Source organism: Balaenoptera musculus, chromosome X (assembly GCF_009873245.2).
Source record: "Balaenoptera musculus isolate JJ_BM4_2016_0621 chromosome X, mBalMus1.pri.v3, whole genome shotgun sequence".
Lineage (NCBI taxonomy): Eukaryota > Metazoa > Chordata > Mammalia > Artiodactyla > Balaenopteridae > Balaenoptera > Balaenoptera musculus.
The window spans coordinates 96,756,702-96,862,357 of NC_045806.1; the positions used below are offsets into that span (position 1 = coordinate 96,756,702).

The following is a 105,656-nucleotide window of genomic DNA, read 5'->3' on the forward strand; positions in this document are numbered from 1 at the left end:
ACCTCCCATAAAATGATAAATAATTAAATGTAAAATTGAGCAAAAAACTCAAATAGACATTTCCCCAAACAAGATACACAAATGGCCAGCAAGCACTTGAAGAGATGTTCAACATCTTTAGACATTAGGGAAATGCAAATAAGAAAACACAATGAGATACCACTCCACGACCACTAGGATGGCTAGAATCAAAAAGACAGAAAATAACAATTGTTGGTGAGAATGTGGAGGAAATAAAACCCTCATACATTGTTGGGGGAATGTAAAGTGGTGCAGCTACTTTGGAAAAGTTTGGCAGTTTCTTAAAATTTAAACATAGCATTACTATATGACTGAGCAAGTCTACTACTAAGTGTATAACCAAGAGAACTGGAAACAGGCATTAAAACAAAGGCCTGTTCATAAATGTTCATACCATCATTATTCATAATAAATAATGAGTGGAAACAACCCAAATGTCCATCAACTAATGAATGGATAAGCAAAATGTGGTATAGTCATACAATGGAATACTATTCATCCATAAAAAGAGATGAAGTACACATTGATGAACCTTTGAAGCATTATACAAAGTAAAAGAAGACAGACACAAAATGCCACATATTGGATGATTCCATTCTTATGAAATGTCTATGATAAGCAAACCTATAGAGATACACAACATAGATTAATAGTTGCCTGGGGCTGAAGGAGAGGTTGAAGAGAGAACAGAGAATGACTACTAATAGGTATGAGGTTATTTTTAGAGTGATGAAATGTTCTAAGATTAGATTATATGATGGTTACACACTGTGTAAATATACTAAAAAAAATTGAATCATACACTTTAAATGGGTATACATAGATCTTGTATAAATTATATCAATAGAATTTAAATGTTCAGACATATTTAAAACTTGTTTTAAAATAATTAAAGAGGAAGATATCTACAGAAACAGCAGCCTTAAAAGTGGAAGATTTGTCAAAATCTTCCAGAGACTAGAAGAGAAGGGAACACAGTATTATTTTATTTTAGATTTTAAAATAACAATATGAGTAAGAGATGAGTAACAGAATTTATAGACAAATCTCACTCATGATCATAGATGCAAAGATCAAAAACAAAAAACAAAAACAAAAACAAAAGCAAACAGAAACTAGTGGTGTGTAAAAATAATAATACATTATTAAAGTTAGGTTGATCTCAGGAAAATAAGGCTGGTTTAACATTATCAAACCCATAGGTATAATTCAACTTTTAACAGATTAAAAGAGCAAATATGTATAATGATCTCAATAGGTACAAATTTTTTAATAAAATTCAATATAGATTCAAAATTTTTTAATCTTACCAATGAGGAATAATATGGAATTTTGCTAACACGATAAAGGGTATCAACCAAAAAATATAGTAAATATCATTCTCAATAATTAAAGGTTTGAAATCCTTCCTTCCTTTAAAACCAAGAAGGAAACAATGATATCCACTATTACTGCTTCCCTTCAACAATGTACTGCAGAACAGATTAGGGAGACCCGAAATATTCATTCACATATGGAAATGATACATGTCAGAGCTCATTGTAAATCAGTGGGGAAAGGAGGAATGGTTCAGTAAGATATACTTGGATAAGCTGATTACCCATTTAGAAAAAAATGAAGTTGAAGTCCTATATTACACCATACACAATATTTAATTCAAGATGAATTCAAGGCTTAAATGTGAAAGAGAAAACTTCAAAACTTTTTGAAGGAAATATAAAAAGAATATTTATATGACCTTAGAAAAAGAAATGATTTCTTAAACGAGAAAACAAAAGAACTAACAAGGAAAACATTCCCATAGCACCTATTCCTTATTTCTATAATTCTATTATATCTAATTTTACAGAGGATTGTCATTACTTACTTGATTGTCTACTCCACTGAACTAACAACTACTTGAGGATAGGGACTGTATCCTATTAATTTTATCTTCCCCCTCACCCTGTATGTGTTAGTTGTGTCTCTATAATACAAGAGAAGAGAGAGTTTCAGGGAAAAGTGTAGCTTTTACTTTTCCCTTGATTTGGCACTTCACTGCTTTTCCCTCCCAGACAATTACCCAAGTTTTTCTCTCCTTGTTAGATATATGAAGTAACACACATGTATAATACCATCCTCATCCAAGCCATATTTTTCACTACCTACTCTTGATCATCTACACCATTTGTAAAATTTTAGTCCAATATCTCATTTCTTCATGGCCTGAATTTCTTGGCTTTCAAAGGGTACAATTAAGTGAAGAATAAAGGTCTACTAATGACAAAAGGAAAAAATTCCAAGTATTATTTGTTCAGTTCTAAGTTGGATCTCTGGAGGCTAATCTCCAGAAAAGAGATTCCAAAGGTGCAAGTAAAATTCAGAACGAGAGGACTACATCACTTCAGACCAGTCTTAGATCTGCAAGAGACCTTCCCAAGGTAACTTGGTCTAATTCCCCTTCAAATGTGAGAATTTCTTCTTCTACATTCCTGACATTTCATGAACTACCTCAGCTGTAATACTTCAAACAGAACACTGCTGGTGACAAGAAGCTCACTGAGACGGAAGTCTGTTCCATTTTGTTTTGTCCTAACTAATCATTCTAAATCTAGAAAAGGGAACACACAGCCCTGAGGCAATAGGAGTATTGTCAAATTTTCCATATTTCTGTAGGTGGTTTCCCAAAATATTTTCTCTAGAAAGTTTTTCAACATGACCCCCTAGATGGCATAACTAATGACAAACACAAAATTCCCCAAAGCCTCTTGTATATAGAAAAGCAACTAGTTGAAGCTAGTCACTGTCCTCTAAATTGTACATTCCAGAAATATCAAGTCATTTGAAAAGGCACAAGAAATTGAATCATGAAAATCATATACCTGCAGCTCCATAGGGTGTGTCAATAATCAGATTATCAATGAATCAGCGATGAATGCTTAAGGGTGCTTTGGAAAAGAGTCTAAAGAAGACATAGAAGTCAAGGGTTAATTTCATTAAAAGAATCAAAATATGCCAGAATAGGAAAGGTCTCTGAGAAATCATTTAGTCCAGCTGTATTATACAGAATGTGAGTCCTACAAAAGATTCTAAATCAAAAAGATTTCATGCTTAATACATGTAAAATAAAACAAAGCAAAATGGTTCATACTAAAGTCTCCTCCAGAAAACCCTAGAAGACATTAATATATTACAGGATCTTGATAATGAATAGAAACCTATTTAACTTTGCTTAGAGCATCTCAAATATATCTAGGTACAGCCAACCTTTTTTAGTAACACCTAGCAAAACATTAGTGCAATATACACCAAGAAATGCTAACCTACTTGAATTTTCTCATTTTAAAAATGAGGGAAGAAAGACCTATAAAAGTTTTTGAAATGCCTAAATCAACAAAACTACTTATTTGCAGAGCCAGGACTACAACTCAGTTATCATGGCAGCTTATAAGTGTGGAGCATTCTTCTCTTCTGCCTTTAGTCTCTCCAAATCCCTGGGGAAGGATGACATTCCAAACATAACCACAAATTGGTTTCTGGGAACTCTCCTTCATTTCTTCTTTAAGAAAATTTTATTACCCATAGCAGTGATTTGCAACCAGATGGGTGATGCTAAAGGAGACCAGGAAGAAGTATTAACGGAATCTGTAGGGCAAGGAGAAGTATTTTTTAAAGCATATTAAATGTTAAAGTATACTTTTTTATTTGGAAAAAAAGAAGATATTTTCTTTCCTTACATAAGGCTTTCTGTAGGAAATGACATTTAATCCCACAAAGAACAAGTAGTAATCAGCCAGTCCAGCCAAACTAGGAGTAGTTGAAGGGTGTTGCAGGCAGAGAGGGTAGTAAATTTTAAGGACTAGAGGCAAGAGAGGTCATGCCATGGCTAAGGAACTACAAATAGTTTAGTGTGGTTGAAAGACAGAGAGAGAAGGCTGTTGGTGGAGGCGGGAAGAACCAAGGGAATGGGGTGGTGGGAAAAGGTATGTACTCAGAGATAAGCAACATAGTGAAGAACCAATGAAAGGCCAGATCACGAAGGGCCTTGTACCTCATGCAATGGAATTGATCTTTATCGTGACAGCAATAGTAACACGTTGAAAAGTTTAAGCAGGAGAGTTTCATAATCACATTTGCATTATAGAAAAATCACTCAGGGGGAAAGTCCACACTTCCTCACAGGAAGAAGTTTTTAATGTGCTCAAACTTTTCTGGCACTTAATTTCCATTTTCTTAACGAGTGTGGCCTTTGTCCTGAGTGCTGAATGATTAACCTACAGGGACTAAGGAGAGATTCTAAGAGCCTAAATTACTCAGAAATTGAGGTGCAAGAGTCGGTTCACCAAAAGGGCACAGTTGGCTCATAACCAGTAACATAAATTAGCCAAGTCAGTAAGTATTTCAGTTGGGGTCACCAAGAGTATAGTTCACAAGGAAACTCACACTTGCTATTTCTGTAAGATAGTAAATTCAATGGAAGTACTTTATTTGTAAGTTGTGCTGAAGTTTATAATATTCCAACTGAAAAAATAAAAATTTTGAATTTTTTTCATGAATTACTCTAATTCATTATTGTCTTGGAATCAACTGTCCACCCTCACCCCAGGACTTAGATTGAAGAAGTCTGTTACCACATTTTTGGCCACAGTTGCAATGTGGTGATTCTCATGAGCAATCTACGTGTACAGCATTCATTTTACAAGGAATTATTTCAATGAAAGTGCCCAACTATATTAGGGTCTCTTATCCCACTTACCTGTCATGGGACCTACATAACTCCAATGCCATATAACAATTCTTTGGTGCCTTAAATTCTTTGTCATCTTCAAATCCCTATAGAAGCAAAAATATTAATTATATTAAAAGCATAAATAATAATAGAAACAAAAATAATACTAATAATGCAGTACTTTCTATATCCTATGCACTGTGCTAGACACTACATGCTTTATCTCATACATGTACAAAATCCTATGAGTTAGATAGCTGTTAATATTCCAATTTGACAGATGAGGAAACTAATCCTTAGAGAGATTAAGTAAACTTCCCGGGGTCATACATATTTGATCAAAATCAGAATTCAAATCCAGGTCTGTATGACAGCAAAACCTAGCTCTTCACCTTATACTTTCTTTCTAATATTTCTAGTTACCTGTCATACAGTACTTGCTTGGAACTAGGCCAATTTATAAGCACTATATAATTTAACCTGCAAACTAACCTACCAAAAGTTAATCTTATCCATATTTTATAGATGAAGAATCCGATGCTCAAAAAATTTATTTAAATTGCTAATTGTTATACAGGTAGAAAGAAGCAAAGGCAAGATTCAGATCTAGATTTGTCTGATCCTAATTCTGTGTGTTTAACCACAGTCTATACCATTAGAGTGTGATAACATAAACCAGTAGTTCCTTATTCTACATAGAGCTCCATGACTTTGAGTATGTGGATCAAGTTTCACTATGGTGGTAGAGGAAGGAGTTGGCAAGGGGAGAAGAAGGGAGGCTGAGAGAGTATGCCTCTCTTTCCCACTTTTCTTATACTTCAACTGGTGCAACTTCACTTTTATGTGTTTTATACTTTTAGTGTTCAAGATTTCAAAAGAAGAAAGCATTTCACTATTTTCAAGTTCTTATTCACTAACACCTTAACTGAGAGATTAGTTGAAAGTCATCTGAGAGCTGAAGGAATGGAACTCCAGAATTGGGATCAGTGCAACTCTTAAGCGTCAGTATATCAGCCATATCATTGACAAATATTTTCTCCCATTCAGTACGTTGTCTTTTCATTTTATCAATGGTTTCCTTTGCTGTGCAAAAGCTTTTAAGTTTAACTAGGTCCCATTTGTTTATTTTTGCTTTCACTTCCTTTGCTTTATGAGACAGATCCAAAAAAAATATTGCTGCGATTTATGTCAAAGAGTTTTCTGCCTATGTTTTCCTCTAGGAGTTTTATTGTTTCCAATCTTACATTTAGGTCTTTAATTCATTTTGAGTTTATTTTTGTATTTTGTGTTGGAAAATGTTCTAATTTCATTTTTTCATATGTAGCTGTCTAGTTTTCCCAGCATCACTTATTGAAGAGACTTTCTTTTCTCCATTGTATATTTCTTGCTTCCTTTGTCATAGATTAATTGGCCACAAGTACACGTGTTTATTTTGGAGCTTTCTATTTTGTTCCGTTGATCTAGGTGTCTGTTTTTGTGCCAGTACCATACTGTTTCAATTACTTTAGCTTTGTAGTATGGTCTAAAGTCAGGGACTGTGATTCCTCAAGCTCTGTACTTTCTCAAGATTGCTTTGGCTATTTTGGGTCCTTGGTGTTTCCATACAAATTTTAAAATTATTATTTCTAGTTCTGTGAAAAATGCCATTGGTATTTTGATAAAGATTGCATAGAATGTGTAGATTGCCTTAGGTAGTGTGGTCATTTTAACAATATTAATTCTTCCAATCCAAGAACATGGTATATCTTTCCATCTGTTTGTGCTGTCTTCAATTTCTTTTATCAATGTCTTATAGTTTTCTGAGTACAGAGTACAGGTCTTTTGCATCTTTAGGTAAGTGTATTCCTAGGTATTTTATTCTTTTTAATGTGATGGTAAGTGGGATTGTTTCTTTAACTTCTTTTTCTAATAGTTCATTGTTAGTGTAAAGAAATGCAACAGATTTCTGTATGTTAATTTTGTATTCTGCAACTTTACCAAATTCATTGACGAGCTCTAGTAGTTTTCTGGTGGTATCTTTAGGATTTTTTATGTAGATTATCATGTCATCTACAAACGGTGACACTTTTACTTCTTCCTTTCCAATTTGGATTCCTTTTATTTCTTTTTCTTGTCTGATTACTGTCACTAGGACTTCTAATATGTTGAATAAGAGAGACGCGAATGGACATCCTTGTCTTGTTCCTGATCTTAGTGGAAATTCTTTCAGTTTTTCACCATTGAGTATGATGCTTGCTGTGGGCTTGTCATATATGGCCTTTACTATGTGGAGCTATGTTCCCTCCGTGCCCACTTTCTGGAGAGTTTTTATCATAAATGGATATTGAGTTTTGTCAAAAGATTTTTCTGCATATTTGTAAATGATATGGCTGATAAGGAGTTCCTAATATATAAATAGCTTATGCAACTCAACATCAAAAAAACATACAGCCCAATTAAAAAATGGGCAGAAGACCTGAAAAGACATTTTTCCAAAGAGGACATGCAGATAGCCAACAGGTACATTAAAAGATGCTTGATATCACTAATCATCAGGGAAATGCAAATCAAAACCACAATGAGACATCACCTCACACCTGTCAGGATGGCTATCGTCAAAAAGAATACAAATAACAAATGTTGGCAAGGATGTGGAGAAAAGGGAGCCAGTGTACACTGTTGGTGGGAACGTAAATTGGTACAGCCACTATGAAGAACAGTATGGAGGTTTCTCAAAAGACTAAAAATAGAACTACCATATGACCCAGCAATTCCACGCCTGGGTATATATCCAAAAAAAAAAACCCCAAAAAACACTAATCAAAAAGATACATGCACCCCAATGTTCATAGCAGCATTGTTTTCAATTGCCAAGGTATGGAAACAACCCAAGTGTCCATCAACAGATGAATGGATAAAGAAGATGTGGCATATATGCACAACGGAACACTACTGAGCCATAGGAAAAAATGAAATTTTGCCATTTGCAACAACATGGATGTACTTGGAGTGTATTATGCTAAGTGAAATTAGACAGAGGACAAATACTGTATGATATCACTTATACATGGAATCTTAAAAATACAACAAACTAGTAAATACAACAAAAAAGAAACAGACTCACAGATACAGAGAACAAACTAGTGGTTACCAGTGTGGTGAGGTAAGGGAGGAGGGGCAAGATAGGGTAGGGGATTAAGAGGTACGAACTACTATGTATAAAATAAGTTACAAAGATCTACTGTACAACACAGGGAATATAGCTAATATTTTATAATAACTATAAATGGAGTATAACCATTAAATAGTGTGAATCACTATACTGTACACCTATAACATAAAATATTGTACATCAGTTATACTTCAATTAAAAATAAAGACTCAGTATAGAATCCAGGAGTAAAATCCTGGGAATGGGGATCTTATGTGAAGCACCTTTTTTTTCTCTCTCTCCTCCTGTGGCGGTTCCAGTCTCTGATTCCAAAAATATAGAAAGAAGGGAGAGTTATCCTAAAACTAACAGTTGCAACATCAAGTTCCCTGCCTTGTAACATCTCAGTCAGCTTCAGACTCCAAGCCATGAAAGTCTGTCCTGGGCCAGTCTTGTGGATTATAAGTTCACATTTCTTCTATTCTGCCCGGAAGCAGGGGGATGGGTCTCATGAAACTAAATGCTTTTTACTTTGCCAAAAGACTCTTACAGTCATAGAGATCAAATAGATCCAAATACAATGGTTCTTTCCTAAATATACTCCATGGAGCCCCTAAAACACTCATTGAAAAAAAGATCCAGGGACAAGTAAGTGTTGGAAATGCTGCATAAGCTCTGTGACTCAAAAATACAATGACCTATAACTAATCATCCAAACTAGGCCAATTCTGAGAGCCAAAGGGAATTTATTAATAATTATACAGAGACAACAAACACATACTGGAAATGTCCTGGGCAAATTAGGACCTATGGTTAGTCTGCTATTTAATCCAGAACTTTCCAAATTTATTTGGTCACAGAATATTTTTTTTCCTCCTTGTAACACCTGCTAACCTCAGGAGAGACCATTATTCCACAGAATATACTTTAGGGAACACCAAATGTAGAGGTTTTAGGAGAATCTGCATGAAATGCAATAGACCAATGCTTCTCAATCATTTTCTGTAAATGCACACCTAGGAGGAAATTGTTAATATTTTTGTGGCACAAAAAGTAAATAGCTGAGGCTCCTTGTAGCCAGAAAGAACTGGCCAGGGAGTTGGGCATTTGAGAGGATTACTATCTCAGCACTCTTCTAATCCTCGGATACATGTAGAGATCCAGCGTACAGCTCAGGGAAGTTGTGACTAGACCAAAACACACTCACAAATGACCTCCGTGTATTTCTCTTCCTTAAAGACCAATTGCAGGGGATTAAATTAAATGAAGGAATGAAGGACTTACAAAATTTTTTTTGCCCTTTTAGCCTTCTCTTGGCCTCTTTTGTTGCATAGAATTTGGGTCAGTGTCAGAAATCTTAAAAATGATGGGAAATGCAGCAAATCTCCTGACTGACTCAATCTGAATAAAAAATACTTCCATAGAAAAATAGATACTATATTAGGTATTTCAACACAGTCTAACACAAGGAATTGGTTAAATAAGCAGTAAAAGCAAAAAGGGAACACAGAGGCAACACAGAGGCCAGGCTCAGGCCTCAGAACTCTGAGGAGGGTGCACTGCCCAAATGATTCTGGCACATCAGAGGGCACAGTGAGGCTGGTTCTGGAGTGCTAAATGAAGGTGGAGATTTGGTTTTGTCACAGCTTCCTGACCAATAAACAAACTGCAGATAATTCAGTCATTCAACTGTGGAAACATTTTGAAGGCAGACACTTGAACTCTGAATCTTCAGGTACTGGATTTACTACGAGCAGCAGAAATATTCCCAACCAGAGACTCTTGTCACTGAACTGAGGACTGGGCTCTCAGGTAGCTCTACATAAATTTGAGTTTACCTACCTCAATAACCCCACAGAAAACACCTTGGAAAGGGGTTCAATTTAAATGGGAATTTGAAGCCCCGAAGCTTTATAAAGCTGCTTTGAAAACTTTAGTGAAGAGGAGGGAGGCAAAAGGGGGAGGGAGGGAAGAGAGGGACTTGAGAAGAAAATGTGGGAAGTGTTCCTACATTCTCTATTCAGGAGGGAATAGAAAACATTTTTAAAGTGTTTTAAGCAAGGAAATAGCCTTTGAAGTTTAGTCTCCTGCCATATGATTTTACGTTGTGTTATTCACTTCATGATGATCATTTTGCCTTGCAGCTCTTCAGTTGAAAGTCAGAAGCCATACTCTTGACCGGAAGACCTCCAAAGTTTATTTCAGAGAAGGTCACACTCTGCTTACATTCCTCCAAGTTGCTGGTAAAGAGGAAGGGCACAGGAATCCCCTATACCCTGGCCAAGGAGGACACATTGCAGTGCTCCCATGACCCAGAAGAATATGAGCCAGATTAAAGATTATGACCTGCGATTATAAACTGATAAAAACATTTTAAAATAACATATTCAGAGACGTATTCTATCTTAAAGGTTAAGATTGTAGGTACTGGGATATTATAGAACAGGGATTAAATCCTGGCTCCTTTGCTTCTTAGCTATTGACCTTGAGCAAGTTTCTAAACTAACCTCTCTAAGCTTCAGTTTCTTTATTTGTTAAATGGTATAATCTCTATGTTGGCAGTATCCACAGAGTTATCTCTGTCTAGGCACTTCCAAACTCACATACCCACGCTCAAAAACCTACTCAGCAAACAAAGGACCCTCCAGTTGTTAGTAGCCCCCCCTTCCTCAGAGGGCAGCAAATGATTATAAATAATTTTTGCTGTCCCATGTAGACAATTACAGAGGCTACCAAACAGGGTTATTGTGAAATTGAATGAGATAATGGATCTAAAGTGATTTGCACGCTGGCACATAAGTGTAAACCAAATGTTAGCTGTTGTTATTTTGATTATTACTATTTAGCTTATGGACTCTTTCACTGAGCATATTTCTCCAATGTCTGTGCAAATGATAACGTGGATGGTAGGGAAGTACTTAAGGTTTTAGTGTAAATTTAAAAGAAAAAAAAAACACTCACAAACTCAAAAATCAGATCCTGTGTCTTTAAGGAGGTTCACTTTGCCCGGGCATTGTTTTCTCTTTTGCCCTGAATATTTGCAGTGCAGTCCTCACAAAGTAAATTGTCTCCTGCATCATCCATATCCTGTGTTCTGGTGGAGGTGCATCATTTTACATCTTCTGAGAGAAATAAAGAGAAACATAACATTTATTGAGCTCTTATTTTGTGATCTGTGAAATACTACATAATGTGGTTATTTAATCCTCAAGAAAGAAAAGCAAGTGGTATTATTCTCCCATTTGGAATGTTGGTCTCAGAGATGTTAATTAATCCTAATGTTATCCCTTGCTTTGAATAGGATACCGCCAAACCCACACCAGTCACAAACCTCCCACCACAACCAAATCTATTAATCTAGAGGGAAAAATTAAAAAAAAACAACAACACATTTCCAAGGTATGTGCACAGTGTTTCAAAATATCTTGAAATCTGAAGACTTTATAAATTGATTTTTTTCCTTTGCCAATGGCTTTGCTTTGTCCTAGACACTTTGTCACAGCTGTTGGATTGTCAAAAGTAAATAAAAGAACATCCTTGCTATTCTCTTTGCCTCATCTGATCCTTGTTTCTTTACACTCAGGTAGAATAGAGGGGCTGAGTTCCTGAGCTCCCTCCTGCCAGGAATGTACATCTATTAAGAAAAATTATGTCTTTGTCTCAGCCAGATTTCTCCCTTTTCTCCCCTTTTCTCTCCAACCACTCCCTCAAAACAGGAAATCATAGGATCTCTGACCCTGGGCTGTCCCTGGTTACAGACTTCTAATTCTCCACTTCTCTTTTTAAACCAGCATCTAGAAGGGGCCTGGAGATGGTTGCTTTCACATTCCTATTCAGATCACGTTCTCAGCACCAACCCTTCCCGTCTTCTGCCTGTGAACATCCTTTTCACACAGCTCCAAGCAGAAGTAGAAGCAGTGGGTTTGAAGGAGGGGAAGTTAGACTTTGGAGATGTGTTTGGGGTGATTGTAAGACATTTGAATAGAGATGCAGATATGGGGCTCGGGTCAAAGCTCTGGAATGAAGACCCAGAAATGGGAGGTGGTACCCAAGGCCAAGAGAATGGATGAGGTTACACAAGGAGACAATGGAGGAGAAAGGAACGGAAGGAAGGGGAAGGGAAGAGAACAGTGTTCAGAACAGAATTCTGGGGTCTGACTACTTGGCAAAGACAGGGCAAGAAGAGGAAGATTGGCTAGGGAAGTGAGCAGAGGACAGATTACCCATCTATCTATCTCACTCTTTCCATAGTCGCATCAGCTGTTGACTGCACAGTACTTGAAGCCGGTATGAACTCCATCATCAGCAGTCTATTTTTATTGTCTTATGTACTTGCTGTCAACTTCTAAACATTTTTTTCCATCCTTAAGGACACTGAAGGACAATTTGTTTCTCATTCAGCATCAGATTGAATCAAAGATTTTGGTTAAGCAGGCAGTAAACAAATCTAAACCTCTGTGTGCCCAAGAAACACAAGTGCCCTTCCTTAACGACTATCTCCTCCTGAGTAATACTCTAGCCTTCAGTGTTAGCATTACCTTACTTTTCAGGTGGGCAGGTCTTTGGAGTTATTAACATATCTCAAACTGTTTTGTCCTTGAAATACTCTCTTAGGAGATATAAATAGTGGTGGTCTACTTATACATGGAATCTAAAAAAGCCAAGCTCATAGAAACAGAGTAGAATGGTGGTTACCAGGGGCTGAGGGGTGAGGGAAAGAGAGAAATATTGGTCAAAGGATACAAACTTCCAGTTATCAGATGAATAGGTTCTGAGGATCTAATGTACAGCATGGTGATTGTGATTAATAATATGGCATAAAATGCTTGAAAGTTGCTGAGATCTTATATGTTCTTACCACAATAAAGAAGTAGTAATTGGGGCTTCCCTGGTGGTGCAGTGGTTAAGAATCTGCCTGCCAATGCAAGGGACATGGGTTCGAGCCCTGGCCCAGGAAGATCCCACATGCCACGGAGCAACTAAGCCCGTGCGCCACAACTACTGAGCCTGAGCTCTAGAGCCCCCAAGCCACAACTACTGAGCCCATGTGCCACAACTACTGAAGCCTGCACGCCTAAAGCCCGTACTCCGCAACAAGAGAAGCCATGACAGTGAGAAGCCCCTCACTGCAACGAAGAGTAGCCCCCGCTCACCGCAACTAGAGAAAGCCTGCACACAGCAACAAAGACCCAACACAGCCAAAATTAAATTAATTAATTTTTTAAAAAGTGGTAATTATGTCGTGTGATGGAGGTATTAGCTAAGGCTATGATGGTAATCATTTTGGAACATGTGTGTCAAATCCACACATTGTAAAGTTGTATACCTTATTTATTTATTTATTTTATTTTTTGGCTGTGCTGGGTCTTCGTTTCTGTGCGAGGGCTTTCTCCAGTTGTGGCAAGCGGGGGCCACTCTTCATCATGGTGCATGGGCCTCTCACTATCGCGGCCTATCTTGTTGCGGAGCACAGGCTCCAGACGCGCAGGCTCAGTAGTTGTGGCTCACGGGCCCAGTTGCTCCGCGGCATGTGGGATCTTCCCAGACCAGGGCTCGAACCCATGTCCCCTGCATTGGCAGGCAGATTCTCAACCACTGCGCCACCAGGGAAGCCCTAAAGTTGTATACCTTAAACATGCCCAATGTTGTATGTTAATTATACCTCAATGAAGCTAGATTAAAAATAGCTTTATTTGTGGATTTTAAAAAGTAATTTCCCAATTAAACAAATTTGAAAAATGCTGAATGTTACTATCTGAGAGCCACAACATGCAGTATAATAAAGGCTCTGCCAAGTCCTGCAGTTAAAAAACAAAAAGATTTAACTTTGCTTAACCAGAATTTCCCAGTTATTTGAACCCAGAATGCTTTTTCTATGGAACACTTACTAACATCCAGCAGACCGAAGTTCCACAGAGCACATGTAGGTGTTTTACTAATCCAAAGAACACTTTTTAACACTAACCACAAAATCCATTTTACAACCAAGGAAAATTATCTGCACTTAAAAGTGCTCTCATTTTCATGGGAATTGCTACATAGTATATCAAGCTATCTAGTACGGCCAGTGGTACATACTGGCCAGAGAGCTAAGGAGGGATGAGGGAAAGTCTGTGTTATGTAAGAGAGAGAAGTTTACTGGCTGTCTTAGTCAGTTTGGGTGGCTATAGCAAATTACCATACACTGTGGATTAAACAACAAATATTTATTTCTCACAGTTCTGGAGGTTAAGTCCAAGACCAAAGCACCAGCATATCTAGTGTCTGATAGGGCATGCTTCCTGATTCACAAATGACCTTCTTGTTGTTATATTCTCACAAAAAGAGAGAGAAAAGAAGCAAGTTCTTTCACATCTCCCCTTATAAGAGCATTAATCCCATCATGTGGGCTCCACTTTCATGACCTAATTACCTCCCAAAGGCCCCATCTCCTAATATCATCACATTGTGGATTCGAATTTCAACATATGAATTTTGAGAGGACATAAACATTCAGTTCATAGCATTGGCCCATATTGGAAAATGGCCTGTGCCTTTGGCCTCATTAACACCATGTTCTCAATAGCTGAATGAACCAACCTCAGACAGGATAACACACACCTCAGCAACATGCAATTTTCCAGTGCCTTTCTCTGTTCTTTAAACATGGAGTTGTTATTAATTAGTAAAACAATTCTTGTTCTGGAAAGTTACTTTCCAAACTGATGGTGTCTGCTACAGGAAATAGCCTGCAGACATCTTTTAATTTAGTATTTGAAAAAGTACAAATCTGTACCTCAGCTCTTCTTTCTTAGCTAGCATCATGTTTTAAACACTGTTTTGCCTTAAAATTTTTTACTTTATCAGTTTGGAATTCTAACTGCATACAGTAAACTTGAGTTGCAGACCAAGTTCCCTTGAAATTGGTAGCTCAGGCAATTATTTCATATAAGACATTAAAAAATCAAACTACAGGGACTTCCCTGGTGGTCCAGTGGTTAAGAATTTGCCTTCCAACGCAGGTTTGATACCTGGTCAGGGAACTAAGATCCCACATGTCGCGGGGCTACTAAGCCCACGTGCTGCAACTACTGAGCCTGCACGCTTTAGACCCCGCACTCTACAACTAGAGAGCCCGTGCACCACAACTTCTGAACCCATGCGCCACACCTAAAGAGAAGTCTGAGCACCGCAACTAGAGAAGCCCACACTCCGCAAAGAAAGATCCCACATGCATAATGAAATCCCGTGTGCCACAACTAAGACCCGACACAGCCAAAAAAAAAAAAACCTACAAGAATTTTTTTATATTCTTTAAATGATGGAAAATAGCGCAAGCTAATTTTCTGACTGGTGGAGAGAGTGAATGAGAAAACACTTCATTCATGCCATTATGTCTTCCTTTATAGACCAAGGTTTTTACTCTTTCTTGCCACTTCAAGAATATTTACTGAGCACCTATTCATTTACTATAGGATAGTATATTGGATATAGCTCTAAAGTTGAGTACTGGCTTCCATTCCCCTCCACAACTGACTTACTAGGTAATCCTCCCAAGTCATTTAACTTTCTTTTGTCCCAATTTTCTCATTAATTACTATGCTATCTAGAAGTTTCTAAGAAGAACTTCAATCCCACAGCCCACTCTTCCAACTACCTCACATGCTTAATTCTGAAAATGAGTGCTGGTAAAGATGGCCAAAGTCCAGAATATTTTAAGGCCTTCTGCAAAAGATTGGAGCTATCTGTATGAAGAGGAAATAGAGTTCAAATTATTCCCTTCTCAGGGTATAATCCTTTTGGATTTGACTCTGTTGACTGACCCTTCTGACGTGTTCTCCATATAACCAATGCCCTGAGAGGGGTCAAGGCATTCACCTGTTTGCAAGGAGACACAATTTGCTTAACCACCACCCAAAATATAAATATAAAAAAATTAACAAACCTTGAACTAAACCTCACAACTTATACAAAGTTAACTTGAAATGGATCATAGATTTAAATGTAAAACTGTAAAACTTTTAGAAGGTAAAATAAGAGAAAATCTTCAGCACCAAGAGCTTGATGAGGCGTTCTTAGGCATGACACCACATGCAAAATCCATAAAAGGAAAAATTGATAAATTGTATGTCAACAAAATTAAAATACTTTGCTCTGAGAAAGACCTTGTGAAGGAGATGTAAAAACAAGCTACAGACTGGGAGAGAATATTTGCAAACCTCATATCCAAAAAAAGGTATCATGTCTAGAATATATAGTTGATACTTGAACAATGTGGGGGTTTGGGGCGTAAACCCTCTGCTCAGTTGAAAATCTGCATATAACTTATAGTTCACCCTCCATACCCATGTTTCCTCCATATCCACAGTTCTGCATCCACAGATTCAACCAAACACAAATGGTGTTGTACTACTGAAAACATTCCATGTATAATTGGACCCACACTGTTCAAACCCATGTTGTTCAAGGGTCAACTGTATAAAGGATTATCAAGACTCAGCAGTAAGAACACAACCAAATTAGAAAATGGGCAAAAGACATAAAGAGACATTCCACCAAAGAGGATATAAAGATGGCCAATAAGCACGTGAAAAAATGTTCCACGTCACTTATTATTAGGGAAATGTAAATTGAAACCACAATGAGATAGCACTACATACTTATCAAAATAGCTAAAATAAAAAATAGTGATACAGAGAAACAATATTCATTCATTGCTGGTGGGAATGAAAAATGGTATGGGTGCTCTAGACAAGTCTGACAGTTTATTGTAAAACTAAACATGCAACTACTGTATGATCCAGCAACTGCACTCTTGGAAATTAATTATAGAGAAACTAAAACTTATGTTCATATAAAATCCTGTATATGAATATTCATAGCATCTTTATTCATAATAACTAAAAACTGGAGTCATCCCAAATGTTCTTCAGTGGGTGAGTCAATAAAACAACTGTTATACATCTACACTATGTAATTCTACTCAGGAATAAAAAATAACAAACTATTTATACGTACAACTTGGATGATCTCAAAAAATTATGCTGAGTGAAAAAAGCTAATCTCAAAAGGCTATATATTATATGATTCCATTTAAACAACATTCTCAAAATGACAAAATTATACAGATGGAGAATAGATTAGTGGCTCACCAGTGGATAAGGACTGGGGACAGGGGGCAGAGAAGGAGAGCTGGATGTGGCTAAAAATGGGTAACACTATGGATTTCTGTGGTGATAGAACAGTTCTGAATGTTGATAAAATTGTGAAAAAATTGCATAGAATTACACACACACACGCGTGCGTGCACGTGCACACACGAGTACATGTAAAACTGGTGAAATAAGCTATGTAGCTTATATCAATGTTGGTTTTCTGGCTTTAATATTGTACTATGTGTATGCAGAATGTTACCACTGAGGGGAACTGGATGAAGAGTACATGGGACCTCTTTGCACATCATTTTGCAACTTCCTGTGAATTTATCACTATTTCAAAATAGTTGTTCTTACAAGAAGGTGCAAACACATGAGTGACACACCAACAAGGTTGATGCTGTTTTGGTTCCAAAATACCAGCATTTACCTATTCCTGGTACTTTGTATTTGCTATTCCCTCTGCTTACAGTACATTTTTCCTGCCATTCCTTCCATGGCTCACTCCTTTTCACTTTTCAGATTTCATCAGAGAGAGCTTTCCTGAGCACTCTTTTCAAAATATTACTAAACACAAACAACCACATAAACAACTTCATAGCACACTATTTCTTCAAAATGCTCATCATAAGCTACATGTTATTTCTTCAATTATTTAGGTTTCTCTGTCTCACTAAACTGCAAGCTCCATGGAGTAAGGTCCTGTTTATTTTTGGTCACTTTGTATCCCCAGAAATTAACACATTGAAGGCACTCATTAAATATTGTTGAAAAAGAGAATGAATAAATTGTACCATCCCAGCTTGGTGCTGGGGATGCACAAAGCCTAATTTACTAATATACAGCTCTCCTTTACACAGAGTGTCTTCTCAGCTCTCTCAAGAAGCTACCATAGCACTGGTGTGGGGCTAACTAATATTTGGAGATACAAAATCCCAGCCAAGGTTTTAATTTTTTTTGTCTTTTCATCTCATTATGATTAATCCTATGTACCTTATAGGTTTGTTGTAAGAAACAATTAGAGGCATGTTTATGAACATACTTTGAAATGCATAAAAAGCTACAACAGTGCCCAGCAGCACCACCAACATTGTTATCACAGGTTGTTTTGGCAATACACAGAATAGCCTGATGTAGTCAGCTTTATGGGGGCTCTGAATCTTCATGCCAAATATACGCAAACTCCAGTCAGTAGTTACCATGCTGGAATAAGTCCATATTTTCACAAATGAAATGATTTTTTTAAACATCTTTATTGGAGTATAATTTCTTTACAATGGTGTGTTCGTTTCTGCTTTATAACAAAGTGAATCAGCTATACATATACATACATCCCCATATCTCCTCTCTCTTGTGTCTCCCTCCCACCCTCCCTATCTCACCCCTCTAGGTGGTCACAAAGCACCAAGCTGATCTCCCTGTGCTATGCGGCTGCTTCCCACTAGCTATCTATTTTACATTTGGTAGTGTATATATGTCCATGACACTCTCTCACCCTGTCACATCTCACCCCTCCCCCTCCCCATATCCTCAAGTCCATTCTCTTGTAGGTCTGTGTCTTTATTCCCGTCTTGCCAGTAGGTTCTTCATGACCTTTTTTTTTTTTTCCTTAGATTCCATATATATGTGTTAGCATACAGTATTTGTTTTTCTCTTTCTGACTTACTTCACTCTGTATGACAGACTCTAACTCCATCCGCCTCATTACAAATACCTCCATTTCATTTCTTTTTATGGCTGAGTAATATTCCATTGTATATATGTGCCACATCTTCTTTATCCATTCATCCGATGATGGACACTTAGGTTGCTTCCATGTCCTGGCTATTGTAAATAGAGCTGCAATGAACATTGTGGTACATGTCTCTTTTTGAATTATGGTTTTCTCAGAGCAAATGGCCAGTAGTGGGATTGCTGGGTCACATGGTAGTTGTATATTTAGATTTTTAACAAACCTCCATACTGTTCTCCATAGTGGCTGTATCAATTTACATTCCCACCAAGAGTGCAAGAGGGTTCCCTTTTCCCCACACCCTCTCCAGCATTTATTGTTTGTACATTTTTTGATGACGGCCATTCTGACTGGTGTGAGGTGATACCTCATTGTAGTTTTGATTTGCATTTCTCTAATGATTAATGATGTTGAGCATTCTTTCATGTGTTTGTTGGCAATCTGTACATCTTCTTTGGAGAAATGTCTTTTTAGGTCTTCTGCCCATTTTTGGATAGGGTTGTTTGTTTTTGTCATATTGAGCTTCATGACCTGCTTGTAAATTTTGGAGATTAATCCTTTGTCAGGTGCTTCATTTACAAATATTTTCTCCCATTCTAAGGGTTGTTTTTTCGTCTTGTTTATGGTTTCCTTTGCTGTGCAAAAGCTTTTAAGTTTCATTAGGTCCCATTTGTTTATTTTTGTTTTTATTTCCATTTCTCTAGGACGTGGGTCAAAAAGGATCTTGCTGTGATTTATGTCATAGAGTGTTGTGCCCATGTTTTCCTCTAAGAGTTTTATAGTGTGTGGCCTTAGATTTAGGTCTTAAATCCGTTTTGAGTTGATTTTTGTGTATGGTGTTAGGAAGTGTTCTAATTTCATTCTTTTACAGGTAGCTCTCCAGTTTTGCCAGCACCACTTATTAAAGAGGCTGTCTATTCTACGTTGTATATTCTTGCCTCCTTTATCAAAGATAAGTTGACAGTATGTGTGTGGGTTTATCTCTGGGCTTTCTATCCTGTTCCATTGATCTATATTTCTGTTTTTGTGCCAGTACCATCCTGTCTTGATTACTGCAGCTTTGTAGTGTAGGCTGAAATCAGGGAGCCTGATTTCTCCAGCGCCGTTTTCCTTTCACAAGATTGCTTTGGCTATTCAGGGTCCTTTGTGTTTCCATACAGATTGTGAAATTTTTTGTTCTAGTTCTGTGAAAAATGCCATTGGTAGTCCGATAGGGATTGCATTGAATCTGTAGATTGCTTTGGGCAGTATAGTCATTTTCACAATGTTGATTATTCCAATCCAAGAACATGGTGTATCTCTCCATCTCTTTGTATCGTCTTTAATTTCTTTCATCAGTGTCTTATAGTTTTCTGCATACAGGTCTTCTGCCTCCTTAGGTAGGTTTATTCCTAGGTGTTTTATTCTTTTTGTTGCAATGGTAAATGGCAGTGTTTCCTTAATTTCTCTTTCAGATTGTTCGTCATTAGTGTATAGGAATGCAAGAGATTTCTGTGCATTCATTTTGTATCCTGCAACTTTACCAAATTCATTGATTAGCTCTAGTAGTTTTCTGGTAGCATTTTTAGGATTCTCTATGTATGGTATCATGTCATCTGGAAACACTGACAGCTTTACTTCTTCTTTTTCAATTTGGATGACTTTTATTTCTTTTTCTTCTCTGATTGCTGTGGCTAAAACTTCTAAAACTATGTTGAATAATAGTGGTGAGAGTGGGCAACCTTGTCATGTTCCTGATCTTAGAGGAAATGGTTTCAGTTTTTCACCATTGAGAATGATGTTGGCTGTGGGTTTGTCATATATGGCCTTTATTATGTTGAAGTAGGTTCCCTCTACACCTACTTTCTAGAGAGATTTTATCATAAATAGGTGTTGAATTTTGTCGAAACCTTTTTCTGCATCTATTGAGATGATCATATGGTTTTTATCCTTCAAGTTGTTAATATGGTGTATCACATTGATTGATTTGCATATATTGAAGAATCCCTGCATTGCTGGGATAAACCCCATTTGATCATGGTGTATGATCCTTTTAATGTGCTGTTGGATTCTGTTTGCTAGTATTTTGTTGAGGATTTTTGCATCTATGTTCATCAGTGATATTGGCCTGTAGTTTTCTTTCTTTGTGACATCTTTGTCTGGTTTTGGTGTCAGGGGGATGGTGGCCTTGTAGAATGAGTTTGGGAGTGTTCCTCCCTCTGCTATATTTTGGAAGAGTTTGAGAAGGATAGGTGTTAGCTCTTCTCTAAATGTTGATAGAATTCACCTGTGAAGCCATCTGGTCCTGGGCTTTTGTTTGTTGGAAGATTTTAATCACAGTCTCAATTTCAGTGCTTGTGATTGGTCTGTTTATATTTTCTATTTCTTCCTGGTTCAGTCTCGGCAGGTTGTGCTTTTCTAAGAATTTGCCCATTTCTTCCAGGTTGTACATTTTATTGGCATATAGTTGCTTGTAGTAATCTCTCATGATCCTTCGTATTTCTGCAGTGTCAGTTTTTACTTCTCCTTTTTCGTTTCTAATTCTATTGATTTGAGTCTTCTTCCTTTTTTTCTTGATGAGTCTGGCTAATGGTTTATCAATTTTGTTTATCTTCTCAAAGAACCAGCTTTTAGTTTTATTGACCTCTGCTATTGTTTCTCTCATTTCTTTTTCATTTATTTCTGATCTGATCTTTATGATTTCTTTCCTTCTGCTAACTTTGGGTTTTTTTTGTTCTTCTTTGTCTAATTGCTTTAGGTGTAAGGTTAGGTTGTTTATTTGAGATTTTTCTTGTTTCTTGAGGTAGGATTGTATTGCTATACACTTCCCTCTTAGAACTGCTTTTGCTGCATCCCATAGGTTTTGCGTCATCAGGTTTTAACTGTTTTTTGTTTCTAGGTATTTTTAGATTTACCTTAGACTTCTTCAGTGATCTCTTGGTTATTTAGTAGTGTATTGTTTAGCCTCCATGTGTTTGTATTTTTTACAGTTTTTTTCCTGTATTGATATCTACTCTCATAATATTGTGGTCGGAAAAGATACTTGATATGATTTCAATTTTCTTAAATTCACCAAGGCTTCATTTGTGACCCAGGATATGATCTATCCTGGAGAATGTTCCATGAGCACTTGAGAAGGAAGTGTATTCTGTTGGTTTTGGGTGGAATGTCCTATAAATAGCAATTAAGTCCAACTTGTCTAATGTGTCATTTAAAGCTTATGTTTCTTTATTTATTTTCATTTTGCATGATCTGTCCCTTGGTAAAAGTGGGGTGTTAAAGTCCCCTACTATGATTGTTACTGTTGATTTCCCCTTTTATGGCTGTTAGCATTTGCCTTATGTATTGAGGTGCTCCTATGTTGGGTGCATAAATATTTACAATTGTTATACCTTCCTCTTGGATTGATCCCTTGATCACTATGTAGTGTCCTTCTTTGTCTCTTGTAATAGTCTTTATTTTAAAGTCTATTTTGTCTGATATGAGAATTGCTACTCCAGCTTTCTTTTGATTTCCATTTGCACGGAATATCTTTTCCATACCCTCACTCTCAGTCTGTATGTGTCCCTGGGTCTGAAGTGGGTCTCTTGTAGACAGCCTATATACAGGTCTTGTTTTTGTATCCATTCAGCCAGTCTATGTCTTTTGGTTCGAGCATTTAATCCACTTACATTTAAGGTAATTATCAATATGTATGTTCCTATTACCATTTTCTTAACTGCTTTGGGTTTGTTTTTGTAGGTCTTTTCCTTCTATTGTGTTTCCTGCCTAGAGAAGTTCCTTTAGCATTTGTTGTAAAGCTGGTTTGGTGGTGCTGAATTCTCTTAACTTTTGCTTGTCTGTAAAGGTTTTAATTTCTCTGTCAAATCTGAATGAGATCCTTGCTGCGTAGAGTAATCTTGGTTGCAGGTTTTTCCCTTTCATCACTTTAACTATGTCCTTCCACTCCCTTCTAGCTTGCAGAGTTTCTGCTGAAAGATCAGCGTTAACCTTATGGGGATTCCCTTGTATGTTATTTGTTGTTTTTCCCTCGCTGCTTTTAATATTTTTTCTTTGTATTTAATTTTTGATAGTTTGATTAATATGTGTCTTGGCATGTTTCTCCTTGGATTTATCCTGTATGAGACTCTCTGCACTTCCTGGACTTGATTGACTATTTCCTTTCCCATGTTAGGGAAGTTTTCAACTATAATCTCTTCAAATATTTTCTCAGTCCCTTTCTTTTTCTCTTCTTCTTCTGGGACCCCTATAATTCGAATGTTGGTGCATTTAATGTTGTCCCAGAGGTCTGAGTGTCCTGAATTCTTTTCATTCTTTTTTCTTTATTCTTCTCTGTGGTAGTTATTTCCACTATTTTATCTTCCAGGTCACTTATCCATTCTTCTGCCTCAGTTGTTCTGCTATTGATTCCTTCTAGAGAATTTTTAATTTCGTTTACTGTGTTGTTCATCATTGTTTGTTTGTTTGCTCTTTAGTTCTTCTAGGCCCTTGTTAAACGTTTCTTGTATTTTCTCCATTCTATTTCCAAGACTTTAGATCATCATTACTATCATTACTCTGAATTCTTTTTCGGGTAGACTGCCTACTTCCTCTTCATTTGTTTGGTCTGATGGGTTTTTACCTTGCTCCTTCATCTGCTGCATATTCCTCTGTCTTCTCATTTTGCTTCACTTACTGTGTTTGAGGTCTCCTTTTTGCAGGCACCAGGTTATTAGTTCCTGTTGTTTTTGGTGTCTGCCCCCAGTGGGTGAGGTTGGTTCAGTGGCTTCCTGGTGGAGGGGACTGGTGCCTGTGTTCTGGTGGGCAGGGCCGCATCTGGCAGTGTGTTTTGGAGTGTCTGTGAACTTAGTATGATTTTAGGCAGCCTCTCTGCTGATGGGTGGGGTTGTGTTCCTGTCTTGCTAGTTGTTTGGCATGGGGCATCCAGCACTGGCACTTGCTGGCCATTGGGTGGAGCTGGGTCTTTTAGCATTGAGATGGAGATTTCTGGGAGAGCGCTTGTCAATTGATATTACATGGGTCCAGGAGGTCTCTGGTGGTTCAATGTCCTGAACTCCTGAACTTGGCTCTCCCACCTTGGAGGCTCAGGCCTGACATCAGGCTGGAGCACCAAGACCAGGTTCTCTTTTTTTCACAGCTCTCCCAGGAATCATGAATTGAAGTCTGAGAAAGCCCATTATGTACAGCTGTGATGGAAATTAACAACTAAAGCAGTGCCATTAGAATTGAATTCTGGATACAAATGCTGGTCCAGGAACCGTTTGATTCTTGTCTTTTGATGGCTTTCATGAAATAGATTTTTGGTCAATTACAATAAGGCAGAATGGAGGAGACTCCTTGCCTGACAGCAGTTTTCCAACAGCCAGATGAAGAGACACATAGGGCAGCGTCCTGAACAAAGGAGCTCCTGTCCTCGTGGAGTTTGGGAACCTGCCAAATTATAATTTTAAAGGAACCATATATGTAGCAAATATGCTACAAGAAAAAAAAGAAGAAAAAGGTAAACAAATAGTAGATGAACAGTATTCACTAAAACATATTGCTGTGAAACAGGGGCAAATCATGACCAAACATATAGCTAAGAATTCAAAGACGTGAATGGAAAAAACACCTTGTCTTTAAAAAAAATAAAGGACACAAAATAAAATTCTCAAGAAAGGTTAAGATGACAGAAGAAGATTGAAATGAGTTGGAAAAGTTCAGGAAAGTAGAAGAAAAAAATTAAACTATCACAGAAATTAAGGCCATTTTGGAAGCAGCAAAAAGGAATAGAAACATAATTAAAATCACTGAAAGAAATAGGAAGACTGACCTGAGAAAAGTGGTTTTTAAAAAATGGAAAAGAATTTAAAAGAATTAGAAAGAAACTGTTGACTTTTTAAGACATAACTAGGAGATCCAACACATACATAATTGGTTTCCCAGAAAAAGGGAAGGACAAATTAGATGAGAAAAAATTGTTCAAGAGCTTGATACTAGGAAATTTCCTTAAATTCAAAGAAATATTTGAATTTATATGTTAAAGAACACATGACATTCCAAGAAAAACAGACATTAAGACATTATCCTAGTAAAGTTCCTGGATTTCAGAAACAGAAAGACTCCTTTGGACACTCAGACAAAAAACAAAACAAACAATAAAAAGTGGGAGAAGTTCATGCTGAACTTAAACTTTTGTGTAGAAGCATTAAACTCAGGAAAAGAAAATGTGGACAGTGTTGTTCAATTAGAAATAAATATTTTCCAATATAAATGAGAAAAATTATTAGAGGACAAATTTAGCAAAGTAAGAACTGATGGTATAAACAGCAGCAGAAGTTTTGTTGAGCAGTGGATCTATTTAAACATAAGATTAAAGATAGAACACCTGTGGAAATTATGGTAATAAAACACAATGTAAATGCTACAGCGGAAATATGGAAATAAGATAACTTTTTAAAGTATACTTGTGAATTAAAATGAGATACCACTACACACTTATTGGAATGGTCAAATCCAAAAATCTGACAATACCAATTACTGGCAAAGATGAGGAGCAACAGGAACTCTCATTCATTGTTAGTGGGAATGCAAAATGGTACAGTCACTCTGGAAGCAATTTCTTACATAGCTAAACATTGTCTTACCATATGATCTAGCAGTTATGCTCCTAGATATTTAACCAACTGATGTGAAAGCTAATACCCACACAAGAACATGCACACAAACTTTATACCAGCTTTATTCATAATCTCTCTCTCTCTCACCCACACATACACACACACACATACACACACAAACTGGAAGCAACCAAGATGTCCTTTAATAGCTGAATGGATAAGCAAACTATGGTACATCAATATAACAGATTATTATTCAGGAATAAAAAGAAATGAGCTATCAAATCATGAAAAGAGATGGATGAAACTTGAATGCATGTTGCTAAGTAAAATAAGCTAGTCTGAAAAAGGCTATACACTGCATGATATCAATTATATGACATTCTGGAAAAGGTAAAGCTATAAATAAAAATATCAGTGGTTGCCAGGGGTTCAGGTGTAGTATAGAGGATTTTTCAGGGCAGTGAAACTATTCTGTATGATGTTATGGTAAATACGTGACATTACACATTTGTCAAAACCCATAGAACTTTACAGCACAAAAAGTGAATCTTAATGTATGCATATGAAAAAAAATATTTTGACATCGAGAATGGAATGCAGAATTTGACTAAACAATCTAACTATATTACAAATGTATGAAACAACCTCACTAAGGGGTGGAGGAAAACGGTGCTGACAAGTAACTTGGGAAATGATCAGAGTTTGTAAGACTAAAAGCGAAAGAAAAAAGCACTGTACTCTAGTTGATAATGTTCTTTCTCATGGGGGTACAGGTTAACAATCCTGATATTGTTATACATGTATACTTGAACTTAACAACTAATTAAATAGATGGCAGATGCTGGGAGACAGGTTTCTCACTGTTGGAGTGGGAGGTTATAGATAGCAAAGTGATTCACGTGGTAATCACTGTTACCTGTCCAATCACTGTGTTGGATATATCAGTATAACTTTTAAACAGAAATATTTATATATAGAAATATTTATAGATATCTGTGTATATAACTAATATGATTTGAGTATATGATATGATTATGAGATATGAGTATACACACATATATTTCTTTGTTCTGTTAGCTGAAATGGTCTAAAAGAAATGATGCTCCCAAAATCTGAAAGAAACAACAACATAGAAATAAGCACAGATCTTGGTTCCTAATACTATTTTCCAATAAAAGTAACCAGGCTTCTTGGAGAAATTACTGATTCTAGGGCTCAGAGAGGAAATATAGAAGATGAGCCTGGAGGAGCTTATTGTGTCAAAAAGTAAGGAAGTGCTAAAAAATAAAAAAACCCCACAGTGATGGGGTTATGTCAAAGAAGACAGGAAAGACCTCCCAATGGCCAAAGCTGTAACAATATGAGCAACACAATAAATAAAGTAATATTGGATGAGACCCCAAAGTATAAAATAAATATCTATGAGTTCACATTGATAGAAATAAATGATTGAATAAACAAACGTGAGAGAGTAGACCAATTTCCCATGCAGAAGAATTCCAGATAATTTATGTAGGTAATTCTGCTCTCAGGGAGGTGGAGTATAACTCCCTATTCCTTAAGATTGAGCTACACAGAGTGACTTCCTTCCCCCAAAATACAACAATATGGAGAGGGAGAAAAAGAGTAACTTTACAGTGGAATAACCTGACAAACTCTACTTCAGCCAAGTGGTCAAGGTCAACATTAACAGGGACAAGTCATGTTGATAGTATGTAACCTTGGTATCATTCGATGAAAAGGACACTCCTCCTCTGTGGTCTTCCTCCCCCAAAATCCATAGTCCCAGGCTAATAGGAAAAACATCAGACAAATCCAAGTTGAGGGACATTTTATAAAATACCTGACTAGTACTCCTCAAAACTATCAAGGTCATAAAAAATAAGGAAAGCCTGAGAAATTGTCACAGCCAAGAGGAGCCTAAGGAGACATGGTTACTAAATGTAATGTGGGATCTGGGATGGGTTCCTGGAACAGAAAAAGGACATTAGGTAAAAACTAAGGAAATCTTAGTAGGAAAAATCTTAGAAATAAAGTAGGGACTCTAGTTAATAATAATATGTGTGATATATGGGAACTCTCTGTACTATCTTTGCTTTTTTTTTGTAAATCTAAAATTGTTCTAAGATTTTTTTAAGTTTATTTTTAAAAACTAGAGTGATGGAGGTAACATTAGCATTACTTGCTGATGACATAATCGTATATCTGGAGACCCCAAGAGAAAATTATTATATACGGTTGGCCTTTCCTATCCATGGGTTTCGCATCTGAGGATTCAACTAAGTGTGGATTAAAAAAAAAAAAAACTCCAGAAAGTTCCAAAAAGCAAAACTTGAATTTATGATGTGCTGGCAACTATTTACATAGAATTTACATTGTATTTACAACTATTTACATATCATTTACATTGTATTAGGTATTATAAATAATCTAGAGATGATTTAAAGTATATGGGAGGATGTGTGTAGGTTATATGCAAAAACTAAAATATTATGATACTTTATATAAGGGACCTGAGCATCTGTGGATTTTGGTATCTGCTGTGGTGGGGGCGGGATGTCCTGGAACTAATCTCCCACAGATAACGAGGGACAACTGTACTTTAAAGGAATTGAGCAAGATGGCTGGGTAAAAATAACAATATACAAAACAAAGTGTTCCTATATACTAACAACCAATTACATTTATAATGGAAGACACCGTTTACAAAAGCTACAAACAGATAATTACTTAGGAATATATTTAACAAGAAACATGCAATAGCTATTTGAAGACAACTCTGAAATGCTACTGAAAAACACAACATAATACCTGACAAAATGGAAAGATACCTATTTTTTTGGATTGGAAAAATTTTGTACAGATATCAATTCTCCCACAAATTATTCTATAATTATGATGAGATCTCAACAAAAATACCAATATGATTGGTGTGGGGAATAAAACAAGCTAATTCTAAAATATATGTGGAAAAATAAACATTTAAGAAGAGGCAGGAAATTTCTGAAAAAGAAGACTAATGAGCATGGAGGGCTATCCTTACTAGATATTAAAGCATATTATTAGACTACATAGTTAAATAGAGAAGTACTGGTACATGACTAGTACTGGTACATGATTAGACTTACAGCTCACTAGGCAAGAAGAGAGCCCAGAAATAAACTCAACTACACACACACACACAGACACACACACACACAGCTCTTGTCTGAATGTTTGTGTCCCCACAAAATTCATGTTGAAAACCTAATGTCCAGTGTGATAATATTAGGAGGTGGGGCCTTTGGGAGATGCTTAGGTCATGAGGGTGGAGCCCTCAAGAATGGGGATTAATGCTCTTACAAAAGAGAATCCACATAGCTCCCTAGCCCCATTTCACCATGTGAGAATACAAAAGACTCATGTTTTTCTCTTTCTTTTTCCGCTTTATTGCCTTCATTTTGTAAATGTTTTCAGTGTAGCATTTGAATTACTGTAAAGATTGTTCTCTGTATTTATATTTATTTTCTTAGTGGTTAAGTGGACTTTCAGTATACAGCTTAACTTATTAGATCTACTTCAGATTTATACTAACTTAAAGACAGTGACATATAGAAATGTTATATAGCTCTATCTCCTCTTCTGCCTTTTTGTGTTATGTTTCCTCACCAGCAAAATCTGCATTTCTTTACAGCACCCTTAGACTTGAACTTCCTCAGTCTCTATTCCAAATAAAGTCAGGGAGAGCTACACAGCTCTCTGTTCTTATGGCCTGACTCTCACCCTTTGCAGAACCTCTGTGCTACTGCTCCAGAGATGGGGGCAGGAACTTTTACTCTTGCAGTGCCACGCGTTACAAGCAAGACTCTAGGCTGGGAGGCAGGAGGGGATGGGGCATCGCTGGTCTTCTTGGTTTGTCTCTCACAGAATGGAACCTCTGCCCTACAGGGAAACTGGTGTGAAGATTATTGAAGCCTAGTATTCTCAGCTTACTATGCCTGGGGTAGAGTTTCTGTCCTATGCATGTGAGCTGGGTGGAGGAAGGGAGCCTCCGATCTCTCTTGCCTGGAAAAGAGCTTCTGCAACAGAGCTGGGAAGGATAAAGAATGCTGGTGGCCAACCCCTTCTGGGGAGAAATCATTGTCTTAAACTGAAATCTGGAAAAAGAGCAAGTCCCGTGTTATTAGCTACACCCACCTGGAATAGAGTTCCCATTGCACTGAGCTGGGAAAGGTGGGAGGTAGGGAATAGTTCATGGTTCAAACGCCATAGACTCTAGCTGATCTTACCAAGATTTACCAGATTTTCTTGAGTAAATGTTTCTCCATTTGCTGTAGGCTTTTAGAGCAATTTCTAGATACTTCAAATATTTATTTTTTTAAAATAATTTTTACCAGTTATGGTTGTTTTGCTCATAGAGAGGCTCCATCGAGCTCTTCATGCCACCAATCTAGGAGTGCTTTTTCAAATAACTTATTTTTAGAGTGAATGAACCTAGGACTGTTCAGAGCATGGAAATAATAATGAATTCCCATTCTAGCTTTAACACTTTAAATGTATTATTTAACTTAAGTTTTTCCTTATTTATAACATGGGCACTTTATATACCTCTCAGATTGTGATGAGGATTGAAAGACTATTGAAATAGTGTTATATAAAGCACCTAGCATAGAAGTTGACTCATAGTAGATACTCAATAAATGTCACTTCTCTCCCCTTCAAGCAAATGACTGTCTCAGGCTGGATGGCTATTTTAGTGACTATCACAGTGTCTGGAATATGGTATTGTGCAATAAATGTTGAACTGGATTGAAGGATGGACAAATGAATGGATGCATGGGTGGGTGGTGAGTGATTTCTAAGGTTCTAATTATTGATTTACTGATATAAAAAACCAGGGGTGATGTCCAAAATGTTTCAATGGTACATCCTGAGAAAACTAAATCAGAACTGATGCTGGCTCTCAGGAGTGGCTACATAAATAACAGGATACAGTAAAGAGTAAAATATGGGGCCCCTTCTTCAAAAATGATTAAAATTTTCAAGATGGTGACAGCAGATCATTAAACCATGGCTGAGGCCCTTCCAAGCATCCAAGAGTAGGGCCCTGTGTAACTGCACAGAACACATATCCATGAAGCCATCCTCACTCACTTTTGCCCAAGAGTAGGATCCTAGGGAACTCCTGAAATAAAAGGTATTATTCCTTAGTTGCTGGGATAGCCCAGGGGAGGGGTTTCAAAGTAAGGGGCTAGGGCAGCCCTAGGTGGCAGAAGACAGATGGCCAAGAAGGGGACCATGGCTTAAGGCACTCTGTATATACCAAGCATTTGGGAAATATTCAGTACCTTAAAACTCTATCATAATGCAAAACAAAAATAAAGAGAGAGAGCCATTTCAAAAAATTCAATTTCAAAAAATTCAATTTCAGAAATTTGGGGTCACATTACTTAATGGTTAATAAACCTATACAGCTAGCAGGCCAGGAGTTCCAGGGGTCCTTTTGCAAGGTCCAGCTCTGTCCAGATTTGGTGCCACATGGTTGTCATAGCCAGTTTATTGGGGCAATTCTGGTAGGGACTGCTAAGTTTATGGCAGGGATTCCAGAAATCTTTGATTAGAAGAGCTTGCTATGCATGTTCTGAACAGGGGAATTGAAATACTAGGTCCCAAAGACCCACTCAGCCTCCAAAGATGGGATTGCCTGCGATTTACCTGCCTAGCCATGACCTCTCCCCTCCACACTCCTTCTTCCTCCCCACAATCCCTTAACACACTAAGAACTTTAGCAAGCCCTGAATTGAGAGTAATTTGCCAAACATATTATGTCTTAATTCATATTACCTTGGGGGTTTTAATGTTTAACAAGGATAGGTCTACTTGAGGAAATGGTGGTGCATCCTATCACTGATCACAAGTGATAGTAGAGGATGGTATTCTGCTTTACATCTCAGTTTTAGCTCTTTTTCCCCCTTTTAGAGATAGATGATCAGTGCCAATGATAGTCAAAGCTATAGTTACTCTGCCCCTGGGCTTACCTCTCCATTATATTATTTTAGTCTTTTTCATTCTAGAATACTGCAATATATTAGTGTTTTTCAAATTGAATGTGCAAATGAATCACCTGGGGATGTTGTTAAAATGCAGATTGCTAACTGAGTACATCTGGGTTGGGGCCTGAATTCTGCATTTCTTCTAATAAGCTCCCAGGTAATGCCCACTCTATTGGTCTGTGGACCACAGAGTAGAACTATTATGAATAATACTAGATATTGATCCAAATTAAAACTTGATTGTAATCTGTAGGTCATTATTCTCTAAATTTTAAAGTAACTGTCTATAACTAGGTTGCCACGTCTTCTCCTAGAAGTCAACTGTCAATTAGTCTGAAGTTTGCATATACTTTGAAAGGCTTCTTACTGATTTCAGAGGCTTGTGCCTTTTGGTCTCTGAACTAATAAAAAAAAAAAAAAAATCACACCACCAGAAAGTAGGAAATACTGCCTGCCAACTAGTATAGGAAACTCTCAGGCTTGTATTGTGTAGTTTGTGATATCTGAATATTTCGAATATGATCTCTAGTCATTTCATTATTTTCAGCCTTTTAAGCACTGCATTCTTCCCACCTTTTGATGAAATGTGAAGCACACATTTAGACTATGAATGTATTTAAAACTTCTTGCTTCTTATTAATCCTCTCCACAGGTTATTTTTAAAGCCAAACAACCTTATTCATGGTGAATAATTTCATCCCAAGTGCAATGTGAAAAAAAACTAGAATCTCATCTTCCAAGATTTGACAATATCTCTATGGCTCAGTGCAAGTCACAAAATCACATTGTTTTATGAATACATCACAGATTAGATTCTGAGCCCTCCCTTGACTTTTCTACATGCAGCACTCTCATCTTGGATTGAGGAATGTTAAAGAGAAAAACCACAGGCCCAAAAAGGCATAACTTGTGCTAAAGCCCATGATACCAAACCTAGATTTAACAACTAACCTAACTGCAGTTTTGACCTTCCCCAGAAATGTAATCTTAATCAATCAGCCTGGAATTTTCTGGTCAGCACCAATGAGGTCATCTGCCACATGGGCCCTCTACATCCCCTAAGAGGAAGAAGAGGCAATCTGCATGATAAAACCCTTTCCTTTCCCTTCCCCCTCAAAAAAGATGTCTTGGCCTAAAAATAATCTTTTTTTTTTTTCTTTTGCTAATAGGACCCTTGCCCATCCTTCTTCCTATAAAAACCTTTTGTTTTGTACAACCCCTCAGAGCACCCCTCTACTTGCTAGAAGGGATACTGCCTGATTCATAAATCATCTAATAAAGCCAATTAGATCGTCAATTTAATTGGTTGAACTTTGTTTTTAACAAGAAAAAAATCTGTTAATAGGATTCAGATAATTTGCTACTAGTTGAGGATTTTAATAATCTAATGCCTACTTAAATACAACAATGCTTTCAAGATAAGATTTATTCAACATTTGGGGAAAAAATCAGTTTGATAAGACTCTTGTTTAACATTTGGCCATAAGCCTGGAATTTACTGAGTCATCAGTGTATCTCCTGATTAGAAAAGGCTTCTTTTTTTGTATGAAAAATCTGAAATTAAGAAAGGACTCCATTATTAACAGTCATTAATAACACAAACTATTTCACTTAGATTAATAACTCAGAGAAATAGACAAAAAAGCATTCAGCAGAGAAATAAAGCAAAACATTTCACACACATTCACAGTTCTCTTTATCTTTAAAAGACTTGGCATTAAGATATTTTTTCTCCAAGTCACACTTCCTCCTTAAAGCTCACCAACCCATAGTGGTCCCTCCATCTTCTGAAATTCTATAGCATTATCTGTATAACTCAAATAGCAATCAGCTAAAATCAGCTCATAATGAAGGTTATATTTTTTTGTATAGATTCTAGCTCCTCCAACTAGAGTGTGAGCTCTTGCAGGGTACGCACCAAGTTTTTTTAATCTTTGTGATCTTTTGCCTGTGGCACACTAGTAGTATATCTCAGTCTATGTCCATTTTAAGTCACTCTTTCCTTTCCCCAATCCTGCTTTTCTCCTGTAATTCTCATATTTTTCCTTTATCTAGAGGTAAATAGTGTTTCATGTTCTAAAGCATTATTCTTATATTTCATTCAAAAGTAAATCCACCCCAAAACGTAGCTTTTTAGGGTTGATTTTTTAAATTACTGTACTTTCCCTGAAGACATTATCATAGTCTACACAACATCAACGAACACTCACAGTGTACAGGCAAAATTATAAAATGTAGGTCCATCAGTTCTAAATGCAAAATATTTTTTATCTACTATCTCAGACTAAACATTGTAATGTCATACAACTTACCATTTTCAGCAAATTTTTTTGCTTATACAAAAGCAGGCAAGTTATTAACAAAACAAGTAATGAGACAAAAGCAAATGGTATCAAGAAAAATATTAAGGTTTCCTTCCATATGTCACCTAGGATTAAAATCACCAAAAAAGGGGGAAGGGTTAGATGTGTACAATTATTTTAAAAACTGAATTATTTTATAAATAAACTAGTAAATGGTGAAGAACTGAGTTAAACTTGGCAACTTCTTCCTATTTGCCATAGATACCATAGTGATGCTTGAGAACAGCATTCCTTTCATTTGTGCACTTTTTTGCTGTACTGCTTTACTGAACTGTGACAGCTCTTTATTTTGCTTAGAAAAATAACTACCTAAAGCCCCATTCTTATTTTCTTATATGATTTTGTTTAAAATTTGACCTTGCGAATTTTTCATAATAACAAAATGATAAAACGTTAGCCAAGTGATTAGATAAACATGTCTTGTGTATCTCTTAACTCTCAATAACTCAAATGTTTACATTATATCATACAATGATGTAGTGAGTGAAAGCAGGTCTTCAATAAAAGTCTCAGTGCAAATAATGGAGCTAGTCTTTAAAGGTCATGTTTTAAAAGTTGCCTTACATTCTGGAGACTAAAGAGATGAGGTTTTTCTCTTCTTTTTTTTTTTTTTCTTTTTTTAGGGATGAAGTTTTAATGGTTTGTCTGCATAGCAAGAAATGAGCAATCACTAGATAAACTTAAAAGTACACAAAGCTTGTCCTTCTAAAACTAGTATCTCCCACATGTTTTGAAATACTATGGAACACTTAGAATCCTAGGCCTAAATCTATACTCAAACCTACCTCCAACCCCACATTTTTCTTTGTCCTATTCCCTTAGGATCTTATTTTCTACTAGAAAATTACCAAATTCATAGGCTCAGTTCAGTTAAGAATTGCAAGGATATAATCCAGAGAAATGACTAATAGCGTAAGTTTTCTGGCATGCAAAATTAACAGTGGGAAAACAGGCTTCTTTTGTGAAGTTCCAGTAGAGTTAATCTTATAGTCATTTCCAAAAAAAATTATTGTGCTATTTTTCTATAACTTAAAACATCCAATAAGAAATGTCCAAAAGAACTAAAGACCACATGCATCTCAGGAAAGTCGTTGTTCCTAATCTGAAATTTATTAAGATTCTACCAAGAGATACCCATCAGGGCAAAAGAAATCTGCCATAAATAACACAGTTAAGTGTATATTAAAAAAATTTAAAAAACAAAAACAAAAAACAAAAAAACAACATTGTAAGTCAACTATTCTTCAATTAAAAAAAAAGATTGCATGTAAAATACATAAAAGGATGTATATTTTGAGGATATGCCTAAAAACTCACCATATCTACTTTAAACCATGCACTGAATAATAACAAGATATAATTCAGGGCATGACTTTCTCAGTGTCAGGTCCACAGAGTCTCCAGATTTCTTATATTAGTGACAAAAATGAAAAACAGAACAAGTAAGTATTCTTTCTGATTCTATATATCTTTAGTTAATTGAGTTCTTCCTCTCTCTGCCTATTTTTTCTCCATAGCCCTTAGTGATTATATGATATATTTGGCTTCTTTATTTATTATCTATCTCTACTCAACTTGGGAATAAAATATAAATTCCATGAGGACAAGGATTTTTCTTTTACTGCTATATCTCCAGTGCCTGAAAGAGTCTGACACATAGTAAGTGCTTAATAAATATTTGATGTATGAAAGAGAACAATGATACCACTATATTAATAGGGAGATTACAGTCAAACACAAATTCTATTATAATGGAACAACATAAAAGGAGATGAATGATTGATAGAAATGCCATTATGTTTGCACCTATATCTGTATATGTACTTATATACCTTTATGTGAAAGAGCAATGCTGAGTTAATCTCCTTCAATTTCAAACAACTATTAATATTTTCTATTGATAAAGCCAGTATACTGTGAAGTACAATAATATTTTGCCTCATTCTCAAGATTTTTTAGTTTATATTGCTATTTTTTGTCTTCTATGAAAGTTTATTTTCTTTTTTTAATTTTTAATTTTATATTGGAGTCTAGTTGATTAACAATGTTGTATTAGTTTCAGGTGTACAGCAAAGTGATTCAGTTATACATATACATGTATCTATTCTTTTTCAAATTCTTTTCCCATTTAGGTTTATTACAGAGTACTGAGCAGAGTTCCCTGTGCCATACAGTAGGTCCTCGTTGGTTATCTATTTTAAATATAGCAGTGTGTACAGGTCAATCCCAAATATATTTAATTTAAATATGTCTTTTATCATGTCACTTTAAATCAGTGTTGGAAGTGAACGGAATGTGCATTTTACTAATGATGACATATTAATTAGAAAAATATTCATTAGGCACAGTACCAGACACTCAAAAACGAGTGTATGCTACCTATCCTTGCTTTAAGATTGCTGTTCTCTTGAAAATTGAAAGCATAGGAAAATATTGATTAAAATAGGCTTCCCCACAAAGAACTAGCATATTCTCTTTACTGACAGTCAGAAAAGCAAGATGTTGATGACTGAACTATAACAAGACTCTTAAACTAGTTAAAACTGAACATTAGATTTTCCATAAATCTATGTTCGATTGTGGTGATTGCTAATTTATCTTCTCTGTTTACAGACTATATGCAAGAGTATTTTGACTTCCATGATTACAAAATACACTGAGAGAAAATTATTTTGCTAGCCAATAGTTAGCAAAATAGTTTAGTTACTGTTCTTTTTTTAAATATATTTTCTTCAATAACTATGTCAACATATTTTATGATTGCTCCTTCTTTCTAACATTGTATAAATGGATTCCTTTAACTCTCAATAGGGAAAAGGCACAGACTATAAAAAATTTGAATAATGAGCACATAGTTTTTCAAAACCATATAAAGAAGGCACACAATAATGTCAAGATTCTGATAAAATACATATATGCTTGTAAGTAAAACTTCAGAGTAAATGTATGACTACAATTGGTACTAATACACGCAGATTTGGTTAACATCTAGTTAGTATGTAAGAAGCTCGAGAATAGTGCCACCATACTTTGGAGCTAAGACTACCACTGGAAAGTAATCCACTAGTAAAATCAAAGCAAAACAGGTAAGATTAGTTTGTCAAATGAAAGTAGGAAGAATCAAACAGAATCTATTAAATCTTGGAATGTGGAAAAGATACAGCTCAATTAATGTTATAGACATCTATAAAAATATGGAATATAGCCAATATTTTATAATAACTATAAATGGAGTATATATAACCTTTAAAAATTGTGAATCACTATATTGTACACCTATAACTTATACTTCAATAAAAAAATAATGAAGAAGAGTTGACCCTATGACCTTCATAACCAGTGTCACTGAACTGTAGTGACCTATGACATCCAGTAAGGCATCTTCTTCCTCAAACAGTGCTAGAAATACTCTAGTTACTGTTATTTTATCTTATACCTTTCCAGCATTGTTCTTCACTCCACTCACTCCATATTCCATCATCTGAGCAATAAATATTTACTTTGCTCCTTACTAAAAAGCATAATTGCTGGCTTTCATTTGATGTTCTTGTGATGTATATTTCATTTTCAACTGTGGTAGTCTGAAAGCCAAGGAAAAAATGAGATATCATTATTTGATCTAACTGCAGGTAGTCACACCCCATTTGATTTGTCATTTTCAAAGTGGGTTTTGTTACATGAAAGAACTGCATCAAATGACTAGAAAGGTATATACCAAAATCCTAACACTGGTCAACTCTCTGTATGGTGTTTTATTTTTCATTTTTCTTCCTTATTTATATTTAAATTATTTTCTATAGTGATAATGGATTACTAGTAGTAAAGGGCATGTGTGACAGGGCAAAATTCCTAGGTAGTTTTAGTGCTTATGACACCCATTTTGGATTAGTGTCAAATTTCCCAGATTCCATAAATTGGAAAATGCTATATATACTGAGTGAGTAAAAAGAGTCATCATGTGAATGTTGTTTCTATGGAAACTGTAGAGTTCATATACACAAAGCTTCTTTTTTCCCTTATTCTTATTTTGGTTAATCATCATAAGACCAGTGTAATAGTGCTCAGGGCTTGGCATGAAACTACCCCTTCCAATATGAGAATACACAAGGCTGGATGATCTCAAAACAACCAAAAGAAAAAATCACTGAAGTGATTACTTAAATTTTGTATTTCAAAGAGCTGAAGAGTGTTACTCATCCAAAATAACAGCTTTTCTTTTGTTGTAACTTTTCTTGGGAGACAGCATAATGTAATGTAGGTTAAAGTGGGCTGGGAATGAGATCTGGATTCTAGTTCTAGCTGTGTAATTTGATTGTAAGTCAATTCACTTCCTTGGGACTTGTAAATGTATTCAACTCCCAGTTTTCTCATCTGTATGTGAAATGAATTGATTAGAACTAATGGCTCACCTACTTGTCTCCACCACTCCCTAAGTTGGAAACCAATGAATAAAATTAACATATAACACAGTGGGGCTAAAGGCATCACCACATTGCTGGTGCTGGGGGGTAATCAGTCTTGGAACCATTGCTTACTTCCCCAGTTAGCCTGTCTTCCCTGCTACAAGCAATTCTCTGGTAGCGCTGCCAGGCTCTATTCTGATTTTGACCTGATAGTTGCTCCTCAAGAAGTGGTTTTTATGTTTGTTTGTGATTTTTGTTTTGTGTTCTTTTTACATGAGGCATCTTCGCAATCCGTCTTATGCATGTGCTTGACAACTTTAATTTTTTGACATAATATTGGAAACAAGTGACTAGATTATCTCTAAGGACCTACGTAGCTTTAAAATTGGTATAATTGGGGCTTCCCTGGTGGCGCAGTGGTTGAGAATCTGCCTGCCAATGCAGGGGACACAGGTTCGAGCCCTGGTCTGGGAAGATCCCACATGCCGCAGAGCAACTAGGCCCGTGAGCCACAACTACTGAGCCTGCGCGTCTGGAGCTTGTGCTCCGCAACAAGAGAGGCCGTGACAGTGACAGGCCCGCGCACCGCAATGAAGAGTGGCCCCCGCTTGCCACAACTAGAGAAGGCCCTCGCACAGAAACGAAGACCCAACACAGCCAAAAATAAATAAATTAATTAATTAATTTTAAAAAATTGGTATAATTGATTGATAATACTTTCAGACTGCAAGCATCTTTCTTTTGTCCACTAGGTTATTTGATTATTTGGTTTTCTGGAAGTTAAACTAAGGTACATGTCATGTTCTTTTCTTCATGTGGATAGCAACTGACTTTGGTTCTTATGTTTGCCATTTTATTTAAAAGGCTATGTTTATGATTTTCTCAAATAAACGCAATATCCATACCACCCAGGTAGTATCATCTTCTGTGAATTCAATTTCATAAATGAAACACTTTGCTGGAATAGGTCCTTTGGGAATGCTCCACTTCAGGTTAATTTCCTCTGAATTCTTCACAGTAAAACTAAGGTAGTCTGGTGGCAAAGGTTTAACTGAAAAGCAGAAGGAAATAATTTCAACATGGAGGTTATTAAAGTTTAGCAGTGGCCCTTATCAAAAGCTAGGGACACCTACTAACAGAAGCCTCCAGGATAAATTAGGTGGCTCAAGACTATTCTCTATAATGTGAGTTAAAATCAAAGCTGCTTGCCAACCAAGATTAGTTTATTAAGAAACCTGGTTATTTTGGGAACTCATTTTTTGATAAGTTACATATTAACAAATATTTAAGTCCAAGAGAAAAGTTAGATGATCCAAATCATTACAGTCATTTTTCCATTTTATAGCATTAGAAACAACTACCACAACAAATTACTACTACTATTTTTATTAACAGCTAATTCGTATTTAGAGCTTATGATGTGTCAGGCAGTGAACCAGGAATGTTACATCATAAACTTATTCATGTCTCACAATAAATCTATGAGGTGGTCCTCTATTATCCTCATTTTACTGATAAGGAAATTGAAACACGTTAAAAGTAACTCGTCCAAAGTCATACAGCTAGAAAGTGGTAAATTCAAGATTCAGACCCAGGTATGGCTGACCCTAGAACCTGTCATTCTCGTAACTGTTAGGACTGAGAACACAAGCTCAGAAAATATCCACCCATGTGCCTATTGAGGCCTGGGAATAAGTGATTCCATAATTACTCCATCACTAACACTGGACAAAAATACTTTATAGCAGACAGACTCAAGCTGGGAAACAAATTGTGAGTTCTAAATGAAAATGATACTTTATACTCATTCAATTCCTTATCTTCCATACTTTCATATTTAATCAGTGCTTCCTCATACTCTGTTGGCCCCCAGTTTTCTGGCTTTTCATTTCTGTAGGTATCTCTTTTATCTCTATCTCTATCTCTACCTCTTCTCTTCCACATGGTCAATTGTAAATGGCCTAAACTGGAAACGTTCTGAAGTTGTTTGTTTACCTCACCTATATTTTGAAGCTGAAAAATGAAATAGCTGGGTCTGATAAATTGGGATTCTGATGATCCATTAACACAGATGTAGAAATCTTTATAGTCTGATGACTCCAAGTAGGGAAACGTGCATCCAATATTTTTTCTGTTAGCCTTGATGTAATTGGCACACTGTAACACATGGTCCAAGCCCTCATACCTGTAAACAGAAGTGTTGTAAGAACTGTGTTTACCAATATCTTCTAGTAGCATGGTAGTCAATTTTCAATTATTTTAAGATACTAGGTAAATAAAAAATCATTTAATAACATACAGTATTCATTGAGCACCAACTATGTGCCAGATCCTATGATAAGTGCTAGGGTTACAATAGTAAGGAAAGTAGACATAGGCCATGATTTTACAGAGCTTACAATCTGGTGGGAGTCTTTACAAAATCTCAGATATAAGGCAAGAATTCTTACTCATATACTTAGGTTATGTTGACTCACCAACAGGATTTGAGAATCAAAGAATAAGATTCCTATTAAGAAAATATGGGGTTTATATTGATAATCCTAAATGATACTGCTTTTTTTCTATTGTACTGGAGAACTTATTAGAAGAAAACAGATTTTTTAATAAGAAAACAGATTTAAAAGCAGACTTACAAGATGGCCAAAAAGCACATGCAAAGATGCTCAACATCGCTAATTATTAGAGAAATGCAAAGCAAAACTACAATGAGGTATCACCTCACACTACTCAAAAGGGCCATCATCAAAATGTCTACAAACAATAAATGCTGGAGAGGGTGTGGAGTAAAGGGAAACCTCCCACACTGTTGGTAGGAATGTAAATTGGTACAACCACTATGGGAAACAGTATGGAGGTTCCTTAAAAAACTAAAAATAGAACTACCATATGATCCAGCAATCCCACTCCAGGCATATAGCCGGAGAAAACTAATTCAAAAAGATACATGCACCCCAATGTTCACAGCAGCACTATTTACAGTAGCCAAGACATGGAAGCAACCTAAATGTCCATCAACAGAGGAATGGATAAAGAAGATGTGGTACATATATACAATGGAATATTACTCAGCCATAAAAAAAGAATGAAATAATGCCATTTGCAGCAACATGGATGGACCTGGAGATTATCATGCTAAGTGAAGTAAGTCAGAAAGAGAAAGACAAATATCATATGATATCACTTATATGTGGAATCTAAAAAAATGATACAAATGAACTTATTTACAAAACAGAAACAGACTCACAGACTTCAGAAACAAACTTATGGTTACCAAAGGGGGAAGGGATAAATTAGGAGTTTGGGATTAACATATGCACACTACTATATATAAAATAGAAAATCAACAAGTACCTACTATATAGCACAGGGAACTCTACTCAATATTCTGTAATAACCTATATGGAAAAAGAATCTGAAAAGGAATGGATATATGTATATGTATAACTGAATCACTTTGCTATACACTTGAAACTAACACAACATTGTAAATCAACTATACTCCAATATAAAACAAAAATTAAATATAAAAAATATACAAAATTAAAAAGAGAAAATTTTTTGATAAAAAATAAAAGCAGACTTACAAAATATGGTTATGTTTAATAAAATGAATTAAAATCCTCTGAGGATATAATACACATCAAGAGATAAACCTCAGAAAAGCCAACAGGGGCTCAAAAAGAAAAAGAGGAGCTGTTTGGCAAGTAAATATGTAATTTCCCATTCTCCTAGACAAGAAATGTTGTTGTATCATTGAAAGTTAACCTCTTTTCAGTAATAAAGCTAATGGGAATTAGGGGAGAATTTCCCTACTGATTTCCAAAGGAACAAATGCCTGGTTTATTTTCCTAAAGAATAACTTGTAATACAAAATTGACATTACTGTAAAAGCAGCCAAAATCCCATTTGCAATGAGGCTAATCTAGCAGCTGATAATGTGCTGGTACAAATATCTGGACTCTACTGAATTCACTTTATGCCAAGTATTTATTTTAGGCCAAGTCTGCAAAATTGTAGTCTCTGGTTTAGTTCACCTGGTTAGAGTTTGGGATATTTGCCTTCTAGGTTTGACTTCACATAATTTACTTTATGCCAGTGGAAAGCCTCACGGTACCCTTATTTTCCAGTCTCTAAAATGTCAATATTTATTCCTCACTACTTTACTAAGGTGAGGATAAAGTTATGTTAAACATGAGCTACAATGTACAAGAGGGCAGGGACTTTGCCTTATTCATACTTCTTTTTATCTAGAACAATACCTGGCATTTAATAATTGCTTAATATTTATTGAATTAATGAACAAATAAACTAGACCTTAGAAATTGACCCATCCAATTCCAGATGAGGAAACTGAGACCCCAAAACAAGAAACTGTTTGCCCAAGACCACTAAGTTAAGTGATGCCATAACATGGATTAGAACCCAGTACTCAGGATTGTTAATAGCTTATACCTTATTGCTTATACATAGTAATTTTCTAAAGAAAAACACCATGATAATTTGTGCCTGAGACTCACAAAGAGTAATGCTTTGTCCTCTCTTGTTTTTTCTGTTATTTAAAAATGCATAAGTTCTGATACTTATCTATCAACTTACCAATGTTATTATCATCACTTGGTTCATTCATTTAATGAATATTTAGCGATAATCTACTATGGGCATAGCACAGCAGAGACAGTCAAGAGAAGTATCAGAAATAGCTTGTGCCCACCAATCTCTTAAAAATTTAAGAGAGGAAGGAGACAAAGCGTACATATGTGACAAAAATTTAAAGGTCATCTGGACAATAAGTAATTAAGAACTATAATAAATAATAGTTCAGAGAAAAACTGAACAGAAGCTAATGTGAGCAGTAAAGGGTTAATGAAATTGAATACCAGATGGGTCTTGAAGGATGGATAAGTGTTAGTGAAAGAGAGAGTCAGATGGTATTCTAGGTACCAATGCACACAAAGGCATAAAAGATCAATCATAACATGGATAGAAAAATATGTAGAGATGGGTCTAAATGGAGCAGAACATTCACATTGGTGGTAGTAGAAGGTAACGTTGGAAAGGCAGTGATGCAGTGAGGCAGAGACTTGAATGGCCTAGACTTTATCCTGGAGGCAGTGAGTAGCCACGGCAGGTTTTTGAGCAAAAGAATGGCATATGAAAATAGCAGAATAGGAAGATAAATCTGGCTGCAGTGTGCAGAATGAATAGGAAGGGGAGAGACTAGAAGCAGAGAGACCATCATTTGGGAGGCTATGGCAATCATACAGGTGTGGAATGAGGTAAGCCTGAAGAAGAGTTCTTACAGTAGAAATGGGAAGTAAAGAACAGATGTGAGACCTTGCAAAGGAGTATCATTGTTGATTATGGTGATTAATGTTACCATGAAACAATTAAGGAATGAAGGAGATAGAAGATTCAAGATGGTTGTAAGTTTAAAAGCCTTAGTGACAGTTAACAAAGGTAGGGAAGTCAGAAAAAGGATCGAAAGGCAAGAATATGAAATATGCCAAAACTTGTTAGGTTATAACTCCATCTATCTAAAAGATACAAAATATTTAATCCAGTACAGAAACAATGACTGCATTCCTTATTATCACCCATAGAGTGCTTTCTAGTAGCTACAGCCTAAACCTACTTACTCCCATTGAAAATCCCAAATAATTGTAAATAAACTTCATCATAAATACAACTCTGAAAAAATATAATGAATTTAATTTAATGAAAATACAGTTACTCATACTGTGGATTAATTTTGATAGATATCTTCCTAATATGGAATTCTTATTATAAAAATACTTACCAATAAAACAAGTTGTAATTGGCATCAAAATGGACACCCATGCCAGGTTTCCAAGAGCAAAGTAAATATTGCCAGTTGTAATATACACAATCCATATCCTGAATTTTAGTTTCCAGATTTCCTAAGAAATGAAAAAACTGTGAATGCTTGAAAGACATGGTGATGAATCATATGGAAAATAACTATGCAATTTTATTTCATTTCCTTTGACCTCTCCACTTGATTTAGCAATCAACATAATCAGGAATATTCCAAAAGGAAGTTGTTGCAAATCACTTCACTGTAAGTGGAACATGCAAAATCAAAAATCTTTGAGGGCTTATTTACTGGTACTAGTGTAAGCATATGCAAAAGTACTAAATTAATAATTCTAGGATGCTCTGAGCAGTTGCATAAATAGTCACATGCATATTTACTAATATGAGCCCAAAACTGGGAACTATATTAACCTAATAAGATGTAGGTTTTGCCACATGTGTTTGCTGATTTAAAGAATTCAAAAAGGCCAGTCACCCACTCCTAAGAAGGATTCTCGTTTGTGCCACATTCTCAATTGTACATGTAATCTGATGTATAAAGGTTAAGGGACTTACTTCCCATATAGATTGTTCTGACAGTATTAAATGTGAAAAGAGAGCTTTGTTTTAACCTTGTGGTGATATCCAATAAGTAGCTTCTGACCATGAACTTTGAACTTCTGATCCGTTTGTGCATTGCCCTAGAAGAAGTGTGTGTATCTTTGCTTCAACACCTTTGTTAAGATCAAACCCATCTTTGTAATGTAGATTCTTAGTAATGATCGTCTGTTTGATAAAAAGATGAGACAAAGTTAAGCTTAAAACAATAATGGTATCATGAGCCACATTAATAAGGCTAAAAAGTCATTAACACCCTGGAGAGTTCCCAATATCTAAGAAATTCCTGATGATTATCTGATAAAATGTCCCAGATATATTTCTGGCAGAGTTCACTTCTGCATATTATATCAATTGATGAGATCATTTGAATCTTAGCATCTCATTAAAAAAAATTCTGGAAGACAAAAAAGGCTCTACAGGAGGAACTTTTGAGCTATAACCAAGTTGAAATTGAGAGAGAATTTTCATGTACCATATGCCTATTACATGACAATTTATCACGTTTCAAATATCATATGAACTCTTCAGGAATCATATAAAATCTTGGAGGTAACTGAAGAAAGCCAGACAAAGTGTGACCTCCTGAAGGACTAAAATCATGTATCATTTATCCTTCTATTACTGATACCTAGCTAGTGGAGTGCTTGGAGAAATAAGTTGCACAATGAACGTTTGATTTGAATTGTCCCTTGAAACTACCTAGCTGAATTAGGAAGGTAACAGAATGACTTGTACAACCAAAATCTTTGAATAAACATGCTTGTTGACTATGTAAATAGTTAATTCAATAAACTTTCACTGAGCACTTAATACAATATATGCACAGAACCATGCTGTGTTCTGTAGGGAGAGTACAAAGATAAATAAGGCTTGATTCCTACAGAGCAAAAGCTCACATAGCCCAGTAGCATATATAAGACCCATATACAGGTATATAAGTAACTTTGAAATATGGTAAAATGTGTAAGTACTCTTCAATTCCATATTCCATGGGACCAAGTTTTCTTTTTTCCTGTATTTCCAATGGTAGACTTAATACTGGGTGGGGTGAAAACAGATGTTGCAGGATGCACAGGAGATAGCAGCAGGCATGCAGCTTATATCTTTTTTTTTTTCTTAAGAACTTTTATTCCATGATACAATACTTTAATGAGTCATAAATCAATCAAAAGCTGATTTAATGCAATGGACATTGTAATTACTATTTCAGAAATAACTGAAATGCCCACTCTTTTCCAATACAAATTAAAAAATTGCCATTTTATACCCAGATAATTCAGGAGGAAAATGTGGTGAAACTGTGAAGAATGTTCTTTTTTTTTTTTATTGGCGTATAGTTGCTTTACACTGCTGTGTCAGTTTCTGCTGTACAGCAAAGTGATTCAGCTATATACGTATATCCCCTCTTTTTTGGATTTCCTTCCCATTTAGGTCACCACAGAGCAGTGAGTTAGAGTCCCCTGTGCTATACAGTAGGTTCTCATTAGCATGCAGCTTATATCTTAATAATAGCTATTGAGATACGGGAATAAAAGTAGACACTGACATCAGGAATCACAAGAAAACTAATAATCATTCCAATATCTTAAGTGCATGCTTTACTTACCTTCCAGCTTGCACTATCAATGTTTCGATACTTTAATTCATATTCTACTGTGCATTCCTTAAAGTTATCCAGAGACAGTGGAGGTTGCCACTGCAAATAGAGATAGCCTAAATATCCAGGATCCACTATTTCAAAATCCTGAGGAGGATTAACTGAAAAAAATCAATAAAATATTTTTATTTTTATCCTGTATCTTATGACAAAGATTGCTAAATCTAGATTACTTCCATATGTCCATCAACTGATGAATGGATAAACTGTGACATATCCATACAATGGAATATTATCCAGCCATAAGAAAGAATGAAATACTGATACATGCTACAACATGAATGAATCTTGAAAACATTAAGCTAAGTGAAAGAAGCCAGCCACAAAAGACCACATATTGTATGATTCCATTTATGTGAAATATCAGAATAGGCAAATCCATAGGGACAGAAAATCGATTAGTGGTTGCCGGGGGCTGGAGGGAGGGGAGAATGAGATGTGACTACTGAATGGATTTGGGGTTTCTTTTGGTGGTAATGTAACTATTCTGGAATTTGATAGTTGTGGCTGTTACACAACTTTGTGAATATACTAAAAACCACTGCCCAGTATACTTTAAAAGGGTAAGCTTTATATCCTTTAAATTGTATCTCAATAAAGCTGTTTTTAAAAATCTAGGTTACTGCTACATAGTTGTCCCTTCTTTAAGGAATTGCATATGTAAAATGTGACTTAGCCAAGCTACGTAATAAGTTTTCATGGAAATAAGAAATTCAACATGGAGTTATCTCTGTGGTCATATAGACTAGAATTTAGTCTAGGATGGGAACACTTTATTACCTAAATCTCTCTCATAGCAAGAATCAGTCAGTATTAATCCTGTGTTTACCATAGGTAAATAACATCATGGCCCACATGAAAAAAGGGATAGAAAATATAAAATATGACTACTATGGCTAAGCGCCTTAAGAATTAGGAGAACAGGCAGATCTTGTTGGTCCATTCAGGATAATTGAATCCTCTAGTCAACTGAAGTTCAGAGCTATTTGTAGAACATGGCAAACCAGAGCCACTCTTTGGAAGGGCTCAAGAAAAAGTGGCAGGCAGCTGAGTAGAGTGACAGGAAACAGCCTGTTTTATTTTGAGGGGGTGAGGGCAGTGGGAGGAAATGGCTCCCTCATCTGGTGATTTAAAAAGCAATAAAAACAAACAAATTATTCTATAAATTTACTAAACCTACTAGCAAATCTAGTACTATAGTACTGTCCTCATGTTGCCTTTCTGCTAATAATTTCCTCTCATTTCTGCCCTGTTGTTCATTTTAATACTTCACTTCATATTACTTATTGAGGTGAGGAAAAGAATCAACAGAAAGAAATGGTGGCACAAATATTGATTTGAAATGGGACCTGCATGAACCAATAAAGAAGGTTTCTATTGAGGATGAAATGACAATCCTATTGTTTCCACTTTTATGATTAGAAATCTTTGTTAAATGCATTGTTCTAATTACCTTCTGCAATGAAAAGTTCATTAGACATGATTTAATAATTCTGTAATTATTTTAAAATTTTATTTTAAATCTCTGTATTTTTAAAATTTATCTAATTGTCTTAAAAGTTAAGGATAGTAATAAAGGAAAGTTTTCAGTTAGTTGGGTACCAGGCAATGAGGTTTCGGATAATTAACTTCTTTGTTAGAAAAGACTACACAGAAAGGTATGGAAAGTGTCTTTTAGTTTGGCTTTTATCCCACAAAATGTTTATAATCATCAGTTACCTTATACATGAGGCTGACTAGTAAGAACATATCTTTTGTGTATGGACTCCCTGAAATATTTCCAATAACAAGCCATCTACTTGATATGCACTTTTCATAGGGTAGGTTGAAAAGGCAGTTAATATCCCTAATTTTAAAACTACTCCATTCTTGGTTTACCTTTTATCTCAGCATTTGAAGACAAAGTAGAGCCAAATGCTGTGCAGATAAGAAGGATATATAGGCATCTGATATCCAAATGAATGAAAGCCATTTCTCCAAGATTTAATACCTTCAAATTTCCACTCTAAGAAGGAAAAATATAGCAGTTTAACTTTATCATACCTCAAAAAGGACTAAATGTGACTAAAAATACATTTGGGAACTCTCTGTGTGCTTTCTATCAAGAATTGTGAAAACTGTGCCCCTTTGAACCATTTAAACAGGAAAAAAAATCAAGTTTGGAACCAAAATAATTGGAAAGGAGGATTTTAGTCTCATTCTTCTTATGAGAGCAAAACCAAAAAAGCAAAACAAACAAACATATCCCTTCAATGCCCACCCCCCCCACACACACACATACTTTTCTACACATCATATGCTATGGCCAGGATTTGAAAGTTATCTGAATACTGACAAAGCTCAGAATCTACACCAAAGCCTCAGATAACTCAGAACTTTGCTTCATTTCTTCATAAATATTAAAATCATCATCATCTACTCTCCTATCTGTTCTACTCTTCCCTGTTATTTCCTATATCAGTAAATGGCACCATCATCTTCCCAGTTGCCCAAACCAGAAACCTGAGAGTTTTCCTCAACTCCTCCCTCTCCCATCCAATCTCCCCTTCCTAAATTGGGTATCTCATCATCAGGGGTCTCCTTATCCAGTTTTTCCTGCCTCCAAACCATTTTCACACCACATACAGTAAGGACAAATCTGAATTTATCACCTCTTTCTTAAAAGAGCACTTCACTGTCACAGAATACAATTTATTCATCTTTTTATCATTGAAGAATAATAGTTTATGATTGAAACTAAACTAATAGTTTATGATCAAAACTAAAAGGATTCATGTCTCCACATATCCATTCAATCAAAAAATACTCTCCTTTCAATGAAACATCACTACTTGCAGTTCTACACTTCTCTTTGAGTCTATATTCCTAAAACCAACAATTTCACAGGAAGTTAAGGATTAAAGGTCACTTACCCCAACAGTCAGGGATTACCTTTCTTTTCTCCTACATAAATTAATTAAGCAGGACAGACCCTCTCTCCCTCCTCCATCCACTTCATCTTACCTGGTCCATTTGTAATGTTCTCATGTTGGTAGGCTTCGATTATTACATAATGGAATCTTGGGATCAGACTGTTAGAGCCAGCAAGTATATTGGAGGCAACGCTAGTCCAGTCCTCCTTCATATATTGGGAAGTAAAACTCAGACTTACCCAAGATTACACAGCGAGTTAGTAACAGAGCTGGAAGTAGAACAGAGATGTGATTCCCAGTCTAGTGCACTTCCACCTTACTATGCTGGACCCCACACGTTTGACTCAGGATTATGAAAGCTTTTCCTCTGAGACTCCAGCATTTAAGTCTTCCTTCAATTAGCTAGCCAGGCTGAATCAACACGATGTTGTTTCTTTTTCTATATCTCATAAACTCATAAGGGGATGCCATTTCTCTTACTGAGGTCTGGTGAATCTCTCTCCTCAATTCCTCCCTCCCCACCACCAGCCCATTGCTGCCTTCTAAGGCATCTGTAAGTAGTAAGTAGGTTTCGTCAACAGAAAGCCATATTTCTGCCATAGAGCTGCTCTTACAGATTGAGATGAACAGACGGGTTACTTTTGGATCCAAGGCAATAGGTCTGACAAAGAGAAATCCTTTCATATTACCTATAAGGACTAAGACAATCAGGTGTCCCTTAAAATGCTCTCAGAGAGATCTTTTTTTTTTTTTAATAACTATTTATTTTATTTTAATTTTGGCTGCATCGGGTCTTAGTTGCAGCACGCAGGATCTTTGTTGCGGCATGTGGGATCCTTCCCTGTGGCACGTGGGCTCCTTGTTGCAGCATGAGGCTTCTCTCTAGTTGTGGCCTGCGAACTCAGTAGTTGCGGCACGTGGGCTTAGTTGCCCCACAGCATGTGGGATCTTAGTTCCCCGACCAGGGATGGAACCCACGTCCCCTGCATTGGAAGGCGGATTCTTAACCACTGGGCCACCAGGGAAGTCCCTCTCAGAGAGATCTTAAAGTTCTCTCTCCCCTATCAATCTGTCCTTAAATATTTCATAGCCCTGTGTCATGTACAGCATAAATGCTAAGAGTTAAAAATACTTTGCTTCTATTCTATTTATAGGCTACTGAAATTTGATTCAGGCTATCAAATAGCACTTCCTGGATTAGCCAAACACATTAAGCAAAGGTAGGAAATGGGATAGCTGGCCTCCTAAATCACTTATCTAGAAATCCACAAAAGGAATTCCTGAATCAACCTTAGTGTCCCACCTAGACTTTCTTACCCAAATGAACATGAAGACAATTCTTTCCTTGGCTTGTGGGTTACAGGACTGTCACTAGTGCAATGAGGTGTTTTGTATACTATATGGTTACCAGAGGACAGAGTTTTTCACAAGAGGGGAAGGGATCTGAAGACAAAGGGAAGACGGGGGATGGAAATGCCGAGATACAAAATTTGAAACATTTTCTGATATACTCCCCACCCCCAGCCCACAGTTAACAACCACTCATCTGGTCATTTTATTTTTTAAAATGAGGAAATACCCAGAGAGGAAAGTGAGTTGTCCTAGCTCACACAACTTATTGGGGGCAGAGCTAGGACTGAAAACCAGCTCTCTTAAGTGCTTTCCACTGACTAGCAAATGAATTTTCTTGTTATAAGGAGTCTGTCCTGAACCTATGTTACCAGAAGGCTCCCTGCGAACCTTCCTCAACCTACTGTCACCACCCATACCATCAACCCCACCACATAGTTTTATCATCATGACATTTTTAGCAGAGTAATAATTCAATAATCTTTCATGTGCACTTTTTTTTTTTTTTTTGCCAAATACTATCCCAGCTGAATCTTGTCTAAGACACAAGGTACAAGTGATGAATCATAACATCTGTAATAATGAAAATAATACCTCCTACTATTTATTTACCCTTCCCAGCATCCCAGGCACTAGCCTGTGCTAAACTCTTTACGTGCATAATCTCATATAATACTCGGTCAGCCTTGGATGTATGTACTATTTTTATTCCCATTTTAAAGGCCAGAAACTGAGACAAGGAGAAATTAAACAACTCCCTGCAAGTTACCACAGGCTATAAATGGTGAAGCTTGGATCTGAACCCAGACAGCCTAGTACCAGAACCCTTGATAACCACTACACAAGTGTAACCCTTGTGGAGGACCGCTTCCTGTTTCTACCCACTCAATTTCCCACAACACTGTTGCTTAGACAGTTTCCCACTAAGAATCTCCTTTGGAATGGCAGGCCTAAAGTTATTTCCTGGTTTCAGCCTCACTTCCCTGCCTCTTCAAAGCCATGCTACATAATCCCTTCATTCTAAGAGTTGGCTGGGATAATCCTTGCATTATTGCAGAAACTCCAGGTACTTACCAATAATACAGTTTCTCAAGAAATGGATTATCATAGGCAATTATCACAGCCGCTCTTTTCTTCCCCTCTCAAACTGAGAGACAGTTACTGAATCTCTTCCCTTCCTGTCTGATAATCAAGCACACTGAAAAAAAATAGATTGGTATTCGTGAGACAGCCAGTGGGCCAGGATACAGATTCTGTAAGTCACAAGATAGGGGAGGTTATGGGTGGGGCTAAAAGCCATCCAAAGCAAACTTAGAATCACAGCACAGTGTTGCAAAAGCTGACGGGACTAAGTAATCTTTGAATAAACCAATGGATATATAGATGAGGAGCTTGTATACAGGCACAATAGTATAAATATCAACCTGGATTTCAGCCCTGCCTCAACCACTAATGTGTTTGGAAGCAAATTATAACTCAGTTTTCTTCTATAAAATGGAGGTAATGACACCAGCCTGGCAGTTTTAAGATTAAATGAGATAATGTATGTAAAAGTGAAAGAGAATAGTAAATTGCTCTATATACTTGCAAGGGGTTTGTTTCTGAGCACCTTGTTACTATGAAAAAACTTGAAAACAACTTGCTCCAAACTACACATCTGCTCCTACTAATTCAGCAAAATTGACTTGCACACAGTTGATAAGTAGACACTTATTATTAACCTCTAACTTCTACCACCCTCGTTGATCCAGTAGCTGCCTTTACTGATCTTTGTCTTAGTAATAATAATCTATTGCATTTGTTTAGCTTTTTATAGTTTACCAAGAATTTATTGAATTATTTTAACAAATCTGCAGGTGTGAAAAGTTGGTATCACATATTTACAATCAGGAAAATTGGGGCTTAGAGAGGTGATGTGACTTGAACAAGACTCCACTGCTGGTACAATCCACACTGAAAGGAAAGGTAAAAGAAATAAGGAACAGAAGTATCTTGTAAAGCTAATAATGCAGTCACTTACATAATACGGTTTTGTAGAAAAGTTCCCTCTCTACCTTGACAAAGAAAAAAAAAAGATTCTTCCAAAGTATCTGGAATAGCCACAGGTTCTTGTTTTGTTTGTAAAGGCAGTGACCAAGTTACAAAGACAAATAATTATCTATTAGAAAATGATGAATGGGGTTTTGCAATGTCACTAAAGTGGCTTCTAAGAAAACCGCCTAAGGGAAGTATGGCCATGCTATTTCTGTTGCCGTTGTTTAGAGAAAAAAAAAGTTATGAAATTTGATACTTTCTGTATTATTTAAAATATCTAAAAATATCATCCAAAGCAATTAGAATAGGGATAGGAGAAAAAGAAAATGGGAAAATAGAAGAGAAGTAATGCTTGAGGAGAGGGAAATGGAAAAGTAGGGTTGATACTGGAAAAGCTTTATCAAAAGTCCAGGCTCTTTTTCAACTTGTCCAAAGAGTTTGGGCAAGGAACACAAGACACCAAGGAAAAATAAACACACACACACACTGAGGCTGAGGAGCAAAGAGAACAAAGAAGCAGTTTATTTAGGGCAGAAGCTAAGAGTGCGGGCGTCCTCGCGAGTGAGGAGCGCCCACAGGGTTGTTGATCCCCCTTTTCATCTTATTTTCAGTCCTTTGAATGGGTGGGGGTCTTTTTGATTAGGAGCAGAATACTCGAGGGGAAGGTTTAGGTGTGGCCTGGATTGCACCAGGTTGCATCAGCTTCCGGTCCTGCGCATTTGCCTCCTGAAGCCACTGTACACGCGTTCTAAGAGCTGTTTGCCCTTATATTTTCGCTTACTAGTTGAGCGCCACACCTGGAAGGTTGTACAGGGTCATCAGCAACCTGTGCATTTTTATTTGCGCATGCTCCACTGTTTTCATGTTCAGAGTTTCTTGCTCAGATGCTACAAAGTTTCTGTTTTAGATGCCATTCTGACCTGCGTCATGGCCTCATTAAATGCAAAACAAGGAGGTGGCTTTGCCTTGTGCCTAATGCCTGTACGTGAGGAGGATGTCCTTGGGCCCCGCCCTGTCTTCTCTGCCTCAGGGTGATTGCAAAGGCTTAAATGTTGTCTGGGGGTGAAATGACAAATTTATATGATCTTACATGAGAAGGCATTGACTAGGAGATCTGGGCTCTAGCACCAACTTTGGCAGAGGATTTAGAAAATGATAATAATAGGGACTATAGTTTATTAAGCTCTTACCAGGTGTCAAGCTCTGTGCCAGATGTTTGATATGGATTAGCTCATTTAAGTCTCACAAATGTTGATAGTTACAATTATTATTATCGCAATACTGTATCATAAATGAGTTGTTTGAGGCTCAGAAAGGTTAAGTAAATTACGCAAGGTCATACAACTTAAGCAAAAAATATGTGTATATCTAATTCTAAAGACTATGCTCCTATTAACACATAATACTGTCTTTCCATCTCACTTTAGTGAAACTCAATTTCCTCTCATATGAGTTATCCCTGGGCTATCTTTCTGTTTTATCAGTTAATCTGGTGTGTATCCATCCATGGTTTCAGGATGTGACTCAAAAGCACCGGCTTCCTGAATAACTAGTCTCGTTTCAAGGAGACCATCCAACATGTACAAATGTCTACTCATAGTTCCTGGAGTATAACCATGACTCAGCATGAAAATCAGCACCTCTGGAACGGGACAGATCCTGAGGCCTGACAACATTTTAAGATCAATACATAGCTCAATAATAGTACAATCAGTCTATGAACTGTTGGTGAGTCAAATCTAATTTAGATAATAACTAGCACGTAATATTTCACGCAGTGGAGTAGTTTATAAAGAATGCTGAAGATGACTTTGTGTACTTTCAAACATAAAAGGACTTTGAATCAGACAGATTCATCATGCTTGCCCCTAGTCAACTGTCATTTCCCACAAAAATACACAAAGAAGTTAGGCACGTGCTGAATGATGAAAATCACTGCAGACGAATGAAGTACAGGTAAGGTCTCTTTTTAACAAATACCACTTTAACATCCAGTTATATATAACATGATTATATTTGCGTCCCTGCCAACATTACATACTAATATTGTTTCTTGATATTTATGAAATATGTTCAATAAATCCTGTAAAACATAAGTAGTCATTTTATTCCCAAATCCTTTTTGTAGATGGTTTCCTGTATGACATCCTGAGTTCATCCAGCTGACAAGTTTCCTGAAGCACTGTCAAAGCTACAGAATTCAGTTTTGAGCTACCATAGCAACTGACAGGTTTACAGTGTTCCTTCATGAAGCAGTTTACACATTTCAGAATCTGTCCCTAAACTGGGCAGATCAGAGCTTTTTAGTTTATAGTTCCATCCAAATAAACCAACAACAGGCTTTTACAACCGTTTAAAAAAAATCCACCAGGTCATCGCTTTCTTAAAATAGGTCAGATTCTTATTATTAAATACACCTTAAGTTCTATTCAAATGAAGTCACAGCTGAAGAGCAATGCAGTTTCTTGAAAGGCACCACTGCTCTGGAACTAGCAAAACAATCTCTTTTGTTTGTTCAACACCCTTCTCCTCACTCCCAGACGCTCCCAAATACTTATTAGCAAGCAAATACTGTGTACCCAAAACATTCACTTCAAGTAATGACTTTAGAATAACAACTTTAGAAGTCAGTAATAGAGTGTGACTCACCCTCTCCATACTAAGTAAAAACAGAATAGAAAATGTACAATAGCAGATCTTATATTGCTTCAATGTTATTCTACCAGTATGTTCTTGCATGTACATAAGATATAAACTGTAAATACATGAAAATATGGTATTGTGTAACAAATACTGCCATCAGTTATGGAAAAGAATGTTAACAAAAACACATAAATATTTCTATCATGTATTCATTATTCAACAATTATTTCTGGAAGCCTACTACATGCCAGGCACTGTTCCAGCCACTGGAGGTACAGCAGCAGACAAAACAAAGAACCTGCTTTCTTGGAACTAACTTTCTGGAGTGGGAGACAGACAATAAACAGACAGACAGACAGACAGACAATATCAGATAATTATAAGTTTCACAAAAAGAAATAAAGCAGGATAATATGAAAGAGAGTAATGAGAGTTCATTTTAGATAGGTTGGTCAGGGAATGCCTCTCTGAAAAAGTAACATTAAGGACCTCAATGAAGTGAGGGAATGAACCAGGTGAAGATACAGGGAAAGAAACTTCCAGGTAGAAGGAATAGCACATTCAAAAGCCCTGGGGAGGGAATCAGCTTAATAGTTCTAGAATAGCAACAACGGTAGGGTAGGAAACAGAAAAGGTTAGATGATCTCACAAAGATAGGCCGACTGTGGGCAATGGTACTGGATTTCCTATTTATTTTTAGTAAAATGGGAAGCAATTGGATAGTTGTGAGTAGAGTAACATGATGTAGCTTACATTTGAAAAGGCTACTCTGTATGGAAGGGAAGCAATAATCCAGGCTAGAGCTGATGGTGAGTTGGACCAACTTGACAGCAGTGGAGATGCTGATAGGATTTTACTGATGGATTGAGTGTGGAGTACCAGAGGATGATGCCTGTATTTTTGTCATGGGCAACTGAATAATTGTTTATGGGGCTTGGGGATGATGGACAAGAGTTCAGTTTTATATCGTTCAGTTTGAGCTGCCTAACTAACATCCAAGGGGAGAAAATGAGTAGGCAGTTGGATAGTTGACTCTGGAGATTAGGGGAAAGACCAAAGCTATAGATATATTTTTGAGAGTCATCAGTATATAGGTAGTATTTAAAGCCACAGGATTAATTACAGTCACCTAGGGTATAGTGTAGATAAGACAAAGAGAAGAGGACCAAGGACTGAGATCTGGGACCCTCCAATATATAGAGGCCAAAGAGATGAGGAGGTACCAACAAAGGACACTAAGGAGAGGCCAAGGAGGTGAGAAGAAAACCCAGAGTTTGTGGTGTCCCAGAAACCAAGTATGGAAAATGTTTCAAGGATAAAGTGATAGACAATGTCAAAAGCTACCGATAGGCCAAGTAAGATGAGGCCTGAGAATGGTCTAACAAATTTGGCAAACTGAAGATAGTTGGTGACATTGATAAGGAAATAAGTGGAATGTCTGGAGCAAAACTCAGATTAAAGTGGGTTCAGGAAAGAATGGGAGGGAGACAATGAGTATGGATAACTCTCTTGAGAAGTTTGCAGTGAAGGGACATAAGGTGCTCTTGCTAGGAGGAAGTCACTCATTTCTTCCCTCTTGAAAACAGGAATGGAGAACATCTCACATAAAGGTTTGATCTTGTTGTTACTTAGATTTTTGTCGTACCTGTTTAGTAACAGTGAGTGTTCTTATTTGAGGGATGCAGGCCAGAGTATTTTAGGATTGTACTTATCAAAGGGTACCATACCAAGGTAGAACATTTTTCTGAGACAATTAGAAACCATCAAAGTTTAGTTTCACCAGTGATTACTTTAACAAATACTTTCCATCTGCTCAAATTGTTTTACAAAGGTATCTCCATCTTGTCACATTTCCAATGAAATATTATTTTTAAAAGCCTGCAATTTCTCCAGACTGCAGAACATCTTTACTTTCCATCTATGTGCAACCTGAGATTTCATTGTTTTTTTTCTAAATTTGTCTTCTGCAGCAAAAGTAATCAGAAACAACTTTAACTATATTTTTATAGGGCACTTTAAAAACTTGGCTATTGGTCTAGAAACATGATTGAAAATCAGAATCAAGGGATATCAGAAATTCTTGTTCTAGGGAACATAAAGCCTTTATTGTATTTTGAAAACTCTGAAACTGAAGGATCAAATAATATAACTGTCCATACTCCCAAAGGGCTCCAATAAGTGCATATCTCTAGGCAAGAGGATTTGTATTCTGGCTTAGATTGGCAGCCTATTTGAGATTCAGAGCATGGATGGTCCTATTTCATCATTCGGGCTCTTGCTGTTTGCTTCTTCTCCCACGCGCCCCTCATCTTCTTTCCTTATATTTTTCTTTTTCCATTTTCTTCCTCTTTTCCTCTTTCTTACTGATGTTTTCTCTTTTCCATTAAGTGGAAATAAATATATTTTTGGATTCCTGGCTGTCCTTATTTTAAATATACTGGAGCATTCTCTCTTCTCAATACATTTTCTTTTTTTTTTTTATAAATCTATCTATTTATTTATTTATTTTTGGCTGCATTGGGCCTTCGTTGCTGTACGCAGGATTTCTCTAGTTGCGGCGAGCGGGAGCTACTCTTTGTTGTGGTGCACGGGCTTCTCATTGCGGTGACTTCTCTTGTTGCGGAGCACAGGCTCTAGGTGCGTGGGCTTCAGTAGCTGTGGCTCGCGGGCTCTAGAGCGCATCCTCAGTAGTTGTGGCGTGTGGGCTTAGTTGCTCCGCAGCATGTGGGATTTTCCCGGACCAGGGCTCGAACCCGTGTCCCCTGCATTGGCAGGCGAATTCTTAACCACTGCACCACCAGTGGAAGTCCCTCAATACATTTTCATTAGTTGTTTGGCTTCAGAATATTTTCCATGCATTACTTGAAGACTAGACCAGTTTTGTAACTTTGTGAGTTTACTTTTTTAAAGTACTTATGATAAAAAAGTTATTTTTTACTTGTATGTCAGCAGAGCTTTATTGTTTTTCACTGGACTCATTGCCCTTCATAAATGAATTTCCTGCTTTAAGAGAACTGGTTCTTTATAATCATCTGCTTAAAAGCTCTAAATCCACTCATAATTTTAAGTGGTAGGTCTGCCTACTCACCTACTTTCTCACTTTTTTTGATAGCTGCTTTTGAGGTTGGGTTAGACAATGTTTCCTAAATGACTTTAGGGTCTTCTCATCAAAATAGAACCTCAGTTTCTATTTTTATGGCCTGTGCCTTTGATTGCTGTATTGGTGCTGATACGATCATAGGCATCTATCCAGATCTTCATTTCACAGACATTTCCTGAGCATCCATTTTGCACTCAAGGCTGCAGATATGAAAGCAAGCAAGACACAGAGTTCCCTGCCATCAAGTTTACGGAAGGAAAGTCAAAGAAACCAGAAACCAAAAAACAACAACAAAAAAACCCCACAGTAACTCACTACATACTTGTTAGAATGGCCAAAATCCAGGATACTGACAACAACAACAAATGATGGCAAGGATGCTGAGCAACAGGCACTCTCATTCTTTGCTGGTAGGAATGCAAAATGGTACAGCCACTTTGGAAGATAGTTTGGTGATTTCTTACAAAACTAAACATACTCTTACCATATGATCCAGCAATCATGCTCCTTGGTTATTTACCCAAAGGAGTTGAAAATTTATGTGCACACAAAAACCTACACACAAATATTTATCGCAGCTTTATTCATAATTGCAAAAACTTGGAAGCAACCAAGATGTCCCTCAGTAGGTGAATGGATAAATAAACTGTGGTACATCCAGACAATGGTATATTACTCAGTACTAAAAAGAAATCAAGCCATGAAAAGGCTTGGAGGAACCTTAAGTTCTTATTACCAAGTAAAAGAAGCCAATCTGAAAAGGCAATATAAGTGATGATTCCAACTACACGACATTCTGGAAAAGGCAAAACTATGGAGACAGCAAAAAGATCAGTGGTTTCCAGGGGTTGAAGTGAGGGGGAGGGATGACTAGGCAGAACACAGAGGATTTTTAGGGCAGTGAAAATACTCTGTATGATATTATAATCATGGATACATGTCATTATACATTTGCCCAAACCCCTAGACTATACAACACTAAGAATGAACCCTAATGTACACTATGGACTTTGGGTGATTATGATGTGTCAATGTAGGCTCATCACTTGTAACAAACGTACCACTCTGGTGTGGGATGCTGATAATGGGAGAGGCTATACATGTGTTGGGGCAGGCGGTATATGGAAAATCTCTGTACCTTCCTCTTAGTTTTGCTGTGAACCTAAAAATGCTCTAAAAAAATAAAGTCTTTAAAAATTAAATTATATAAACTTACAGTTAAATAAATTATAATATAAGCAAAATTAATAAACAAAATGGTTACTATAGCGTGTGAGCTTTCTCTTGGGCTACTGGCAGAAATGTGAGTTGATAGAATCTTTTTTGGAGGCAGTGTGGCTGAGATTACTACTCGTCCCCTAATATTCATTCTCCTCTCCTTCAGTGTAATGAAACCCCCATGTTTTAGCTGGGCACATGGGCATACAAAATGAAGGCTACCATGACAACATTAAGTTCTTGCCTAAGAGGTATAAACAGAAGTGTTATCTCCAATCTCTGTCATGCCTTTAAAGAGAATAGACCATTTCTCCCCTTTCCCTTTCCCCCTTTCTCCACTCTGCTTCTTAGAATGTGGTCCTGGTAGTGAGCCATCTTTGATTAAGCAGATGAGGAAAACACCCTAGGCATGGCAGAACAAGTTTGGAACAGCCCAGGGCCTTTGACCTCATGAAGTAAAGCTTCATGCAGCCTGGATTAGCTACCTCCAGACAGTTATGTGAGAGCAAAATAAACCACTTTCTTATTTAAGAAGAGCCTGAAACCTAATTAGAGGCGTATTTAGCACTGTGTATAAAAGTCCTTTTTTTTGGCTGCACCACGTGGCTTGCAGGATCTTAGTTCCCCGACCAGGGATTGAACCCAGGCCCACGGCAATGTAAGTGCTGCGTCCTAACCACTGGACCCCCAGGGAATTCCCTAAAAATCCTTTAAAAGTTCATAACCTTTTAAGCCCAAATTTCCAGGTAATCAAAGTATGCGCTTATACAGTCCAACCCCTCATTTTCTACATAGGCTTTGAGTCAGCTACATTTAAGCTGTGTAGCACTTCCTTGGCTAAAGTCTCCAACCAGATATCTGGGGGAAAAAAATCATACTGAACCACCCCACTTGCAAATATTATAACCACAAATGCTGAAGTAGAAACTTTTCACAATGACAAAACACAATGTGATAAAACTCCAATGTCCCCTTTGAGGCCTTCAAAGTCCTTACTGTGCTAAATAAGTGCTAGAGAACTCTCTCTGGCCATCTGGAGATTCTGCTAATATGAGCTGCTCTCAGGTACCACAGCACGTTTCCCACCACCATGAGCTGCTGCCACAGTTTTCTGAATGATGTTCTGATGGTGCACTCACATAATTTTAATCCTATGCTGCTTCACCTTTTCCAGATGTTGATAGCTCATCCACATGCTTTGGTTATTATCAAAATGCCCTGGAGTTCAAGTTTCCTCTGAATGAATCAGTACTAATTCCACCAATAATGTACACTGTTCTTTCTGCAAAAGTGCTAGATAAAGGAGTTGGCTGATTCCATAGTTAGAGAGTAATCACTGCTGGATGAGCAAAGTCAAACATACCTAGAGAAAAGAGAACTACTTGTAGTAGAATCACACCTATAGAAGCATGGATTTGTCTTCCTTTGACTGAGCATCCGTGGGAGAGTTAGAATGACTCATACCTCCTACCCTCCCACCCTGTTTCATTCCACTTCCTATCCTCCAAACCTACTTCATTCCTTAGAAGTGGGCAGGATGCTCTTCAGAAATTCCTAGGCCCTCCTGATTCTCTTGATACTTACTATCAAAAGACGAGATACATGCATAAATTTATACAGACACAAAACATACTTGGCTTCCACTGTCTATCACCATGGCTTATATACAGATGAGAAAACAGGCCAGAGAAGTTAAGTGATTTTCCCATAATCTCCTTTCATTCTAGCTTACGTTTTTAAGTACTGCCACTGCGATCATTTTTCAGCTTTGCAAAGACTTGACTGTTTTTTCCAAATCCAGCTGGCAGACTTTGCTTTTTTCCTTTTTTTATTCAATCTAGATTAGTTTCCATACCCCCAAACTAAAGCTGTCCCTCTGCCTGTTTATCATAACTTCCTAACAAAATCCCAAGCTTGAATGAATCCAACTTTCAGGTTTTCTCTGTGCCTATACCGGAGAAGGTGGGTGCTGAAGGAATAAGTCCCACAATAGATTAGTTCCATGATAAAGTTATAATATTCAATTTCACATGAACCCACAGTACTACTCAGAAACATTACATGTCTCTGTTCAGCTTTATTCCATTCTTGACAACAATTACAAACTCCTTCCAGTATCTCCAATCCTCTCATCTCCTCTCCCCAATCTCAGCACATAACTTTGTCTCTTTAAAAACAAAATTGAATAAGGACCTACTGTATAGCACAGGGAACTCTTCTCAGTACTCTGTAATGACCTATATGGGAAAAGAATCTAAAAAAGAGTGGATATATGTATATGTATAACTGATTCACTTTGCTGTACAGCAGAAACTAACACAACATTGTAAATCAACTATACTAAAAATTAAAAAAGAAATAAAAACAAAATTGAAGCTATCAGATGGAAATTCCCTCATCTTCTTGATTCCACATTTTCCCCACACCCTCTCTTCCTTCCCTACTGCTATAATAAAGGAGTATATTTCCTATTAAGGTAAAACTCCTCATGTGTGTTTTGGATTCTAACCCTGATCACATTATCAGGAATCTTACCATTTAATTTTTTCTTCTCTCTTATATATCTTCAACATACATGAGATGTATGTATACATACATACATAAATATCAGGTGGATATATCCATTAGCATTTAAATATGCTCATTTCTCCCCAAACTTAAAAAAAAACTATCTTGTCCATATATTTGTCTCCAGCTACTGCCCCAATACTCCCATCTTCTTCACAGCCAAATTTCTAGGAAGAGTTGTCTATACTTGCTATTTTCACATCTCCCACTCACTCTTCACCACTCCATTCCCTTCTGGCTTCTTCCTTCATCCCACCACCAATCCATGACTCTCCTGAAACATGTCCCACTAAAATAACTAATGGCCTCCATGTTACTGAATCCAATCAATATTTTTTATCCCAATCTTAGTGGCATTCACCTGTTTACCACCATCTTTCTTGAAACACTGTTCCCTTGGCTTTTCTCACACCAGTTTCCCAGTTTTCCTTCTATCTCTCTGGCCACACTTTTCATTTCATTTTTAGGTTCACCCTTTACTTATCCTAATATTAAATGAAGTTCTTTGAAGCCCTCATCTCTTTTGACTCTATGTTCTCCCTACGTAATTTTATCCACCCCCACAGCTTCCATTACCATCTATATGCCAATGACTTTCAAACATATATCTCTCACTCGAGCTACTGTTCTGAGCTCCAGACTTGTATATCTAATTGTTCTCTCAAAATTTTCACTTAGAAGTCTCAAACACACCTCAAATGCAAAATATCAAACACCAAAATCATGATCTTCCATCTGAAAATGGGTATTTAGAGAAGGAGATCTGTGATGTGTGTGGGTATGAAATGATGGTTGAAGATAAATGAGAGAAAGGAATCTAGGATGATTCCTATGTTTCTGGTTTAGGACACTGCTTGGGAAGTCATGCTACCATTTGGTACTGGAAATAGAGGAAAGGAAAATGATGATAAATTGCATTAATGTTTTGAATATTTATAATCCTTATGTATATTCATGTTCTTTGAAACAGAGAAAACTGAATTACATCATCCATCTGTGTTTTGAAATCATGTATTGAAGGATTATCTGGCTATTCTAAGAAAATCTGCATAAATGGAATTTATCACTGTTCTAGGGAAGATATACTTTCTTCTCCGTGCCTTTCTTTGATAAGTACAGGTTTGTTATTTGCACAGCTTAAAAATATTATTAGTGACTGATGTTGTGCAAATGAATGAAAGCATATGGCAGGACACCAAGTATCCTGACTTCCATTCCAGTGCTCTTCCCACTCTACCACAACTACCCATACCAGATATTTAATATATTATAATTATTATAATAAGGGCCTATGCATATACATTATTATCTCTGTTTTATTCAAGAAGAAAGTGAAGCTCTGAGAGATTAATTATCACATGCAAGTTAAAAAGCTAGGACTTGGTGGCATCAGAATTCAGTTCCAGGTCTTCCTGGCTCCTAAATCTGAGCCCTTTCTCCAATTTCACACTGTCTGCTAAGGTATTAAATGATAAAAGATTTAATTCATGAACTCTCCTAGGGGTATTTGCATTTGAAAATCCTCACAACCTCCCCACTGGCAAAGAAAAACAAAACAAACAAAGTAATCATTTTAGTGGTAAAATCTCAGGGAAAGTGAATGTGACAAGCCAATGAAGATGATACTTGTGGGCAGGCCTGTCAACTGCTTCCCAAATCATATCATGTAGGCACCTGCCTACCTACTCTGTGACTCCACGTTATCCATCTCCCCAGTATAAGTCTTGATCCCACAGAGAGAATGGAAGACATAATTCCAAATCTTCTCAGTATTGCCCCATGAGACTCTTGGAGCAGCATGGAATAATGGAAAGAGCCCAGACACTGCAGCCACACAGATCTAAAGAAGACACTTCAGCTCTCTGTACTTAAATTTTCTTATCTATAAGATGAAGGCAGTAATACTTGGGGCTTAGGAAATAATTAAATGGGATAGTGCAGTGGTCCCCAACCTTTTTGGCACCAGGGACCGGTTTCCTGGAAGACAATTTTTCCATGGACTGGGGTGGGGGGGGGAGCGGTTTGGGGATGATTCAAGTGCATTACATTTATTGTGCACTTTATTTCTATTATTATTACATTGTAATATATAATGAAATAATTATACAACTCACCATAATGCTGACAGGAGGCAGAGCTCAGGCCGTAACGCAAGCTATGGGAAGCAGCTGTAAATACAGAGGAATCTTTGCTCACTCACCCACCACTCACCTCCTGCTGTGCGGCCCAGTTCCTAACAGGCCACAGACCGGTACTGGTCCATGGTCCAGAGGTTGGGGAGCCCTAGGATAGTTCACATAAAATGTCTGCAGCATAGTGGCCATAATAACCCAATTGTTATTAGCTGCCTTCAGCTTCTCCCATATCCAGGAGTCACCTCCTATTAATTCTTTGAAGACACTCTGAAAAATACATCAAAAGGAACCAGCAACCTACCCTACCCCCACTCCTCCAAGCTGCAGAAAAATACAGGTGATATTTCTCCGATTTTCAAACAAATACCCTGAAAGCAGCTTTTCATTTACAGGTAAGATCTTAGCATTAAAAAAAAAAATAAGAATCCAATAGTTGTTCTGTCTCTCCTTTGTTTAATCCTATTGTTTAAATAATCATTTTTAACATTTCTACTGCCTTTCACAACATTAGGCAGAGTCAGGACACCTGGCTCATTTTACAGATGAAGAAATAAAGATGGAGAGGGGGTAGGATGTCCATCCTAAGGTCACAGGACTATATGGGAAAGATCTAGAACTAAAACCCAGATCTCTTAGTCCTTAGTTTCTTACTTAATAATAATAAATCTATGCAATTAAGTCTTGAACGCTCTAAAAATTCTATACATTAATAAAATTTTAACCAAAAACAGCTGATAAATGCCCTATATTCATGTTCTGGTTTTATATATCTTTTTACATATTAAAAAAAGAAAGATAACCTGGAGCATCCAAAATGAGTGCAATGTATAAAAGTGATGGTCAGATTTAAATCTTAACTATGGATTCTTTCAAAGGAAAACAAGCGACAAATGTATAAAATGTTAGTTCATTTCAGAGCAAAAGCAGTGAAAATTGTAATTTTTATTTTAATAACCTACTATATATGTAACCATAATATTCAAATAAGTGAAATCACCATATATAGAGGTATGCATGTTCCATAAATTAAATCAAAATATCATATAAAGGTAAATTAAATCAGTCATTTTAGAGGAGCTCTATGGTTATTTCTGAGCTTAAGAGAGAAAAGTTATGGCAAAGTGGAAGATTCTCACTTACAGAAAAAAAATCACATAGAAAACAATCTCAGAAAACCTCTTAACTCTAAAACGCAACTATTCTTACCATTTCTAAAGGACCAGGTTTGCTTATAAGAGGTATGATTTGTATAGAAAATAAAGGCTAATAAGAAAACAACAATAAAAATTAAAATCACTAGTGTTATTTATACTGATTAACCAGCACCTATTAATTAGCTTCATGCAAAAAATTACATTATTTCCCCAAATTAATATTATGTCAAGTCAAACAATTTTTGCCACAAAAGAGATTTATGAACCCATTTTAAAAGAGGTGAAGAAAGTGAAACAAATAATTATTCAAAACAATTTACCTCTAATCCCCTCTCTCCCTCCCCCAAATTTAAGTTCCAGACTTACTATAAGTGAATAATGTGTCCAGTTATAATCAAATTCTTCTGCAAAATCACTGAAATCTGCTCATTGAACAGCTTCTTAGCTTAGTGGATTTTAAATGACCTTAGAACTGAAGTCTTTATGTAGGAGGAGCTCTGCTTTATCCACCAAATGTACTGTCATGAGAGAATGTGCATTCAAAGCAGTTCAGCATTCAAGGTTACGTTTGTCAAAAGATTCAGAGGAAATCATGAAGTTCATCTGAGTGATTTTCTTTCCCTTTTAATTAGTTCCTGATACAGCATTTCAGTATGCTAATGTTATTTTACTATGTGACTCACCACACTGGGAATTAAAAGATAATCCAAAGGTAAGTATTTGATTGCTAGGACTATGCCAGGACTATAAACTCACTGTGTTGAGTTTCAAATATCTTTAAGTACGAAGAGTCATAAGTAGACAAGGAATCCGGAAGCCTGGGTTCAACTCTAGGCTCTCCCTCCCACAATCAACTAGGTGAGCTTGGGCGATTTCCTTAACTTCTTTGGGCCTCAGTTTCAAAAATTTTATTGAATGGAACCTCAGAAGTCATCTAGTCTAACTTTCAATTCCAAGCAAAAATTGCCTCTGTATTTTCCCTAAGAAATGGTCAGTTTCTCATATGTAAAATTAGCATTAGAACTAGATGATGGCTAAGGTTTCCCTGATTTCTAAAATCCTCAGTGTTATAATTAAAATTCATTAAGTGTCATGTATATTTTCTCCCATTGAAAGTTTATCAAATAGTTCTTTACATAACCAAACAAGATTTTATTTCAGCCCAGATAAAATTAAATTAAGAAACTCAGATCAACACCAAATTGTCCCTCATCTTTCAAGTCTCCACAGAGTTTTTAATCCACCCCTGATTTTATCTCCATGACCAGGAACCAGGCAAAACTATAAGAAGCCAGGATACTTTTGATGCTTTTCTAAAGTAGATGAAGTGACATCAGTGATTTATTCTGAAATAGGGATGAATTGAGATTGGATCTCAGTCTATATACCATCTAATATTCCAATGGATAAAAAGTATCTTCCTTGCTTTGGAACACAGGTTCAGAGTTGATAGGTTCTCTCAAATACCAAAGATATATTTTACACTAAATATATGAATAAACAAATAAAAAGCAAAGAGTGAATGAAGAGGGGATCATGGATTACAGTCTTCACTCCATTACTAACTTTATGTTTTACCTAAGATATTTTTTTCTCTCTGTGTTCTTTCACATAGTTAATGCTTCCCCCTAAATTGAAGTTGGAAGGTAGAAAGAAACTGAGAATTGTTTAGGTAGTTTGGTATCTGCTTTTCAGATGTCAGCTAGTTTGCCTCTTTCACAGTCATTTTTGTCAGAAATTACTTATCAGGCCTACGTGAGGAATTTTATAATCAGAATTTGTTGACATGATGGTAAGAAAAAGGACACCTAGATTCAAAATCTTCTTTCCTTTCCCTGTGAATACAATTCCAATTAACTCATTTACCTTCTTCTATTTAAAAAAAGAGAAAACAAAAAACAACTCTCCAGGAAGTTTTCTTCAAGCTTCCTATTTCCCCCAAATCTTCTGGCCCTTGCAAATATTTTATTATACTATACTTTATAGTAGTATAATGGAGAGGTACAATTCAAAGAAATAGAAGTATAATAATATCTTGGAATAATACAGCACATTTATTTGTAGACATGCAAACCATAAATTAAATACAGTCATCCCGTGATACCCACAAGAGATTAGTTCCAGGATCCCCACACGGATACCAAAATCCATGGATGCTCAAGTCCCTTATATAAAATGGTGTAGTACAGTTGGCCCTCCTTATCTGTGGATGCAGAACACACAGATATGGAGGGCTGACTGTAAAGTTAATAAAATGCTGTTGAAAACAATAATGCACCATGCCTCAGATGTTAAAGTTGATTAGATTTGAACTTCTACTTTGATTTGATAGCTTAATCAGTGAAAGCATAGGCTTAGCTTTGCTCCTTGGTATGAAGAGAAAGACACTAAAAAGACAACTCATTTTAATATACTAAAAGTCCTATTTGATGGCTTTCTAGTGACATCATTAGAAGTTGCCAGTGATACCTGTATGCTTATACCTTAGCACTCATTACTCTGACACAGATACAAGGCATGTTGCAACTCCTAAGAGAGAATTTGGGAGTAAGCCTGATTGGTGTAGAGAAAGGAGGTGGGATAAGACTAGTTGGAATGGTGCCCCCATAGCTGGAAGCTGGTCTACACCAAAAAAAGTGTATAAACCCACATTTGATGCAGGCCAGGGTCATGTCCCTTCATTTCATCCAAGGGACATGAAATGAAGAGGTACATCAAAGCCTCAGAGTGGGGAAGTTCCTAAGGACAATTGGGGTCAAGTCATTCTTCTGAGAGAATCAGGCAAGATGATACAAATGATTCTGCAAGCAGTCAACTGTCAGTCCCTGGAAAGGGGCCAGCAGAAATTAGGCAAAAGATTTAGGTCTGGATCCCAATTTCAACAGAGACACGGAAAAAGAATTGAGCTTCCAGATTGGAACCAAAGTCCAATTAAACAGCCAGTAGCAGATGGTGGGGTAAGAGATAAATGCTAAAGCCTGATGCTTACAAAATTTCCCAGGGGCCCAAATCAATTCCAGAGGCATAGCATACACTAGGTTATTTCCAGACTTCTACCTGCTAAAAGAAAATGGTTCTCATTGGGCCAGGGGTATATCAGAACTGAGACTTCCTAGGCTGACACCATGAAGTGAAGCTAGATGGGCCTAGGGTAGACAAATACTATCTCTGAGCTCTTTAGCAGGAACATATATATTACTTTATTTTATCCATTATCCCACTGAGATAGCTAAGTAGATAATATTTCAGTTTTATAAATGGATATCACTCAAGTTTCAGTAGGTTAAATTACTTCCAGAAGTCAAAAATTCAAGAGAAATAAAACCTAGGTAGACCTGACACATAGTCCAGTGCTCTTCCTACAGAGCTACTGCTGGGATTCTTCCTGATACCTCAGCAGCTAAAGTAGCTTACTGGCAGGGATCACGATATCTCTTTCATTGTGTAAAGCTCTGTAACTCCCATTCTGTTGACCATCAAAACAGGAAATGGGTATTCCTGAACTGCTGTTCAAGTGAGGCAATCAGCAAAGGCATTATTTAATGCCCCGAAGTGTTATTTCCTTTGTAATGCTAAAAGACATCAAATTAGCATGAACAAGAAAAATAAAGATTTAAAAAATAAATAAAATAACCATTCTAGTTTATATATGCGAGTGCGCGCGCGCGCGCGCGCGCGCACACACACACACACACACACACACACACACACCCCATTCTTAAAAAAATTCTCTGAATTTGAGAACAGTTTTTAAACTTTCAGGCAAATGTTAAACTTCTTAGGTTCTGTGGGGATTTTTTAAAAATCATAACACCCCGGAAAACTGACTTGAAAAGTTATTTGGTATAGTTGACATGTGTACAGAAAAGCAGTGTCCTATAAAGAACATGCTCTGTAAGACAAAGGGCATCTAGACTGCCTGTGTTCCCCCAAATCCAGTTTTTAATACTCTGAAACCAGCTAATTTATGAACTCTGAGTTCCCCTACAGACTACCACAGATTCAACAGCAGGATACCAGAGCTGAGATTCTCAGGAAATCCAAATGAGCTGGGAAATACAGTTAGCAACATCATGATCTAGTCCCCAGATTAACACCAAACACACTTAAACACAGACACACAGACTGCCAAAAGTCAGCAGTGCCAGTCTCTGCTTTCTATCCTCTCACATTCATTTAACGGTTCACAGAGCAATGATGTGTCAAGCACCTCGCTAGATGCTGGGGGTACAAATGTGAGCTAGATACTATCTCATGTAGCTCACATTCTAGTTAGAGGGATAGAAACTAGAAACTATTGATAATTATAGTACTGTGTGATAAGAACAGTATACTATGATAGAATCATTGGCAGCTAAGGGAGTTCAGAGGAAAGAACAACTCATTCTGTGTGCATTGTGGTAAAAAAGGTGAATATCTTTAGGAAGAGATGGCTTGGGTGGGGGGAACTGCTGCTCCGGATATATTTGGTCCTTTGTCCCCGGTTCCTGGCACAAAGCTCCTAAAACCCTTGGAATTTCCTGAGTTAATGGAGTGTCTTTTGTTATTTGTAATGAGCTCCTTTCAGCCAAACTTGAGTTTATGCTAATGAGGTGATGATTGGTGAGCCTCCGCTTAGCTCAGGATGAAGGCTGGTTGCCAGAGAAACCAACCTTGAGATTAGAGGTTGGAACTATCATCCCCACTCCCTGAGCTCCTGGAAGGTGAGAGGGGCTGAAAGTTGAGTTCAATCACTAAAGATTTAATCAATTATGCCTTACTAATGAGACTTCCATAAAAACCCCTAAACAACTGGGTGTGAAGAGCTTCCAGGTTGGTGAGCACATTAAGGTACTACGAAGTTGACATGCCTGGAGAGAGAATAAAAGCTCCATGAGCTGTGGTACCCTCATCCCCACCAATACCTTGCCCTATACGTCTCCCCCATTTGGCTGCTCTTATAATAAACCATTAATAGCAAGTAAAGTGTCTTCCAAAGTTCCTTGAGTCATTTTAGTGAACTATCAAACCTGAAATGAGTCGTTAGGACTTCCTGAATTTATAGCTAGTTGGTCAGAAGTACTGGGACTTTCGACTGGTATCTGAAGTGGGGACAGTCTTGATGGACTGACCTTCTAACCTGTGGGGTCTTTGCTAACTACAGATAGTGTCAGATTTGAATTGAATGGTAGGATACCCAGTTGGTGTTAGAAAATCTGAGACTGAATAATTGGTTGATGTCAGAAAACACCACAGACAAGTCAACCGTCTTTTTAACCATTTCTTTATGATTCATACAACTCCCCTATTTGGAAAGGCCTATGTCTTTCAGGAAGCTTATCAAGATAAAGTTGTCTGATAAACTGTGGCAGAGACTCTAATTGTTTCCCAGTATCCATTCTCCTATTCTTCCTGTTAGTAACAGAACCTTATGAGCTTTAGCTGTGTACATGGCCTCCCAGCCAGAGACTATATTTTCCAGACTCCTTTGCAGTTAGGTATGAAGATATGACAGAAATTTAGACAATGATATGCAAGCAGCAGCAATGTGTGCAACCTTTGGATCATGTTTTGACAAAAAAAACTCTTGTCCTCTTCTTTCTCTCTCCTCATTCAACCAGTAGGCTATAGCACAGACATGATAATGGGAGCCAATTTGACCACATAGACAAAGTCACCATACTAGGAGATAGCAAAGCAACAGGCAGAAGGACCCTGGGCCTTGGATGACCTCCTGCAGCAGTGCTGGCTGCCCACATTTGGTCTGTTGCTTGAGCCATAATATTTTGAGGTGTCTTGATTATAGCAATTTTCTCTGTACTCTAAATAACTTAGAAATAAATCTTCATAAAAGTGCAATTGAGCTCATAGCAGCACTATTTACAATAGCCAAGACATGGAAGCAAGCCAAGTGCCCATCAACAAATGCTTAGCTTAAGAAGACGTGGTATATATAGAATATTACTCAGCCATAAAAAAGAATGAAATATTGCCATTTGCAGAAACATGGATGGACCTAGAGAATATTATGCTTAGTGAAATAAGTCAGACAGAGAAAAGACAAATATTATATGAAATCACTATACGTGGAATCTAGAAAATAATACAAATGAATCCATGTACAAAACAGAAACAGGCTCACAGATGTAGAAAACAAATTTATGGTTACCAAAGGGGAGAGGGAGGGAGGGAAGAAGGGAGGGACAAATTCGGGGTATGGGATTAACAGATACAAACTACTATACATAAAATAGATAAGCAACAAGGATTTACTGTATAGCACAGGGAATTATAGCCATTATCTTGTAATAACCTACAATGAGATATAATTTGCAAAAAAAAAATTAAAAAAGAATCACTATGTGGTACACCTGAAACTAACACAATACTGTAAATCAACTATACTTCAATTTTTTTAAAGATGCAATTGATATTACTTAATGTGTTACTCTTCCCAAAGGCATTTGCACATGGAATCCAAAAATCAAAGAATGTATAAGCTCCAAAGAAAAATATGTTAATGGTAATTCAGATGTAGTGATAGGCCAGAGGTTTCTGGCTTTGGTTATATTTTGTTTTTAGCTCCCTTTAAATCTCAGCATGCCAACAATTGCCTACTCTGTCACTCCTTTAAGTTCAGCCCTGACTCTAAGCTTTCACATGTCAGTTTTTCCCCTTAGTATGTGATTTCCTTAAGAGCAGGAAGTGTGCCTTACCTGCCTCTATAAATCCAGTTCCTAGAGTATAGCAGATGCTCAATAAATATGTATTAAATGCTTCTAGAGAAGGTAACCAAAACAGCCATATTTTCTCCCTTTTTAAAAAAATTTCTCCACACATAGCTTTATTCTAATAATGCAAACAACTAAGTGACAAAAATAATAATGACAGAATAGGCTGATGATGTTGGTTTAAACTGCTTGTCAGGCAGTGTGTTTAATGATTACCCATGTTCTTTAGTCCTCACAATAACTCCATGATGTAGCTACTACTATTGACATTCCCACTTTATAGAAAAGATAACTGAGGCTCAGAGAAGTTTAAAAGCTTTCCCAAGGTCTCACATTTAGGAAATGGTTGAAATAGGGATTTAAACCCAGGATTGCTCAGCTGCAATGTAGTCTGCCATATTATCTTCCAGAAATGACCTGGCAACGTGTAGGGTGGCGAGGGGAAAAATTAGCCTGGGTTTAAGAAGGAGGTACAGATAATTAAGCCAATCTAAAGTTCATGTTGTGAGTTGCCAAATCAATATAAATTATATGAGGCTTGTAAGAAACTTTTGTTAGTTTTCTGATCAAGGAATACTTTCACCTTGAAAATCTGTACATGGGGATATTTTTAATCTGGTCGTGAACCTTGGTGCAGTTCCCTAAAAACTGAAGAAAACTGCCCTGGAATGATCATAAGAGGAACTGCTATTTTATATAAATGTTTCAGAGGACACTGGAAGAAAACAGCATAGACATGAAATAGACTTCACAAGATCAGTGTGAACATAATATATTATCTGCTATCAAGCATTTTATTCATCAATTATATTTCTAAGTTTGCTATTGTTTAAGAATATTCAAAGATATATAAAAGTAGAAATAGTATAATGAAACTGCATGTACCCATTATCTAGATTTAACAATTACCAAGATAAAATTTTTATTAATCATATCATGAAAACTGATATTCCTACTTTCAAAGGTAAGAAAGCATCATGTTCACAGATATTGCTTAAATGTTGAAACAAATCTAAAAATCCTAGTCTAACAAACACCCTCTTTTTACAGCCAAGTAAACCAAAGCCCTGAAGGCAGCGATGACCTAATCAAGGCCATTTAGTTAGTAACAGTCTATATAAGAATCAGTTTCCACTATATCACACTGCTATTTAGTATTAAATACTCCTTAGTTTATTTGAATCCTTTGAAAATAATTGACGAAACGTGGTAAAAGTCTTTTTTTCCATAAATTCATTAAAACAGACAAGGCTATTCTCCAGAGGAGTCTGTCCTGCCGAATTTTTTTCTGAGAATACAAGTTACAAAACAACTCTCCCACTTATCCCCTTTAACAGCTAAATGTATTACAAAATAAACAGTTTTCAATCAAAAGAGTTCAGAGAAACAATCATATAGACTTTTACCATAACATCATGATCTTTCCCTATTTGTCTTGATAATGCTGAGACAGGAACAAACATATAATGAACTTGTTAATGAACTACTAACAGGAAACCAGAGTACACACATGTGTGTCCTTGTATTGAGCCTTAATAAAATTAGGAAGTTAAGTCCCAGCTGGAGGACGGACAACCAGCAGAAAATTCCTAACCGCCAGGGCACAGCATAATTTTAGGAAAAATAAAGATCAACAATACATATTAATTTTCTCAAGTTGTCATTCTAATAGTGGCATACGGGTTTTAAAATGCTTAAACAGTTCCTAAACCGGGTTTCAAAACCATCTCATCTATTAATCTTTGCATTTAATTTAGAAGAAAACCACAGATTTTATGGATCATATTTATTGCATATTAACATTTGACTTCAAAGTGGCTGTATCACCTGAAAAGAGAACAGCTGGATACTTTACACTAATATTTGTGAACTATATTTTAGATTGGCAGCATATCTTTAAAGAAATGTTTTATTTCTTTCCTCAGACTATGACCTACTTTCTCCCTAGGTTACCGTCATTCATTCATTCAGTCAGTCATTTATTTGACAAACATTGAGTTCTGTGCTAGGTAAGCAGGATACAGCAATGAATGAACAAATTCCTGCCCTCACTGAACTTACATTCCAGTGGTGGAGATAGATCATAAACAAACAAGCAAGCAAAAAAATATGTTAGGTAATGATAAATGCCATAAAAAAAAGAGGCAGGGTAAGAGGCTAAATAGTAATGGGTGGAGTGAGGAAACAAGGCTATTTTAGGAAGGATGATCAGGAAGGCCTCTCTGAGGAAGGATCTGAATAAAAGGATGGAGGGAGTCATGAAGATAACTGAGTAGAGAGTGCTTCAGGCAAATGGAATAGCAAGTGCAATGGCCTTGATGAGGGACTGTGTAAGTTGTGACAAGGAAGCCTGTGTTGCCGGAGCAGAGTAAGCAAGGAAGAAAGTAAGAAGAGGAAAGGTCAGAGAGGTAGACAGAGGGGGCAATTTGTGTGGTGCCTTCCAGGCCATTTTAGACTTTGGCTTTTGTTCTGAGTGAGATGGGGAGCTATTGGAAGGTTTTGATTGGGGAGCATATGAAATTAGTTATAGCTTAGAGATAACTCCAGCTGCTGAGTAGACAATAAACTGTAAACGGAAACAGTTTCCTATCCGAGAAAGTTTTGTGATTTTCTACCAAGAGATGATGGCAGCTTGCATTATGATGGTGGGGAGTGCCATATTCTGAATATATTTTGAAGGTAGGGCTGATGTGATTTCTAAAGGATTAGATGTAGGGTATGTGAGAGAGAGGGTAATCTAAAATGACACCAAGGATTCTAATCTAAGCAACTAGGTAAATGGTGATGCCATTTATTGAAAGGAGGCACAGTGGGGGAGGAGCAGGCTTGGTGTGGGAATACAGAATTCAATTTTGGACATGATAAGTTTGAGATGCTCATTAAACTTCCAAGTGAAGATACAGAGTAGACAGTTGGATACACAAATCTGGAGCGTAGCAGAGAGTTCAGTACTAGAGATAAAATTTGAGAGGTAATGATATATACATGGTCCTTAAAGCTCTGAGACTGAGAATGAGATTGTCCGGTGACCATTTGGATTGCGTAACAGGTTGAGGCATGGGTCATTCTAAAACTAGAAAATTAGGAACTCTAGAGAATTACCACACTGTTAAAAAAAGATGAACATTTGCTGATTGGAACAATTATCAAACATCACTAGATAAACTAAATGGTTTTCATTGGTTTTAATCTTTCTGTCCTTTATTCTCAAGTACAAAAGTATATTATCTCACATGGTAACATGTCAGAACTAATTCAGTCATCTTTCTTTTAACTTCTTCTATTGTAAATAGTCAAAGTTTCAGCAATATTAATACTACAGTGCTAGTCACTAAGTTTCTAAAAGCCACACAGTCTTTTATTCACTTTATAAGACTCATTCTTACAAAGCTCTTTTCTAGAACTTTTCCTTGCCTGGCTGGTGGCATTACTGCATTAAAATATGAAACTTACTTACTTTTAAACCCCTCATTTCCTTTATTTTCTATTCAAGTTTGAAGACCAATTAAAAATGTTTGTGCTCATGTGACAACTAAGGGGCAATAAATGAAAATTTCCCTGAAGAGAAAGTTGTTCAAAGACTCATAATTTCAGGACCCAAAAGACACCTTTAAAAAAAATCCTCCAAACTCATCAAATTGTACACATTAAATATGTACAGTTCTTTGCATATCAATTATACCTCACTAAGCTGTTAAAAATAACTTTTTAAAAATATCTTCCTTCATTCTGTGTCACCAAATTGTTGCACTGATTTTCTGTTGCTACTAGTTTCAATTGATCTTTCTGGTAGATTCCCCATTAATCCTTGTGTGCTGTGTTTAAATGTTGAGAGCAAAGTTGCATACCATTTTCCTTGGTTCTGAGCTGCTCTGTAGCATATATATGTGACACACATTTAGAAGAAGACACAGAATAGCTAAGAGAAATGCAGATATACATACTAAATTAATCATAAAAGTTTCAGATCTTAGTATAGTGTCTAAGAACATTAAATCTGGAGTCATATTGCCTGGGTTTGAATCTCAGCACCATTATTTACAAGTTGCGTGATCCTAGAGAATGTACTAAACATCTTCATGCCTCACTTTCCTCATCTTTAAAAGGGCTTACTTCACAGGATTGCAGTGAGAATTAAATGAATATGTGTAAAGCATCTACTATGTGCCTGGCTCACAGTAAGCCTATGTGTGAATTAGGTGATAGAAGATTTTAATCAGAAGATCGGGCAGGGGTTGAATAAAATAAAGCTCTATCTGTCCATTTACTTGTCAAGATTTACCCCTTGCCACCTACTGGGGTTACAAGTCCCAATTTGGCATAACGTCTCTGTGATAAGCTCTCAAAGCAGGAATTATTTTCTCTAAAGCACGCATTGATATTCACATAAAGTACTCAAGAGGTCTGTATGGGAAAGAAACAGGTAGGTGTTAATCTTTCACATTTGCACAGTATGACATTCTTATCTTGAGTATTTTGCAAAGTACAAAGACTAGGACTGCTACATTTTAGTGATCTGTAAGGAATGAAGGTATGAATACATGGATGCATGTATGAACAAAACAGAAACTCCTAGAAGAGGGAGGATAAACATAATGAGAAAATATCAAAAGGGAAGGAGATAGGAAAGCAAGAATTGCTAAGCCATCAAAGACCTCATTCCCACACTTGGCAACTATGCCTAAGCCTCCTGCATTTTTTTTAAGTAAGAGGAACAATTTTCTGTAAATGCTTAACAGAAATCCTTCAAGTTCCATTACTGATACGAAAGAGGCCCCTCCTTTGGAGAAAATGCAGCAGAGTGTCTCAGGATATAACATCCACAGAAAATTATAAGTTCTCAAACATTAAATAACAATGACCAGATTCCTTCCCTAGTTTATCAGTTCCATATGCCAGAGTGGGCTGCTGAATCTCAGAGACCCAGAAGATAGAATAAAGGATTGTAAGGAAGCCAGTGTAGAAAAGCAGTTATCCTTTCCACTTCTTCCTAAAGGTTGGAAAACCTAAATTAGGGGAAAGGCATAAAAATATATTTTCTTCCCTCAAGAAGCTCACAGGCTAGGCCAGGGAGGTAGACAGGTGCAAAGACAAATATGATACGGTCTACTAAATACTACGATAGAGAGAAGCATTTTTTCCATGTGGGTCTATGGAAATCCAGGCTATGGGTTTCAGCGAGGGGATGATGTCTAAGTGGAGTTTTAAATGATAAATAGGAGGTCTCACTATCTTCTCCTTGGAGTATTGAAAGTATTCCCTATCTTCCCTCTGGCCCACCTTCTCTGGCCCCACAAGAAAAATATGAAGGAGGACTTGAGTTGTCCAGGGAGGGAGAACTTGAGATGGGGCCAGCAAACATAGTTTTTATTTAGGACAAGGTAGCCTGACTGTGTGTAAATTTGGACTATCTTCTTTCTCCTTCATTTAATGTATCAGTGACATTGGCCTTCCACATTACCATGAGTCTTTTAGAATGCCACACTGTTTGACAATTGTCATTTGCTATGTCATCCAAATACTTAATGACACAGACAGACTCTAATTCCAAGCTACATAGATGCTGCTTACTATGGACTCCTTAGAAAAAAATTAAACAGCTGTGAACATTCTTTTTCATAAGGTTTGGTGGGATTTGTTGTGGCCAATATATGCCACATTTAATTTCTTAACTATCATCTATGATATTTAATGTGAGTCAAATTCCCATGATATCAACAGATATCAACCTTTTTTTTTTAATTTCCAAGCATGGTAAATTAGTATCTTTCCCTTCTCCTCCTCACCCCTTATTCTAGAAGAGTCCCAAAAGAAAAAGGTCATCTCTAAAGTCATAAGAAATATCTTCTGTATGAATCTCCCTCTGCCATGGTACCCTTCCTGTGTCCCTCGATTTTAAAGAAAATGCTCTTCTGAGTCATCTCTCTCTCATATGCCTGCCACACTTCTATGGACCAACAGATTCTTATCCCTCACAGACATACACATACCCATGGCACCTCACCAGACAAATAACCATTAAAATAGAGACAGATTTAGTGATGTGTATTAAGAGCACTAGACTGTGAGTTAGGGGACCTGAGTTTTGGCCATAATTCTACCACTGTTACATTGGATGCAAATTTCATTTTCTCAAGACCTCAATTTCTTCAACAGTAAAATAAGCTTGATGACCTACAAAGTCATATCCAGCTCTAATTAGTCTCCAAAAATACTTTAAAATAAAATTTGCTTTATTACAAATACATTTATTTTACACAATTTTATTATAAATTTTACGAAAATTAAAACTTACCTTTCCAAATGTGTGAGACCCAGCCACTTCTTGTGAACTGTCTCTACAAGGCCTGTGTAAGAAGAGTAATATGGGTTAAAAGCAAATGAACTTATATGAAAAAACATATTAAATGTGGTAACCTCTTGATGATATCTGTGGAAAGGAAATTATTCAAATAAATACTGTTTGCTTTTACAAAATGCTTAAGGTAACAGAACTTGTGTGGGCTGGCATAGTTCACATTATTTTCCCTCCTTCCAAGAAGAATGGGTTTTATACTAATCATCACCAGTGAAATAATTATTACTGATATGGTAAAGAAACATACTGAGATATTACTCACACTATCATTATGTTTTGAAATGAGAGGAAACTACTAAAGATTATAATTTGTTTACAGAAGATTTTTTTTAAAATATCACTTAACCAATATTTTAAATGCAAATCATGCCAGCACACTCCAACATTATATAAAGACAACATGATTCCAAAAGAGCTAGTGTACCAAATGTAGTACTACAGAAGAATCCTTAGGGCCGCTAGGTCTTGCTGCTACATTCAAACCATCATAGACAAATGAGACTTTCTCCTATTTATAAACCTCTTTAGAGAGAAGATTCCACTACTTTCCTCAGGATCCATTTCCAGTGTTTCACAATCAAGATTCCTCCTTAAGGGTCTAACAAAAATCTCCTATGCCCTTTCTTAAGTTTATTTAATCATCTAAGAATAAAGAGACTACTGACTATCCTCCACATCTGAGTCATTGATACTTTAAGACAATTATTAAATTATCCCTCAGGCTTCTCTTCTTTGTGTTGATGAATACTGTTCTTTCAACATTCCCCTCAGAGCACATCTCTTATGTCCCATGACCTATTTTCTGTTTCTCTAGGTAAATGCCTTGCTTCAGAATTCTGGTAAGGCCTGCCTAGATTTGAGCTTCTCATTTTATGTTTTACACTCTAAAACCCTTTAGAATGTATTTAGAATTTACATGGGGTCTATAGTATCTTCTCCTTACCTAAGATTTTATCTGCCAGAATAATATTAAGCAATCACCCAGTTTATCCAAAATATAGCTGTATAACCACAGTACAAAAAAATATAAATTTAAAAAATGTAAAAGTCCGAATTCAAGCTCACAAAATAAGAGCAGTGCAGTTTTAGCTTTGTGGTATCCTGTCCAGAAGCCAAGAAATTCTTTGTGGTATTTCTCAGGAAACAAATGTTTAAACTCTTGGGAGAAAGCCAGAAATCTGGAGTGGGTGATGCAGTTCTTGGCTCCCTAATTCTTATGTCACCAGAGAAATATTTTGGCTGAGCACTAGATACTTGTCCTCATTTCCAGACCACTTCATTTTGTGAAGTTAGATTCTCTGGAGAACTACATAGTGCAGGCCAAGGTGCATTTTTATGTTCTAATAGCCATATGTTATATATTTGAAATTTGAACTTTTGGAATGTATGAAGGTATTGCCAATGTAAAAGCTGTCTTCCCATATATTACACAATAGCACAAGAACTAATGCCTCTCTAAGGCTTCTGTTTTCTATTGATGAATCAGACTCTCAACAAGAGAAAGTAATGGTGCCCTTTGGATTTAACCCTGACGTGGTATACAAATCGGACCAACTCTACACATAGGCAGAATAGGTATCACCTTTGTAGTGAGATTTGAGGGGCCCTAAAAGATCAGTCTGGTTCAGTACCTGACTTGCTCTCTTTGGTTCTCAAACATCTCCTTCTCAATAAGACCAACACTATGTCCACTCTATTTAGAACTGCAACCTGTTCCAATCACACACACACACACGCACACACACACACACAGCACACCTACTATTTCTATATTTCAAAGCATGCATTTCCTTCTAATAAACAATATCATCTAGTTAGTGAATTAATTAATTTGTCATTTATTGCCTGTCTCTCTCCTCTAGACTGTAGGCTATATGCAGCAGGTATTTTTGTCTGTTTTGTTCACTGATGATGCCCTAGTACCTGACACACATTAAGTGCTCAATAAATATGCTCTAAATGAATGAATGAGTTGAATAATCCCTGAGGGATAGCTAGTATACAGACTGGCACTATGACATGCTCTACTTTGATATACTATTGAACGCATCAATCATCAGTTAAATCATTAAGTTGAAAACAGAAATAGCAAGTATTATTCATCCAATTGCAAAATATTATTGAATGTCACTTTCGTTTATTTATTTCAAAACATTTATTCAGTGCTCACAAGTTGCATTTCATCATTTATATAGATATATATATTCATATACACAACCACATATGTATTATCTATAAACACTTGGACAAGGGACAAGGGCACACATGGAAGAAGCAAAAGGAATAAAGGAGAATAGAAGAAGGAAAGTGAAAATAAAATGGAGACAACCATGGGCTGATTTGAGAACTGAGAGGATAGTAAGTGGTGTTGGGGTAGCTGAAGAGAGTATTAAAATGGTCAGGAAAAAATCTAGAGGTGATATTAGAACGTAATCAGGAAATATCTCACCTGGATCTCTCATGAAACTTAAGTTAGATCAGGTAGGATAGGTCAGCCTCACTCCACATAAACCTCACTCCTTTTTTCCTGCTCTTGGGATCCCTACCTATTAAAAACCAAATTCCTTTCTCCCAAGGTGCTGCATCTCCCAGGTTTCATTAAACTACTGTAGTTCATTTCCTCACACTCAAAAAAAGGAAAAAAAAACAACCCCAAACTTATTTGTTTACCTTAGTTAACAAAATAGAAATGAAGTATTAGACTTGCCTTTTCATGTGACTATAAGCATTCACATTCTCTGGAAATGAGTCTGAAACCAAATGGGGAAGCTGCCCCAATGGTTTCCCTTTTGTGCTTTCCATTTTCACTTCTTATCTCTAAATGATTTCTTTTTAAGTAGAATTGACTAAAACAAGAACAAAGGGAATGCTGAAACCACTTGAACTATAGGAAGCGTTTGGAAATGGTAAGCAATGTCTACATTTCCCTCTTTCTCTTTTTCAAAAAACCCCTGTAACATTTATAGTTTGTTCATTGAAACAATTTGAACAACTGGAGGAAACTGTCAGCATTCCAAAGGCAAAACACACTAAAAGGCATTTATTTTAATTTTCAGGACATAGCTAATATTTTTCTCCTCTGTCATTTTCTTTTTTCAGTTTTTCATGATACTAAGCTTCCAAAGTAGTTTACATTTGAAAAATAGTAAAAACACATCAGAGCTGTACATGGCTTTAAATTTTATATTTATTTTTACATGTGAGTTTCATAAGAAACCACTGAGATAGGAAGAACAGGATGTATTCATCCCATTTTCTAGATGAGGAAAACAGTGCATTTTCCAAGATCACATAACAAAAAATTGTCTATCTGCTAACAGAGATCAGGCTGCCTTTTAATGTTGTCTGTATTCCTACATTCTTCTATTTCCATTTAGCAGATATTAATTGAGCACCTAGCACCTAGCACTAAAAAACCAAGAGCTACATACTCTAGATACAAACATAAGACACAGTCTCTCTCCCCTCAAGAAAATTAGTATTTAGGATAGAAAACAGACATGTAAATAAATATTGCTAATACAGTAAGAGGTTGTATTAAAATGGTGGTCTCCAAACTTTGTAGATAATAAAATTCACTGTTTTCTTATTTTGAACACATCCGCTCAGTAGATGTATGTTCATTTATACATTATACACCTACATTGTCATCATTAGCTAATATCTTAAGGCAAAAAACATTTTCAAGGTAAAGTTCACTATTACTATACAGGATATAAATTCATATATCAAAGTCTTGTTAACTTTGAACACTGTAGGCCAACATTTTAGCAAGTCTTATTAGATCATCATGTTTTTTGGATTTCTTTTGTTTTGTATTTAAACTAATAATGTAGTTTGCAAAGAATGCTGTCAATTTCTTATTCAGTCATGCTTACATTATTAGTAATATCATCAATATTCTTTGCAGGAATCTTTTAGAGTCATTTTGTGAGGGTTAGTTCAAAATTTGATGATGTGATTGAGAAATCTAACTGGGAACATGTAAACTGAAATATCTTGCACTATGGTGAAATTTAATAAATGAGTGTTTTGGTCCATTCCTCTACACTTTTGCTCTGGGATACCTCAGAGATATTATATGACATCACGTGTGACCCTCTGTTATCAAACAGACTAAGTGATGACAACATTGTTTATATATATATATGCAATTATATATATTTTGTTATTATATATAATAAAAGATTCATTATTTTTGATTAAAATAAATAGACATTCTTACATGTATACTCAACAACAATGTCCACCTAAAACAACCCCTAGAGTATATTTCTCTAGCTTGACATACCACTGCACCAGTCCGTGCAATGGTCAGAAAATGAATTTATAAATTTTGAAGTATTTTCCAAAAAGGACTAAAAATGTTTTCTGTTGCTTTCTGATCCCTAACCAGAAAATTGTCTAGCCATGGTGTCTCAAATTCAATCCCCATGCCTTCTAGCTGAGCTTTTACTATATTTACTCTATAATTTTAAAGATCACTTAGGAAGAAAGAGTGTAAGAGATGGTCGTAAACTGGTTACCAGACTAATTAAATGGTTCTATTAATAGGCTAAGATTATCTCATGTGTTATTACTTTATTTAGAGACTAAGTTCCAAGTGATTGTACTTTGCTTTGAATCATATTATATTCTCGAGATTATAAATCTAAACAACAAACATGGTGTATTAAGCCAAACATATTTAAGGCAGCATGATATAATGGAAAGAGTTTTGAAGTCAGACAGGCTTGAATTTAAATTCCAGCTCAGCCATTTAGGAGTTATGTGGCCTTGGGAAAGTAGCTTAATTCTCTGAACCTGTTTCCTCAGGTGTTAAATGGAAGTAGTATCATCTCCCTCATCAGGATTTTTTGTGAGTAAAACATGTCATTCAGTTAAGTGCTCAATAACTGAATATCAATTATCACTTAAAATAAATGAAATTATGTGCAGATGGTGCAAAATTTTCAGCTTAGTGTTGCATGGTAATTATACCTTCTGGGAGAGTTTTCATGAATGGGCTAGTGTAGTGGCTCATTCATTCAACTAATATTTATTGAGTACCAACTCTATGCTCAGCATTGTGCCACATTTTGTGGGGAATACAGTGCTCTCCTACTACAACATAGTAGGGTAGGTTAAACTCCTGTTAACAAATAAACACAAATATGCAATTGCTCAAATGCAACAAAGGCTTAATTCTTGTTCACTTAACAATCCAGAGTGGGTATTCAGGTCACCAGGTAATCTTTCTACTTTCAACATATGGTTTCCAATGTTGCTTTGGTTGCCATCATTCCTTTCCATGGAAAGGCAAATAAAACTTCGAAGTGCACATATGGAGGTTCTATGGGCACGTCCTGGAATTGACATATGTAACCTCTGCTCCCATTCCATTGGAGAGAACTTAGATGGCCTAACCTAACTGCAAGGGAAGCTGGGAAATGTAGTCTAGCTGGGTGCACAGGAAGTAGGACAGAACAGACTTTGGTAGACAGTTATCAGTCTGCAGTTGATTTTTGAACAGACATAAGAAAGACAACAATGTCTGTATATATAGGAAATCACAGTTTATAGAAAGGATGGGGAAACACATACACCACTGCTGTTGGAGAAAAGGTTCACAACCAAATCACTGTGTTTACATACCTTCCAATTTATTATACAAGCATACCTTGGAGATATTGCAGGTTTGGTTCCAGACCACCACAGTAAAGCAAATATTGCTATAAAGCAAATCACACAATCTTTTAAATTTCCCAGTGCACATAAAAGTTACATTTACACAGTAGTTTATCAAGTGTGCAATAGCATTATGTCTAAAAAAACAATATACAGACCTTAATTTTAAAAATACTTTATTTGCTAAAATGCTAGCCATCAACTCAGCCTTCAGCAGGTCACAATCTTTTTGCTGGTGGAGGGTCTTGCCTTGATGTTGATGGCTGCTGACTGATCAGGGTGGTGACTGCTGAAGGCTGGGGTGGCCGTGGCAACTTCTTAAAATAAGACAACAATGAAGTTTGCTGCATTGACTAACTCTTCCTTTCACGAACAATTTCTCTGTAGCATGCAATGCTGTTTGATAGAATCTTACCACAGTAGAACTGCTTTCAAAATTGGAGTCAATCCTCTCAAACCCTGACACTGCTTTATCAACTAAGTTCATGTAATATTCTAAATCCTTTGCTGTCATTTCAACAATCTTCACAGCATCTTCACCAGGAGTAGACTCCATCTCAAGAAACAACTTTCTTTGCTCATCCATAAGAAGCAACTCCTCATCTATTAAAGTTTTATCATGAAATTGCAGCAATTCACTCACATCTTCAGGTTCCATGTCTAATGTTAAGTCTCTTGCTATTTTCACCACATCTGCAGTTACTTCCTCCACTGAAGTCTTGAACCTCTAAAAGTCATCCATGAGGGTTGGAATCAACTTTACCCAGACTCCTGCTTATGTTGATATTTTGACCTCTTCCCATGACAGGAATGTTCTTAATGGCATCTAGAATGGTGAATCTTGTCCAGAAGGCTTTCAGTTGACTTTGCCCAGATCCAACAGTGGAATCATTATGGTAATTATAGCTTAACAAAATGTATTTCTTAAATCAGAAGACTTGAAAGTGAAAATGACTCCTTGTTCCATGGGTTGCAGAATGGTTGTTAACAGGCATGAAAACAACATTAATCTCACTGTACATCTCCATCAGAGCTTCTGGGTGACCAGGTGCATTTTCAATGACCTGGAATATTTTGAAAGCAATTTTTTTTCTGAGCAGTAGGTCTCAACAGTGGGCTTAAAATATTCAGTAAACCATGTTGTAAACATGATGTGCTGTCATGCAGGCTTTGCCATTCCATTTATAGAGCACAGGCAGACTAGATTTAGCATAATTCTTAAGGGTCCCAGGATTTTCAGAATGGTAAATGAGCACTGGCTTCAATTTAAAGTCACCAGCTGCATTGGCTCCTAACAAGATAGTCAGGCTGTCCTTTGAAGGCAAGCATTGACTTCTCTCTGGCTATGAAAGTCCAAGATGGCATCATCTTCCAATAGAAGGCTGCTTCTTCTACATTGAAAATCTATTGTTTAGTTGAGCCACCTTCATTAATTATTTTAGCAAGATGGTCTGGATAACTTGCTGCAGCTTCTACATCAGTATTTGCTGCTTCACCTTGCACTTTAATGTTATAGAGATGGCTTCTTTCCTTAAGCCTCATGAACCAATCTCTGCTAACTTCAAACTTTTCTTCTGGAGCTTCCTCATCTCTCTCAGCCTTCATAGAATTGAAGAGAGTTAGACCCTTGCTCTGGATTAGGTTTTGGCTTAAAAGAATGTTGTGACTGGTTTGATCATCTATCCAGCCACTAAAACTTTCTCCATATCAGCAATAAAGCTGTTTTGCTTTCTTATCACTCATGTGCTCACTGGAGTAGCACTTTCAATTTCCTTCAAGAACTTTTCATTTGCTTTCACAACTTGACTGGTGCAGGAGGCCGAGCTTTTGGCCTATCTTGGCTTTCAACACACACCTTCCTCACTAAGCTTAATCATTTCTAGCTTTTGATTTAAAGTAAGAGAAATGTGGTGGTCCAGTGGTTAGGACTCTGCACTTTCACTGCCGAGGGCCCAAGTTCGGATCCCTGGTCAGGGAACTAAGATCCCACAAACCACGCAGCCAGCAATCAATCAGTCAATATATAAAGTGAGAGAAATGTGACTTCCTTTCACTTGAACACTTAGAGGCCACTGTAGAGTTATCAATTAGCCTAATTTCAATATTGTTATAGAGAGGAATAGGGAGGCCTGAGGAGAGGCAGAGTAATGGGGGAATGGCTGGCCAGTGGAGCGGTCAGAACACACACAATGATTATCAAATAAGTTCACCGTCTTATATGGGTGAGGTTCATGGCGTCCCCAAACAACTGCAATAGTAACATTAAAGATTACTGATCACAAACCACCGTAACAAATGTAATAATAATGAAAAAGTTTGAAATATTGTGAGAATTACCAAAATGTGACACAGAGACACAAAGCGAGCAAATGCTGCTTGAAAAATGGCGCTGATAGACTTCCTTGAAGCAGAGTTGCCACCAACAAAGAAATGTATGAAAAACACAGTATCGGCAAAACACAATAAAACGAGTATGCCTGTAGTCCCATCTGTACCTTTATTCATTCAAACTGTCTTTTCCTCTTTTCCACAGGGATCGTAGAAGAACATCATACTAAAACAGATAATTTTCTCATGGCCTGGCAAGATTGACAATTTTTCTTTTCTTCCCTAGTCCATCTTTATGATCAAAGTGGCCTTCAAAAGAATTAAGCCTCTACATATTCTCTTTTCCCTCCCATATTCCCCAAGGCCATCTTGGCTATGTCCTGTGTTCCCTAGAGCAACAGGGAGTAGTTTCTATCCCTGCAAATACATACTGTTCCCATGGAAAAGGAGAGAAAAGCTAATGCAAAGGGAATACAGAGAGCGAGAGAGAGAGGAAAAGAGAGAGAGAGAGAGACACTTGCTAAATAGTTTCAGAGTAACTAAAAAAAGCTTATTTTCAAGTCTGTATCACAGATCTGATAGTCATAGTTCACTGGAAAACAATCCAAAAATAATAATAGATACAAGAAGAGTTTCCTGAAATAGATAAAATCCTCTTTCCCTGAATGCAGTTGTCAAGCAGATGTCCCTTGTGAAAGAGGTTCTTATGTTGATTGGAAGAGTCTTCATTCCTCAGAGACTGTAATTATAGCTTTCAGTAAAGCCTGCAAACCTGTCCCTCCATGTGTGTGTGTGTACATTTAGGTATTGTCCACTCTCCTCATACACACAACCACCACACTTCACTTTGACTCTCCTGGTGAAAGTAGCAATATCTTCTGGGAATTGAACATGTACAAAGCCTAGTGAGACTGGGGTAGCTGGAAGAATGAAGTTCAGGAGGGAAGCAGACATGAAAGTGAGAAGTATGAAAGTTAGGAGCACAAAGTACACCCATATACAATGGTGAAGCAAATTCCATTAAGTCATTAGGAACTCATTATTGGGCCTAGAGAGAATTCTACTCTGTAATAGACTTTTAGTAAAATGCAAATACTTGTGCGAAGGATACTTTTAGATGTGTCCATTATTATCTTAGAGGAAACAGCTGACAAGCTAGCAAAGGTCAAGGCCGTATAGGAAGGAAAATCAAGCTAGGCGGGAAGGGGATGGAAGAGCAAAAGTAGGATGGTGGAGGTGGGGAGAGAGGCTGAACAAGGAGAACAGAAGGTACCAAAGATATGTGCTTGTCTGCTTCCTAAATTTGATTAGGTCCATCTCCAGATCTTCTGGTTCCCCCTTTATTTTTCTTTTTCTGCAGATTCCTCATTCTATACTTCATTTCCTAATCACTGTTCTTTAATTCCTAATCCAGACAGGGTCGATCTAGCAGATTGGAAGATAAAGAATCAGTGTGAAACTTCTGGGCACAAAGAGAGGAAGTATACAGGAAGAAAGCCAAGTTATAAACAGGAAAGTGTGAAGTATAGGCAAACATGTATTACGGCTTTTTTCCCCATTAGAGTGCTTCAATCTCAGTTTGTTTTCTCACCCCAAGTAACATTCACAATCAAAATTATATTAGACAATCTTTAGAGTAGAAAAAACTGGGAGACAGTCCAGAGAAAGAACATTAAATTAAAATACATCTGGGAAGACTGAGTTATAAACCCTGCACATTATACAACATAACCTAAATTAAACAGAAAGGAAATTGGCAGCGGAACTTCCAAAAGAAGGAACTGAGCATCCTAGAAATCTTGAGGTTTTATTTAAAGTTTCATAAATTTACCATTTCCATTTTAAAATGTTTTCAAAATTATCAACCTTTTACAGCTTAAAGATTTCTTATCTTACTGTCCGAGGAATATATGATAGACATTTTTATATACATGTCATGACCTGAAAAATTCCAATAAAAATAGAGATCTTGTTACTAATGTCTTTTCTACCCTTGTTAAAATACTGCACATACTATATTATTCTTGGAAGGCACAGATCATGACCATAATTAAGGAAATGTTCTTCAGAACCCAGTCCTCTTGGACATTGTTTATTAGTGTGTAGCCAGCTGTGCATGCAGCTCCATGTCATAATGTTGGCTTATTTTCTCTCTTTGTTCATTATTTTTTTCTCCTCTAGGGGATTTACAAAAAAACAAAGAAATTCGAGAAAAAGAAAACACTTGATTTATCTTGGGACTAATATAACAAACCCTTGGCTTCTAAGGAAAAAGGAACATTTTGTCTAATTAACCCTTGCAAATCTTTCAAAGTTAAGGGTCAATCTGTGGGTTGATTTTCTCATTTGACTGAGAAATTAAATGGCTCAAGTCACTTCATAAAGCATATCCATGAGTAGGTACACAAATCCTTTGAGAACAGGTCTTCCCTAGAGTTTTAATCCAAGTTTGTTCAGATATAACAACTGCCAATGTATAGCCCAGGAAACGATTGATTCCTTCCTAGTTATCTTTAGGTCAAAGGACATATTTTGCTTTCTGCATGCCTACTTGGAACTTGTATACATCACTCCAGTTTACTCCCTGTGATCCAAATAGGAATACGGAATAAAACAGAGGAAAAAAGTTTTATAAAAAAGAAGAAAAAATCAACTGAAATTACAACAGAAAATTGTACACTTTAGGTAACTCAAATTCAATATATGTAGAACTTAACTGCCCTATTCCAAATCTGCTTCTCCTACTACCTTCCTTATATTGGTAATGGCATCACCATTAATATGATTCAAGTCAGAAAGCCTAGAATATTCTTGACTTCCCCTCCAATGCCAACATGTAGCCACTCATCAACTTCTGTTGATTTTGCCCCTAAAATATCTCTCATATCAGTCCCTTCCTCTCTTACCCACTGCCACTGACCTAGTCTGTGCCCTCATCATTTCTCACAAAAACCTGTCTGTCAGACTTCTTGCCAATCTTCCCTCTTATTCTGCCACACTGCCATCCACATGTCTCTCTAAAAGCCCAATATGAATATTCCTTTTCTTAGAAACCTTCCTTAGCATCATTACTTACAGAATCATGGCTAAATTCCTTAGCATGGAGTTCAGGGTTTTTCATAACCTAACCTAGTCTACCTTTCCAACCTTATCTCCCAGTCACTTGTTTCTATGCATCGTATATGCTAGCACTCAGGATTTTTTTCTCCCAGTTGAACCATATAATTTCAGGCCTCTATTTTCGTTTTTTCCCCTCATGCTTTTTCTCTCAGCCTGGGATGTCCTCACCACTTTCAACCACTAATAAGCCCTAACTCATCTTGAAAGATCCAACCCTCAAATATCACCTTTGCTCCACAGCTTTCCTTTATTTCCTCCACAACCACCATCCTCACTCTAGGCACACAGAAAAGATTGCTCCCTCGTGTATGTTTCTATAAGCAATTTTCTTACAGTTCTTACCAATTTATATCATATGTGGATTATCTGTGTATACCAGTCATGGCTTATTGCCTGTTTCTCACAACCCTGCTAGGTATATGTCACCATGGTCTATACCAAATGACCCTGTTCACCCTCAAGCTATGGCTGATTAGACCAAAGAGGAAATAGTGCTTTACAATGGACAGATCTGGAGGTCACCACATTAACCTAGTGGTCAAGCTTGACCTCAACAATAACCGAATGGCTTGACATGATATGTATCCTAATGTGATGCTGTGGGAATTATACACACTCTCATGTTATCTTCTTGCGAGATATGTTTCACCTGAAACTCATCATAAGGAAAACTTCAAATAAATCCAGAATGTGTGACATTCTGCAACATCTAGCCTGGACTCTTCAAAAGACTTAATGAAATGAAAAAGAGGTAATGGGAGCCTCACATCTACTCTGAATCTTTAGAGCTATGAGCCAGACCCCTTAGAATTCAAGCCAGATAATAACTCCCTCCCTTGAATCCATCAAAGACTCAAATCCTCTCAGAAGTGCAATGGACCTACACCTGCTTGTCACCATCCACTAAGGGAAAGCCAGGATTTCTTATAACTATCAACCAGCTTAATCCACACATCTGTCATCTTTGTATGAATATAAGTTCATTCAGCTGTCTATTCTCCTTCTAACAATTCTCTTCCCCTGACTGAATCTACCACTGGTCTCTTTAATCTCTTACCTCTCCTTTTAAACCTCCAAAATATTTTAACAAACTGTGCTACAATTTAAGCTCCTTCACTGACTGCAATTTCCTTCTCTAACCTTAATTTAAACAGGTTTATCTCTGGATAATACTCCTCTTGCTATACAGCCAGGTAGAGGCTGTTATTTCTCCCACATTCAATTTAGCTCTGGGTAAGTGATGGGACCAGTGTTCTCTTCATTTCATATTACTTTTAGAGCCTCACACATCTAGGTGCCTGTGAAAACTTTGGTTTATGCATCTAGCTCTAACCACACCTTCTTTGGTTGTGGAACTACCAATTCCTGCTAATATTCCTCCATTCAATGAAGATTTGACTTATGGTTAGTTCAGAACACTTTTCCACTTCAAGTCCTGACATTTTAGGGTATTTCAAATCTATGTTAATGACATATCCATCATTCTGAACTTTCAGTACCTTAATCTCTACCTCCCATGACTTCTACCCCATTTCAGCCATATACTTCCATGGCAACACTCTGGACCTTGTAGTCACCCAGAGCTAATTACTTCTGAAATAAATTTGGTCACTATACCATTTGAGAATATTTTCAGGATTCTCACCCTACCAATATCAAGACATCAATTCTTCAACTACCATCTCACAGACCCATCTGCTTAATCCATATAAACCTTCTTTTGTCTTTGCTTTACTTCCCTATCAAATTTAGATTTCATGTTCTATCACTTCAACCTTCTGTTGTCAGTATCCTCAACTCCCATGTTTTGTGGCCTTACACTTGCTTGGCGCACCATTCTATATAAAAGTGATTTTAATCAGATATGTTAATTGTGCTGTCAAAATTTTCTCTATTCTTAACTCATTTTTGAGGGGTCTTCTTAATGAATTAAACACTAAGAAAGATATATTAAAATATCTACCATGGTAGATTTGTTAATTTTTAAAGTTTCTATCTAGCGATTTTGCTTTATATATATTAAGGCTAAGATACTGGGTACACACAAATTTGGACTTATTATACCTTCATGATGAGTTGAGACTTTTATAATGTGTTAGCTGTTGCTAGGACTGTGTCATACTTATTGTCTATTTTGCCTCAGTATAATACGTAAGCTCTTTATTGTTAAAAGTTACCTGCTAACTTTACCATGATTTTATGACCTCAGTGTTCAACCTCAGTGTATCTTTTTTTGGGGGGGGGGGGTGGCATGCCGTGCAGACTGTGGGATCTTAGTTCGCCGACCAGAGATTGAACCCGGGCCCTCAGCAGTGAAAGCTCAGAGTCCTAACCATTGGACCACTGGGGAATTCCCTCTCAGTGTATCTTACAGACAGCATATAATTGTCTATCTTTTGTCTTTTATATATTGATTCAATCTGACAATCTGTGTCTTTAACTGGAAATTTAGCTTCATTTACATTTATTGTCTAAAATTATTTTCTACTTTTTGTCTTGCTTTTCTCCATATTTTATCTTTTAAAATAACAGTATTATTGAGATATAATCACACATGATAAAATCCACCCTTTTAAAGTGTACAGTTTAATAGATTTTAGTATAGATACAAAGTTGTGCAGCCATCAATACTATGAATTTTAGAATATTTTCATCACCACAAAAGGAAACCGCCACATGTATTAGTATGTACACCCAACCCCCTTTTCACCCTGTCAGTCCTATGAAACCACTAACCTATGTTCCATAGGTTTGTCTATCCTGGACATTTCATGTAATTGGAATCATATAACATATGGTCTTTAGTGACTGCCTTCCTGGCATTTTTTCAAGGTTTATCCATGCTGTGGCCTGTATCAGTTCATCATTCCTTTTCACTGCCTAGTAACATTACATTGTATGAATATACAACTTTTTGCTTATTCATTCATCATTTAATAGGCATCTGGGTTGTTTCTGCTTTTTGGTTATTATAATTAATGCTACTATAAACATCCATGTACAAGGTTTTGTTGTGGACATGTTTTCATTTCTCTTGGGCATATACTTAGGAATAGAATTGCTGGGTAATATAGTAATTCTATGTTTAGCCATTTGAGGAACTGTCAGACTATTTTCCAAAACATCTGCACTATTTTACGTTCCCGTCAGCAATATACGATGGTTCCAATTTCTCCACACCTGCACCAACACGTGTCATTATCTGTCCTTTTGATTAAAGCTAACCTAGTGGGTGTGAAGTGGTATCTTATTATGGTTTTGTATTTATAAATGTAAATGCAATGTTTTCTATATATCTTATGTCTTTTTGGTTCCTCTATTCCTCAATTACTGTCTTCTTTTCTCTTAAATAGATATTTTGTAGTATACCATTTCATTCCCTTGTTTCTTTTAATCTCTTTTTAGTTATTTTCTTAGTGGTTGTCATGAGAGTTACAATTAATATCTAACATTAAACCAATATAGTTCAGATTAGTACCAACGTAATTTCAGTGGTATTCAAAAACTTTGCTCCAATATTTCTCTGCCCCTCCCCCATCCTTTGTTCTATCATTGTCATACAAATTACATCTTTATACATTATAAGTGCATGAGTGCAGTTTTCTAATTACTGTTTTACACAGAAGTCGTTTATGTCAGATAGAAGAAAAGAGTTACAAACAAAATTGCATTTACACTGACTTCTATATTTATCTATGTAGTTACCTTTAGGGTGCTCTTTATCTCATGTGGATTCAAGCTCCTATCTAGTGTCCTTTCATTTCAGGTTTTAGTATTTCTTGTAGGGCAGGTCAGCTAGTGACAAATTCTATGTTTTTAATCTCAGAGTATCTTAATTTCTCCTTCACTTTGGAAGAATAATTTTGCTAGTTATAGAATTTTTAATTGAATCTTTCTTTTATATATTTATTTATTTATATTTTTTATTTTTGGCTGCATTGGGTCTTTGTTGCTGCGCACGGGATTTCTTTAGTTGCGGTAAGCGGGGGCTACTCTTGGTTGTGGTGTGTGGGCTTCTCATTGCGGTGGCTTCTCTTGTTGCAGAGCATGGGCTCAGGGTGCGCGGGCTTCAGTAGTTGTGGCACACGGGCTTAGTTGCTCCGTGGCATGTGGGATCTTCCCAGACCAGGGCTTGAACCCATGTCCCCTGCATTGGCAGGCGGATTCTTAACCACTGCGCCACCAGGGAAGTCCCTGAATCTTTCTTTTAGCACTTCATCATCTCACTGCCTTCTGGCTTCCACTCTTTCTGATGAGAAATCAGCTGTGAATCTTATTAAGCATCCCTTGTACATAATCAGTCATTTTTTTCTTGCTGTTTTCTTTTTTATGGTCAGACCAATTGGTCTGACTTTATATAAACTATTTAATAAAATGAACAATTAAAACATGAAGCATATGATTCATTCCTTTATAGTTGTCTTTTAGTAAAACAGGCATGTGATATGCTCTCTGGACCTAGAACCATACAGATACTCCTTGGGACCACAAAAGAAGAAATCCTAAAACGCGACTGTGGTCCTTGCTCATAGAATTGCCTGTGTCACTAATAGAAGGCTGGAGAACCAGGATTCCCTTCAGGTCTCCAGGGAAACAGGCCAGGTGACCAATCAACTCCTAGGCCTAGGCTCATTGTTGGAGGTGTAAATGTTGCTATGACTACTGAAACCTTGGTGACTGAACTAAACAAAAAGTAGAGCCTGCTCAGTCTCCTAAGACTACATCAAGCAAGTCTGTAGACATGTCTGTGGAAAAGATGGTAAAAGTAGAAGAGGTATGCAGAGTTGGAAAGGGGCTGGGTTGGATGTGTTTCCCGGGATGAGGTTTCCAGATCAATTTACCAGAAATGGACAGTTTCCTGAGAGAGGTCCTTGAAGTAACAGAAGGGTAGTAGCAGGAGTGGGAGATTACATCTGGCACATAGTAGGTATTCAAATTTTGTTGCATACTAACCCCTGCATGTTTCCTTTGACCCATTCTGAAAGGAGTAGGACTTTCTCCCCACCTTGCCTAGGAAATTGGCTACTCCCTGTCTCTAAAGAGAAAGGTCTATGTGTCTCCCACTGTGTTAGGGTACTGAGTGAGGTACTGGAGATCAAGGCAGATCAACAGAACTCCCTTTTCTTGCAGGTTTTCAAAGGGCCCTGGGACTTAAGAAGATGGTGGACAGGTAATCTCTGTTTCTATCCCTTCCCTTAGCCTTCAGCTTGACCTTTTCACCCTCCTGTCCTCCTGAAGTCACCTCTGAGGTCTGCTCCATCTTGTTAGGGGCTCCTCAAGAATGCAAACAGGTATGGAGGGAGCAAGAAGCAGTCCTTGTTCTCACAAGCAGAGATCAGCCTCCTAGTGCCCCTTTTGCTGTTTTCAAGTTTCCCTCATTGTCTTTTGACAGTTTGACCATGATTTGTCTTGGAGTAGATCTCTTTGAGTTTAACCTACTTAGAGTTTGTTAAGCTTCTTGGATGTGTAGATCAATGTTTTGTCAAATTTGGGAAGTTTTATGTGTAAGTAAGTGTGTTTGATGGTGTCCCACAGGTTTCTATTCATTTTTTTTTCTTTTCCTCACACTGGACAATCTCAATTGTCCAATCTTCAAGAATGCTGATTATTTCTTCTGCTAGCTCAAATCTGCTTTTGAGCCTGACCCTAATGAAATGCACTTTCCAACTGTGAAATTTCTATTTGGTTCTGCCTTATAAATTCTATCTCTTTATTGATATTCTCTATTTGGTGAACATCATTCTCATACTTCAACTCTTGAGACATGGTTTCCTTTAATTCTTTGAACATATTTATAATTGCTTATTTATATTCATTGAGTAGTACATCAAAATTCAGGGTTTCCTCAGCGATAATTTCTATTGACTACATTTTTTATGTATATGCACCATACTTTCCTGTTTGTGTGTCTTCTAATTTTTTGTTATTGAAAATTGGATGTTTTAAATAATATAATGTGGCAACTCTGGAAATCAGATCTTCCTTTCCCAGGGTTTGTTGTTGTTGATTATTGTTTGGTGACTTCCCTAACTAACTCTAACTAATTCTTTAGAGTCTATATTCTTTGGCTTTTGTGGCCATTGAAGTCTCTGTTCAGATAGCTGAATGGTTAGCTAATGATTGAACATAGATTACCTCCATCACCTCAAACTAGTAAGCTTCCCACCCTTTGCTGAGGTGCTGTTTGTTGAAAAATGCCTTCAATACTGGCAGTTTACAACCCCGCCTTAGCCTTTATTTCCTGTTTTTTACAGAGCATCAAGGTCAGTCAGATAAGAGATTAGGGTCTTCTCAGTCCTTTCTTGGGTATTTGCTCAGATGTGCACATGTTCATGGCCACCTAGATCCTCAGGGATATGTCAGAACTTTTCAAAGATCCCTATGGACATTTCATTCCCCAGATTTTTAAGGTTTTTGGCCTGCTGTCTGTTTGCCCCAACTATTAATGGTCCTCTCAGGAGACTGTGATATTAAACAATTGCCTCTAATTTTTTTTAATGAAAAATGTCCTAAGGATAAGGTTTCCCTCATCGAGCAAGCCAAGAGTCGGGTCAAACAAAAGCCAGTCCTGATAATGAGAATTTCCCAGGGAACTGCCAAAAAGGTCAAATGCTGACATTTCTCTGGGTATGAGGCTCTCTGGGGAGCTCAAAATCCAATCTTCCCCCTTCTGTGTCTGCTAGGCTACAGTTATTCACAGCTACACATGGTTCTGAGACTGTTGGTTTTTAAGGCTACCCCAGAACTCAGGAAAGGAGGATGGGAATAGGGCAAGTCAAAACTTCATAATGCTGTTTTACTGAGATTCAGCTGTTTTTTAAAAAATAAATGCTCCTTGGATTTTTACAAGCCTTTGGTAAATTTTCAGAGTTTTGGAAAAGTTAATTTTGGCAGTTTCTGCTGTATTCTTATTTCTTCTGTGAAGGAATGGATTTTCAGAGGTCCTCACTCCACCAGTGTGGAAGTGCTTCTCTCATCATCCTTCCATTGTGATTGACTTTCTTTCTCATACAATTTCCTCCTCTTATTTTAGAATATTTTTCTTTAATCTTTTAGCTTTTACTCTAGGCATTTTCTCATGCATGCTTAAAGTCTAAAGTTAAAAAAAAAAACTTACGTTCCCCTGAAAAGACAAGCATCATAGAACATTAACTCAAATCACACCTCCCTCTCAAGGTATGTTAAGTGTGGTCTGGTATTTTAATTTTATCCTATATAGTCTTTAAATTAGCCATTGTTGTTATCATTTAATAGAGTCAATGTTAGTTTTGATTTACCCATATATTTACCTTTACTCTTATTTATCATTTGTTCTTGAATCTCAGATGATCTTGGGTCATTTTCCTTCTGCCAAAAGTGCTTCCTTTAAAATTTTCATTAATGTGATTCTATGGGTGGTAAACAATCTTAGTTGTTACACGTCTATAAATATTATTTTGTTCTAGTTTTTAGAAAACGGTCTCACTGACTATACAAATCTAGGTTGATAATGATTTTCTATCAGATACTCAGGATATTATTCTACTGTCTTCTAGCTTTCATTGTTATTTTAGAGAAATAAGCAATCAGCATAGTCGCTGATGCTTTGTAGCTCTTTTCACTCTAGGTGTTTCATCTTTTGCTTTTCCTCTGGTATTCTGTATTTTACCACAAGATTTGTAAGAGTGGATCTCTATTTACTTTGCTTGAGATTTATTGGGCTCTTTAATCTAAGAATTGTTGTCTTTTATCCATTTTGGAAAATTTCAGATTTCATCTACTCAAATGTTCCCTCTCACCCATTTTCTTTCACCACTCCTTTTGGAAATCCCATTACATAGAGCTTAGATCTTCCCCCTTTTATCTTCCATGTCTAAATTTCTCTTTTTCTCACTATGATGAATTCCAGGTAATTTCTTCTTCATTCTCTCTTCAGCTACTTCCAATATGCTCAAAATCTGTTCACTGAGTTTTTAAATTCAGTGATAACTTTATTTCTAGATCATTTTGATAGTTTTTGAAAAATCTGCTTGGCCCTTTTTCTAGTCTTTGGTACTTTACTCATACTGTCAATTTCCATTTTTAATTTCTTCAAACATTTTCAAAAATCTTATTTTATATTCCATGTTCAAAAATTCCAATATCTAAAGTCTTTTCATGTCTTAGTCTGTTTTCTATTATCTCTGCTGAACCCTTGTTTTCTTGTGGGTTGTTTTTGAAATCTGATTGTGAGCTCATATTCTATAGAACCCTATCTGTGGGAACTTGAGATTGAAGGCACACTCCTCTAGAAGAGATACTCTTTTGCTTTGTTCAGTTACCCGGAAACACCACCAATCAGAGTATAATTTAATTAAATTCTATGCTTGAGGTTTTGGGAATATACACAAAAAAATGTGCAATAAGTCACAAGCCCATGCTGGAGATGATTAATTTGAGGTTATTAATACTTATGGGAGTTTTTTTTTTTTTTCTTTTCCACTCAATGTCAAAGTCAAGCCAGGCAAGTTTCCTTTTCCTTTTTTGTACATCAAACAGCCCTTTGAAGACTAAGCCTCATACCACATTCTCCTCTTGTTGGCTTTTGGAATGCCAACTTTGAAAAATGTCAAATTTTATCTCCTATCCTCAAGTCCCATGCAACTGTCAAAACAAAAATTTTGTCAGAAACCATCAGGCTGATCTGCACTTATGGATGCCTTATTATCAACTCAGCAATGTCTTCAGCAATATATATTTTATTTTATTTTTTGTAGTATGATCCCTTTATAACTTTATTTTGGAGGATGGTTACTTTACCACTTTTTGTTATATATATATATATATATATATATATATATATATATATATATATATATATATTTAATCCAGCACTTTTAAGGAGGTGGATGGTTCTCATGTTATTTCACTTATAATAACATAGGAAACATATCTTGAAGTACTGTTCTAAACATCTAAATATCATTAAAAATTTTGAATTGCACTGATACCAATATTCCAGACAAAATTTTGATTGTTCTATTTTTGCTTAAAATTTTTTTCATAAATAATTGAAATGAATTAAGCAAAAGTAGCCTTTCATGGCATGTCTAAAATACGTGGAAAGTACTTACAAGAACCCTAAAACACTTTAGAAAACACCTACTTACCATTATCTAGATGATTTTAAATCAATCATATCTGTATACCAAGCATTCCTCCACATTTTCATCATAACCAGGAGCCTAGAAACATGCAGGTAAATAGATGGAAAGAAGTGAATGAGAATTACAAAGTATTTTGGTCTAATTTGTCAGTCTGTCTGAGTATGTTGAAGACTTGGCAAAAACCAAGCTGGTCCAAAATAGGGCTCATTACTAATATCATTGTTACCAAAAATTGTACCTTCAGTGTCTTCAGGATCCTGGGCAATGTACAGAGAGACTAGCAGGCAGCTTCCTGTGGCAGTTTATAGAGCAAATTTAATGTCTTTTTATTGGTCTTACCAGGTAGGCAAGTCAGGGAAAACCTTATTCTTAATGTATCTTATTCCTGAAAAAGTTATTTATAAAACTGCTTATGACCATTTTATTTGTGATTAAGAAATGTGCCTAGATCCTCGCTACTCAAAGTCTGTTCCATGGACCATCAGCAACAACCTCACATTAAAGCTTGTTATAAATGCAAAATCTCTGGCTCTTCCACAGACCAACTTAATCAGAATCTTCATTTTAACAAGATTCCCATGTAATTTTTATGCACATTAAAGTTTGAGAAGCACTGGCCTAGATGATTCTGGTAGGTTCATAGCTGGTTGACAAACTATACTCATAGTGTTGATTGCTATCAATAGTTAATAAGGTCTCAACCAGAACACCACATTGATAAAATGCTGAACACCACAATGTATAAAGACTTAGATGAAGACATAAATGGTGTGTAAATGGTGTGCTTATAAAATTTGGAGGTGATAATTGTTAATGTGTAGATGGCAGAATCAAGACTCAAAAATATTTTGGAAAGGTCTGACAACTAACAAATAAAATATATTGAAAAGAAATGTAAAGGTTCAAAAACTAAATTGGACAAATACAGATGAGGGGACTCTGGTTTAACACTAATTCATATATAAAATACATAAGCAAGACTTCCAAAGATCCTGTCAATGATGGAAAACAAGCACAATTACTAGCTTTCTTCCCAAAATTAATTTTAGAGAAGTTATACAGGTAAACATAGACCCCCAAAAACTAATTTTAAAAATCCTTGAAAACGCCCTGTGAATGTGTGAAAGGGACCGAAGTCTGGTGCAAAAGTTAGTTGGAGGCAGCAGTGAGGGGAACAATTAGGAAAAGAAGAGACTTATGTTTTTAGTTTTATGGATCTTTGCTATCATTTCCTTCATTTCTTTTTCATTTATTTCTGATCTGTTTTTTTAAACATATTTATTGTAGTATAATTGCTTTACAATGGTGTGTTAGTTTCTGCTTTATAGCAAAGTGAATCAGCTATGTATATACATATATCCCCATATCTCCTCCCTCTTGTGTCTCCCTCCCATCCTCCCTATCCCACCTCTCTAGGTGGTCACAAAGCACCGAGCTGATCTCCCTGTGATATGCAGCTGCTTCCCACTAGCTATCGATCTTACATTTGGTAGTGTATATATGTCCATGCCACTCTCTCACATCGTCCCAGCTTACACTTACCCTTCCCCATGTCCTCAACTCCATTCTCTACGTCTGCCTCTTTATTCCTATCCTGCCCCTATGTTCTTCAGAAAGTTTTTTTCTTTTAGATTCCATATATATGTGTCAGCATATGGTATTTGTTTTTCTCTTTCTGACTTACTTCACTCTATCTGACAGACTCTAGGTCCGTCCACCTCACTACAAATAACTCAATTTCGTTTCTTTTTATGGCTGAGTAATATTCCACTGTATATATGTGCCACGTCTTCTTTATCCATTCATCTGTTGATGGATGCTTAGGTTGCTTCCATGTCCTGGCTATTGTAAATAGAGCTGCAATGAACATCGTGCTACGTGACTCTTTTTTTTTTTTTTTTAAAGGAATTCCTTTATTTTTATTATTTATTTATTTTTAGCTGTGTTGGGTCTTCGTTTCTGTGCAAGGGCTTTCTCCAGTTGTGGCAAGCGGGGGCCGCTCTTCATCGCGGTGCACGGGCCTCTCTCTATCGTGGCCTCTGTTGTTGCGGAGCACAGGCTCCAGACGCGCAGAGCTCAGTAGTTGTGGCTCACGGATCTAGTTGCTCCATGGCATGTGGGATCCTCCCAGAGCAGGGCTCGAACCCACGTCCCCTGCATTGGCAAGCTGACGCTCAACCACTGCGCCACCAGGGAAGCCCCTACGTGACTCTTTTTGAATTATGGTTTTCTCAGGGTATATGCCCAGTAGTGGGATTGCTGGTTCCTATGGTAGTTCTATTTTTAGTTTTTTAAGGAACCTCCATACTGTTCTCCACAGTGGCTGTATCAATTTACATTCCCACCAACAGTGCAAGAGGGTTCCCTTTTCCCCACACCCTCTCCAGCATTTATTGTTTGTAGATTTTTTTGATGATGGCCATTGTGACTGGTGTGAGGTGATAACTCATTGTAGTTTTGATTTGCATTTCTCTAATGGTTAGTGATGTTGAGCATCCTTTCATGTGTTTGTTGGCAATCTGTGTATCTTCTTTAGATAAATGTCTATTTAGGTCTTCTGCCCATTTTTGGATTGGGTTGTTTTTTTTTGATATTGAGCTGCATGAGCTGCTTGTAAATTTTGGAGATTAATCCTTTGTCAGTTGCTTCATTTGCAAGTATTTTCTCCCATTCTGAGGGTTGTCTTTTCATCTTGTTTATGGTTTCCTTTGCTGTGCAAAAGCTTTTAAGTTTCACTAGGTGACATTTGTTTATTTTTGTTTTTATTTCCATTTCTCTAGGAGGTGGGTCAAAAAGGATCTTGCTGTGATTTATGTCATAGAGTGCTCTGCCTATGTTTTCCTCTAAGAGTTTATAGTGTCTGGCCTTACATTTAGGTCTTTAATCCATTTGGAATTTATTTCTGTGTATGGTGTTAAGGAGTGTTCTAATTTCATTCTTTCACATGTAGCTGTCCAGTTTTCCCAGCACCACTTATTGAAGAGGCTGTCTTTTCTCCATCATATATTCTGGCCTCCTTTACCAAAAATAAGGTGACCATATGTGCGTGGGTATATCTCAGGGCTTTCTATCCTGTTCCATTGATCTCTATTTCCTTTTTTGTGCCAGTACCATACTGTCTTGACTACTGTAGCTTTGTAATATAGTCTGAAGTCAGGGAGCCTGATTCCTTCAGCTTCGTTTTTCTTCCTCAAGACTGCTTTGGCTATGAGGGGTCTTTTGTGTTTCCATACGAACTGTGAAATTTTTTGTTCTAGTTTTGTGAAAAATGCCATTGGTAGTTTGATAGGGATTGCACTGAATTTGTAGATTGCTTTGGGTAGTATAGTCATTTTCACAATGTTGATTCTTCCAACCCAAGAACATGGTATATATCTCTCCATCTGTTTGTGTCATCTTTGATTTCTTTCATCACTGTCTTACAGTTTTCTGAGTACAGGTCTTTTACCTCCATATGTAGGTTTATTCCTAGGTATTTTATTCTTTTTGTTGCAATGGTGAATGGGATTGTTTCCTTAATTTCTCTTTCTGATCTTTCATTGTTAGTGTATAGGAATGCAAGCGATTTCTGTGCATTCATTTTGTATCCTGCAACTTTACCAAATTCATTAATTAACTCTAGTAGTTTTCTGGTAGCATCTTTAGGATTCCCAAAGTATAGTATCATGTCATCTGCAAACAGTAACAGTTTTACTTCTTCTTCTCCGATTTGGATTCCTTTTATTTCTTTTTCTTCTCTGATTGCTGTGGCTAAAACTTCCAAAATTATGTTGAATAATAGTGCTGAGAGTGGGCAACCTTGTCTTATTCCTGATCTTAGTGGAAATGGTTTTAGTTTTTCACCATTGAGAACGATGTTGGCTGTGGGTTTGTCATATGTGGCCTTTATTATGTTGAGGTAAGTTCCCTCTATACCTACTTTCTGGTGGGTTTTTACCATCAATGGCTGTTGAATTTTGTCAAAATCTCTTTCTGCATCTGTTGGGATTATCATATGCTTTTATCCTTCAATTTGTTAATATGGTGTGCAGAACACTGATTGATTTGCTTATATTGAAGAATCCTTGCATTCCTGGGATAACCCTCCCTTGATCATGGTGCATGATCCTTTGAATGTGCTGCATCTATGTTCATCAGTGATATTGGCCTGTGGTTTTCTTTTTTTGTGACATCGTTGTCTGGTTTTGGTATCAGGGTGATGGTGGCCTCATAGAATGAGTTTGGGAGTGTTCCTCCCTCTGCTATATTTTGGAAGACTTTGAGAAGGATAGGTGTTAGCTCTCCTCTAAATGTTTGATAGAATTCTCCCGTGAAGCCATCTGGTCCTGGGCTTTTGTTTGTTGGAAGATTTTTAATCACAGTTTCAATTTCAGTGCTTGTGATTGGTCTGTTTATATTTTCTATTTCTTCCTGGTTCCGTCTCGGAAGGTTGTGCTTTTCTAAGAATTTGCCCATTTCTTCCAGTTCATCCATTTTATTGGCATATAGTTGCGTGTAGTAATCTCTCATGATCCGTTGTATTTCTGCAGTGTCAGTTGTTACTTCCCCTTTTTCATTTCTAATTCTATTGATTTGAGTCGTTTCCCTTTTTTTCTTGGAGTCTGGCTGATGGTTTATCAATTTTGTTTATCTTCTCAAAGAACCAGCTTTTAGTTTTATTGATCTTTGCTATCGTTTCCTTCATCTCTTTTTCATTTATTTCTGATCTGATCTTTATGATTTCTTTCCTTCTGCTAACTTTGGGGTTTTTTTGTTCTTCTTTCTCTAATTGCTTTAGGTGTAGGGTTAGGTTATTTACTTGAGATGTTTCTTGTTTTCTGAGGTAGGATTGTATTGCTATAAAATTCCTTCTTAGAGCTGCTCTTGCTGCATCCCATAGGTTTTGGACTGTCGTGTTTCCATTGTCATTTGTTTCTAGGTATTTTTTGATTTCCTCTTTGATTTCTTCAGTGATCTCTTGGTTATTAAGTAGTGTATTGTTTAGCCTCCAAGTGTTTGTATTTTTTACAGATTTTTTCCTGTAATTGATATCTAGTCTCATAGCGTTGTGGTCAGAAAAGATACTTGATACGATTTCAATTTTCTTAAATTTACCAAGGCTTGATTTGTGACCCAAGATATGATCTGTCCTGGAGAATGTTCCATGAGCACTTGAGAAGAATGTGTATTTTGTTGTTTTTGGATGGAATGTCCTATAAATATCAATTAAGTCCATCTTGTTTAATGTACCATTTAAAGCTTGTGTTTCCTTATTTATTTTCATTTTGGATGATCTGTCCATTGGTGAAAGTGGGGTGTTAAAGTCCCCCACTATGATTGTGCTGTCGATTTCCCCTTTTATGGCTGTTAGTATTTGCCTTATGTACTGAGGTGCTCCTATGTTGGGTGCATAAATATTTACAATTGTTATATCTTCTTCTTGGATTGATCCCTTGATCATTATGTAGTGTCCTTCTTTGTCTCTTGTCTCTTTGTCTTTATTTTAAAGTCTATTTTGTCTGATATAAGAATTGCTACTCCAGCTTTCTTTTGATTTCCATTTGCATGGAATATCTTTTTCCATCCCCTCACTTTCAGTCTGTATGTGTCCCTAGGTCTGAAGTGGGTCTCTTGTAGACAGCATATATATGGGTCTTGTTTTTGTATCTATTCAGCCAGTCTATGTCTTTTGGTGGGAGCATTGAATCTATTTACATTAAAGGTAATTATCAATATGTATGTTCCTATTACCATTTTGTTAATTGTTTTGGGTTTGTTATTGTAGGGCTTTTCCTTCTCCTGTGTTTCCTGCCTAGAGAAGTTCCTTTAGCATTTGTTGTAAAGCTGGTTTGGTGGTGCTGAATTCTCTTAGCTTTTGCTTGTCTGTAAAGGTTTTAATTTCTCCATCGAATCTGAATGAGATCCTTGCTGGGTGCAGTAATCTTGGTTGTAGTTTTTTCCCTTTCATCACTTTAAATATGTTCTGACCCTCGCTTCTGGCTTGCAGAGTTTCTGCTGAAAGATCAGCTGTTAACCTTATGGGGATTCCCTTGTGTGTTATTTGTTGTTTTTCCCTTGCTGCTTTTAATATGTTTTCTTTGTATTTAATTTTTGATAGTTTGATTAATATGTGTCTTGGCATGTTTCTCCTTGGATTTATCCTCTATGGGACTCTCTGTGCTTCCTCGACTTGATTAGCTATATCCTTTCCCATATTAGGGAAGTTTTCAACTATAATCTCTTCAAAGATTTTTCTCAGTCCCTTTCTTTTTCTCTTCTTCTTCTGGGACCCCTATAATTCGAATGTTGGTGCCTTTAATATTGTCCCAGTGGTCTCTGAGACTGTCCTCAATTCTTTTCATTGTTTTTTCTTTATTCTGCTCTGTAGTAGTTATTTCCACTATTTTATCTTCCAGGTCACTTATCCGTTCTTCTGCCTCAGTTATTCTGCTATTGATTCCTTCTAGAGAATTTTTAATTTCATTTATTGTGTTGTTCATCATTTTTTTTTTTGTTTGCTCTTTAGTTCTTCTAGGTCCTTGTTAAATGTTTCTTGTATTCTCTCCATTCTATTTCCAAGATTTTGGATCATCTTTACTATCATTACTCTGAATTCTTTTTAAGGTAGACTGCCTATTTCCTCTTCATTTGTTTGGTCTGGTGGGTTTTTACCTTGCTCCTTCATCTGCTGTGTATTTCTCTGTCTTCTCATTTTGCTTCACTTACTGTGTTTGGGGTCTCCTTTTCACAGGCTGCAGGTTCGTAGTTCTCGTTGTTCTTGGTGTTTGCCCCCAGTGGGTAAGGTTGGTTCAGTGGGTTGTGTAAGCTTCCTGGTGGAGGGGACTGGTGCCTGTGTTCTGGTGGATGAGGCTGGATCTTGTCTTTCTGGTGGGCAGGACCGCGTCTGGTGGTGTGTTTTGGGGTGTTTGTGTACTTAGTATGATTTTAGGCAGCCTCTCAGCTAATGGGTGGGGTTGTGTTCCTGTCTTGCTAGTTGTTTGTCATGAGTTGTCCAGCACTGGAGCTTTTTGGTCATTGAGTGGAGCTGGGTCTAAG

The 105,656-nt window shown here is 36.7% G+C and overlaps 1 protein-coding gene across 3 annotated transcripts; it reads right to left on the minus strand.

The window, feature by feature from the left end:
- Positions 1–4,788: 4,788 nt before the first annotated feature.
- Positions 4,789–65,789, minus strand: IL13RA2 (interleukin 13 receptor subunit alpha 2). Of its 3 annotated transcripts, none has more exons than XR_005018368.1 (10): positions 65,680–65,789; positions 48,078–48,204; positions 46,149–46,300; positions 44,554–44,707; positions 43,905–44,025; positions 40,105–40,289; positions 39,010–39,155; positions 37,138–37,282; positions 10,821–10,981; positions 4,789–4,833 (listed from the first exon to the last, which is right to left on the minus strand). XR_005018368.1 is itself a non-coding variant. In XM_036840233.1 (10 exons), the coding sequence occupies exons 2-10, from the start codon at positions 48,169–48,171 to the stop codon at positions 32,845–32,847; spliced, it is 1,161 nt and encodes a 386-aa protein (XP_036696128.1). In that variant the 5' UTR covers positions 48,172–48,204; positions 65,680–65,789; the 3' UTR covers positions 32,784–32,844. The 3 variants fall into 3 exon arrangements, 2 of the variants coding, with proteins under 2 accessions (XP_036696128.1, XP_036696129.1); XM_036840233.1 differs by lacking the exons at positions 4,789–4,833; positions 10,821–10,981 and adding exons at positions 32,784–32,892; positions 33,651–33,766; XM_036840234.1 differs by lacking the exons at positions 4,789–4,833; positions 10,821–10,981 and adding an exon at positions 32,784–32,892.
- Between the last annotated feature and the right edge of the window lie 39,867 nt (positions 65,790–105,656).

Coding starts and splice junctions, on each gene's coding strand:
- IL13RA2 (XM_036840233.1), bottom strand. CDS start 48,171: ATGGCTTTCATTCATTTGGATATCAGATGCCTATATATCCTTCTTATC. Junction 44,026..44,553: donor TTATTGGATATCACCACAAG/GTTAAAACAAAG, acceptor TTCATTTCTTAG/GAAATCTGGAAACTAAAATT. Junction 32,893..33,650: donor AAAAAAATTTGCTGAAAATG/GTAAGTTGTATG, acceptor TCTTAATTTCAG/ATTTTTCATACAAAAAAAGA.